Here is a 132,578-nt window from a genome sequence, read left to right as displayed (position 1 = left end):
GTACTACTTGACACAGCCTCCTTGCAGTGTTTTAAGAAGTGCTCAATCATTGAACAGAATGGCCACGGTAGACCATCTAATTCGCTGAAACAAAGCGTGCCTTTGGACAGTAAAATATCTGCTATCAAGTGTACGGTGGTGGGTTATTACAATAGAAGTAACACGAATGTATACTTGATGAAAATGTGGGTTACGGATCTGCAAACTAAACTTTGAAGTGAAGTTATTGTAGCTCTTTGATGTAAGTAGAACTAGCTTTGATAAAAAATTGAAAGCTTATCTAACGTGGCTATCTGCTTAACGTATCTGTCTTGAAATCAAAGTTATTTTGACTCTTCATCAGTAAACAGATTAAACATTTTACATTTTGTTTTGCAATTATAAGGAGATTGCATAAATTTGACTGATAAGTTATTATAGAAAGGTTTCAAAATGATAATACTTACAAACATTTGAAGTGAAATAATCTCAAAACAATTTTCATGAATAAAACAATTATCACAGGACTTTAAATATTCATTTTACGCACATGATTGCAGCCATGTTTCATGTTAGTTCTACTCTAGACGATGTTGTAGTTGATAGTGGAGTCGTATACTGTTCACAGGACGGTTAGACGTCAGAAGCAGTTTGATCATTGGTACCTAATGACCATTTACACTGCAACATATGTATCATAAGTCAGCAAGGATCCTCATCCTTGGATCTAGGTAGTTCGAACAGTCTCTGTCTCGCGAAAACAGCAAAGGGAAACCATCATCAGCTGGGCGACAAGTGAGAGGTGGACATTGTGATGTTGACGTGATGACCTCGACGTGATGTTGGAGACCACGGTTAAGTGACTTCATTGAGTCTCCCGAAAAGGATACATCCGAAACTTGGGTCATGCAGATTTCTAAAAAGGGTGATTTGTCGTCATTTTTAGGTTGTAGCTGTTGTCTATGCATAGCATCTTACTGCTTGCATGAGTGATGGCTTGAGGTCCGGTGATTCCTCTGGAGATTGTAGTTCTAGTTATCTTCTGTAGGTAGTTGAGAGGTGATTCGAAAGTTCAGATCTCATACCAGTTGTGACTTAAGCGTGAGTAGTATAGGAAATGGTGATTCTATCGCAACCCCCACTGGAGCCAGATTTATATACCTATACTGCTACTACAGATGGATTTTTTTATGTCAAAACGATGATGTGATTCAACAATCGTCATGACATTAATCTAAATTGTAATGAAAATATTCTCTATTATTTTTACTCATATGCATACCATCATTTTGAACAAAGTGATATTCAACATTAAGTTCTTCGTTCATTTTACTAGGAGACCAGACTATATACTCTTTTCCGAAATTGGAAAGAAACAATTGATGACCGTATTTGGTGGGTTTGACATCACTGATAAAATATATACCCTGTGGTTATTCTCGCCATTTGATTGGCTTGTAATTCTCCATTATTATATTCTTATGTAAGCATTCTTCTAAATTATGTGGTGTGATCCAACGATAGGCAACAAACTATTTTTAATCTTCAACCAGTTCTTTGCTTTTGGCACAGAATAATTGATGCGCTTGTTGTCTCCCCTGTTCTATGAACTCTTTTTTCTTGTCTTCGCTAATACCACTGGTCTTACAAGAATTTGATCGAATCTCCTGCTTTATTACATTATATTTGGTGAGTTCTGACAACACTAAACGAAACTCCTCCTCGGATATCTTACAATCAGCCAGTGCTGTTGAAATATGATCCTCAATACTGTTCAACTTTGCTTCGGTGATTATCAAATATTATCATGTTTTAATGCTTTCTTTTGCAACTTACAAGAAATAAATTTTATCCCTATTCCTGCCAGTCCTTAGACTCCGACTTCCATGCCAAGAACGATAGGCGTGGCGATTATAGTTGATAATAAACCCATGCCAGCTGTTACAAATGCAGTGTCATCTCCGTCGGGGGCATTCACGGCTCTGCGATACTTTTTATACAATCCAAGTCTCAACTCCCTCTCCTTTTCTACGATGTTTTATGTTGCTTATTTCATGTAATCAAAATCAATCAAAAGTATCCATCTTTTCAGATGCTTCATCGAGCACTTGATTTAAACCCATAGTGTATATTATCAAATCATATAATAGTCTTTAATTGGTCTTGCTTCAATGTTTTGAGAGTATACATCAACCTTATTAAATGTATATTATACAGCACAAATATCTTAGTAAGAGAAATGCTATCACCTTTATTAACTTGGACCCCCTCAAGGGTTGCAACAGGTGATACTCCCATATAAATAATACTGCAACGCTGACGCTCGTGTTTCTTAAGCTATTTAATTGATAGACCTGGTAATATTTCGAAGGCATCTTCTGGTGCATCTCCAAAGAAGACTTCAATGATAATTATAGAAAGATCAGGTATAGCATTCAAGTCTTCTTTTATATCATTGAATTCAGTAACCAAATTTAAACTAAATTTTTTTTATGCTGGACGACTCAATAACATATGACCTGGGTTTTCTGGCAGGGGAGCTACTAACACACTTTTTCGTTTTGAGGGGATATAAGACCCGAGTACGACCCCACTATTTATTATCTTAGTTAAATTATGTGCCTTTCCCATCATCACATATGGTGGGGTAATGACGATATTCAGAAGCAACTCGATTTTTGCTTCGTCCATAGTCCATTTATTATCACCGTTGCGAGTAAGATTGTATGAAGGGTTTTTATTGAGTCTACTAACGTCGACATCAATTAAATCTCCTAGATTAGCTGGGAATGTAACTTCTTTCTGCTTGTATACATTATCTTGTAAGTGTAAAGCGTATAACTAGCCATCGGTACCAGGTTTACCGAATCCTTCTGTGTCTCCAAGATCGGAAAGTGCAATTGTATTACATTGTCTAAGGTTATGCCATCCAGGGCCCGATGAATCAACCATCAAGATGTATAACAGTACGCCCAATCCAAAGTAGACTACGTTTATGCCCCAGGACTATACATGTGTCCGAGTAATATGGAACTTAAGATCGGTCAAGTAATCAGTTATAATAATAAAATTGTTATTGCTTCAAATCAACAAAAAACAGGTATAAATTCAGATATTAATACCGAGTTAATAACGCAAACAAACACAGGCGAAACGGGAATAGTCAAGCCACAGTCATCGAAACAGCCATCTACTGACGCATCTACTTACGCACAGCGACATATTGCCGCTAAAAATCAACAACATATTGATGAATAAACAGCACTTGTAGTAGGTTGAGTCGTGGCTGGTTTACTCATGATTGGGATGAATAGTCTTTAATGGACAAGTTCAACAGCCCTGCAATTGCTACGATCAGTGCCCAAACGTTTTCACTAAGCCAAGTGGCGGTCTTAGCTAATAAATTCAAGAGCCAGGAAACAATACTCCCTATTATACCGGGAAGTGCAGATGCGGCTTTCCACTCTTTTACACCATTTTTATCACTAGGTGTTGTGCCACCTCCTGTACCACCACCACCGGTTAACGCAAGAGTCAAAGTCAATATAATAAATCCCAATGTGGTTAAAATACTGGCAATGGTTATCCCCTTCTCTGAACAATGTTTTAATTTTATCAGCCAGTGTAATATCATCATTGAGGACTTGATCGATAGTTCTCAAAGTGAAATGATTTGTGAACGAAGTGCGTTTCTATTACTGGAAGCTACTTCGAGGCGGGCCGATCTTTCGTCTTCTAAGTTTCGCAATCTTTCATCAACGTGGCGTCTACTGAATTCATCAACCGCCTTTTCAAGTTTTGCTTTCTCTTGATCTATATGCTTGTCAAGTTCAGATAGCTTGGCTATACTATTGATGAGTTCTCCTCGCATTGTTTTCATTGCCTTGTCAAGGCCTCGTTATTCCCTAATACTGAGCCCTGAGGATGGTACCTGTAACATTGAAATATAGTAGTAGCTATCCAAGATTTCTCCGAGTCCGTCCGATGCCATCTTCGAGCTTTCTTCCAAATTATCTTTACCTATGGCACCGAGTTCAGCACGCACAGTCTTAAGAACCTTTGTAGTCTTCGCAGAAAGTTTTTTACATGAGTAGTCTACAAAACCTAATTCATAGCGAACAATGTTGATGCCACGTTTACTAGTTATCGTAGACAAGGCTAGGGGCTTACGAGTATGAGAATTCATAAGATCAATATCCGAAGAGCCACGCAGTCACAATATTTCTTTACTATCTATCGTAAACTTTGAATAATCACGACCAATAGGAGTTTCTTTTAAGGCATTGTAATAATCATTTACAGTTGATTGCAAAAGTTCATCGTTAAGATTCGTTAAGCTGGTTTCATCACAACCCTTTTCGATTGTACTCGGGTTATCAAAGTTATCTAGATTATTATCATCTATTTTTATATTAAACATAAGGTTACATAATTTCAATATAACAATGTCTTCGCAATACGGATGCAAGGTAAACCCAAATCGTAGACTCTGGAGAACGGCTAAAGAATGTGAAAACTTACAGTACTAAGGTATTTGTAATCAGAACACTTTGAGACTGCGTGTGGATGCTGATAGTGGTAATAATGCCATTGCAGGAGATATAGCTGTTGCTGAAGCATTAGTTAACCCATTCTATATTCCGTTTGACTTTGAATTACAAGATAGTCACATGCCCTTTTATCAAGCATCCCTAGGCGATAGGTTAGAATACGAACTCACTTTTAATGACTACATCAGAGTAATCAAAGCTACTGAAGATGGTAGCTATTCTATTGACAATATCTCACTGCAGTACGATATGATAACAGATCCTGAATTAGCCAGACAAATTTGTAAGCAGTACACCAGAAGTTTAGCCATTTTGTACGATCGCATGCTTTGACATCGAAAGATCACTAGGAATAAAAGAGATACAACGTGGAATATCAATCTAAACGTCAAAGCGAGATTGTTAAAGGGTATTTTAATGTTGTTCGACGACCCCTCTGAAGCATTTGCAAGAGATACCGAGAAGTTCTACAATCCCAAGATTACAAAAGTAGAATTGACTATGGAAGGCGTGCCTAGTCAACTATATAGTCAAGGCATGCGAGCATATCAACAGTGGGATGAGATTAAAATACTATAAAACGAAACACAGAAGTTAACGCAGTCATGAAAGATCTGTCTCTCGGGGATGTATGATGGCTGAATTCCTTACCACGAAGTATGTGCTATGAATCGACACGTGAACCACAGATGAGGACAAACTACACAGCAGTGGATGGAGAATAGAAAATGCTAGTGGCGGTATTACTATACAGATAACGAAGCTCCAGAAAGCGGCTGGTAAATTAAGCATATATTTGTACGTGATTATGGACGCTCAACTTAATATACAGAATGGAAGATTCGTGCAAGCGATCTATTGATAATCTTTTACCTAGAGGGAAAAACAGCTTTTATCCCAATAAGTCAGTATCGGGATGTTTTTGACCATATTATTATTTTGTGGCCGACTATAAACGTTAATAAAACATACCTATTGAGAGATTGGGTAATGAATGATCCCGGGCAGTACAAAGTTGATCTGAGCGATCGTTTACAAGACTGTTTACGAGTATGTCACGAAAAAATCAAAGGAAAATCAACCCTTTTCATAATAGACGACTGCAGTGCGAGTAAAGAACTTACCAAAAAGAAAGATATGCTTTCATATTTAGCATTCTCTGGACGACATACTCAGCAAAGGGTTTGGGTACTTTATCATGGAACTGTTCTAGGTGAACAATACCTTCCAAATGACGTGCTGGTTTTCTTGGGGAATTAGTCAGCAAAGAGCCAGAGTCACAGGAGACTAATCACAATTTTATTTACAAGAACAATTAACAATTTACAATATACTTAGAAATAACTGAGGGTGCCACAGAGAGTCGGTACACACTCTGGGCTGTGGGAGAGAGGTCTGCTTGGTAAGAGAGTCAAACCCCTTCTCTGCTAGAACTTGGCTACAGTATGTATTTAATGAAAGTTTGAACAATAGAAAGGAATGTGATTGGTTGATACACGATTGGTTGTGTCCTATGCTAAATGGATGGCTAGACAGAGGGGAATACTAAATCCTGTTTATCCTGTTGGACTGGCACTAATCTTGTTGACATATTTACTGGATGCTTTGAAAGAGATTAGGGTGTCACTATAGATGAGCTTGTGTGGGGGCTAATCCTTAATGCCCTATAGACGAGCTTGTATGGGGGCTAATCCTTAATGCACTATAGACGAGCTTGTATGGGGGCTAATCCTTAATGAGTCTTAATTGAAGTAATGTTATTCTAATATAGCCCGGTAGGTGATGACAGATATACTTAAATAAATATCCTTTGTCTGGGAGATGGAATCTTGATACCTTAGGCTAGCATTTATCTAAAAGCTTCAAATCAATTAAACTATGTAGGCGTAACTCTAGAAGATGCGCTCCCATTACCTTAGGCTAGCAACCATCTAAAAAGCTATAACTGAAGCTACTGATATTTTATATATGCATTTTACCTAATGATAATTATTACTTGCTAGACTATAATTATATGAAATGATGAATAAATATTACACCATGATAACTCAAAAAAAACACTTGATGTAGATCTAATTATTATAAGATAACTTAGTATAAATGTTAACCATGATAACTTCCCCTCCGTCTGAAAAAGTTTGGACCCCAAACGTGTAAAATAAAAATGATTAAGGCTTAGATGGACAATGTATAAAGTTAAACTGGTAGTAGTGAATAATAATTATTATAGAGTCTCTTTGGTATAATGAAACATGATGTAAATGATCTTTCTGCTGTCATCAGGGAATCAGGATGTGCAGCTGGCTTGTCTTGGCACTCTGTACTTGTGGTTTTATCGGTGATGTATGAGGCCTTGAGTTCCACATCCTGGATTGGGGTTTGAGGATAGTTGGCTGTGTCCATTAGAGGTTTTACATGGAAACAAAGAAAAGAGAGTTAGCATGTTAAAAAAAATATGTCATATATAAATACTTCCTCCGTTTGTCTGTAATAACTAGAAAATAAAACAAATTTGATAATTACGATGTAAAAGATCAGTACATAAGTATTACTAAATGGTGTCATGACCAGGACGAATGTATTGGTGGCAGAAAAAAGTGTATCATGGAAAAAATATCCTATTTTCGGATACTATCATTAGATGCTTTATACATATATGTGCATGTGCATATAACAAGTGCATTGATTTATTACTCTAATAAGGTATACAAAAGGTGTTAGAACCTTTGTATATCCTTTTTAGAATTATTTGTTAGTTTTGTTGGTTTGCTTTTTCTTTGTTTTGGTTCATCTCAGTTGTTAGGTTGGGTTTATTTCAATTTGGTTTGTTTCACTTCGCTTCGTTTCGCTTCGATTTTCGTTTGGTTCAATTCGGTTCAATGCGATACGGTTCGGTTTCATTCGGTTTGCTATATAGTTTGATTTGCTTCGGTACGATTCGCAGTATAGGTTGCTTTGGTTTGGTTCATTTCATTTCAATTCGCGATACGGTTCGGTTTCATTTCGGTTCGATTCAATTTTAGTTTTCATTTCGATTCGCGATAAGGTTCGGTTTCGTTTCGATTCACGATATGGTTTGGTTTGGTTCACTTCATTTCGATTCCCGATATGGTTCGTTTCAATTTGGTTTGATTCGCTTTTAGTTTTCATTTTGATTCGCGATAAGGTTTTCTTTGGTTTGGTTCGTTTCACTTCGCTTTTGAGATTGGTTGATCAGGTCAATGCTCAAAATTTGTTGTGATACAAATAACTCAGATGATCAGGCTGATGCCATTTGTTCTCAACTGGCGACCCATAGTGAAAAGACTGGACACAAGTAAACATAACAAGATACAGCTAATAGCTGTTTAGTGATTTGCACCGTTTATTTAGGAGATTTTGTATTTTGCACAAGAATATTTTCAACTGGCATTCACAGACATATATGGGGAGTTGATCCTGAAATGGTTGATCGCGTCTATAGTGTATGTTTGTAGCACGGTAGTAAAACCTGTCGATGTCTTCCAAGTCTTCATGTGGAAAAATAACCCTTTTGGATTTATAGATTGGTAGTTGAGCTGGATCATATGGACAACTATCTACATTAACGGGCCAATCAGAAAGATCCTTCCAGCTATCATCAAGGTAGCGCTGTATGAGGTGGGGAGGAACATTTTCAAAATAGTGTGTAAGGTAATGATTAGTTTTGTTGTTGATATGTAAGGTCTTGACATAGCAATCTCCTTGAATAATTTCAATGCCCATAACTTTCGTTATTCCATGATCTACTTTTCGTTTGTGTTTTGGAAAAAGCGGATATGGTTTGACGTCTAATTCTATGCATGGTTTGGTTTTCTCTTGCTGGACATTCTCTGACATTGAATTACCTGACAGAACATTGACTGATTTATTGTCTTGTGCTGATTCCTTTTTGTCAAAAAACTTATGATTTTTCAGTGGACGTTTTCGTCGTTTTCCTGACATGCTTCTTTTGAGGTGAAATTCTCTCCGAATGGAGTCTGGAATGCTGCTGCCATACTCCCATGTGTTTCCTCTTTCCTGATCCTTCCATTTCACTCTGTAGTAGATTTTGCCATTTGCTCTCTTAGAACTAACAATTGAGTGGATGTCCTCTGGATTGAAAACCTGAGGGATATCCTTGGTTTGATTACCTGATGTTGGACTTGGAGGTTGTACCTGGCTGTCGTCGGGTTGTTTTCTGGATTTGGGCTGGTGATGCTTACTATTCACTCCTCTTTTCCCTTTGTTTACCGTTTCATTTACCTTGGTTGGAGCACTAGGACCTGGTGTGGCATGATTTTCCTTCATTGTTGCCGTGGGATTGGTAGGTTTTTCTGTTGTACTTGAAGCAGGGTTTTTCTTCTTTGTTGGGGTCTTTGGCTTCGGACTCTTGTTGCTGTAAGTACCTGCCTTTGTTTTGGAATTGACCTTCTTACCTTTCTGTTGTGGTAGTGACTGATCAGTAGCCTGGTAAGTTGAACTTGTTGATGGGGAATTGTTGCTGTCAGGCTGTGAATCACTGACTGGTTCCTCATTGTCATCCATGACTCCTGAATCTATGTTACTGTTGTCATTGAGGTATGGTTCTGGAGGATACTGTGGACGATCAGCAGGATCAAAATATGGCTTCAGACGGTTGGCATGGACCAGTGGTTTGTGTATTTTGTCGTCAGAACTTCGACGTAGTTTGTAGGTATAATTTGGACCTGTATGGACGATATAATAGCTACCATACCACTTTTTGGTTAATTTGTTGGAAAGGCTTTTTTCAACTTTTTGACAGTAAAGCCAAACTCTTTGACCTGGGGCGAATTCTGGTTCTTTAGCCTTTCTATTATATTGTTCTGAATACACCTCCTTAGCCCGAGCATTGTTTTCAGCTGCAATTGTTCTAGTGATTTCCAGCTCCTCAAGCAAATTTGAAAGATAACTTTTGTTATTGTGGCCTAAATTTTCTTTTGGAATTAATGCTACATCTTGTGGAGCTCTCATTTCTCGGCCGAAAAGCATAACATATGGGGATTTTTGAGTTGATGAATTTGGAGCCATCCGATAGGCCATCATGATGCCAGGAATAAAACGGGGCCAATCATTTTGAGACTTGTTACAATAGGCTCTTAGTGACTGATTGATATATGAATTGAGCCTTTCTACACAGCTGTTTGTTTGAGGATGGTATGGGCTGGTATGGGTAAATTTAATTGCCAAAAGTTCACAAATTGCTTTGATGAGTTTGGACATGAAGTTCTGACCTCTGTCTGAAATTAAGGTCCTTGGTGCACCATAACGACAAAATATTTCTCTGACGAGAACATCTGCTACTTCTTTGGCTTCTTGGGTCCGAAGTGGAAAAGCTTCACACCATCTAGATGATGCATCTGTGATGACCAAAATGTACTTGTACTTATCTGGTGTTGTTGGCAGGGGACCGAGAATGTCAACGTGCCATCGGGTGAAGACCTCTTCTACAGGTAGTGGACGAAGTGGTGCCTTCTTGCCATGGTAGTGCCTCTTGGTCTGTTGACATACCTCACATGTCTGGACATAAGTAGCAATATCGCTGTACATTTTGGGCCAGTAGTACTTAGGTCTCATGGTGTTGTGCATCCTTTCTTTCCCATGGTGGCAACCGCCAAACTCTGAGTCATGATAGGATTGCAGGACATGATTTCTGAGGGTTCTTGGGACTGCCAGCTGTTTAATGAACTTGTCTGCATGGCCTTTCTGTCTTTGTGGAACGAATCTGTATAGGATGCCTTCATCAATTTCAAAAGTATTGGCTTCGATAAGAATCTTTTGACGATCCTTTTCATTTTGTGGAAGGACATCATCCTCTTTGTAGTCAAAGATTTGGATGAAATCTGGACAAATCCTTTGTAGGTGACGTAAATTTGGATGTTCTTTTATACTTACTTCAACCAATGCGTCTTGGGTAACATCAGCATTTGTAGCATGTAATGCTGCGACAACATTAACTGGTACTGACTGATAATCCTCTTCATATTCAAAGGTGACTGACCACTGTGTTGTATGTGTGTCTGATTCTAAGTGATTGACAATAGGTGTGCAAATATCCTCAGTCTGAGTTGTCTGTGTGACTTGTATGGATGAATGGGTGTTTGGCAAGATTGTGGTACTGCTAGTTGATTTGCTTTGCTGAGTTGAAGTTACTGAGAAGACTGTTTTCTCAGCATCTTCTTCTGTCTGATCATTACAGTTAATATTTTCTTCATATTCCCTACGTGAGAGAGCATCGGCATTCCAATTGGCTTTGCCGCTGCGGTGAAAAATGTCAAAAGTGTAGGTAGAAAGTTCCAAAGACCATCGCCCTAACCTACCTGTGGCATCCTTGATTGATTTCAGCCATTTCAATACTATATGATCAGTGTAGACTGTGAATTTGGAATTTGCAAGGTATGGACGAAAGGATCTAATGGCTTCAACTAGAGCTAAGCCTTCCTTTTCTGTAATGCTCCAGTTCTTTTCGCTGCCATGTAGAGCTCTACCACCAAAAGCTATTGGATGTTCATTATTTTTCTCGTCTTTTTGACTCAAAACAAAACCTATGCTCATATCGCTGGCATCAGTTGCGAGAAGAAATTCTTTGTCAAAATTTGGATAAGCCAGAACAGGTGTATTACTCATAGCATGTTTGAGGGTGTTGAATGCCTGATCACACTCAAGTGACCATTGGAACTTTGGTTTCTTTCCTACTTCTGACTCTGAATGCTTTTTTAGCAAGACATTCAGTGGAAGCGCTATGTGAGCGTAATTTTTCACATACTTCCTGTAGAAGTTCGTGAGACCTAAGAAGGAGCGGATCTGCTTTTGTGATTTGGGCACTGGAAAGGTTCTAATTGCTTCAATCTTTTTGTCATCAACTTGAACACCTCCACATGATAAAACATGACCCAGAAAAGAAACTTTGTCCGTTGCAAAATTGCATTTGGATGGCTTTAGTGTCAATTTTGCCTGTTTCAGATAGTAAAATACTTGCTCCAAATGTTGGAGATGCTCTTCAAAGTTTTTGCTGTAAATTATCAAATCATCAATGTAAATCAGCGCAACCTTAAAAAGCAATTTTCTTAGCACCTTGCTCATGAGCTGTTGAAAACAAAGTGGAGAATTTGTCAAACACTTATCTGGTGTTGTTGGCAGGGGACCGAGAATGTCAACGTGCCATCGGGTGAAGACCTCTTCTACAGGTAGTGGACGAAGTGGTGCCTTCTTGCCATGGTAGTGCCTCTTGGTCTGTTGACATACCTCACATGTCTGGACATAAGTAGCAATATCGCTGTACATTTTGGGCCAGTAGTACTTAGGTCTCATGGTGTTGTGCATCCTTTCTTTCCCATGGTGGCAACCGCCAAACTCTGAGTCATGATAGGATTGCAGGACATGATTTCTGAGGGTTCTTGGGACTGCCAGCTGTTTAATGAACTTGTCTGCATGGCCTTTCTGTCTTTGTGGAACGAATCTGTATAGGATGCCTTCATCAATTTCAAAAGTATTGGCTTCGATAAGAATCTTTTGACGATCCTTTTCATTTTGTGGAAGGACATCATCCTCTTTGTAGTCAAAGATTTGGATGAAATCTGGACAAATCCTTTGTAGGTGACGTAAATTTGGATGTTCTTTTATACTTACTTCAACCAATGCGTCTTGGGTAACATCAGCATTTGTAGCATGTAATGCTGCGACAACATTAACTGGTACTGACTGATAATCCTCTTCATATTCAAAGGTGACTGACCACTGTGTTGTATGTGTGTCTGATTCTAAGTGATTGACAATAGGTGTGCAAATATCCTCAGTCTGAGTTGTCTGTGTGACTTGTATGGATGAATGGGTGTTTGGCAAGATTGTGGTACTGCTAGTTGATTTGCTTTGCTGAGTTGAAGTTACTGAGAAGACTGTTTTCTCAGCATCTTCTTCTGTCTGATCATTACAGTTAATATTTTCTTCATATTCCCTACGTGAGAGAGCATCGGCATTCCAATTGGCTTTGCCGCTGCGGTGAAAAATGTCAAAAGTGTAGGTAGAAAGTTCCAAAGACCATCGCCCTAACCTACCTGTGGCATCCTTGATTGATTTCAGCCATTTCAATACTATATGATCAGTGTAGACTGTGAATTTGGAATTTGCAAGGTATGGACGAAAGGATCTAATGGCTTCAACTAGAGCTAAGCCTTCCTTTTCTGTAATGCTCCAGTTCTTTTCGCTGCCATGTAGAGCTCTACCACCAAAAGCTATTGGATGTTCATTATTTTTCTCGTCTTTTTGACTCAAAACAAAACCTATGCTCATATCGCTGGCATCAGTTGCGAGAAGAAATTCTTTGTCAAAATTTGGATAAGCCAGAACAGGTGTATTACTCATAGCATGTTTGAGGGTGTTGAATGCCTGATCACACTCAAGTGACCATTGGAACTTTGGTTTCTTTCCTACTTCTGACTCTGAATGCTTTTTTAGCAAGACATTCAGTGGAAGCGCTATGTGAGCGTAATTTTTCACATACTTCCTGTAGAAGTTCGTGAGACCTAAGAAGGAGCGGATCTGCTTTTGTGATTTGGGCACTGGAAAGGTTCTAATTGCTTCAATCTTTTTGTCATCAACTTGAACACCTCCACATGATAAAACATGACCCAGAAAAGAAACTTTGTCCGTTGCAAAATTGCATTTGGATGGCTTTAGTGTCAATTTTGCCTGTTTCAGATAGTAAAATACTTGCTCCAAATGTTGGAGATGCTCTTCAAAGTTTTTGCTGTAAATTATCAAATCATCAATGTAAATCAGCGCAACCTTAAAAAGCAATTTTCTTAGCACCTTGCTCATGAGCTGTTGAAAACAAAGTGGAGAATTTGTCAAACCTTGGGGTAAACGTTTGAACTGATAAAGGCCTTGATGGGTGACGAAAGCAGTTTTATGCTTTGAATCTTCATGTAATGGCACTTGGAAGAAGCCATTAGCAAGGTCTAAAGAAGAGAAGATCTTAGCTTGTGCATTGGCGATGTTATCAACAACATCATCAAAAACAGGAAGAGGCCATGACATTGGTAAAGTGACAGAATTCAACTTTCTGTAGTCACAAACAAATCTATATGAGCCATCGCGTTTCTTGACTAGGATAATGGGAGCTGAATACATAGAAGTAGACTCCTCGATTAAATCATACTTCAGAAAATCATCTATTAGTTCTTCAGTGACTTTTTGGAGATGAGGAGATTGGCGATATGGTCTACTCTTAACGGGTGGGTGGTCGCCAGTGTCAATGATATGTTGGTGCATGTCAGTCTTTCCTAAATCTGCAAGACTCGTTGAAAACATGTCTCTATTTTGTCCCAAGAATCTAAGTAGTCTGTGTCGTTGGTCTGGAGTCAGTTGTGTATTGGTCAAATCAAATCCTAATTCTTGTGCAATTTTAACATAATCCCTGGTGTCATTGTCTCTCTTCTCATTGTCAGTGTTAACGGTACTGATGAATGGTTGGTCACAGTCGATTGCATAAACAGAGTCTTGGTCAATGTAACTAAATTTGCCTACAACTGTTCCCTTGTCAAGAACTTTTTCTTCTTGGGAGGGATTCATAAGCCTAAGTGTAGCAGTTTTGCTTTTCACTTTGGAAAGAGTTCTACCACCTGCTACTTCAGTATGAGCAGTGAGGGAAGCAATGGGTTCAATGAGGATGAGGGAATCCTCTTTGGTCTCTGATAGTCTGACCTTGAAATGAATTTCACTCTGAGGGGGGATGTAAATTTGATCTATTGTTTTTGCTAATCCACTAATCTCTTGTACTGAATTGGCTAGGAAATTGATATATTGCCTGTCTGAGGTGCTGTTGTTAAGTATCAAGGAATGACAGCTATAATCTAAGACTGCATCATTGTCATCAAGGAAGTTTTCACCGAGTATCACTGCCTCTGGAAGTGTAGGCAGAATATGGAATCTTTGAGAAAATTCCTGATCCTCAATGACAAAATCTAACACAACTGAACCTAACACTTTGTGCAATTCGCCGCCAACACCTTTAACCTGTGGAAAGGGTGAGTTTCCAAGAGTAAGGTTTTAAAAAGCTGTGCTCAGAAAAGCAGACGAAATACAACAAATGGATGCCCCTGTATCTACTAAACAATTTGTTGTTTTTGTGCCAAATTTTGCCTGAATTACACTGTTGGCAAGGGGCGTAACTAAAGACACTGTTGGAATTTCACCTTCAAAGTTACTTTCCATACCAGACTCCATATTTGCCATGACACCTATTAGTATGTACCGTACTAAGTTAAAGAAAGACAAGTAATCAACAATGTAGTACTTACAATATTTGAAGACTTTTTCTTCCTTTGTTGGTGACTTTGCAGGAGTTGGTTGTCTTTAATCCAGTGTTGAGGTCAGAGGTAGATGCAGCTTGCTTGTTATTCCATCAGATTATCACGGTTGGACATGTCCTCCAATGGGTTCTTGTAGTTGGTTGTAGTTAGTTCCTGGACTCCTTGGTTCCGAAAACGATGATTCTCCGCCAAATTATCATGGAACTGTTCTAGGTGAACAATACCTTCCAAATGACGTGCTGGTTTTCTTGGGGAATTAGTCAGCAAAGAGCCAGAGTCACAGGAGACTAATCACAATTTTATTTACAAGAACAATTAACAATTTACAATATACTTAGAAATAACTGAGGGTGCCACAGAGAGTCGGTACACACTCTGGGCTGTGGGAGAGAGGTCTGCTTGGTAAGAGAGTCAAACCCCTTCTCTGCTAGAACTTGGCTACAGTATGTATTTAATGAAAGTTTGAACAATAGAAAGGAATGTGATTGGTTGATACACGATTGGTTGTGTCCTATGCTAAATGGATGGCTAGACAGAGGGGAATACTAAATCCTGTTTATCCTGTTGGACTGGCACTAATCTTGTTGACATATTTACTGGATGCTTTGAAAGAGATTAGGGTGTCACTATAGATGAGCTTGTGTGGGGGCTAATCCTTAATGCCCTATAGACGAGCTTGTATGGGGGCTAATCCTTAATGCACTATAGACGAGCTTGTATGGGGGCTAATCCTTAATGAGTCTTAATTGAAGTAATGTTATTCTAATATAGCCCGGTAGGTGATGACAGATATACTTAAATAAATATCCTTTGTCTGGGAGATGGAATCTTGATACCTTAGGCTAGCATTTATCTAAAAGCTTCAAATCAATTAAACTATGTAGACGTAACTCTAGAAGATGCGCTCCCATTACCTTAGGCTAGCAACCATCTAAAAAGCTATAACTGAAGCTACTGATATTTTATATATGCATTTTACCTAATGATAATTATTACTTGCTAAACTATAATTATATGAAATGATGAATAAATATTACACCATGATAACTCAAAAAAAACACTTGATGTAGATCTAATTATTATAAGATAACTTAGTATAAATGTTAACCATGATAACTTATTCAAAAATACAACTCTGTCCTGAAAGATCTGAGAGAGCAGACCAAATGGGTAGCCCTGTTTCATTGCAAAGACCGAGATTCATTTGAGGAATGTCTACGTTAAAATGATGTTATTTATACCAAGCTTGAGCGAGATAAAGTCAGTAAACTGTTAGTGGAAACGAAGCATTGTAAACTCGTATTAAAAACCGATCAACAAGCTGCTTATGCAATTGTTTAGCAAAATTTAGCAACTGCTGAGCAAATGTAGCAACTGCTAAGCAAAAATATAGCAAAAATAAAGCAACTGCCGAGCAAACTTAAGCAAATATAGCAAAATCATAGCAAAATTATAGCAAATATAGCAAGATATAGCTAAACATACAATAAATTGAACATTATTGGTTGTAATGTAATAATGTGGTTTGGAATCCTCATTCTTTTACAACAGTTTATTATTTCAGGCTGTATTGGATATGCAATATTTAATTATGTTAAACTTAAATATCTCCTTAGGTATTACATTATGGAATGCGACAAACTTATCGAACAAATGCTCAAAGAACCTGATCAACATGCAGAAGTAGTTACAGATAAATCTTTAGATAATCATAGAGAAAGACTCGTGGCTTTGGTAGCTGATGGAAAATGTTCCCAATATTTGAGGGGAAATTATACCACTGAAAAAATTGAAAACATGACCAATGAAGAAATTAAACAACTTTACACGCGTTATGAGTCTAGACTGGGAGCTACCATGACTAAAACAATAGGGTTGGCTATGTTACAACTATACGCAGTCGTAGCCACTATGTTTCTTCCTATCCCGGCAGAACATCGCATGTATTTATGCGAATCTCTCGAGAAAGACCCATTCATCGAACACGCTATAGGCGCAGTAAGCTGTGAGTTTTATCATAGATACGGAATGTTCTTAGAGCCACTTACCACCGCTTTAATAATGGCTAGGTAGTGTCAATTTAAACATATGTGCCCACTTACTTATTAATTGAGACTCAAGTGACACCGATTGTGGAGACGCAACAACAAGTCCCAATTGCACAACATATGAACGATGAAACACCAGCGATTGCACAACTACAACAACAAGCCAGAGTGACTAAGAATCCTCGAAAAGTCGCAGCTGGTAGGAAGGGTGCATTAGCGAGGAAGACAAAACTAATACACAATTCAAATATTGAACATAGCATGATTAAAACTTGGGCTCCCTATACACTGGGGGTTGTTGCTTTAGCGGTGGTATGGTTGTTTTATAAGACCAGAGAAGAGAAAACGTCACCAGTGATTGCACAATCACAACAAGCAATTGCATCACAAGTTCAATTAGAGTTAAGCCCTCATGTAATGTTATAAAAGTGAGTGAGTGATTTGGGTTTAACGCCACTTTTAACAGTATTAAAGTTATATCACGGCGTGTCAGCTTAATGTGGGAGGAAAGCCCGAAGTGATGCAGATCTCATACGTTCACCACTTTGGTGAAACCCACGAGCACGGGTATGGTGGTGACAAACCTAGAAACATAATGGGGGCGAACCGGGATTCGAACCCACAATCATAGGTTTCTGGCGTGCCCAAGGGACGCAACTCTGCACAGCGAATCTTGGCGCCTTGGATGACTGTGCCACTCGTGCCCCCTGTTATAAAAGTATGACTACTCCAGTTACATATGGTAAAATGTTGGTAACTGCAACGTATCCTTCAGCGGTCGTCAGTGGCTTGGCCATGCCCATATAGCTAAAATGATTACTAAAGCCACACCATATATATATGATATCGGTATGATGAATCGTGATATAGGATTGGCAATGGCAACAATAGATATGCTAATCAAACAAGGGCTTATCCCAAAAGACATAATGAAGTAATTAAACATTTGAATATTTTATAAACAATGTCATATTATGGCATCAATTGCAATGATGGTCTGTGGAGTTAATGCTCTAGCTTTTTGGGGGAGTATTTTTTTATTTTCTAGTATGAGAGGAGAGGAGCAGAAAAGACATAATAAAGCATTAGAACAACTCGGAACAGCCCAGTTACAGTGGGCCAGAAATAGGATGTTGAGATTAGATTTCATTAATGATGAACTATGTAAACAAGGACATTCAATTCAAACGTTAAAGGATGTTGAAACTGCCATGCATGAATACTTCCTTGTTTACTACCGAGGCCAACCATAAGTCAGTTTTGTACACTGTCAGAGGCTCAGAAAGACCGAGAGATAGTGTTTATAGTTTTGGGATTGACTGGTGTGTCCATATTTAGCTATGTTATTATGCATAAGCCATGATCTATTACACTTCAGCTATAAATAATAACCCTGACTACTCAGCTATAAATACCACTGACTGGCTGACTGTTCATAACACCTAAGCTGACACGCATTTAGATAAATGATACTAGAAGTGTGAGAGGCACATCAATGATGAGAGGCACATCAAGATGTAAATTCATACGCATGGGCCAATCACAAAATTGTGTAAAAAGCTGTATTGCAGATTTTTGTGGAATCTATTCCATTACAATTATAAAAGGACAAATTAATTATACTTGTTCTGTATGTGGAATTGGGGTCAAAGGTAGTTACTGTTTATGTAAGACAAGAAACGGTTTCAAATTATTTATGAGAGGAAAAAGGCTTACCGAAATGAGATAAATAGATTGGATACATGCCTTTCAAAGGTGGATCTTATATAGATTTACACTCGTATTATAAAAAGAAAAAAGCCATAATTAATGTAAAAAATAAAGGTGATGACTGTTTCAGAATGATGATAAGATCTTCATTGTTCCCCGCAGATTCTAAAATCAGAGGTGTTGGACAGACTGCTATCAGGATTGATATGCCTAAAGAGGGAAAAAATATATTAAAATTTGAACATTATTGTAATCAAATGCCAGTACCGTACATAATTTACGCTGACTTGGATGCATCAATTCAGAGGATACAAAGTTGTAAAGTATGATGGGAAAACAAACCCGGCTGTGATTTACAGAGGTCCCGATGCAGGGGGAAAGTACCTAGAATATCTACAAAACGAAGAGAGATGTTTAGGAAAACATTATCGCGTAAGAAACCCATGTGTATGACGAGGGATGATTGGAAGGCCTATAAGAAGTCGATGATTTGTCATGTTTGTAATATACCACTCAATGGTGATTCCGTTAGGATCATTGCCACGTCACGGGTAATTATCGGGGAGACGCTCATAACGAGTGTAACTTGAAACTAAACATGAATTCTCAAACAATAGCCATCCCCGTTGTGTTTCACAACCTTAGAGGATATGATTCTCATCTCATTATGCAAGCTATCTCAAAGACTGACGGCGGCTTAATGTGCATTCCTGATAATATGGAAAAATACATATCATTCTCGTTGACTAAAACTATACAATATACGGACAAGGATGGGAAAGCTAGAATAAATCAAACTAATGGACTTAGATTCATAGACTCCGTACAGTTCTATTATCATCTCTGGACAATTTAGCTAATGCGAACAATCCCAATGACTTTGCAATAACAAATCAATATACCGATTGGTTAGCTCGCCATTTGTTGTTGAGAAAAGGTGTATATCCCTACGAATATATAGATGATTGGTCAAGATTCGTCGAAACTATATTACCACCCATTAAATCATTCTATAGTAACTTAACAGAATCTAAAATTCAATGTCGATTATGAACACGCTCTGACGGTGTGGGATAAATTAGGTTGTAAGAATTTAGGTGATTATCATGATCTGTACTTAAAAAACGATGCACTGTTACTCGCCGGTATATTCGAGATATTTAGAAAGACATGTTTAAAACAATAAGACTTGGACCCGGCATGGTACTATTCCAGTCCCAGACTTTTGTGGGATGCATTGTTGAAGAAGACCGGTGTAGAACTAAAAATACACACACTGATTACTATATGCACTTATTTATTGAGAAAGGATTAAGAGGTGCTATATTGATAGGTATTCTAAGGCTAATAATAAATTAGTGGAAGGATATGGTCTGAGTAAACCCGACACACACATATTATATCTCGACGCAAACAATTTGTACATCTTCCCGAGGCAAGAGAGTTAACTGACTATGAAAGTCCAGTTTCCACCCTTGCCGAACTAAGCTGGTATTATGGAGTTTCATTTTGGCTGGACTAACAAGTCTATGCATAGTCCTATCATAATTGCGCACCAAAATCGAAATCCGGTTTGTAAACTGTCGTGAAGATTTTTGGCGATTGCAGGATTCGTAAAGCATGTTCACCACAAACTCGTTGTCAGCAGATATTTTCCAAATCTTTTCATGTTTTTAATCAAGGTGCTCACGTGATTCGATGCATTTCGTTATGTAAGACACAATAAAGATCTTGATTATCGATCAGATTGTCCTGACTGCGCGCCACCATTTTGTGTGAAGCAAACGCATGTGATACGAGAAGTGGAATCTGATTGGTCCATAGGGGAGGCTTAGAAGGGACATAACCTGCAATAGCCACTGGTGGCACTACGATCGAGCCCAGTAATGCCAGCCTAGTTCAGCAAGGGTGGAAACTGGACTTTTAAAGTCAGTTAACTCTCTTGCCTCGGGAAGATGCAATTTGTACGGATGGGCTATGAGTCAACCTTTACCCACAGGTAGTTTTCAGTGGGTCGATGTGAATGATATTCATAATATCAATGTGAATAAAGAGTACATACTAGAAGTTGACTTAGAATATCCAACAGAGTTACATAAAGACCATAACAGTTATCCCCTAGCTCCCGAAAGATTAATGGTTAATAAAGATTGGATGTCCGGAATATCAACACTTCTTGATGGGTAATACTAGGTTAGCTAACGTAGAAAAACCCCGTACCAAATTTGATGAATAAGACAAAATATATAGTTGATTACAGAAATGTCCAGTTATATCTATCGTTAGGCATGAAACTAAAGAAAATACACAGAGTTCTCAATTTTGATCAAAGACCTTGGATGGAGCCCTATATAAGGCTGAACACAGATTTAAGAACGATGGCTACCAGCGTTTTCGAAAAGAACCTATATAAGATCATGAATAACTCAGTATTTAGTAAAACTATGGAGAATCTAAGGAAGTGTGTTGATGTTAAATTGGTCAGATCTAATGAGGAAGAAAGACTCAGGAAACTTATAGCCAGTCCGGCTTTTAACAGAAGCAAGATATTTGATAACAACTTAGCCGCACTACATATGTAGAAAAGTAATACAAAATTCAACAGACCAGTGTACGTTGGTATGAGTATTCTTGACTTGTTAAAACAGTTAATGTAAGACTTTTATTAACTCAGACAAACTTAAGAAGCAATAAGGCGATAGATGTGAGGTGTTATATACCGACACAGATTCTTTGTTGATGGAAATACAAACCGAGGCATAGCGTAGTAAATAAAAAGGTGTTAGGTAAGATGAAGGATGAATGTGCTGTGACCCCTATAGCAGAGGATGTCATATTAAGACCTAAGATGTATTCTATAAAGAAGTCTGATATTTGGGAGATAAGAAAAGTTAAAGGCGTTAAGAAGTATGTGGTGAAAAAGCATATCAAACACGAACAGTATAAAGAAGCGTTATTCAATGGTAGAATATTCAAACACGAGATGTATGGATTAAGAATGAACAAGACATCATTATCCCCCTTAGATGCAAAGAGATTGATTGATAAGGATGGTGTAACTACCTTCGCTTATGGCTACTTAGGGTGGTAATACTTTATCATTGGGAACTATGAGCAACTCTTCTCGTACAAATGCCCTGCCCGGTCCATCTTGAAGATAATAAAGAATAGCCTCTCCTTTCATAACCAACCGACTAATGTTATGTATCTTAAGAGACCAAATCAGATCTGTTGCATGACCATGGCCTCCTTTGAGCTCGGCGGGCTGGTATAAATATCTTACGCTTACTCTATCAGGAAGTTTTTGTTCTTTGCATTTCCACGGTGCTGAAGATTCGGGAGTCACAGATTTCATTTTAATCGCATCGGATGGTTTCTTCCCGATTAATCTCATTACTTCATTATTTAGCGCTGATACAACAGCTGATAATTGTGTCATCCATTCGGGTGATCTTAATCGTTCTGATTTCATTTCAATCCCATACTGATATCCAAACAAACGTTCCGCTAATTTTTGGTTAAATCTTTCAACGATAGCTTGACTACGGTGGGCCTCTTTTTCAGCAAGCCTGATTTCGACATCGTGCTTTGTTAACATTTTAGTTACTGATCCCATAAACTTGCGATCAGGATCTACTTAAAATAACGTAGGCCATTCTAGTGGTTTGCATTTATGTATGCGGCTCAGTGCATTAACCACTTCTGTTGAATCTTTCGAGGTTAATGGCTCAGCCTCTTTGTATCAACTAGCCACATCCACTATGGTTAAAGCGTATTTAAACGTTTTGCGTCTTAGCTTATCATGGGGAAGAAACAAGAGGTCAGCCTGATGAACTTCATTCGTTGTAAAAATATCAAACTTCTTCCTCGGTACGTAACGCGGTGCCGGTAAGTATATTTGCCACATCACTTGTTTCATTAGCCAATCCTTGGCCACATCTTTAGATACCTTAGCCACAGTGGCTAATTTTTGTATTGCTCCTATACATTTCCAATATCCTCATGGGCTATAGTAAATTTTTTCCATTATTAATTAATATTGATGTTTCTTTTAATACATATCATGACGCTTGTTGAATCGCATCATCATTTTGACCATCTGTAGTAGCGGTATAGGTATACAAATCTTGCTCCAGTGGGGGTTGCGGCAGAATCGCAATTACCTATACTACATGGTGATTGACGCAGACTGTTAGTTAAAGGTGAATGTTACTTCTGGTGTTACTTCTGGGTGGGCCCCAGTCACTATCTAAGTCAATGTTACTTATGGGTGTATCGCTGGCGTATGCGTGTTACTTATAGTCGCCACCTAATTGGTGTTAGGGGATCGTCATCCATAAGTATTGTGTGAGTAACAATCAGCTGGCGATAGGGGATCCCATGTAAGATTTAAATATATAAACGGAGGGTGGTAGGCGTCGACCAAGAATGTGACGGGGCTCCCGTTTGTCCACTGACACTCTCGCCGTGTCCCTCCCTCACAGCAGAACAAACACAGTTTTATACATGATAATGAATGCATTTACAGAAGTACGTACTACATTCGGATTGGACAATAAAAGCAATGAATATTATACAATTTCATTTGCTTATCTATCTATAATGGAGCAAAGACAAATGGCATGTCGCTTGTGGTGTCAGTCAGCAATCTTTAATTACAAATGACGGACAACGTCACAAAGGACGGAGAGGCCAAGGTGTGACATTTAATTATCTAACAGAACTTTTATTTTGTGACGTCAGTATGTCAACTGTGCTAGACGATATGGTTTTACTTTAATGATTTAACATCTAACTTAATATTTCTTTATGCTTTTAAGATATGGAAATCTGTAATCGTTGTAAATATACATATACATAAAAAGTAGCTTGTTGACAATATCTGCAGCGACTATACCTGTGAATAGAAAAGCAATTAGTCAGATTTGGTTGTCTTGGAGTTCATATTCTAATGATTGGAAAGATGAGATAGCTTTGTATACCAAGAAATGTGTGGCTTATACCAGTAATCGTTGCTGAGTTTCATAGTTGTCTTGTACATTCATTACGACTTGTTACTTTCTACCAACGTATTTCCGAAAGTTAGATTTCAACAGGTGCTATGGTCACGCAGTATATTTGTAAAAACTGTTCAGCTAAATGTGTTTACATTTTTATGTACAGTATTGTACAAAAGCGATGTATCTGTATAACTGAACAGCGCTGCACACGTTAAACCTTATTTTGTGAATGTAATGTATTATGGGCCAGTGGCACCTTTTCTAAAATAAACTCACTTTCACTCAGGATAGTTGTATACAATATGATAAGTATGTATGGAGTGAATTCCGAGCTAAAGTTTCTTCATATGTCTCCAAAATCACCTTTGTCTGGATCGAATAGTAAACTCTCTCTAAGAAAACAGCGTTTATCTACTCGTAGTTTCAGCAAACGTACAATGTAGGAAGAAATATGTACCAGCCCCACCATCATGTACATCAAGATGTGGAGAAACTGCGAATCCGATGCATAACAAAAGGCATGTGAAGGTCAGGCAAGCACCTCATTGAGGTAGCATTTACAACTCTGGAGAGCGGTTTTAATACTAAAGTCAAACCCAATTGCTATGTATCTAAATGTGAATGGTAGGCACATGTTAGGCATGGGTTTTCAACTCATTGGAGAATTCGTTAACCTGATATTTACACAGGGGTAAACCTAATGATTTTCCATGAGAAGATACCTGAATGTCGAGCTGGATTTAGAGAGAATTAGCCACCCATTACCTATATTTTCACTTAAAATGCTCTTGTCTTGAAATACCTTTTATCATAGGAAACATATGATCTGTTTGAGAAACATTTGACGTTCAGGAGAAATATTTCAGATTTCAAAGCATAGTAACTCAGAGACCTCATAGTGGTTCTAGTTGAGGAAAGACCCCAACAATCTATGGTGGTCGTATATTGTGTGTTGTTACATCCCAAAGGCGTGGATCATTTCCAGAAATATCGATCACTTGATCGTCCTGTCCACAGAATACTCCCTTTACTTCAACAGTCTAATTTCTGCATACCTCTCAACCGCTCCTTAATTTGCATGATCACGAGAACACGTTTTATCAAATATGCGTGCAGCAAACCTTTATCAAGACATGATTTTCCACTGAAATATATTTTCTTTTTTAAATACTTAGATAAGCTTTAACATATAAAAGTTTGCGAGAAGTGGGCATACGCTCAGATTTAGAGAGGTAAACAACATGAAGACTGTATGTGTCCTGGGACTACTGGCTGTAATTGGTAGGTATACACACAAATGAGATAGATATCTCGTCTCTGATCGCCAATTCGCCGTGTAGAGTTATATCCCTTATATGTTCGAATCCAGGTTCGTCGTTATTGCATTTCTCGGTTTGTCAGCGCCATTCCCGGCTTCACCAAAGTGGTAACCGTCAAAGACCTGCATCATTTTAGCCTTTACCTTTGATACGATATTGACAGGAAACAAATATGTTTCCCTGTGGGGTTAGTTAAGACAGAAGAGGTTGGTCAACAAGTTTTCTAAGATAATTTACTAATAGATGAAAAGCTCCAACTAAACTTTATCATGCTACAATGTTCACGTTTTGAATTACGTCATTATGGACTGACGTCATGGTGATGTTCAAATTACCTCCCCCGTGATCTAACGAATCCTTGGTAACATCGTTTTTCATCCCCATCAAGTAACATTCCACATTCACATCAGTTTTCTGTGAAATAGTTTCTGTAAACTCGTCAAATATCTGAATATTATCACGTGAGAAGAAATACAGCAAGATGATGTCAACCTTCTCTCATGCCGCACCGCTGGCTTATCACAAACATTCAAACCAGTGTGGCCGTGCCACAGCAGTCACAAAATTGTCTGAGGCGGGCGATGGTACCTTTAAATGATGTCTGTCTCTTGACAAATGTATTGAACAACTGAAGTCTACGCCAAAGGAATGAGTAATATTTGAAAGTTTCATAACCACATGTAAGCTGTTTGTCAACGTACGGCATTAAGCAACATTCTCCAGTCAAACAAAACGGCCGCGATATTGCTCTTCTTTCGCCATGTTCGTCCCACGGCGACGTCATATCATGTCTCCGGACGTCAATTCACGTCAGTTAACGTATCATGTAGCACAACCATCTCGATGAGCACTCTATTTCATTGCTTTCCGCTGCTGCGGTTTCTGACATCAGTCTTGGAAACAAAGTTGTAATTTGGACAACAGAAAACATTCCAACTCACAGTATCCAAAGACACTGTTATGAGAGTCCATTGTATATGTATATTTACTTTTCATGAAGAATACATTAAATGCACTTTGTTTTCATTAAATGTATATTCATACCTTTTTATATATGTGCTGCTTGTGTACAGATTGCCAGTGATCAACACTGACCAGTTACACACTTCACTTCACATTGTCTATATGTAAGCCCTGGTAAGCTCACAGCCAAGTAAGGGGCGGTCAGGTAGCCTAGTGGTTAAAGCGTTCGCTCGTCATGCCGAAGACCCGGGTTCGATCCCCACCATGATATTGCTGGAAAATTGCTAAAAGCGGTGTATAAGTATACTCACTCACTCACAGACAAGTAAAGGCTGATGTTATGCAATTGTGGCTTGGCTATTGCTTGACAGGCAGACAAAGCGGTCAGCTCCCAGGTCGGATTCAGGTGTTAACTGACATGCCATGTCGGCAAGATTTAAAACTTTAATTTTGTATGCATAATTAGAACTTTGAACTAATGTCACAAGTCATTACGGATTTTATTTTCTAACCCAGCTCCAATAAAGCATGAGGTTAATCTCAAAATAGGAAACTTAGTAGAGTTTGCTCTACCCCCATGTGTAGTGTAATAAAATTTAGTTTTGCCTTGAACTATTATAGCATCAATGTCTTGGTGCTTTAACTATAGGAGTTCAGGTCTATACTATACTGTTTTACACTACACAAGGGGATAGAGCAAATTTCATTTCTTAAATATTGTTATTTGCAGAAGCACAGAACCAGAACAATAGGTCAGTTGTGATGTGTACGACCTCACGGAAGTGAAACATGCTCGATATTCTGTAAGGCAACCTCATTTCTCTTACCATCCTAATACTATATTGACGGAAAGGAGGACTCGGACCTAGCAGACCAGACCAAGTCGTAGATCGATGGTGGTGGGTTGTTAGAACGGTCCACTAACAGAGTTTTAGGCATAAATAATGGACATTTTGAAGCAGTGTTACGTATATGACAGATGGTATTAAAAACATATGATATTAAAAATTCCAATGCAATGATGTCGTCGGATATGAAGCCTATGCCTTTTCTATAGCAGTTTAGTATATCCTGTAGCTTGACTATTGTTCACTGAACAGCAAAAAGAACAAAAGGCATATGACGTGTAGAGTATTGTGTGTCAGTTAGGGACCGACCATTCGAACTTCTGGGGGAGATGACGTAAGCTCATCGTGGAATGTCGTACCAAGTGAGCTGTAAATGCTATCTTTCGACATATTTTATGAATAAATCATATTGGATTGTTAATAGATTTCGCATGACAGATGACGGACACTGTACAAAGACGGATGGCAATACGTCACATAAGTCTTTCGGCCATCTTGTATGTATGAAGAATAATTAAGCTAACTAGAACTGTCCTATGGGTAAAAACGTCCCGCAGACGTATGATAATCTTAACGTGAGTATCCAAATGTCCCTCTGCAATCGCACTGGAAGACATAATCACAACCTCTATTTGTTTTAAGATTATATGAAATAAAGTAAAGTATTTCAGAGTCAGAGGCCTGTTTTCCATTGACATGGTAAAAACAAAACCTATGTGGTCGTGTTAGGAATTCCATGACATGTCAATATACAAAATTTAAACGAAATCAGACAATTTCTAAATTTCGAACAATCAGAGGCCAGATGTTTTGTTGCCATGGTAACAGAATGGCAATGGAAATGAAGGCATGTCGTACAGCGTCCTTAGATACACCTACGTACATATCTGAAAGAAAACGATGTAGTAGTTTAGAAGTTGTCCAGACAAATTGAAATGACGAAGTAATCAAAGTCAATAACACCCCCGAAATGAAAACATAATTGCAATGTGCCCAACTACATGTTGAAGTGGTCACCTGGACAATGTCATAATTGAAATCAGTCAACTTCGTTAATAGATATTTACTGATTTAGATGTTTCAAACCTGTAAATTACAAAATGGTGACTGTGAGACCATCCTGGATTTCTGAATAAGGTTATATTACAGAACCTTGTGATCATCCACATTTCGACCTGGCAGATATTCTGTTGATATTGTAATAAAGTGCGCTTTGTGATTTAAATTATATGTAAACATCATTTAACGAAATTGAACTACTAAATATCGACCAATCAGATACCTCGCTAAAATTGCCAAGAAAACCTATGCAATCTCATGAAAACGAGAGACATTTGCACACACTTTTCTAAACCAAACAAGATAGTCACACGCATCAACTTCGCTTTGCATTCTGTATTAGTTATGCACAGAGCTACTACAAACAAATATAATGAGTAATTTGCAATACCGATCGATAAATCGGGGGTCCCCATGAGCGTGATGCACCCAACCACTTTCTCGACATTCAATTCAGATATCTAGACTTACTTCGGATGGTCCGGTTGTGCCATCAGTGTCCCCTTCGAAGCGTATGTTATGGCACTGTTGTTTGTCCACGACTGCACGACCAGATCACTCAAAGTGAACATTTCCGATATAAATCATTCGAAAACGCCGTAGAAGTGTGCCTGACTTCTGATTATGTGGCCCAAATGTATCCCAAATGTGAACAATAACATTCCTTATCTCCAGCGTAAAACGCTATGAGTAGATCACAGTTGTCTTTTCTTAATTTTGTTGATTTTCACGTATTCAGTAAAGGGCGGTACAGTTAACATGAACGTCTTTGGCGAACACTCTGATTGCCTTCCAAAATGTGTACGGACATGATATAAATTCAACTGATAGGTCAAGGAAACTGAACCATTTTGATTGCACAGCTGGGACACCGGACGCGTGAATTACCATAAGCTGGTGCTGTTATGTTTGCAAACAACTGCATGCGCATGTTGTTAATGCGTATGCATACAAATGTCAACAATGTCCATATTTGGGCATATATCAATATTCATGCGCAACCAGATTTTGCAACCGGTTTCAGCTTGGTATGTCAACAAAGGAACTTTCTATGGCATCTGAAAGTCCACTCGTTTCGTAAAAATGGTACCTAGCGAGAATGAAGAAGAAGAAATATTTTATTTGTGTTAAGGCCACTGGCCCATATACAATACATATGAGTGTAGTATTCTCTATTTACAAACAAGAATAAGAAACCGGACAGAAACAATAAAAAATGTGAAAATAGCCAAAAGTACCCTATAGCTATTTATATATTTCCAATCAAACTTTGTTTATAAGAATCTTTTACAGTAAGGGGCGATATTTGCTTTATTTACCCTAAATGCAAAAAAGTAAAAGTAGAAATTACATTAAGAGTTAACACATAACCCTTCGTGTACGATTTTTCAAATCATGAGTTTTTTCACATTGAGGGTTGTAACACAGGTCTACCTGTCACACCTGAATCTAGTCACTGCCTTCAGGGAACACGGAGTCCATATTGCGTGTTACTAGTAGTTTCTGTGAAAATCAAACTGGTGAGTTAAAGGCCCCCAGAGGGCTGGACGATTTACAGTAACACACGTGACCAGTGTTATAACTACCTGCTACTGCTACACTGTGAAGTCTGTATACTACTCCTTAGAATACATATTGTTACTCTAACCCTCCACGTCACCTGTCTCACTTCTTGCCATTATAATACGTCTCAAATATACGCATTTGGCTTCAAGAAGTGTAACAGGTTTCTCATACGCGAAAAGTGCATTGGAGCGATTCTCAGATCAGATTGGTTAGAACAAAGTGACGTCAGTTATCTGTCTTCCAATGTGAGACATTTCACACTTTCTTTCTTTTTAAGATGACAGACAGACATTTACTGACATCACATTAAACACACACTGGCATCACTGAACATAAAACGAAATTTGTCGATATCAGATTCATCTAAAAGATTCAGAGACTTGGTAGCATTCATTCAGAAGAGTTTCCCTGATACCATCACATAATACACAGTGAAACAATACAGTGTAAACAGGTATTTAGGACAGGTATCACTTCATACCGACCGGTTTCCACTCGAATTGTACCTAGGACTCTCATTTAAAACGTAGTCTTCTGCTACATGCACTTGCTTGTAACATCGGTACACTCTGATTTTAATAAGCCCTCTTCACCCATCTGCCTTTCTTAATGTATTGCTCCAACGGGAAACATGCTCATTCATACACTATTGTTCTATCTGTGTACACACAAAAGAATTAACTATAACACCTGTTGAGTTTAACAGGTGTCCTAAATCCATATTACAAAACTTCTTCCTTAACCTACTATTCCAATTTTTATAACCATTTTCAGCATTCGTATCAGCCCAGTTAAACACATGTTTGTTTTATAGGTAACAACAGGTAAGAGGCTACTTTCTACTTGATTATCTGCTCCTCTTCAGCGAAGGCTTTAAATCAGTTAGCTATTCATTCTGGACATACTAATTATTTCTCGTTGGTTGTTCTCTGACGACCTCTCTACAAACACGATTTGTCTTCCTACAAATTTTACTCTGCAAAACCTAATTGTGATATTTGTTTTGTAGTGGTCTCCGTGCAGGGTGAAGTGTGTAGCAATGTCCGTGACTGCACCATCACTCAGTGTACCTCTGGTGGAACTATCACATGTGTGGCAGGAACCTGCACCTGCACCAGTCTGTGTACTCCAGAACCTAACCTAGGTAGGCAGGATGTCATATCTCTCTGAATAGTGACCATATTTCGAAATTCAAAGGGTCAGTATGTTGATATCAAAAATGTTTGAAATTATTATGACACGCCTCATAAAAGTATGTTTGAGACAATGGGTCGCTCTGAAGATATTACCAGGGTTTCTGACAATTTCTGATAATTTTCATCATAGGGAGTTAAACATGTATCAAACATAAAAGTAAGCATGTGCACATAAATACTAGGGTATTGTATGTATTAATGTGTGCCTTCCCAATGATTGTTGATGTAACTGTGTTCATCATGCATAATTATACCTAACACGACACCTACAGCCAGATGCAGAAACCAGGATGATTGCCGTAACGCTTACAACAATGGTCAGATAGCCTGCACGTGCCAACCTCTCTCCGACCTCCACTGTATTGACGGCAATTGCCACTGTGGCTACCCAACGTAAGTATACAACCATCACTGTATTAATTATCACTTTGGTTGACGATAGAAGCCTGTACACATCTTCCTATCAACACCTAGACGTCTTACCATGTTGAGTGTGCTATGAAAGCTTTCTACATTTCTTGTTTGTTTCAGTGGTGGATAGAATTGCTGATGGAAACAATCCGAATTACTGAAAAATTGTGGAAATAAACATTCTGAGGATATTTGACTTCTAGTTTGATTACATTATGAAACACACACAAACTCGTGGCCAAGGGGACCGACTGACATCAAATCAACACACTGAGGACTGTATAGTTCTGCCTTTCCACGTAGTAACAAGGATAGAATGGAAGCATAAAAACAAATAGAACATGTTGATTTTAGATTGATTCTGATTACTTAACTTACATGACTTATTATGTACAAACGTTCCCTGTATCACGGAACAATGTAACTTTTAGAGGAAGGAAAACAGAAAGCATTTTTGTCTTAATGTTTCATCGTGGGGTATAGATAATATACAACTCCATTACCTTTCAAAATCAGAGGTTGGCCAGTACCGATATTCTCGTACAGCGTTGATTTTTTGAAAACTGTGAGTGTTAATATTAACTTGGCAACCAGGATTCCAAAGGTAATGTAGTGAATCACAAGCTTTGGGCCATGCGATTGTCGAGTTGTATACATCAGTTCGTACAAGTTACTGCCTAGTTGTACCAACTAGCTGTGCCGTGTGTATAGTACAGTCGGCGCCATTGTTCTTTTAGCAAATCGTCTTAGAAAATGTAGTTGATCAACCTCTTCAGTCTTGACAAACCCCACAGCGAAAAAAGGTTAACATGTAAAACTAAAAGTTTTGTGTACATTTTCAGATGAGAAGGCCCACTGGTAGGTTTCAGAGCATAGGGTTTGCTTTCACACTTGGATATTTCGGTTGTATTCATTTGGACTGTTTGTATCAGTAACTTAGACAATGTGTCAATTCATTGTTAAATAATTAAATTTTCGTTCTGTTCATTGAAATTCCTGTGATCTGATTAGCTGAATTGGTCACGTGTTATTGCATTCATTTCCCAATGAATGTAAAAAATTAAGCCACGCCCACCGAGGCGCACTACTTTTATTACTTCGGAATGTCGGGGAATCCCAATATTGCAGTCGAGGGAATTCCCTTTCTGCTCACCTGTATCTTCTTGAAGTTATCAGGCCTAGTAACATTTTAGAGTTATTTTGTGGCATCAAACATATCAACAACAAAACACAAATCATATGATTCAAAGTTAATAAAGAGTTTACTAACGAAATAAAGAGTTTACAGGTATGTACGTCTTGTCTGGTTTCCGTAGTTACCGTATTTATCACGCTCAGTCCAGAAACAATCGTCTGCATCGTCTTGAGTACAAAGCAACAATATGGCCGACTTCAACTATGGAAGTTTTGATGTAGGAGATTCAAAGAGTGTATTTGGGTTTCAATCTGGAGACAATGCCATATTTAGTCCCGGATTCGATGACTTAGATTTTCTGGATGATTTTAATCTGGATGAAATAGAAAATTTGATAGAGATTACGGCTTCGACTACTCCCAAAACTGCAAACCAAGAAATGGAAATGACTTTACAAGACAACAAAGGTCCAACGCTAGCACCGTTCAGATTCAAGAAATTATCAGATCGAGACTTGCTACAACTTGACGAAAGCAGGCAATCCACGTCAACAAAGAGAAATACAAAATGGGGTGTAAAAATGTTTCAAGGTAGGCCCTATGTTCCCAAAATAAACGGAACAAATCACGGTGCTCATGGTAGTATTGCTTACAATCTATACATGGATAAAAAAATCAGGCGCCTACGCTTAGAGATGCAACTGGATTTAATTCTATGACATTCCTTCTGAAATAATACAATAGATTCCTATTTCATATCTTAGCCTAATATTCCTCATTATATAAGTCCCCCTCATGATATGTGATAGGAGTTTTTCGTAACTTTTTCTTTTGAGATCATAGATCTATATCTCGGCCAAATCATCATAGAAATCAAGTAATCAAGTTGGGCTATGTTATATCTTTTAAAGACTGGGCGACCGAAACTTGTGGGACCTTTCATCGATAAGCCCCAAAGACCTCGATGGTAAACTACGCAAGTTCTACGCGGAGGCCCAGCCAAAACATCAAGATCGGAGGGCCAACAAGATGCCGCAAGCCCAGGCTGCAGAATATCATAAAAACACGATGAAAAATGTTCGGTCTGCCTTAAAAAGACACTTTAATGACATTGGGAGGGATATTGATATTGTTCGGGATAAACAATTCAAATCGGCAAATGACATGCTCGATGCTAAGTTGAAATACAATGTGCAACATGGTATATCACGCCCTACACAGCACAAAGATATTATTGACACTGGTGACCTAATGAAAATTAGTACTTATCTTCATTTTGACACAGATGAAAACAATGTTCAGTATGTAACACTGTCGCATGAAACAAAACAAAAACATATCCAAGGTGGTCTGTGTAGCGATGAAGCGGTGTGCGACAAGCGCATGTACGCTACGAAAGGTGACAAATGTCCTGTCAATTCACTTTGCCAACTCCTTGAAAAAAGTGACCCAAGTGCACAATCACTTTTTTGTCATTGCAACAAAGATGCACTTAGTTCCCCAGACACACACAACACTTGGTACACCACAGCTTCTGTCAAAAGTTACCAGTTCTCTCGCTTCATGTCAGACATTTGTCGAAATGCCAAATGTAGCAAGTCCTACACCGCCCACTGCCTTCGCGCCACATCCATCCAAGTTATGAGCGATGCTGATTTCGAACTTCGTCACATAATGTTCATGAGTGGACACAGAAACGAAAGTTCTGTGCGTTGCTACAGTCACAATACAACAACTTCACAGAAACACAGAATTAGCGAGACCTTATCAGCCATTGTCACTCCACAAACCCGTCCCGCACAATCACTGCGTAACATCACAGCCCCCACTGGTCCCAGACAGTTAGATACAACACCGCCGTCTTCCACACTCACAGAACAAAACCCGGCATGGCACAATCTCAGTTCCACAAATTTCACGTCTTCGGGTTTTATATCTAACTCGCATTTTTCCAACTGTGTCTTCCAGTTCTCGGGAAAGTAATGTTTGAATCTGGCGGTTACTGACTATTAGTCATTCGAAACAACCGCAGTATCTCTGACCTATTTGTTCTGATTCGTTACAGCTCCTGTTGTTCTTCGCGTCTCTTGCCTTGATTGACAGGTCCTATGAGTTTTGTTTGACGTTGCTCTCCATTGATTGCCTTCTGACGTTGTGGGCGTCTCAAGTTATGTACATAATTAGATAATCACCTGATTCATGACATGCCACTGCATATATTCCTACGCCTGGAATGTTTGTCAATCTCGTCATTATTGTCAGATTTGATAGATATATAATGGCTTTTTATTAAACTATTGTAGATAACACACTTTTTTGTTGTCCAATTTAATTATAAGCATGGACTGTGTATTCTTTTCGGTTCATTGAGGTATGAATCGAAAAACCGATGCGATAACTGTATGAATCCGCATAGCGGATTCTTACAAAAGTTTGCACATCGGTTTTTCGATTCATACCTCAATGAACCGAGAAAAAATACACAGTCAATCCTTAATGGAATTATGACTTCAGGGATGTATGTATTGCTGTTGAGTGTGAAGTATATGTGATGTGCCAGGCATCTCGACAAGAGGTTCGATTCAGAGTGTTAGCGATGTTTCGAAAACGAATATAGGGTTATTAGAGTCTCTTCAGAATGATTATTAGGACATACAGCAGACACCCGATAATGTCTAATGAACTTCCCATGTATATATGCGTTTTTCGAAAAAAATAATTACATTGAAAATTGGGAAAGGGTAAAATGTGAAAATGGAGATTTTGCGCTGCACATTATATTCAGACGTGGATTATGGTACATATGGTTTGCCTAAAATAGATGTTAATGCCATCGCATAATAGATACTTTACTGCAAACTTTAAAACTGTGACGTGTATTTATGTGCCGGATGTATTTCTTTAGTTTTAGAAACATATGATGGACCTGATCTCATCTAGGTCTGCATGCAGTGTATCTGCAGTCACATAGCCTGTCGTTTCAAATAACACCAAGAAAAGTGTAAGCTAGAGAATTAGATTGATACAAATGACAAATACATAATTTGTGACAGGGCTACTCTACGTACCTACTTTGATAGACCCTTTATTGAGTAGTGACGCTTATGATACCGAAAAGCAAAAGTAACCTACGCTAATCAGAGTCCCCATTTTTGTTTACAAATTGACGTGTAAATATCACGTGATCTTCATTGGCTGCATGCTATAACTTGTCGCATAAGAATAGAGCATGTCCCATTTCGTAGAACTCACGTCCAATAAGTTGCATACATCAAAAGTTGGCCCGACTTGTCTGTCCACAGGATGCAATGTGAAGCATGCAATAAATTGTATACAACTAATAGTACCGTTTGAATGTCCATTTATCCTGCGACAAAGTACACTATTTGAGTTACATCATAATGGAGTGACGTCATGGCACTGTTCAAATTACCTCCCAGTGAACTAACGTATACTTGTTAACATCGTTCTCTCATTACAGTTAAGCACGATGGTGCATCCACATAAATTTTCAGTGAAAAAGATTCTTTAAACTTGTCTGATATTTGAAAATTATTACCTTGGGAGACACACAAGATGATATTAACCTTCTCTTATGCTGCAACGCAAACATATTCAAACCATTGTGTCCATGCCACTGCAGCCACAAAAGGCATGAAGCATGAATCTGATCAATTAAGATCCACGGAATTGGTAACACTATTATCAGCTGTTGTATCAGCACTAAATAGTGAGGTAACAAGATTTATTGGGGAAAAAACCATCCGATTCTATTAAAATTAAATCTGTGACTGCAAAATCTTCAGCATAACGGAAAGGTAAGTGTAAGATATCTATACCAGCCCGATGAATTCGAAGGAGGCCAACGTCATGCAACTGATCCAGTTTGGTCACCTAAGACATATAATATTAGTTGAGTGGTTCTGAAAGAGGTGAGCCTTGTTTTATATCATCTTAAAGATGGACATGGTTTTTGCACGAGAAGAGTTGCTTGTAGTTTCCAGCGATACTGTATTGCCTCCCTAAGTAGTCATACACATAGGTAGTTATTCTATCCATATCAATCTATCTCTTTATATCTAATTGGATAATAATGTCTCATTCATTCTTAATCCATATATCTCGTGCTTGTCACTTCTTAAAGTATTCATCTCACTCTTGAATGTTCTACCATTGAAGGGGCGGTCGGGTAGCATAGTGGTTAAAGCGTTCGCTCGTCACGCTGAAGACCTGGCTTTGATTCCCGACATGGGTACAATGTGTGAAGCCCATTTCTTGTGTCCCCCGCCGTGACATTGCTGGAATATTGCTAAAAGCGGCGTAAAACCATACTCACTCACTCCCTCTACCATTGAATAATGCCTTGTTATATTGTTCATGTTTTATATGTTTTCTTACCACATACAGGGGCACAGGTGTCCCAGTCGTCGAAGGCGCCGCGATTCGCTGTGCAGAGTTGCGTCCCTTGGGCACGCCAGAAACATGATTGTGGGTTCGAATCCCTGTTCGCCCCGATTATGTTTCTAGGTTTGTCAGCACCATACCCGTGCTTGTGGGTTTCACGGAAGTGCTAAACATCTGAGTCCTGCATCACTTCTAGGTGACACGCCATGATATAACTGGAATAATGTTAAAAGCTCACTCACTCTTACCACATACTTCTTTACGCCTTCAGCTTTTCTTATCTTCACATTATCAGACTTCTTTATAGAATATTTTTTATCAGTCTTAATTCAACATACTCCGCAATAGGAGTGCCAGCACACTCATCCCCCTTCTCACCTAATACCTTTTTATTTACTGTGCTGTGCAATGGATTGGTTATCTTTCGGGTAATCGCTTGTAACATCATCTATGTTTTCTCCCATATCTTTATACACATCATCGGTTTGTATTAACAAAGACTTTGTATCAGTATACAACACCTCACATCTATCACCATATTGCTCCTTAAGTTCATTGGAATAACACTCAGGCATTAAATCAAGAATACTGACACCAACATATACTGTCTGTTGAATTTTATATTACTCTACCTCATATGTACAGTCACTAAGTCATTATCAAATATCTTACTTCTGTGAAAAGCTGGACTAACTATTAGTTTCCTGAGTCTTTCTTCCTCGTTAGATCTGACCAATTTAACATCAACACGTTTACTTAGATTCTCCATAGTTTTACCAAGTACTGAGTTATTTATGAGCTCATGTAGTTTTCTTGTGAAATCACTAGTAGCCATCTTTCTTAAATCTGTGTTCAGTCCTATTTTGAGCTCCTTCCAAGGACTTTGATCAACTTAAAAACTCCATGTATTTTCTTTAGTTTCATGCCTAATGAGGGATAGAACTCGATGTTTCTGTAGTGGACTATATATTGTGTCTTATCCACCAAATTTGGTACAATTATTTTTTCTATGTTAGCTAATTTCAGTCATCCTTTGCCGTACACATAACGTTATACAATAAATTTTCACTGATTATCCTCTCTTTATTTTTGTAGAGATTGTAGAAACTTTTTTCTGGTGCATCTTCCTCTTTAAATAACAGGAGCATTTGTTTTTTCCGTCATATAAAACTATAAATCCAAACCAACAAGCCTTAGGTCCTTATTTTTAATCAGTGTTATATGAACTTCAATGTTGGCCTAAATTATGTATGGCACTGGCATATGACTACAATAACGGCCAAATTTTAATATATTGTTATCATCTTTAGGCATATCGATCCTGTTATCAGTCTGTCCAATACCTCGACAGTCTTCTTTATGTGCTTCTTAAAGATATTGTCTGCTGTATCCATGCAGACGTCTTTCACAGAAATATTTCTTTCCCTTAGGAGTTGCATGATGATATAATAGCCTACTTAAACTCTTTACCCATGTATAATGGTATTGAGCTCGAAGGCCTTTTTGCACTAGAATCTGCAGGAAATAAGGCACATCTCACTGCCACTCTTGAACAGTGATCATCTTTTTAAACGTTAATGTCTTGTTTGTTCTTATAATATTGGGGTAAATCTATATCAACTTTTCAAATGCATATAATTTGCTATATCTAAACATAAAGTATCAGTTCTATCAAAAACCCAACCTGAACCTCTCTTAGTCCATCGCCCAAAAGTTTCTTGTATCTGTTGAAATGATATATCTAATAAACTTATAGAACTCGATTCAGTTATTAATTCTTGATTGCCACTGAAATAAGGTTCAGTACATTCAACACTATCATCTTTGTTATTTTCACTTAAAGACATTTTAAATGTTAGCTGGTATTTTATCATCTAACTTCTCAATAGTTGTGCTCGATATGATGGGTTTATTATGATTAACATCCATGTTAATTAGTATCCATCTTCACACCTCCTAGATATATACCAATGGCATGATCTGTGGCTGACGCCTTTACCATTTCATAACATACACTTCCAGGAACATGTGTCTAAATGTGTGTCACGAGATCATAGCTGATAAGGGTAGTCACTTTCTAGCCCAGCACAATTAATGTTATCTCACATTTTTTCTGGGGCAAACTGGTCAAGTAGTTTTCCGTAAATAACATCGTATTCATGCACCATTAAAAGTTTGTTTTGAAAGATTTTGCTTATGATTCTGTTCATTAATAAAATCAAGCTCTGTGTTCTTTTCCTGGTCCATTGAGACTGGGCAGCCTCGAGTTCTCAAGCTTTATTGTGACGTTTCTGTTCGTCTTTAATTTCTCTTGCGTTTGATGTTTTCATAGAGAATGACTAATTACTCCCTGAAAAAGCTAGAGCATTAACAATAACGTCTGTAACTGGAGTAGTCATTTTATCATATAACATAACATTGGGATTTACCTGTAATTGGTGTTTTGCCTCTTCTTGAACTGGTGGTCTTTTCACTCCTTTAAGAAACCATACCGCTGCTATAACCACAGTAGCTAGTGCAGATGGAGCCCAATCATTAATCTGTTCAGTATTTGAATTGCATTCACTGTGGTGTAGTATTGTCTTTCTAGCAAAAGTCCCCTTTTTGGCCTCTGTTACCTTTTGGGGATTCTTAATCACCCTCTCTACAATTTGTGGTGTCTATGCAACGTGTTGTGTCTGTTTCCACAACTAGTTGCGTTTCAGCTTCCATTATATATTTGCACTGCATTCTGTATATTACCAGGAGGGCACTTATGTTTATATTGACAGTACCTAGACGTTATTATAGCAGTACTAAATGGCACTAAGAACATTCTGTATCTATGATAAAATCCACAGTTTACTGTAGCAGTCAAGCAGTTCAAGTCATTATGGGCACTGAGATTAGGAAAATGAAACAGAAGTTTCTGATTAATGGTATAGTAACAGACTGGCGAATTGCTTTGACTCCTAATGGATCCTGCAGTCTACGCTGTGGATTTAAACTTTCTGCAAAGACCACTAAGGTTTTCAAACAGTGCAGACTGGATTTGTTGCAAAAGTGGCTGTCATAGATAAAGATCACTGGAAGACATACCACAACATGCCAAGGAGGTTTCGGATGGACTTGAGGAAATCTTGGCTGCCTTTGATAAGTCTATATCACAGGCACCATCCTTGGAGTATGGTTATAGAGAATTACGAGGTCTTGACACGGTAATGCAAACAAAGCGGGGATCACTCATCAATAACATTGCCAAGCTAGAAGAGCTTGAAAAGCATATAAACTAGTGGGCAAAAGAAATGCCACCAAATAAATAATGGTCGTCAGTTTTCAACAAATTTGCCAAACAGAACAAAAACAGTTGGGAACACATAGCTGGAATGCAACTTACCTATTCCCTGTGAACATGTGCACATGCTTCAAGTGCTTCACATGATTTGCAAGAAAAGTGAATTGAATCACTGAAAAATGCAAAATGTGCACAAAGTTACCCGAAAGAAATTCTAGTAGAAAATATGAGCAAGATTGTACTCTCTCATCACATGAAACCATTTAAAACAATGAATATGCCTCGACTAACCGCAACACAGAGGGAGAGAACGATTGGTATGTTGCACATTGGAGGATGCAGGAGCACATTGCCGGGATCATTGACCGCTTGAAGTGCACCATTGCACACTTGTCACACGTCACAGGCAAACTGGCAGGTCGGCGACCCCACAGGAAGACCGTTTTTTATGGGCGCTTCACCTAAGTCCAGATACCTAAATGGGACATCATCATCTGCAAACAGCCTTATGGAGGTGGTAGTTTCATGGTCTGAGGTGGCATCTGCAGGGAACAGCAGATAGATCTGGTCACCTTCAACGAAAATCTCACTGCACGTCATTACAATGATGAGGTTTGGTACGATGGTACTACCTTTCCTGCAACGATGTCTGTACGTGTTTGTGACTGAGCTCCAACAAGAGACCATACATAATTTCTGATTGAGTCATTAGGTCTTTCAACGCAAGGCCAAGTAAAACACTCTGATTTATTTAAAATGAATCTTTTCCAAGCATTTTCACCATCTTGTGGCTGCTAAACCTTTTGGCCGGTGAAAGCAACACCACCCTTAAAGTTCATATGATCATCTCTCCACTTGTTACTCAGCAGAGTGTTCGGTCGAAGCCAAACACTTTTAAAAAAATCATCACTAACCTCCTTACCAGACCATGCGTCGCAGAATGGAATACCTGGGCCATGATTAACTTCATGAAGACACCCATCTATACTGTTAGAAATAGCAAATTCACCACAAATATGTTCATATGCCCACCAATTCTAAGGATTATTTTTTATGCATTCCATACCTGGTCCTGTCCGATGGTTCACTTATTTCTGCAAGGAAACGCCTAATCTGATTATATACATGAAAGAAGAAAACAGACTTCACATCTTACCCATGGTGGATCAGTATTAGTACTTCACAGAGTAATAATAAGTTATTTTTAGTTAAAGATCGTCATGTTATATTTGATGGATATTATAGTGTATGCACACACAAAGATGACTTGTGTGCCTTATGGAGCTAGTATCCCACTACATGTGTCAAATGGAATACTGCTTTTAAGCAGTGGAACACATTCTTTAAAACGTCTTTGGTTGAAGGATTTTGATTACATCAAATAAGTAAAAATAAAACATGATTCTCGAATTGGATTAAATAAAAAATGTCATAGAGCTTTGAATGCTTGTGACGGAACTGACACTGCCCATATAGCATCTAGCATGAGGCTTGGTGCAGCTGGTGTTGGTTTATTATTAACTATAATTGGTGCATCGTACATGCGATGGAAGTAGCAGCAGGAGTCCAAATGGCAGGAATAGCTCTTGAATTTATTTCTCGTGGGATGCAGAAGAAAGCATCAAAACATGTCAGTTTTTGTGAGCTAGCTGAAGCAAAGTTAATGCGTTGAGGATCATATCTCAACAGCACTGGCTGTTAAGATATCCACAGAGTTTTGCTTAGTGTTGTCAGAACTCACCAAATGTAACATAATGAAGCAAGATATTAAATATTCGTAAGACCAGTGGCACTAGCGAAGAGGAAAAATTAGTTCATAGAACATGGCGGAACAAGCATGCAAAGCATTCTGTGTCCAAACCAAAGAACTGGTAGGAGATTAAGGATTAATTGTTTCCTCGATGTGGAATGGCAAACATGATGATCCAATGATCGTCATCACATAAGAATTGGAAGCATTTTCAGGTGCTGAACCTTGTCCAGCGTGGGATGTCCCAGTATCCCAATCGCCTATACTACAACCTAATTGTGATATTGGTGTTGCAGTGGTCTCCGTGCAGGGAGAAGCGTGTAGCAGTGTCAGTGACTGCACCATCACCCAGTGTAACTCTGGTGAAACTATCACATGTGTGGCGGGAACCTGCCTTGTGCACCAGTGTGTGTTCTCCAGATCCTTACCTAGGCAGACGGGAAATGGATTGCCTCATATCTCTTGGAATAGTGATCATATTTTGAAACTTTATTTTGACATGCCTCGAAAAGGTATGAGTGAAAAATTGAGTGGCACTTTAGATATAAGCAGGGTTACTGACAATTATTGATTTACTTAATGCAGTGTTCATAATTTTCATCATAGAGAGTTATACATTTACCAAACCTTAAAATGGGTATGTGTGTACAAGTACATGAGTATTGTATGTATTATTATGTGCCTTCTCCATGATTGTTGACATAACTGTGTCAGTCTGTATCTCCTTTTCATAACAATGCCATCCACAGCTAGATGCAGAAGCAAGACTGATTGCCATAACGATAGCCTGGACGTGCCAGCCTTTCTCCAACCTCCACTGAATTGACGACCAGTGTCACTGTGGCTACCCACCGTAATTATAGAATCCTCACTGTATTAACGGTCAGTGTCACTTTGGCTACCCAACGTAAGTATACAACCTACCATGTATTAACGGTCAGTGTCACTGTGGCTACCCAACGTAAGTATACAACCTACACTGTATTGACAGTCAGTGTCACTGTGGCTACCCAACATAAGTATACAACCTACACTGTATTAACGGTCAGTGTCACTGTGGCTACCCAGCGTAAGTATACAACCTACCATGTATTAACGGTCAGTGTCACTGTGGCTACCCAACGTAAGTATACAACCTACACTGTATTGACAGTCAGTGTCACTGTGGCTACCCAACATAAGTATACAACCTACACTGTATTAACGGTCAGTGTCACTGTGGCTACCCAACGTAAGTATACAACCTACACTGTAGTAACGGTCAGTGTCACTGTGGCTACACAACGTAAGTATACAACCTACACTGTATTGACGGTCAGTGTCACTGTGGCTACCCAACGTAAGTATACAACCTACACTGTATTAACGGTCAGTGTCACTGTGGCTACCCAACGTAAGTATACAACCTACACTGTAGTAACGGTCAGTGTCACTGTGGCTACACAACGTAAGTATACAACCTACACTGTATTGACAGTCAGTGTCACTGTGGCTACCCAACGTAAGTATACAACCTCCACTGTATTGACAGTCAGTGTCACTGTGGCTACCCAACGTAAGTATACAACCTACACTGTATTAACGGTCAGTGTCACTGTGGCTACCCATCGTAATTATAGAATCCCCACTGTACTGATGGTCAGTGTCACTGTGGCTACCCAACGTATGTATACAACCTACACTGTATTAACGGTCAGTGTCACTGTGGCTACCCAACGTAAGTATACAACTTACACTGTATTAACGGTCAGTGTCACTGTGGCTACCAAACGTAAGTATACAACCTACACTGTATTGACAGTCAGTGTCACTGTGGCTACCCAACGTAAGTATACAACCTACACTGTATTAACGGTCAGTGTCACTGTGGCTACCAAACGTAAGTATACAACCTACACTGTATTGACAGTCAGTGTCACTGTGGCTACCCAACGTAAGTATACAACCTCCACTGTATTGACGGTCAGTGTCACTGTGGCTACCCAACGTAAGTATACAACCTACCATGTATTAACGGTCAGTGTCACTGTGGCTACCCATCGTAATTATAGAATCCCCACTGTACTGGCGGTCAGTGTCACTGTGGCTACACAACGTAAGTATACAACCTACACTGTATTAACGGTCAGTGTCACTGTGGCTACCCATCGTAATTATAGAATCCCCACTGTACTGATGGTCAGTGTCACTGTGGCTACCCAACGTAAGTGTACAACCTACACTGTATTAACGGTCAGTGTCACTGTGGCTACCAAACGTAAGTATACAACCTACACTGTATTGACAGTCAGTGTCACTGTGGCTACCCAACGTAAGTATACAACCTACACTGTATTAACGGTCAGTGTCACTGTGGCTACCAAACGTAAGTATACAACCTACACTGTATTGACAGTCAGTGTCACTGTGGCTACCCAACGTAAGTATACAACCTCCACTGTATTGACGGTCAGTGTCACTGTGGCTACCCAACGTAAGTATACAACCTACCATGTATTAACGGTCAGTGTCACTGTGGCTACCCATCGTAATTATAGAATCCCCACTGTACTGGCGGTCAGTGTCACTGTGGCTACACAACGTAAGTATACAACCTACACTGTATTAACGGTCAGTGTCACTGTGGCTACCCATCGTAATTATAGAATCCCCACTGTACTGATGGTCAGTGTCACTGTGGCTACCCAACGTAAGTGTACAACCTACACTGTATTAACGGTCAGTGTCACTGTGGCTACCCAACGTAAGTATACAACTTACACTGTATTAACGGTCAGTGTCACTGTGGCTTCCAAACGTAAGTATACAACCTACACTGTATTGACAGTCAGTGTCACTGTGGCTACCCAACGTAAGTATACAACCTACACTGTATTAACGGTCAGTGTCACTGTGGCTACACAACGTAAGTATACAACCTACACTGTATTGACAGTCAGTGTCACTGTGGCTACCCAACGTAAGTATACAACCAACACTGTATTAACGGTCAGTGTCACTGTGGCTACCAAACGTAAGTATACAACCTACACTGTATTAACGGTCAGTGTCACTGTAGCTACCCAACGTAAGTATACAACCATCACTGTATTAACGGTCAGTGTCACTGTGGCTACCCAACGTAAGTATACAACCATCACTGTATTAACGGTCAGTGTCACTGTAGCTACCCAACGTAAGTATTCAACCTACACTCTATTAACTGTCAGTGTCACTGTGGCTACCCATCGTAAGTATACAACCTCCACTGTATTGACGGCCAGTGTCACTGTGGCTACCCCTGTAAGTATACAACCTGCACTGTATTGACAGTCAGTGTCACTGTAGCTACCCCCGTAAGTATACAACCTACACTGTATTAACGGTCAGTGTCACTGTAGCTACCCAACGTAAGTATACAACCTACACTCTATCAACAGTCAGTGTCACTGTGGCTACCCAACGTAAGTATACAACCATCACTGTATTAACGGTCAGTGTCACTGTGGCTACGCAACGTAAGTATACAACCTACACTGTAGTAACGGTCAGTGTCACTGTGGCTACCCAACGTAAGTATACAACCTACACTGTAGTAACGGTCAGTGTCACTGTGGCTACCCAACGTAATTATAGAATCATCACTGTATTAACGGTCAGTGTCACTGTGGCTACCCAACGTAAGTATAGAATCTCCACTGTACTAGCGGCCAATGTCACTTTGTCTACCCATCGTTAGTGATCGACCTCAAATGCATCAACGAAGAAGCGATGACTTCTGGGTTCAACTTCTCCTCCCTTCCCTCCCATGTGCTAGTACTTTTATCAACCAGGTGACACACCTGTACCGTAATGAAGTTGAAATCCAGTCCACTCTTCATTGACACTACAATTTCTTCCACCTAGCTATACCCTGCTACAACTGTATTGACCTCCACATTGTAAACATGCTTGTTTCCCGATTATCGGTAATGATCATCATGTGCAGCGGTAATTTCCCTTTAAATAAGATCTTTTTTGTGATTCATCCTAAGCGTGAGGAAGATGTGTATCCACAATTTCAAAATTCGGAATTAAAGTACTAGCAAAAGTATTAGTTCATTGTATTGTTTTCAAACTTTATCAGGCAGGGAGAGTTGTTATAGAGTTGCCAGCACCAGCAACAGGAAGAGCGTCCCTTGTACAAGGACGTGGGTGTGTAGTCAGTTCTTATCAGTTCACATCTTGTCCACAATTCATATTTGATCGAGTTGTGCTTCTGTTCAAACATTGATACCCAGTTCACACCAAAGGTGATCTCTAGTTTTCCTACGTTATAGACAGTGGGTGAGTGAGTGAGTTTAGTTTAACGCCGCTTGGAACATTATTCCACTTTAGCATGGCGTGTAAGCTCAATGTTGGAGGAAAGCATGAAGTGATGCAGGTCTGAGACCTTCACCACTTTGGTGAAATCCACGAGCACAGGTATGGGGCTGAGGAACCTAGAAACATGATCAGGACAACCCGGGATGCTTGCATTATAGAACATTTGTCGAAACTATCGTTATTCAAGAATTATCTCAATTCCCAACAGAATTATTTAGGATTATATACCATGAACGTTCCATGGATCTTTAACAAGATCAAGAACATTTTGACAATAAAATATCTTATAAATTCATCTATAGACATGATGATTAACACGCTAATGGAGGAAAAACAAGCTTCCTAGTTTCATAGTGACGACTGACCTTATAAAGTGTGGGGCTAGTGGTGATATAGGTTTGACCATGGTATATGGCATTGACTTTATAAAATGTGGGGCTAGTGGTGATATAGGATTTACCATGGTGTATGGCATTGACCTTATAAAGTGCGGGGCTAGTGGTGATATAGGTTTAACTATGGTGTATGGCATTTACCTAATAAAATTTGGGGCAAGTGGTGATATAGGTTTAACCATGGTGTATGGTATTGACCTTAAAAAGTGTGGGGCTAGTGTTGTGGCATTGACTTTATAAAGTGTGGGGCTAGTGGTGATATAGGTTTAACCATGGTGTATGGCATTGACTTTATAAGCGTAGGAGTAGGGACGATTTCGGTTTGACCATGGTGTATGACATTGAACTTAAAAAGTGTGGGGCTAGTGTTGTGGCATTGACTTTATAAGCGTAGGAGTAGGGACGATTTCGGTTTGACCATGGTGTATAACATTGAACTTAAAAAGTGTGGGGCCAGTGTTGTGGCATTGACTTTATAAAGTGTGGGGCTAGTGGTGATATAGGTTTAACTATGGTGTATGGCATTGACCTTATAAAGTGTGGGGCTAGTGGTGATATAGGTTTAACTATGGTGTATGGCATTGACCTTATAAAGTGTGGGGCTAGTGGTGATATAGGTTTAACTATGGTGTATGGCATTGACCTTATAAAGTGTGGGGCTAGTGGTGATATAGGTTTAACCATGGTGTATGGCATTGACCTTATAAAGTGTGGGGCAAGTGGTGATATAGGGTTAACCATGGTGTATGGCATTGACCTTATAAAGTGTGGGGCTAGTGTTGTGGCATTGACTTTATAAAGTGTGGGGCTAGTGGCGATATAGGTTTAACCATGGTGTATGGCATTGACTTTATAAAGTGTGGGGCTAGTGGTGATATAGGTTTAACCATGGTGTATGGCATTGACTTTATAAGCGTAGGAGTAGGGACGATTTCGGTTTGACCATGGTGTATGACATTGAACTTAAAAAGTGTGGGGCTAGTGTTGTGGCATTGACTTTATAAGCGTAGGAGTAGGGACGATTTCGGTTTGACCATGGTGTATAACATTGAACTTAAAAAGTGTGGGGCCAGTGTTGTGGCATTGACTTTATAAAGTGTGGGGCTAGTGGTGATATAGGTTTAACTATGGTGTATGGCATTGACCTTATAAAGTGTGGGGCTAGTGGTGATATAGGTTTAACTATGGTGTATGGCATTGACCTTATAAAGTGTGGGGCTAGTGGTGATATAGGTTTAACCATGGTGTATGGCATTGACCTTATAAAGTGTGGGGCTAGTGGTGATATAGGTTTAACCATGGTGTATGGCATTGACCTTATAAAGTGTGGGGCAAGTGGTGATATAGGGTTAACCATGGTGTATGGCATTGACCTTATAAAGTGTGGGGCTAGTGTTGTGGCATTGACTTTATAAAGTGTGGGGCTAGTGGCGATATAGGTTTAACCATGGTGTATGGCATTGACTTTATAAAGTGTGGGGCTAGTGGTGATATAGGTTTAACCATTGTGTATGGCATTGACCTCATAAAGTGTGGGGCTAGTGTTGTGGCATTTACCTTATAAAGTGTGGGGCTAGTGGCGATATAGGTTTAACCATGGTGTATGGCGTTGACTTTATAAAGTGTGGGGCTAGTGGTGATATAGGTTTAACCATGGTGTATGGATTTGACTTTATAAGCGTAGGAGTAGGGACGATTACGGTTTGACCATGGTGTATAACATTGAAATTATATGACGCGAGGAGTCTAAGGCAGTCAAAGACTGTATGCATGTAAGGACTTGTCACGGCATTTCAGTCGCTGTGTTTCACATACATGGTGCAGTAATTGCTTCAGTACAATGCGAGCCCACGTGTCAGTCCCCAGCATGAGCCCCGCTAGAATGAAGATAGGAAGTCACAGTGTCAGCATGGGTCACTGCTAGTTCCACTGATTTGCCTGCCCCAGGGTGGGTTACGCTGGGGTAGAATATGTCTTCAGCAACCCATGCTTGCCGTAAAACGGGATCGGGTGGTCAGGCTCGCTGACTGGGCTGATGCACGTCATCGTATCCCAATTGGGTAGATCGATGCTGATGGTGTCAGTCACTGACTTGTCTAGTCCAGACTCGATTATTTCCAGACCGCCGTCATATAGCTGGGATACTGCTGAGTGCGGCGTTAAGCAACAAAGGAACAAACAAACAGGCTGGGTTATTTAAATGCCGGTAAGATGTCACTGGAACATTGCCGACTACAAGATGTCGTTGGAACACTGCTGACGGTGTCAAAACTTCTTTTAATTAATGATCCTTCTGTCTAAACCTTCTGTACGACATTGGGAACAATGACATCGTGTAACCAGCTCTACTCTACACATGTGTGACAACAGTCACTGATGTAGCCACTGATCATGCTTTGAACCTGAGAAGTAGGTCGGAATGCGCTATCGGGAACTTCAGGAGTCTTTATTCCTGGTGGTGTTTTCACATACAGTGACCGATCCTTGAATAAAACCAGCACGATTCACCCAGGCCGCGCCCGTCTGTCCTACAGCCTGAAACCAGCACAACAACCCCTCCCCTCCCCCACCTGATAACGTCTATATATAGCCAAGACACCCCAGGATACCTGCAAATCAAACATGAAGGCAATTCTCGCACTCGGAGTTGTGGCATTCGTAGGTAATGTGCTTCTACATTTCATTATATATAACATCAACAACAATGCAAAGGTGAGGTGATGTTCGGACATGTAATAGACAGGGTATATGTGTGCCAGATAGAGGCAGCAGTGTGCCAGATAGAGGCAGCTGTGTGCCAGATAGAGGCAGCAGTGTGCCAGTTAGAGGCAGTAGTGTGCCAGATAGAGGCAGTAGTGTGCTAGACAGAGGCAGCAGTGTGCCAGATAGAGGCAGTAGTGTGCCAGATAGAGGCAGCAGTGTGCCAGATAGAGGCAGCAGTGTGCCAGATAGAGGCAGCAGTGTGCCAGAAAGAGGCAGTAGTGTGCCAGATAGAGGCAGCAGTGTGCCAGATAGAGGCAGCAGTGTGCCAGATAGAGGCAGCAGTGTGCCAGATAGAGGCAGTAGTGTGCCAGATAGAGGCAGCAGTGTGCCAGATAGAGGCAGTAGTGTGCCAGATAGAGGCAGCTGTGTGCCAGATAGAGGCAGCTGTGTGCCAGATAGAAGGAAGGCTCCATGTCCTCTGAAGAGAAGAAAAATTCAACATTCATGATGATATATCTTCAGTTTATGCTGCGTCCACATTACAAGCATATACTGGTCAACGGTAGCCCTTCCGTAGTTCTGTAGATGGTCATGATCTAAATAAAGAGACGTCCTTTAGTTAAATTCGAAGGTGAGACATTTCACACCTTTTTCCTGTCTTAAAAATGGCAAGAGGTAACAGGCTACTTGAAACTCGGAATAGCAGATTATCTGCATCTCTTCAGCGAACTGTTTCAATCAGTTAGCAATTCATTCTGGACATGCTGATTATTTCTTGTTGGTTCTTACAAATTTTACTCTGCAAAACCCAATTGTGATATTTGTGTTGTAGTGGTCTCCGTGCACGGAGAGGTGTGTAACAGTAGCAGCGACTGTACCATCACACAGTGTAACTCTGGTGGAGCTCTCTCATGTGTGGCGGGAACCTGCACGTGCACCAGTGTGTGTTCTCCGGATCCTGACCTAGGTAGGCCGGGAGTGGGTTGCTTCATATCTTCTGGAATAGTGATCATACTTTGAAATTTAAAGTGCCAGTATGTAGATATAAAACATGTTTGAAGTAATTTTGACTCGTCTCGTAAAGGTATGTTTGAGACATTGAGTGGCTATGGCGATAATAAAATTACCAGAGTTAATGACAATTACTGATTCATTAAATGCAGAGATGAACATTTATTCAACGTTACAATAAGTATATGTATATAAATGCAAGAGTATTGTATGTATTAGTGTGTACCTTATCCAAGATTGTGGATACATATATATGTCCATCTCTCTTACATTATAATCTCTCGCACCACACCAACAGCCAGATGCAGAAACCAGAATGACTGCCGTAACGCTTACAACAATGGTCAGATAGCCTGCACGTGCCAGCCTCTCTCCGACCTCCACTGTATTGACGGCCAGTGTCACTGTGGGTACCCTACGTAAGTATACAACCTACACAGTATTCGTCTTCGTCTGCAAATGATAATGCCCTGACAAAGAGCGTTACCCTTATATTATAGCTAAAATAGATAGAATTATCATTAAACCGCAGGCATGTTATCGGAAATGAGCGGGCCACTGTAACTTGATAATGCCCTCATATTGCTTGACGACGGGCCATTATCAAGCCCGTTGTTAAGTGACGTCATAGGATAGTGATAGGTGACGTCACGTTCAATAATAATGTTATCTGGTTTGTTCTGTGACGTTTCCGGCAGTTAATTGAAGACCTCGGGCTTCTGCAAATGATAATGCCCTCAAAAATAGCGTTACCCTTATATAAGCGAACATTACCACAATACACCATCCTCCTGTGTTGAGGGCATCACTGTGGCTAACATCACCACCAATGTACCATCCTCCTGTATTGAGGGCATCACTGTGGCTAGCATCGCCACCAATACAACATCCTCCCGTGTTGAGGGCATCACTGTAGCTAACATCGCCACCAATACACCATCCTCCTGTGTTGAGGGCATCACTGTAGCTAACATCGCCAACAATACAACATCCTCCTGTGTTGAGGGCATCACTGTAGCTAACATCACCACCAATGCACCATCCTCCTGTGTTGAGGGCATCACTGTATCTAACATCGCCACCAGTACACCATCCTCCCGTGTTGAGGGCATCACTGTAGCGAACATCGCCACCAATGCACCATCCTCCTGTGTTGAGGGCATCACTGTATCTAACATCGCCACCAATACACCATCCTCCTGTGTTGAGGGCATCACTGTATCTAACATCGCCACCAATACACCATCCTCTAGTGTTGAGGGCATCACTGTATCTAACATCGCCACCAATGCACCATCCTCTAGTGTTGAGGGCATCACTGTATCTAACATTGCCACAAATACACCATCCTCTAGTGTTGAGGGCATCACTTTAGCGAACATTGCCAACAATACACCATCCTCCTGTGTTGAAGGCATCACTGTAGCTAACATCACCACCAATACACCATCCTCCTGTGTTGAGGGCATCACTGTAGCTAACATCACCACCAATACAACATCCTCCTGTGTTGAGGGCATCACTGTAACTAACATCGCCAACAAAACACCATCCTCCTGTGATGAGGGCATCACTGTAGCTAACATCACCACCAATGCACCATCCTCCTGTGTTGAGGGCATCACTGTAACTAACATCGCCAACAAAACACCATAGCTTACTAAAAAATAAACGCATAGCTAGATTTGTGTTAGGTAGGAAAATACATTCATACGGGGAATCGTACAAGGTATTGTAGTCATCTCAGTCATCGGTGCATAGGAAAAGACCAAGGTGAAGGTCAGCTATCCTCGTTGGAATCGATAGCAGCCTGACATCTCCTGCACATAGAAGAGACTAGTATGCGAATCACTTCCTGGGGAATGGTAGCCCACTCGGCCTGCAACGTAAAAGTCAGCTGCTGCCACGTCTGGGTTGTGTTTGTCGTCGGCGCAGCCGTCTATCCAATTCATCCCACAGGTGCTCTTGCGGGTTCAAACCCGGGGATCTGGAGGGCCAGGGGAGAACATCACCGTTGTTGTTGTGTAGACAGGCTCTTGTGATCCGTGTTGTATGCGGTGGAGCGTTGTCCTGCTGGAATACACCGTTGTTGTTGTGTAGACAGGCTCTTGTGAATCCATGTTGTATGCGGTCGAGTGTTGTCATGCTGGAATACACCGTTGCCTTTGGCTGCAATGGGAGAACGTGTGGTAGGAGAATTTCGTTGATGTATCGTTGAGCCGTAAGATTGCCCTTGATATGGACTAAACCTATCCTGCCATGATGAGAGATAGCCGCCCACAACATAACGCTACCCCCCACCAAACCTGTCAACGTGTGTAGAGCCGTGCTCTTCCACCCCCTCGGCGGAGGAGAAATCTTGATTCGTCGCTAAACCAAACATTTCTCCATCAAAGTTGAGGCCATAACCTATGTTGACGACACCAATGCAGTCGTTGTTGGTGATGTTGTCAACTCAATTTGACGCGTCGAACAGGACGTCTTGCTCTTAAACGGTTTCGTACGGTCTGGTCGGAAATTCTGCTCAGTCCGGGTATTTGGGGTGCGGTTGAGGTGGCTGTCCTTTCACGTAGGTGGCGCAGTCGGATGTTGCGATCTTGGGAGGGGGTGGTTACTCTTGGTCGTCCCGACTCTGGCCCATCACGTGTTGACCCATGCTGTTGAAATCGATCCCATAGCCTTGTGATGCTGCTGAGCGCTACATTGAAAACCCTGGCTACAGCTGATCGGGACTCCCCTGCCTGCATGCAGCCCATGAGGTTATATCGTTGCACTCCGCATGTTGTTGGACTGTCACTGTTCGATTGACGCAGATGCCAGGAAATGCAAAACCCTGCATTTTGATAGTGTTCATAATGATGATGCACGTGCAGTACGTGCAAGCTCCGTGTCCCTTTTGTTAATGCAGTGGCTGCGCTTTTCCGAATCGAACGTGCTTCCAGACTAATGGTTGTGATCATTGTGAGCCTGGAAATATGTCACTGACACAATAAACCTCCTCAGTTTGCACCTCTTGGTCAGCTAATTTTTCTTTTACGGGCAAAAATATCCGTATTGCGTTTCTTTTTCTGAACGAGTGTAATTTCATTTTCCGGAGACCACTATATACAAAGTGTACAATAAATAGGATATTCCATGTGTCTCGTGAAATATCATGTTTCACTCATCTCATGACGGGGGAAGAGGAGATGCTATGCCACTCGTTTGCCTCCGTCACTCCATGAGACAAACATGATATTTCACTCTCCACATGAAATATCCTCTATGTATCTGTGCAAGAAATAATAATTGAATCTTGTGAACTTTATTTCTTAGTTCCGAGGAGGTAGCATTACTATATAATGAAAAGTCAAAATGTGATTTTTCACCAATAAGGTCTCTTTTCTCATAGTTGGTCACAATCTATGTTTCAGGGGCAACTGAGGGCACAGGAAAACGATTTGATGCATGTGGAAATAAAACGTCTCCTACTACCTCCAGTATTTTGTTTTCCTATTTGCGTATCTTGTTCACTGAAGTCAGGGAAGTCGAGATCAGTTAGGTTCCCTGAAGCTGCATCACATGGGCTCCACGGTGGAATTGTACAGTGAACTGTGCGTCTAGCAGAGATCTATTATCTTTATGGAAATGTTTCTTAGTGCTTTTATTCGCTGAAATATAAACTCAAAATCATTTGCGTTAATTTTGCAATCTCAGAAAAGAAGCAAGTTCAAGTTTTCAACTTTGTACAACACTATCACACGTCAAACATAAGGGAACACTTCATTGCTTGCCCCCATGGGGCATTGGTTACAGAACGTGATGACCACAGATACAGTTACATCACTATTATCAGAGGTTCGAGACAATTTGTCAAAATTCAAAGAAAATGTTATCTCATTGAAAACATATATGTGACATTTCGGCTGAAGGCATTTGGGCAAGTCCTGGGCATCCTCACTGGCCAATTGTGCCCCTTTCATGCAGATCTACTTTATACATATTAATTAGAATTTCTGCTCAGATTGGTAAAATCAATACAAATGGAATTTGGCCAAAAGGTTTAACTAATGCTTCAGGCATATCGATGATATAATATCGTTTAAAAACGGTCAAATACCCAATTCCCATCCACTGTGTTTCCCACCTAGAAATAACAGGGGTCAGTGAAACCGCCTCATCTCTTTCATATTAACATCTTCAACTGAGAAACATAAAACAATCACTGATAAAGCAGTTGAAAATATATACTCAGCAACAAACGTTCCTGTAACACTGCTTTCAAATCAGTTGCATACAAGAAAAACCTTTCTGGTGTTCAAATTGGATACGAAAATATGTATTACAAACGCAACCTCAGCAGAAAAGCATGATCTGATGGCAAAAAGTGTCTTTCATGCTGCCATCATGCAATTGATAATGTAAAACCAGGGTATAGTTGCACGGGTGTTGTAGGGATTCGGTATGCATTGTTTTTGCTTGTCTTGACAACTGCAACACGGAAAACATCAAATTTCAATCATTGAAGTTTGGAGATGCCACGCCTATCTGAGAATGACTACTTGAGAGTCATTGGTATGCTCCAGCCAGGAACGTCGCAGCGGGAAGTTGCTAGGCGACTGAATGTGCACAGAAATACCACTTGGGCGTTGTGGCAGCGGTGGCAGCAATCAGAGACCGACCAAGGAGCAGCAGGATTCAACCCCCCATCTGTGAAATCGGTTCCCGCCTACAACAATCACTGCGAGAACCATCCCTGGCCTTTGTCGAATATCGGGACAGACTGTACGTCACCGTCTTAAACGTTACGGGATTGTTGCGAGGAGACCAGCCAGACCCCCAATTATGATTAACAATCACAGCCGATTGCGTTTGTAGTGGTGTAGACGGCGGTGTCGACAGCGAGTGCAATTCAGAGGAGAGAGGTTCTGTTCACCGACGAGTCTAGTTTTCACCTCTCACACGGCGATGGCCGAATGCGAGTATACCGACGTCGCGGTGAACGTTACGCTCAGAACTGCGTTGTTGGGGAAGACCGTTTCGTCGGAGGCAGTGTTATGGTGTGGGTAGGAATCACCGAGAGACATGGTGAGGTGAAGTGAAATGGGGTTTATCGTCGCGTCCAAGATTATTGCACTTGTGTGTGGCTGCTTGTACTGAAGTACTCACCGAAATGAAAAAAAACTGTTTTTTCGACCTCAGATCTTAAATAAATGCAGTTAATATACAAAATATGTAAATATTCAAACAATTAAATTAGTACTAATTGGGCCGTGGCACAAATACAGCGTATCAAATGTTTTTATGCCTTTTTACATGTAAAAGTGTGTAAAAATGTGAATAAAACAGACTATTGTGAAACAGGGCATAACCAGGTGTAAGAAGATCAAGGTGACCTATGACACCTTGCCGACAGGTGAGAACAGTTGCATAATGCCTATAGTCTGTTTCTACTATGTCAATTTGGACTTAGTTTTATTTTTGAATGTTGAAAGTGCCGACAAATTACCTCCTGTAAAGTACATTTTGTATTGTTCACTGAGATCAAACTAGCAAATCCAGACTAGTACTTTTGGAGTTGTTTTGTTATTTCGTATTTACAGCTACGTAACACTTTGTGTCGATTTTTGAATTGAGAAAAACAGGGTTTTTTCATTTCCGTTAGTACTTTAGTCCGGACTGATGCCGATTTATAGTGCTAGCACACTGAGATACCATGCCGCAGTTTAACATGAACACCCCACTCAGACACAGTATACTGACTCCGAACCGACCAGTCCTTGTTTTAGCCCCTTAATGCCGAGCGCCAGACAGGGTAACAACAAGTACCATCTTTTAACGTCTTTTGGTATGACGCGGCTGGGGATCGAACCCCGGGCCTTCCGCTCTCCGGGCGGACGCTCTACCATTAGACCACGGAGGCGGTCTCGAGAGACATGCGGTGCCATCCCACAGTTCTGTGTTAGACGTTTAATCCGTTCAATAAAGAGATGCATTGCATGCATCCAAGTGAGAGAGGGACACACACGCCACTGGCGTGTGAATTGACAATTGTGTTCTTGCATCTTTCTTTTGTCATAACGTCATTTCTGTGCGAGACATGTGAAAACTTGTTTTACTGGTCCATTGTCTGTTTGAAAATATGAATTCATTCAGATGTGTGCGTCTACTTTAATCAGGTTCTTATTTTATGTCGTGTCACAGGAACTTTTATTGCTGAGTATAATAACCCTTTTCAAGAAATGTTTATTATTTTCCAAAAGTATTTATAAACAATCCTAAATGTGATTATAGTCAGCCCACATTCTGACAATGAGCTGGAAGATATGAAACACGCTGCTCTAGGGGTACATAGGGACTATGGTGCAGGTTTTGAAACCTTTACAAACTTACGTTCTTCTAGTAGGAGTCTATTTAAACAGAAGAAGAATCTATAGTCTAATTATGAGGAACACAGCCTGTCGAAGTTAGAACAGACCATAAAACATTTTGGAAATTAGTGAACTATGTTTCGAAAGGGCGATCTGTATACCCTCCTATTAGTGCCACTAACTGGGTCAGTCCTTTATCATCACTACTGACTTGCGAAACGCCTAAGACTTTACAGGAACTGGCTGAAAGCAGCAGGACTGACTAGACGAGTCATAAAGCGTCCCTTGTTGAGAGATCACCACAAAGCTGCTCGTTTAGCATGGTGTATTGCGCGACAGAACTGGAATCTGAGAATTTGGAGACGGATCCATTGGTCAGACGAAAGTCGCTTTATGCTCCACGTCACTGATGGAAGAACCAGAGTTTGGGGGCACCGGAACACGGCCTACACTCCAAGGAGCATTAAACCAACTGTTGCATTCGGCGGGAGCTCGGTAATGGTTTGGGGTTTGGTGGTCTCTCATGATTGCAGGTTGGATTTGGTCACCACAAGGGGCAACTTACAGGACCTCAGTACATCTGGGTCGTTTTGAGGCCAGTCGTTCCTCATTTTGACAACCACCCTCTTGCTACTCGACCTCAGTACATGGATAACAATGCCAGGCCTCATCGTTCACATACAGTCGTTGATTACATGAGGGCCAATGCAATAACGACCCTACCCTGGCCAGCAATGAGCCCAGATATGAACCCCCTTGAACATGTTTGGGATATTCTGGAACAGCGCATACAGGCACCAGATCCTCCTGTATAAGATTTACGCCAATTGGAAGCAACATTGTATCAGGAGTGGTTGTTGTTGACCGATCAACAGATCCAACGTCTGACTGGAAGCATAAGGTCACCGGGCCTTCCGCTCTCCGGGCGGACGCTCTACCATTAGACCACGGAGGCGGTCTCGAGAGACATGCGGTGCCATCCCACAGTTCTGTGTTAGACGTTTAATCCGTTCAATAAAGAGATGCATTGCATGCATCCAAGTGAGAGAGGGACACACACGCCACTGGCGTGTGAATTGACAATTGTGTTCTTGCATCTTTCTTTTGTCATAACGTCATTTCTGTGCGAGACATGTGAAAACTTGTTTTACTGGTCCATTGTCTGTTTGAAAATATGAATTCATTCAGATGTGTGCGTCTACTTTAATCAGGTTCTTATTTTATGTCGTGTCACAGGAACTTTTATTGCTGAGTATAATAACCCTTTTCAAGAAATGTTTATTATTTTCCAAAAGTATTTATAAACAATCCTAAATGTGATTATAGTCAGCCCACATTCTGACAATGAGCTGGAAGATATGAAACACGCTGCTCTAGGGGTACATAGGGACTATGGTGCAGGTTTTGAAACCTTTACAAACTTACGTTCTTCTAGTAGGAGTCTATTTAAACAGAAGAAGAATCTATAGTCTAATTATGAGGAACACAGCCTGTCGAAGTTAGAACAGACCATAAAACATTTTGGAAATTAGTGAACTATGTTTCGAAAGGGCGATCTGTATACCCTCCTATTAGTGCCACTAACTGGGTCAGTCCTTTATCATCACTACTGACTTGCGAAACGCCTAAGACTTTACAGGAACTGGCTGAAAGCAGCAGGACTGAGGACTAGACGAGTCATAAAGCGTCCCTTGTTGAGAGATCACCACAAAGCTGCTCGTTTAGCATGGTGTATTGCGCGACAGAACTGGAATTTGAGAATTTGGAGACGGATCCATTGGTCAGACGAAAGTCGCTTTATGCTCCACGTCACTGATGGAAGAACCAGAGTTTGGGGGCACCGGAACACGGCCTACACTCCAAGGAGCATTAAACCAACTGTTGCATTCGGCGGGAGCTCGGTAATGGTTTGGGGTGTATCTCTCATGATTGCAGGTTGGATTTGGTCACCACAAGGGGCAACTTACAGGACCTCAGTACATCTGGGTCGTTTTGAGGCCAGTCGTTCCTCATTTTGACAACCACCCCCTTGCTACTCGACCTCAGTACATGGATAACAATGCCAGGCCTCATCGTTCACATACAGTCGTTGATTACATGAGGGCCAATGCAATAACGACCCTACCCTGGCCAGCAATGAGCCCAGATATGAACCCCCTTGAACATGTTTGGGATATTCTGGAACAGCGCATACAGGCACCAGATCCTCCTGTATAAGATTTACGCCAATTGGAAGCAACATTGTATCAGGAGTGGTTGTTGTTGACCCATCAACAGATCCAACGTCTGACTGGAAGCATAAGGTCACCGTGATTAATAGCTGGAACACAGGTGACCCTGTCTCAATGGCGTGCCAGTCACCATGATATATAGCTGGAACACAGGTGACCCTGTCTCAGTGGCGTACCAGTCACCGTGATATATAGCTGGAACACAGGTGACCCTGTCTCAGTGGCGTACCAGTCACTGTGATATATAGCTGGAACACAGGTGACCCTGTCTCAGTGGCGTACCAGTCACTGTGATATATAGCTGGAACACAGGTGACCCTGTCTCAGTGGCGTACCAGTCACCGTGATATATAGCTGGAACACAGGTGACCCTGTCTCAGTGGCGTACCAGTCACCGTGATATATAGCTGAAACACAGGTGACCCTGTCTCAGTGGCGTACCAGTCACCGTGATATATAGCTGGAACACAGGTGACCCTGTCTCAGTGGCGTACCAGTCACTGTGATATATAGCTGGAACACAGGTGACCCTGTCTCAGTGGCGTACCAGTCACCGTGATATATAGCTGGAACACAGGTGACCCTGTCTCAGTGGCGTACCAGTCACCGTGATATATAGCTGGAACACAGGTGACCCTGTCTCAGTGGCGTACCAGTCAATGTGATATATAGCTGGAACACAGGTGACCCTGTCTCAATGGCGTGCCATGGTACACACACAGCTTGGACCGCTGACCCCAAAATATATATCACTGGATTGTCTGTTCCAGACTTATTTACAAGCCACCATTACATTGCTAGAACATTGCTGACTATCGTGTTAAACAATAAACAAAACACACAAATCATGCAGGCAACTGCTGACTAGTCCGCCTTGGTGCAGCTGGAACTCTGGTGACTAACAGGGAAACTACAGCAACTTACTCACTCACTCCATCAGCCTGCTACAAGGAGATGCACCTATCCTGCCTCATCTTTCTACAGGTAATCAGCAGGGACAAACATGGCCAAGATTGAGTATTATGCACACAGAGTTTATTTATGAAGAAATATTAGGATACAAAACTGACAAATAAAAGCATTGGACACAAATAACAAGAACATGGAGCTAATAACACTTGGCTGATTTTCTCACATTAAGAAGTACATGATGGATGACAGCAAACATTAGCATACAGTGGGCTAGCAGTACCTGGATGTGTATGGGTGTAGCTAGCACTGGGCTATCAATATCTCTGTGTGTATGGGTGTAGCTTCAGACCAGCAATATATTCAGCAAGTACAAAGTTCAACACTGGAACACATGAACAGTGAATACCATTTGTAAGGTACCACATCCCTCCCGGAATCAGACTTTATGTGTGGTCCATCACACTTTATCAATCTAGCATTGACGGGTGAACAAACCACTACCTATGAAACATTCCTAGAGTGGAAACTCTTACATCCTTGTGTCAGGGTTTAGATCTTTGGGATAAGTGTACATCTTCACTCTGTATTGCTTGAGAACTTGTGCTGTCTTAAGTGTATCTACAGTTCACATCTTGGTAATTTGGCACTTGGTATGTTTATACATTTGGATCTCAGCTATTCTATCTTATCACTTTTGAAACAGATCAGTGATAACATGACATAAAGCCTCAATGAAAATGTAAATAAGAAAACAGAGAAAGTAATCTATTATAGGTTGCAAGAAGTCAGCTAAATGCTGCTAATCTTTTGTCAAGATCACACACGAATTGTCCTTCAGGACAGATCAGATCTTTACTGAGCAAACTTGATTGGTATTGGCATAAATTAATAGTGAGTTCATAATCACATGGCCACCAATACAGCACGGGTTTCTGATCATGTCAACCACTCACTATAGTCACCATCAGGAACATCATAGTCACCATCAGTAGCAACATAGTTGCCATCAGAAGCAACATAGTCACAATCAGTAGCAACATAGTTGCCATCAGAAGCAACAAAGTCACTATCAGAAGCAACATGGTCACCATCAAAAGCATGACCAACCTGATCAATAACTTACCTATCAGAACCTGGCAGACATGTTCTACATTGTGCTCCTAGTGACCTTTGGTACAGGTTACTATGGTAGCCGGTTTATGGGGCCTGAGTAATTCACAAAAATCATGCATTCTTGTAAGGTTATTGTCAAATCTCTCATGACATAAACATCACAAAACAAAGATGCCAAGTATATCTGGCATTCATAAACACAATAAGAGTTTATAAAATTAACATACGAAAAAATGTAATTACTAAAACCATATTGATTAACATGTTTAAGTGTGCAATTATGTTCTGTCTGATTTGACTGAAACTGAATACTGATGTTGCCTATAAAAACATGTACTTGAGAAAGTACAAGTAGGATGACAATAGGCAACAATCACTTTGCTGAATGCCTATAGCACAAGGGACTCAATCAAAGGTAAAAGTGGGACTACGTGTGAGATAGCTACATGATCTTGTTTCTGTTGCTATAGTTGTACCAGCCCTTCTAGCAATTCACAAATGAAGGTGTATGTAAAACAATCATAATCCATCATATGGGAAGTGAAACAGGTCAATATGGCGAAAATATGTTTCCCTTCAACTACAACCATGGGAAATACCTAGTGGGAAACACTAGGCTGGTGTTCAGTGTATGTACCATCAAATCATTACTTGACAGGGGCCTTTAGCTTGCATCCAGCAACAACACATTGATGATGCCTGTTGCTCTCCTTGCATTGTCACATTAGAAAAATAGAAATTCAACAAGAATGTTTCTGTGAGGATTGTGAATATACACAACTTAGATAATGCTGATGTTCATTAAGTGTGGTGAAGACTCAAACAGAGACATCAAAGTTAAGTTGTCAACTGCTTAAAACTAAATAATACACTAATAGTGACAACCCACAGCAACAGCGCACAGCACAGCACAGTACACCATACATCACAAAAAGACAACTGTATGGTACACAAGTGAACAGCCGTGGTCCTGTCAACCAGACGGAAGGTCGCTGTAACAACATCGTGCAGTAAAATAGATCGAAACAGCTACAACTAGACAAAATTTGGTAAAAGTACACATGAAGGATTAAAACACATGTATATCATTTATAAGATAAACCAACAAAAAAGAAACAGGTTGGTCCAGAATATTTCCATATCAAACAAGTTAAGACATTGTTTAGTTTAACAGAACGATGTATAATTAGACAATACGCAGCTGTAGGTCACCATAACCTTACAGGAAATGTGGTGAATCTGTTGAAACTAGCCTACTCCTTCTCTCGATGGTAATGCCATTTCTTTCTCGCTCAGTTCATCTCAGGGGCTCACATCCGACTCCATCGTGCCACCATGGCTTTACAGTTGGGACAGGTGTGGATCACATCCTTGCAGCCATCCATGCAGAATGGGATTAGACAGCATAAGAAATCACACCTGCAAACACATGTCCATGAGGTAACCATACAGTGAGAGTTATGTAGATATGTCACTAGTGTGTGCACGCATAGCATAAAACTCTGGACTAGACACCCCATGAACTAATGCAAACTAGTCCAAGCATTCAAAATAAACTAGTTGTTCATCTACCACTACTACATATGACATGAAACACCCAGTCCTTTCAACTATTCACTCGCCTTGGACCAGCAGGGTAGTGTCTATGCTGAACCCTGGGAAAACCGGTTAGCCCCATCCTGTATCAGGATCTGGACCTAGAACTGCTCCTGGAACTGCTCCATGTTAATGCCCCTCAATTTTTTTCAATCAGGTCAAAGGTAAAACCAGATTTGACCTTTGAAAATGAGTCCACTGGTCCAGACCAGACTCAGGTTCTGAAAATGTTTCCAGACATAACTGGTAAAGATAACACACAGAATGGGGCATTTTCAGGACATGACCTAGAAACCCCATTAACTATACTACCGTAGGGATAATTCTAGGATGGGGCCTTGAGCTTTTAGCCCCTAAATCTGAAAAAAGGCCCACATTTTCAAATACAATGGGGCATTTTAACACTGTGCAGTGTGGGTGTACCTCTGGAATATTTAAAATTTTCACATGAAGAGCCCATGTTAGAAATTAGAAGTGGGATGCAGAAACTATTGTGTGAACAGTCTGTAAATGTTATGTGTGATTGTGAACAGTCTGTAAATGTTATGTGTGACTGTGAACAGTCTGTAAATGTTATGTGTGATTGTGAACAGTCTGTAAATGTTATGTGTGACTGTGAACAGTCTGTAAATGTTATGTGTGATTGTGAACAGTCTGTAAATGTAATGTGTGATTGTGAACAGTCTGTAAATGTTATGTGTGATTGTGAACAGTCTGTAAATGTTATGTGTGATTGTGAACAGTCTGTAAATGTTATGTGTGATTGTGAACAGTCTGTAAATGTTATGTGTGACTGTGAACAGTCTGTAAATGTTATGTGTGACTGTGAACAGTCTGTAAATGTTATGTGTGATTGTGAACAGTCTGTAAATGTTATGTGTGATTGTGAACAGTCTGTAAATGTAATGTGTGACTGTGAACAATTCATAAATGTTGTGCAACAGTCTACATTATCAGACAAAATAATCTAGTACACCGACGCCACAACACAGCATCAGACAATTCAAGCAAGCACACCTACCCAACAAGGCACAGGATGAGACAGATGACCCAGGTAAACGTGCCATTGTCGTAGTGAGTTGCCGTGACGATCTGTGCGGCGCAGTGTGGACACTGGGTCTGTACAGGTGCCTCCCTGAACTGCTGCACGACGGCGATGGTGGGCTGCTGGACGACCACAGTGGTGCTCGCCTGTCCCTGGGCGTAGCCGCCGGGCTGACCTGCAAAATACCCGCACATCACTATCAGAATTTGGACAGACTTGTACCTGTTACCCAGATTCAATTCCTAACTGAAGCAGACAATCATTGAAGGGAGATAAAACTATGGAAAAATTAGTAGATTGTATAAAAACTGTTTCCTTCGAAGTTATTTTTAAAGATTCACAGATTATTATTTTTGAACTATGAAAAGTAATTTACATGAGATAGGGAATGGGTAGGAAACAACATGGCTTTCCAAGACACATTATCCATTTTTAAGGCAGACTCTAAATTCAAGAGCTTTATAAGACAGGCTTTTTTAGGACAGTTTTGTGTTACTATTCTTCCTCAGAAATACTTCTCAATCTTGAGAGTTTAACTGCATTGTTTCATCCTTGATCTATAACTACTCATATCCTCATGAAGAGAATATAGTGTTACTATTTGGTTGATATAATTAAATTTAATTAAAATGAAGAAAATACAATGGAAGCTTGTCACCATAAACTCTATCAAGACAAATAATTATTTAATATGTTGTAACCAGTGGCGATTTACAAAAGGCTTAAGATGAAGACAACATTCAATTGCAACATAGGTTCCATCTAGCCAGATGGCCAGGTGGGCTAAATACAATAGATTGATGTAGACAGGAAGGGTAAGAAGAACTTAAGAAATATCATTAATCAAGAGTAACAAATTGTAATTGAAACAAAACAGTAAAATGTTGTGTAATTATTAGTTAATCTAACAGGATAATCTGTTGATGGTAGAGTGCCACCTGATAATAAGTTTGCAAGTCATTTTGTGAACACAACACACTGAAGGCGAGAAGACACCAATGTATAAAGGGAGGTAACTGCCACATCCAGGAAAATTTCTACATGACCGAGAGTTGACGGGAGCATATTGCATCCACATGACTGCGATTTGATTGGGCAAACTTGCACCTTAGTTTCTGAAATGTATCGCAACAAAAGGTGGTCCAGTGTGACAGACAAGACAGGAGTCAAGGTGTGGAACGTCGGGACCAATTGGCCACTTCCCACTTTACTTGACATTTGGGCCATGATCCCATTCACTTATATAGTAATCATGACAACTTGACTCTCAGTACCCCATTCTTAGTTGTACTGCTTCCTACTGACTCAGTCAACAAGGTGCTCCTGACTTGTGCAGTGAACACAGAACCTACCAGCAGAAGCCTTTAACATTGAAAGACAATGGAAACAATGGCTAGATCTATGAAGTGCTATGAAAACATCCCTCACCCAATGCATTGAATCATATTGACTATATGTGAAGAAACGGGAGTATCTGTGAGTTAGTTACAAACACTGGTTAGAAGCAGTGTTTGAAATAAACAAATATTGTCTGCCTGCCTGCCATCAGGACCCACATACCTCAGAATCTGCAGGCCCTCATTTAAAAGACTGCAGATTTCTGTGACAAATAAATCAACACGAAAATTTACTGCAGGCCATAGGCCCCACAGGAGATCTACCTGCCACGGGCAGGCGTTTATTTCAAACACTGGTTAGAGGTGCCATGTTCATGTACAGTGTTCAAACAGGAATAAATTAAATCAAATGCATATCCATATTTATTAAAAAGAAATGAAAAAGCTCTCAATCTGGGTAGCATTGAGGTTTCACAAAAAACAATGAAAGATCAACAGCACTGCACCATTTTAGTAAATCAATACTTTGATGAAACAGGTCATTACTTGTTTGACATGTTCCATATGTAATAGGATTCTAAACCAATGTTTATCATCACATTCTTACACATAGTCACTGTCGTAACAATTACTGATTGTTCAAACGGGTGTAATCAGGTGAACTTGTTTGAACACAGGTACAGGACCACTATCAACACTAAAGGTTGTAATCAACTCCAGCAAATAGAAGTGAAACTGTGTTGGCCACAAACATCAAGGGGTTGAACAATGTTACACAGCTGACTAATAAATTGTCAGTGTTTCTCTTCCTTACACACCTGGCTGACTGTAACCATGGTAACCTGAAATGTTAACACAATGAAGCACAAGGATTAAAAGAAATAAAAAGAAGTTACAACAATTCCACAAATCCAGAATGACTTGACAATATTTATGTAGTACCATATATGCTGCACAGTTGATTAATGCACATGGACATGTCGACAATGACACAAAATTCAAAATTATAATTAATTCATTAGTAGCTTGCATCATCAGACTTAAAATAATCTGGACAGTGGAAATAAAATATTCAAGAATTATTGATATTAATGATATTGCTTAGCAATAAGCCAGGCATTAACAGATGATATGCATACATACTGTTAGTGTGTTATGGAGTGCAACAAGCACCTGTTAACATGGGTTAACTAGCATGCAGTATTGTACGGCACAATGAAAGAGTGCAACCAACCACAAAGATACTGAAACATTGTTAACACAAAGTACCTCGGCCATCAACACATCTAGAGTTGAAGCTAGTGCCGACCCACATGAACTGCACACCTACAATATACTACTAAAGAGAAGTTAAAAAAGGTTTAACCTATCATGACAATACAGATTAACTATAGACATATGAACAAATTGGGTGTTCATCGAGTTATTTTGAATAACCTATAACATCACAGAATAATCTGCAAGATGTCAACAACAGAACAATCTGCGAGATGTCAACAGAACAATCTGCAGGATGTCAACAACAGAACAATCTGAGGGCTGTCAAGAGAACAATCTGCAGGACATCAACAACAGAACAATCTGCAGGATGTCAACAACAGAACAATCTGCAGGATATCAACAACAGAACAATCTGAGGGATGTCAACAACAGAACAATCTGAGGGATGTCAACAACAGAACAATCTGCAGAACGACAACAACAGAACAATCTGTGGGATGTCAACAACAGAACAATCTGAGGGCTGTGAACAACAGAACAATCTGAGGGATGTCAACAACAGAACAATCTGCAGAACGACAACAACAGAACAATCTTAGGGATGTCAACAACAGAACAATCTGTGGGATGTCAACAACAGCACAATCTGCAGGATATCAACAACAGAACAATCTGAGGGATGCCAACAGAACAATCTGCAGGATGTCAACAGAACAATCTGCAGGATGTCAACAACAGAACAATCTGCAGGATGATAAGTTCACTGCTTTTGTCAAGTTAAACATTCAGGAGTGGGTGGGCTGGGATTTTGTATCGAGATTAGATTCTTCAGCTACACCTACAAAACCAGATATATTTTTTTATTTTTATCTACAAGCTTCTATGACAGCAGTCTGTAAATAATCGAGTGTGGACCAGACAAACCAGTGATTGATATGAGCACTGAACCATGCTATTGGGATCGATGACATGCTTCAACCAAGCCTGATCACCTCTTAGGACGCCTCTTACATAGTCACCTTTAAAACACCGTGCAACAATGTAATTTTTGTGGCAGGCAATTTCTTTTTTTTCCAAGACTTTTAGGAGAAATTTTATTTCTTACGATAAAATACAAGACCCCCTCTCCAGAATATCAAATGGTCCGTCTCTATCTTTATGTTATGCAAGAGGTCATCTATGATGATAAGTTGTAGGCTTATCAAGAGGGGTCACAGCCACATCCACCCGCCACACAGTGGGTACACTCATTCAGAGGGTACATGGCCTCACAGAGGTACCCTGTTGAACACAATGACCATGTGTGCTACAGCCCATGTTTTTCTCTATAAGTGCTGGAACACACAGGACGTCAGTCTCCTTGCACATGGCTGACTTGTGATGACAGCAAGTGATTGTGTTTTCAACTTCACCTCATATGTTCTCTGACCCGTGAAGATTCCGGGGTAGAATAGGTCTTCAGCAACCCATGCTTGCCGTAAAAGGTGACTATGCTTGCCGTAAAAGGCGACTAACGGGATCGGGTGGTCAGGCTCGCTGACTTGGTTGATGCATGTCATCGATCTCAAGTGCGTGGATCGATGCTCATGATATCAATCACTGGATTGTCTGGTCCAGACTCGATTATTTACAGACCGCCGTCATATAGCTGGAATATCGCTGAGTGCGGCGTTAAACAACCAACCAACCAATCACAGTCAATCACAGTCTGCTTGCTACTACTCAAACAACTCTGAAAATGTATTCCAGGTTGATGTTTTCTAGAAGATACAGCACAAGTGGGTGTCAGGCAATGGCATGGAGCAGCCTCTAGGGCCAGCAGGCAGCCATGCACACAACAGGGCTGACTCCTCAGACAGTTGTATGCATAGCTTATTGACAACTCCCACGCATGTTACTGGTAATCAAGGATAAGTTGAACCAACTCGCCAAACGCGTTTGAGACAAGTAGGCAGTGCACAAAATTTGGGCAAAAATATTTGGTTTATTACAGATAGAGAGGATGTACGTATGTTCATCAGCAGGTCAGGACGATGAAATGGACTATGCTCATGTGGACACATGTGTTCATAAGACTACAAAGAGGTCTGAGTGATGCAGTGAAACAGACACTTATACACCAGCTTACAAAGAAGTTATACAATGCTATTTCAAGTAAAGGCCAAACTATTTTTCTCTTATTTTACGTTTTCCCTAAAAGATGCAAATGTTTTGTTTCACTCAGTGTACTCTCACACCAATCCCAGCCATGTGAAATTAAATCATTTGACTGCTCTCATTTGTACACAGAAATAAAATAACTACTGCTGTTTATAAATATATACTCCAGCTGATCAGTAAGCATACACATTAAAGCCTAAATTACATCAAATAGACTTATTAGGAGCTGTGTGGACAGGTGCCCTACAGTTTACAATATATTGCTGTCGATGGCTGTCAGCAACCATATTAGTTTTTCCCCCCAAGACGTTGAATATCTGAATCAGTGTCTCCAAATGTTTGGCCCATACATATACCAAGTTCACCATCCACCCACAGCTACAGGCTACTGGATGTGCAGTCAACGCTGTCTCCATCTTGGCAATCAGTTAAACAGGAAATCAAATACTTTGGCCTTTGCATGCATTGTTCCTGTAGACATGGTCTCTTCGCTTCGTTGAGTATCCTTGTAACAAGTAGCAACGATTACATTCTCATGTTCATTCTGAATCTCGAGTAGTCGATAGCTGCCTGAACATTATTCATGCATCTACAATCTAGAAAGCCATTCATAGCAATACCAATCCATACCCAACATGACCTTGCCCTTCTCCAGGACTGCCTTGTGTCTCCTCACCGTGTCAATCTTCCCTAGGCAAGGGAGTTAACTGACTACAAATCCCAGTGTCCACCATTGCCCAACTAGGCTCGAATAAAGGAGTTATATTTTGGCTGGACTAACAAGTCCATAAATAGTCCAATCAAAATCTTGCGCTGAAATCAACACCCTGTTCGTAAACCGCCTTGCAGATTTCGGTTGATTGCAGGAATTACAAAACATGTGTACCGTCAACTTAGCCTCAACAGATTTTTTTCCAAATCTTTTCATGTTTTAAAAAAAGGTGCTCACATGATTTGATGCACTTTGCAAAGAAAGACCTGTTTTATTACAATATAGATCTTGACTATTGATCAGATCGGCTCTACTGGGCACTGCCATTTTGTTTGAATCAAATGCAAGTGATATGAGAGGTGGAATTAGGAGGGACATAGAAGGGACATAACTCGTAATAGTCACAGATCAAACCCAGAAATTCCAGCTACGTTTGGCAAGGGTGGAAACTGGAACTTTTATAGTAAGTTACCTGCCTTGCCTCAGGAGGCAGAACATCTTACTCTTGTCATAGCACGTACAATTAGCCAGAATACCACTATGAGTCATCAACATGCAGACTCAGGACAACCATATACATGTGAGCAGATAGCACAGGTACAAGCCACCATACAAGCACCTGCTGAATCAACTCAACTTTTACAGGGTTTCCATAGCAACTGATTACAAAAGTTGTGGAAGATTTTAGAAAATATCAATACATGTAGAAGATCAATGTTACATTCATCATGTGTTTTAATGTTAAATAAAATATTTTAAATAAAATACTTTCAGAACCAAGCAAATTCTTTTTGAAAGCAGGTTAGTATGTGTGGGCAAGCCCCATGCTATAAGCTCCGTGGTGGGAATCTAGGCTCAGTGTTGGGGCTGCAATACCAACCTTGACCATACATCGGCTGGCCTGGAAACAAAACTCACATGAATTAGTTATGTGGACGGTCAGTCAGCTGACCCAGGTCACAACACATACTTCTCTGTTTGAATAGGTCTTGTAGTCAGGGTCACATAAAATGAAGCGTAGGATCCTACTGGGCAAAAGAAATTATTTCAACACGAGGAGATAACCTGCATCATCAGCATCTAAAGTCTGTAGGGATGAAAGCCATCAACATCCAACACAGCTTGAAAACATTATCCCAAGGTTTTTCTTGTTATATAAGAACTATGTTTCTATTCAAAAGTAAACATGCTGTGAATTAGGCATCTAAATTATGAAGAGTTGTGAGTCAAAGTAGATGCTTATGAAAACAACAGGCTGGTGTGTCAGCTCGTCCCTACTTGTTGTAAACAAGGAATTACATGGTGGCCACCTTTTTGAAAGCCTCAGTACATGTTACAATTAAAGAATAGGATCAGTACATCAATCTACACAAGGGTTGGCACATATAAGTGTGATCAGGGAGAACTTGGTGACACCCCCAGTATTCAATGTGAAGATGCCGCCCTGCCCTACCAACAGGCCTACAGTCATCACACTGAAGAATAAGTATACAATGTCAGAAAATTCAAAGGCTACAAATTCCAAAACTCTTCACCACAACTGAATATAAAAGAAAATATTAAAGGTGTAACAACAGTCAAACATATGTAATTTTATTGATGATGTCAACCTTACACCACATGAAAACTCCACAGTGTCATTAAACCGAAGCAATTTGAAAAGTTTAAATTCGTTCACACGCTGTAATGCAATTCCCACACCCATGCTGGCATTTGATTGGTAGGTTACTGTACATGTGATTCCCATTTCCTTATCGGGGTATATGGAGGACAGTGGTGGTCGGTGGGTTATTATAGATGTGAATTGTGTTTCCTCATCACTTAGCTATGAACCATCCAGGTATGTGGAGGACAGTGGTGGTCGGTGGGTTATTATAGATGTGAATTGTGTTTCCTCATTCAGGTGTGTGGAGGACAGTGGTGATCAGTGGGTTATTATAGATGTGAATTGTGTTTCCTCATCACACAGCTATGAACCATCCAGGTATGTGGAGGACAGTGATGGTCGGTGGGTTATTATAGATGTGAATTGTGTTTCCTCGTTCTGGTGTGTGGAGGACAGAGGTGATTGGCAGGTTATGTGAGGATTTAAATCTAGTTGTTCAACTATACATCTCCCTGGATGATTAAAGGTTGAAGTAAAATGTTGTGGTTCCGAATGCACTGATTCAAACTTCGGGAAAATTGGTAGAAGGTTGTTTGTAACATTTCAAAAGAACAGAATAATTCCTATTTTCATGTGCTTCATAAATAATCAATAATGAAGTTATAGTATCAGTGTGTCAGATGAGAATGAATCACATTTACTTTGTATTACTCAATATCTGAAAAGTCTTCAGTGAGTGTTCAGTTGACTAAAGTCCCACACCATGGTTCCCAGTGTTCATGTGGAGATGGGCATTGTATGCCTACCACATGTATTCCATCCGCCGCGAGCCAGGTGTGCACCAGTGTGTGTTCACTGAGGCAAAAACTATTTACAGTTACATGGCTCAAGCACGCAAACAGGCCGTGTACACTCAAATGATGACCAGAAAAAAAACAAGTAAAAAAAACACATCAGACATACCGTATTTGCCGTAATAAATGTCCCCAGTTCTCAGAAAATTTATAAGGAAGGGCGGTTATTGAAACCAAACACAAAAAGTTACATTTGTTTTTATAGATCAAGCAGTAATGAACAACTTAGTTAAAAAGACACTGAAACTAAGTTTTCGATAACGGTTACTTGGGAATTACATACCTCTTCTACACTGCTGTGATTAGCAAAACTGTGTGAAATAGACAAGACAACATAGAAAATTGCCAGGGCTAACATGGGGCGCTTATAAAGATAACATACATATTGGTCTAGTAGTTCAAAACGGCGTCTAAAAACGTCAAATACGGTAATTCTGACAACAATTACCAATGGTGTGCTGAGGTGAGATATATGAAAGACTATAGCAGTGACAGAAACTAAGTGGGATCCAGAGATCCTTGTGCACTGGAATCTATATATCTCCTTAATCTTGCTGTTTTGTAACAACAGGGCTATGACAAAGACCCCTTGACTTTCATTTTCACTTGGAACATGGAACACAGGGACACTGTGAAACAGAACTCTACTTATCACATGATCACAAATTTCAGCACACACATTCTTTTACACTCCATAGATAGTAACACTCAGCTGAAGTAAGTTTGTAAGAAAAAAGTGAACTATTCATGGTCAGTTAAACTAACAGACTTAAGAAAGTTCTGATTCATCCATCAATTGAAATTGATTCAATTTTCACTTTCTGACATGAAGACATTAAACAATATGTAAATATTTTTATTACCCACGTGGTGAAGATACAGGTGGTAAGATACTAAATTCCTACCTCACATATGTCGTACAAGGTTGACCTCCTTTTAATCGTTTTGATTGGATAACCATGACCTCTGTCACACCAGGACTACTTTTTTCATTCATAAAAGATCACTAGACGTCATTCATTTTCCAACTACAAGGCAGAGTTTAAGCAATCTCATGAGAGCGAGAAATATTTATAAACACTTAATTAAACCAAACAAAATAGCCACACGCATCAAATTCGGTTTGCACTCTATATTAGGTTATGCATAGAGCTTCTACTGACATTATATAATCAAGCTATATCCATTTACAATGTACGACTACCGATCAATAGATTGAGGGTCCCCATGAGGGTGAAGAACATTCCCTATCTCTAACGTAAAACGCTGTGTGTAGATCACGGTTGTCTTTTTTATTCCAGGGTCGTAGAGTTAACATGAATGTCTTTGGCAAACACTCAGATTTCCCTCTTCCAAACTGATACGGAATGATAAAAATTCAGCTGATAGATCAAGGAACCAAACCATTTTGATTGCACACCCAGGACCCCGGCAGTAAGAGTGACTGACTGTTGGTCCGATATTCAAAACAGGGCGCTCTTGTGACTTTTCAAATTTTCTTATAGGTGTCCTGCATACTAACAACAGGGCGCTCTTGTGACTTTTCAAATTTTCTTATAGGTGTCCTGCATACTAACAACATGGCGCTTGAATTACCATAAGTTTAAGAAATTCTTCCAAAAGGATGTTGAGCGTCGGTGCTATTATGTTTGCATACAACTGCAGGCACATGTCGTTAATGCGTATTCATAGAAATGTCAACAATGCCCATATTTGGGCATATATCAATATTCATGTGCAACCAGATTTTGCAACCGGTTTCATTTTGGACTGTCAACGAATGAAAGTTGTTATGTATTTACACTTAAATATATATTTAACGTGGGTAATAAATGAAATACCACACTCATTCTCGTTGGAATTTCTATGGTATTTAACGAGAAAGAGAGACTTATTCTCTATATACATCACACATGATACATCACACATGATACATCACACATGATACATCACACATGATACTGAAATGTACTGGGGGAAAGCACGATACTACTAGATGAATACAGTAAGTCATTACTAGGGCTGTTACGATGCACTCATGTATTCCGTAAATACTGACCTTGTTATTCGTAGTAACTAGGATTGACTATTTCCCAAAACATTAAAGACTGTAACCATAAATATGCAGTCTTGTGCATTTACATACCCTGTACCTAAAAATATCCATAAAAACTTATTCTAGTCATAGATTTCTTAAAAAGACAACACTCATATTGATTTAATTTAACAGTAATGTGGTCACTGGTCATTGTTGCATTTAAGTAGATACTAGTACCTGGAGAAGTGTGGTATATGACATAATAATAATATTAACACTGTCAACATGGTCAAACCATGGCGATGAATTTATTTTCTTATTGTTTCACTGAACATAAGAAATAATACATCAACTGCTGACTTGTTATTGTGTTCGTGATTAAATATTAGCATTCATTACCCAATATTTGTGATACGTATCGTATTCGCCTCATAGTGTCTTCGTTGCAGCCCTAGCCACTACGAACTTATTCACTCAATCTTCCACTACTGATACACATTTCATATTTGTTTTAATATAAGCCTAAAAAAAAATCTTCAGAAAGCCTGCCGCAAGTCCATTTGCATTTACTGCACATCTCGGTTATGGTAATGAAGGCAATAGGAGTTTGTATGCTTGTTTATGAAGGGGGGCCCATTCCCTGGTTTATGGTACACAACTGTTTATTTGGTTACATACAAGTTTGAACAAGCCAAAAAAAAAAAAAAACACCGAAAACCCACCCACCTGCACTATATAAGTCAGTGTCTGAGAACCAATTCTCTTTATTTTTTAAGCCTAACAAAGCAAACAACATTCTGGTAGCTGTGAATAACTCAACCTGGGTACTCACATACTGGCACTGGGCTCACATACTAACGTGTTAGTAGGACATACAAAACATGGTGTACAGCAACAATGAAGCTGGGTGCAAGATGGTTGCCTGTGAGTCAACACACTGCACACTCAGTCAACACACTGCACACTCAGCCAACACACTACACACTCAGTCAACACACTGCACACTCAGCCAACACACTGCACACTGAGCCAACACACTGCACACTCAGTCAACACACTGCACACTCAGCCAACACACTGCACACTCAGTCAACACACTGCACACTCAGTCAACACACTGCACACTCAGCCAACACACTGCACACTCAGTCAACACACTGCACACTCAGCCAACACACTGCACACTCAGCCAACACACTGCACACTCAGCCAACACACTGCACACTCAGCCAACACACTGCACACTCAGCCAACACACTACACACTCAGTCAACACACTGCACACTCAGTCAACACACTGCACACTCAGTCAACACACTGCACTCAGCCAACACACTGCACACTCAGCCAACACACTGCACACTCAGTCAACACACTGCACTCAGCCAAAACACTGCACTCAGTTAACACTCAGTCAACACTGCACACTCACACTGCACTCAGCCAACACACTGCACACTCAGCCAACACACTGCGCACTCAGCCAACACACTGCACACTCAGTCAACACACTGCACACTCACACTGCACACTCAGCCAACACACTGCACACTCAGTCAACACCCTGCACACTCAGCCAACACACTGCACACTCACACTGCACACTCAGCCAAAACACTGCACACTCACACTCAGTCAACACACTGCACACTCAGCCAACACTATGCACTCAGCCAACACACTGCACACTCACACTGCACACTCAGCCAACACACTGCACACTCACACTCAGCCAACACACTGCACACTCACACTCAGTCAACACACTGCACACTCAGCCAACACTATGCACACTCAGCCAACACACTGTACAAGTACAAAGTTTACTGTATTTTGCCAAAAAATTAATATCATAATCACACCAACAGCAACACAATGTATACATGCAAAAAATACAACAAAATGTAGCCACAGCTAGTGAAAGTACATGCAATTAAACCGACCTGGTACTCCATAAGGTTGACCTGTAATTGTCCAATTATTCTTCGTTATCATAAATACATAATAGTATATCGTCATGGCAACAGTAAGATAAGTGGTTTGATGAAAAGGTGTGGTGACATCCCTTGAACTACAACTGACGTTATCCCCACAGACCTGTAACAACCCTTCAGCTTATCCCCACGTACGACTGATGTTATCCCCAAATGCCTGTGAAAGCCCTTTTGCTACGACTAATGTTATCCCCACAGACCTGTGAAAGCCCTTGTGCTACGACTGATGTTATCCCCCGAGACCTGTGAAAGCCCTTGAGCTACAACTGACACTATCCCCACTGACCTGTGACAACCCTTGAGCTACAAATGATGTTATCCCCACAGACCTGTGAAAGCACCCCCCCACCCATAGACTTGTGACATCCCTTGAGCTACAACTGACGTATCTCCCACAGACCTGTGACAGCCCTTGAGCTACAACTGTTGTTATCCCCTGACCTGTGACAGCCCTTGAGCTACAACTGACGTCACCATCACAGACCCGCGACAACTGTTGAGCTACAACTGATGTTACCCCACAGACTTGTGACAGCCCTTGACCTACAACTGACGTTATCCCAATAGACTTGTGACAGCAATTGAGCTACAACTGACGTTACCATCACAGACCCGCGACAACCGTTGAGCTACAACTGATGTTAGCCCACAGACTTGTGACAACCCTTGACCTACAACTGTCTTACTCCCACAGAACTGTGACAACCCTTGAGCTACGACTGACGTTTCTCCCACAGTGCATTCAGTGGAGACAGGATGACTCGGCCCTATACATACATAAACATTCAGAGAATCTGACTCCTGAAAAATAACAGACCCTCTCCAACACTGTACAGGTGTAAATGAAGAAAAGAGCCCCCCATGAGGACCCTCTCCAACACTTTACAGGTGTAAATGAAGAAGTGAGTCCCCCATGTAGACCCTCTCCAACACTGTACAGGTGTACTTGAAGATGTGAGTCCCCCATGTAGACCCTCTCCAACACTGTACAGGTGTACTTAACATATAGTTAGGTGAAAGACCTACCTGGTTGTTGGGGGTAACCAGGTTGAGCTGGAAAACAAATTACAGATTACAAAATTTCACATACATGCATACAACCTGCATGTTACCATGGTTACCAGTGATAGCTTTGTCTAACCACTACATACTACCAGTGTATATATATATATATATATATATATATATATACACACTGGTAGTATGTAGTGGTTAGACAGTGATATATATGTGCGTAACCGATGCTACACATATCCCAGTGTTATGGGTTTTCGGACGTTTAATTAATATTCACAGTTTTCTTGCCAATCACATGAACAACTATGTAAAATCTCATTCACTTATAAAAGACAACTTTCTCTTAAAAGCAAGCCACCATCTGAGTATTCAAAATGTCTGGGTGATGATACTTCCCCGGTTATCAAGAGCAATCACAATAAACATGGCCGTCCAAAAACGAAATGTCCAAAAACCTATGATTTGACAATATGTAATCAGTGAGATCTATATGTTACCAAGTAACCAGTGACGGCTATATTCGCTACCAGAACAGCCCTGCATTTCTGCCATGTGGAATTCCATCAAGTTCTTACCTGGATATCCGGGGGGCGGAGGTCCAGGTGGGGGGTACTGCCCTGCAAATAGCAACAATCAACTGAATGTACAACATTCTTTAAATAGGACCATAACTATCTCTTAAAATGATTCTATTTTGTAGAAAACAAGACTAATAATGGATAGACCTCTCACAACTAATCTTCAAACACAAAATCTAACAAAGATTTCAGAATGAAGGCATTTTGGATTAGAGGCACTTTACTTACAGCACTCATTTCTATATGGCATGATTTTCAAAAAAATGAATGATTGAGAAAAAAAGATTCTTATCAAGAAAAGGATATCTACACAGAGAGACTGAACATCTTCTGGGCTTTGAATTTCATTTTACAACAGTTCTCAACCAATCAGACTGCAGCACATACTCACATTCATTTTACAATATACTTTCAATGTATCAAGACTGCAGTGCAAGCGAACAGCAGGAATAACTAATAGCGATGATTTCTAAAGCTTCTAGTTATCCAAGCACTTGCACCATTACAGTGTCACCACAGCAGTTGATTATTTCAACACTGAACTGATGACATTCAAAACACCATGGAGAGGTAGTTAGCTATTCGTTATTACTTGTGATTGTAGGGGGGAGAAGAGGGACTCCCTTGTTGTCTGTGGGGTAGGATGGTGGGGATGAGAGTTTGGCCTTGTACGTACCTGGAGGTGGCACTCCCTTATTGTCTATGGGGTAGGTTAGTGGGGATGAGAGTTTGGCCTTGTACGTACCTGGAGGTGGCACTCCCCTATTGTCTGTGGGGTAGGCTGGGTGGGGATGAGAGTTTGGCCTTGTACGTACCTGGAGGTGGCACTCCCCTATTGTCTGTGGGGTAGGCTGGGTGGGGATGAGAGTTTGGCCTTGTACGTACCTGGAGGTGGCACTCCCTTATTGTCTATGGGGTAGGCTGGGTGGGGATGAGAGTTTGGCCCTGAACCTACCTGGAGGTGGCGCTCCCTTATTTTGTCTATGGGGTAGGCTGGGTGGGGATGAGAGTTTGGCCCTGTACCTACCTGGAGGTGGCACTCCCTTATTGTCTATGGGGTAGGCTGGGTGGGGATGAGAGTTTGGCCTTGTACGTACCTGGAGGTGGCACTCCCCTATTGTCTGTGGGGTAGGCTAGGTGGGGATGAGATTTTGGCCAGGTACGTACCTGGAGGTGGCACTCCCTTATTGTCTATGGGGTAGGCTGGGTGGGGATGAGAGTTTGGCCTTGTACGTACCTGGAGGTGGCACTCCCCTATTGTCTGTGGGGTAGGCTGGGTGGGGATGAGAGTTTGGCCTTGTACGTACCTGGAGGTGGCACTCCCTTATTGTCTATGGGGTAGGCTGGGTGGGGATGAGAGTTTGGCCCTGAACCTACCTGGAGGTGGCGCTCCCTTATTTTGTCTATGGGGTAGGCTGGGTGGGGATGAGAGTTTGGCCCTGTACCTACCTGGAGGTGGCACTCCCTTATTGTCTATGGGGTAGGCTGGGCCACCGGGGTAAGGTGGTGGGGGTCCGGACATGTCTCACAGTTGAGTAGCTTCTGCAATGTAAATTGTAGTATTTAACTCTGTGAACAATAATCAAGGTGAGATACAGAATCTTAATCAAAAGCATGCTGAAGAAACTAAACCTGCTCCTTCAAAACTGATGAATTATGAACATGCTACACATATTGCTACAACGATTCACAAGAAGCAGCTGGCACCAGCAGAATCCTCAGAATGGAAGCCAAGCTGATATTAGATCAGAATTCTGTGTGATTTTTACAGACACTTTTACTGAGATACCACATAGTCGGACCTGATTCTTAAACACACTTTTACTGAGATACCACATAGTCGGACCTGATTCTTATAGACACTTTTACTGAGACACCACATAGTCAACTGATTTAGAAATTCAGTACAGACACGGATATATCAAGATGCAATACAGCATGTTACAGACACCCATATATCAAGACACACATTTCCCAGAACATGGTAATCAGCTTGTGATCGAGTTGTTTTATGTTTCATGTATACAATTCTAGCCTCATATCTTTAAGAAGATAGTTTGGCTAGAGAAAGACACAGCACTGTAGCCCACCTTCTGTTGTCACCAGTTTTGTGTTTCCATGAAGCAATAATTCAGTGGATATGTATCTAAGATTCAAAATTAAGTGCCTTGCTGGGCAAATACGTTTTGGAAAAAAAGGGCATTTTTCTTCAAAATAGTGACTTTCGCTTGTATTAACTTATTTTTTATTCAATGTAATAATACAACACTTCCTCCTTTTTGTCCCATTAACTATGAAACATAAGCCAACTCAACAGAGCCTTCACTACTGTTACACCAGATGTGTGAGTAGGCTATCACCATGAACCAAGTCACGAAGTTGGAACACTCAATCCTTAATGTCTGGGGATGGGTTTAGTACCGCTTTCCAGAGTATTTCAGTTATAATCATGGAGTGTGATTAATGTGGGAAGGAAGCTGAAAGTGTTAACTAGTCTAAAATCTGAACAGACATTTTGGATTTATCGAATCAACATTATAATTTCCTTTGATGTTTACAGTGTACAACAATGTTGACACAGAGGTACATTCGTGATCTTATTAATAAGATTTGGCCTCTTACCTTCCAAATAAAACAATGTGGTTAATCTTCCAATTTTAAATGGTACATGTCAAGAGCTTGATTTAGTGTGACATCAACTAAATCAAAAAATTCTGTCAAGAGACATTTTCAAATAATGAATTAGATTCTTCACCAGTAAGATTTTGTGCAGACATGCCCTTGTCACTAGGGGCATGCTTGTCAGCTATTGGATAAAGCCATTGCATAATTCAGGGGCTCCACCCATTAGTGTGCCGTTATACAAAACAACCTTAGCGCTACGACTGTCGTAAGTCTATGTTATTGTTAAGGTATGGGAGTTACGATCACCTTAGCTCTAAGTCCGATCTGTACAACGGCAACCAGGGCATTTTGTTTGGAATCGTAGACAAAGCCCTGTCGATGTAACAGATTCGAGTGGTTTCACTTTCACTTTAAAGGCTCCTATCACTGGATTGTGAATTAACTAATTATTTGGACAAAGAGAGAACACATGATTTCGCCTTAGAAAGTGGTAAGATTTAAATATTTCTTCTGTCACTTGAAATATCTCACTCTCACTGTAGTTATCAGCATGTGTATGTGGACTGTCTGGTTCTTGACAACATTTAGTCAAACCTAGGAGTAAATTTGACCTTATCTGAGCTATCTATGTTTTAGTTTTTTTCAGCGTCCTGTAAGACATTTAGCCTGACAATACCTCTTTAAAATAAATGTCTTTTATCTTGAAAATTTTAACTGTTTTAATACATACTGCGTGACACAATAACCTTCTTTTTTTCTTCTTCTGTAAATAACAATTCAATACAAACACCAGTCCCTATTGCAAGCTACATCTTCTGTCAGATGGTTCTGTGATAAAAGATCAAAACTTCCTCCTTACAACAAGCAATCAGCTGACCAAATAGTTCCTCAATACAAAGGAAACAAATTTCCTCTCCGCCTTCAATGCCTGGTAATCTGCAGTAGGGGCGATCTTTTTGTTCCAAAGGGCAATAACTCTCCTTTTGAAATGATATAAGCTACGGTCCAAACTGTCGCTTCCGGTCTGGTTCCCGGATCTATGCGCGCTGCGACAACTACTGACATGTAGAGACGGAGCCAAGCTAAAGAGTTATCCTGTTGCACCTTCGTTCAAAAACGGTCGTTTACAACTGAATATTTTTAACTAGCACATATTTTGTAGTGATTATTAGTTTATGATATCAACATTTGTTGAGTTTTCATCTACAAGACGAATTGTCACTTTGGAATATAGCGGGAAAAACGCCATGAAAAATGGTATATTGCCACGGTATTTTCTACGTCAGAAAACAGCGAGGCATTCTGTCAGTCAGGGCTAACATATTGCATCGATGAAATAATGCAAACTCATTTTATTTATCAGCCTTTGTGTTATTTCCCACAACAATTCAAGCATTCAAATGTCAACAAATACTACCATGGTCTTCAATTTAATAAAATTAGTGATACGCAAACATTTGCAGCACACAGACAACTTTGACAGGCCTTAACCAATGATCTATATAATAAGTATTCATCCGCGCCTTTACAAATATTTTAAGAAGAAATAATGTTAAAAATAATAAAACAACTGATTTTAAATGTTACTTTTTAGATCAATATTAAAGTTGCATCTGAAAATTTGAATTTATATTATTTTTTTAGAAATAGGCCAAATGAACATCTACCATGCATCTATTTGATCTAAGCACTCAGTTACCCAGTTGCAATATACATACCAGTCATCATGCATTGAAATAAGAGATTTACCCATATTATTCTGCCCCTTGTAACATGTGTCCCATCATTAAGTGCTCTGTGTCATCACAGGTGTTAATTAGTTGATCCATCATTTCTTACAGAATTCTGATACTCATGCTCTTAAAATAGTAGTTAATTACAGAGATGTGTCCCAACAAACAACAAATCATACTGACTACCCCACAAAATGTGTATGATGCATAAATAGAACTAAATCATAGTTTTATCTTCTTGTTTTAGTAACATTATATTTATTTTAATGTTGACAAATTATTTCCCATACAAACCAACACACTATCCTGCTGTATCTAAGTATCCTGATTTTCATTCAACAGTACTTCAAGACACCTGTAGTATAAAGTATATTTTGTAGATATTATTATCATATAGCAAATATGAATTTTATATGAAAATATGAATATGAAAGTTTATCATCAAATCTTCTGATGGTTAAATAAATGCAAATCGAACCCCCCAGTCATTCCATGTAGATACATAGATTTATTTATGTTATTTGTTTTTGCATATACCAGATTATACTTACATTTGTTACAGTCAGTGTCTATAATCAGGCCCAATATGTATTTTGACTCAATATTTCAATCAATATGCATATTGACTGATTCACTCTGGTAAGGTATATTTTTTCTTACATTTTCATTCATTTATTATTGCCTGAAAAATAGGACCGGATTTTAGACAGACTGGCTGAAATGAATAAGACTGCATAATTCTGCAAACCTGAAAGAATACCAGAGTCTCTTTTTTATGTTACTTATCTTTATTAGCATAAAATTCAGTCCAGAAACAGATGACAGCTAAAAAGTCATGCATGTGTAATCAAATACTAGTAGACATGCACAAGTGTGCCAAGATATTAAATAAAATAATTGTCATTGTGTCATTGTGCAATGAAGATATCTTTTGGTGTGAAGAGAAAAAAGAAAAACATTAATAATTTGTTTATGTTGGAATTTGAAACATCAGTTCAGAACAAGGAAACATAAAAAGCAAGGCCTAATGAAGTTAAGAATCAGCTTTAACTGTGTCACAATCATATGATTATTGTCAATCCAGACAGTACATTGTTAATACAATCAACATTTTAGAGATTGGCAATTAGTATGAATATATTGTTTTATTTAAAAAAATGTAGTTTGTACAAATACTCTTGAATATGTATTTTAACTAACATGTAGGGTCCTCTGTGTCTGAATTTTTTAAGGCCAACATAATATATATCTTTCATTGATCGTATTGAAATCTAATGATGGTAGTATTTGGCAACAAACAGCTACCATTCATATACATAAAATCCTTGTATACAACATGCACCATTTAACCCTTTAAATATCAAAACAGATTTCAGTGATTTCCATTTCTTTTATTTTGAACATTCTTACATGATATCTAGTTTATGACGTAATTTTACAGTGCCTGTGACTCTTTCTTGAGAACATTCCTCATTGCTCTCTGTTATATATCTGACAAATACTTGCATGTGTTGCTGCCAATATTCACAACATTGAGGCTACGGGCAACGTCACATGAGACCTTCACATTTCGCGTACCGTATCGCATCACCGTTGTACATACTGAAATGCATGCATATGATGTTGCCTGCTCGGCGATGCTACAACATAGATATAGGAACGTATACAAAATCTACTTAATTTTCATATTCATACATCAAGGCCAACACTTTCAGTACCGATTGCAAAACGTCCAGAAAGCGACATGGGATGAACGATCAGCTGATCTCACCGCATCGCTTCAAACGCATATCTAGTGGATAACTATACAATATAATCAGCCGTGGTCATCCCTGATGTATCATTAAATCAAGGAACATTTATTTCCGGACATGGCAATAGATAAATCATTGTTTAGGCGAAAAGATATGCTGTCCACACACAAGCGTGATCGTTGCCGACAAAGTGAAGGTTATACTAGTTAACTGTCAATAGGCATCATAGTAACATGTACGGCTCGTATCGCGCATACCACATGCGCCGTCAGTTTAAGGTTGGATCGTCTGGGTCAACGCACCTAGCGGGTTAGTGAAGGGGAGATAAATTGAAAAAGATCGCCCATTATCATGACCTTTGCCGGATACACTTCATTATCAGCAAGCATACTTACTTGGTGTTTAACGTGAAATACCAATGCCTTGATGGTGGGTTTTACCCAAGTATTAAACATTTAAGATTGATCTGCAGGATTTTCCTTCAAAATTGATCTATGATAGATATGAAATACTGTTGAGAGCAGCATACAACCACACACCTGTGTATCTCCGCTCACTATGTAGTAACCCCGAGGAATCATGTGCCATGTTCATACACACACACTTCATTAGCCATGTTTCATTCACTTTGGTTATATGCCCAATCTGGAAAACCGGAGGTTGACAGTGAAGTGTTTGGGCAAAATTACTGATGGTGCCAACCCCAGTTCCCAGAATCCCAAATACCATCAAGGCCTAATGTCACTCTCACTGCTCATCCAGCCCTGAATCCTGAATAATACTTAACATAAATCTCAAAGGCATGGGTGCACGGGGAGATAAATTAGATCTAGGCCTACTGAAAAAAACATTGACAAAATATGATATTATTAAGGAAACTTTTACTTACACCATTATTTCTTTTTAATGTTGAATCCGAGTACCAAATATGATTTTTTTTAAATCCTGCATGCCACACTACCGGGTCTCGAATACATTCTCATTTGACTCCTCTATCTGCTTACCAACAGGAGGTTGGAAGAGTCTCAGAGCAGTACAGATGTAGGCCTATTAGTAGACGTCTCTGATAATAGGGTCAATTATAAGCAGTGATTATCTCAAGTTGATGCCTAGTCACAGAATTTAACCTATTTGTGAAAACAGTATCAAATATCACTGTTGGACGTTGTAAAAGGTTGCCTTAGTGACGCACACTATCTACCCTGTCGACCTTCTTGCCAGACAACAACACGCATGGCACTTCCTGCTGTGATTGCCTAATGGGAGAACAGGCGTGAGGACTAATTATAGCTAATGTTACAGCAAGCTGCCTGCCCGGACTTCTCACTTTGATTTGTAGAGGAAAGTACCCCACCACCCTGTATATCTCCATCCTCTTAACAACACAACGAACCAGGTCCAAACAATGCGAACCCGACGAACACAACAACGACAAATGATACATGTAACATTGTAAACATTGTACTTGGCAGGCTGACCACCAACAAAACAAAAAATCGTCCTCCACAGCTTCCACATTTGTCTCTCGCTAAACACAAAGAACTCCCTCACTTGACAGTACCTGAAATCCTAAAGAATGTGTTTGATATATCAATAGAGATGAGAAGGATAACAAGAGGCAGCTACATACCTAAATGTCAGATACGTTAGTTCTCTGTTGATCGCTCACGCCTAATGTAAGTACTGTAGTGCCGTGTGCAGAAATTACTTCGTGGATAATACCGAATTATCTCCCTTTCTGCGTCACATGACTTGTCTGTATGGGCGTTATGTAATATGCACAGTGTAGCGCAGCTTGGGGTTGTGAAATGACAGCTAATATATTTATTCGTATCTTTCTATTCTTTCTCTTGTGAGCTTTAACCACGCAACATAAAACATTATAATATATTATATATCATCATATTCGGTCTTGAATAATGTAATTGAAGGATGATCAGATCCGCTGAGAATTTAGTCCGAAAAGGGACAAGTAGTATAGGTAATGGGAGTTCTGCCGCAACTCCACTGGCGCCAGATTTATATACCTATACTGCTACTACAGCGGGATTTTTTTATGTGTAAATGATGATGCGATTCAATGATAGTCATGCGATCTAACTATCGTCATGAGATTTAACTAAATTGTAATGAAAATATTCTCTATTATTTTTACTAATACGTATACCATTATTTTTAACGATATTATTATTTACTAAGTTCTTCGTCCATTTTACTAGGAGACCAGACTATATACTCTTCTTGGTAATTGGAAAGAAACAATTGACGACCGTATTTGGTTAGTTTGACATCACTGATATAATATATACCTTGATGAAACTAGAAATTGGGTCCTGCGAAATAAAATTACTTGAGCTAAAATTCCGGAGGAACCAATTTCCAGGAGGTATGAACACTTTATTTGGGTGTTCAATGATGATATGCCCGGGCCAAAGGTTTGGTACAGGGTTTCCTACAAGTTGGAATTTGGTCCTTGATGTGATATAAACGTTATTGAGTGGAAACATTCATACATAATTAATTGGTGTTCTCATTCGGTTGTGTAAATGTTGTAATCCCCATCGGTCGAATATTTAGATAAGAATAAGAAAAGTGTGTTCGACCGATCAACACTGTGTATTGTAGCATATTCGGCGGCTCAGTATCTGGAGATTAACGATCATCTAGAGCATTCCAAGATTTATCAAGAAGATGTATTAAGACTTTTTTTAAAAAGTAAGTTTGAATGTCAGCACTGTTTTGTTATTGCCGTCAAGTGAATAGATTAAATTCGATGATAACAACATCTTCAGAAAATAGTTTTCATACATTTCCACACGCCCAGCACGTTCGCAATGGAATCCGTGGTAAGTCACCAAGTTTCTGACTCTAACTTTCAAGAAGTTGGAGTACTTTCTTAACCCGAAAACGATGTGAAGATAACACAAGCCAAAATGTTAATACTAAAATGGCTGGCTTATATAGGGTTGAAAATGTACTTGATCGCTGTTGATTGAGTGAAGTCAAAGTCAAAGATAGAAAAAAACACTGGAGGATCACAACATTATATAAGATGCAGAAATAAATGAACACAGAGCCAGTCCACTCAAACATTATATAAGATGCAGAAATAAATGAACACAGAGCCAGTCCACTCAAACATTATATAAGATGCAGAAATAAACTGACACATATCTAGTCCACTGAAACATTATACAAGATGCAGAAATAAACTGACACATATCTAGTCCACTGGAACATAATACAACCCGCAGAAATAAACTGACACAGAGCTAGTCCACTGAAACATTATACAACATACAGGACCAAACTGACATAGAGCCAGTCCACTGGAACATTATACAAGATGCAGAAATAAACTGACACATATCTAGTCCACTGGAACATTATACAAGATGCAGAAATAAACTGACACATATCTAGTCCACTGAAACATTATACAAGATGCAGAAATAAACTGACACATATCTAGTCCACTGAAACATTAAACAAGATGCAGAAATAAACTGACACAGAGCCAGTCCACTGAAACATTATACAAGATGCAGAAATAAACTGACACATATCTAGTCCACTGAAACATTAAACAAGATGCAGAAATAAACTGACACAGAGCCAGTCCACTGAAACATTATACAAGATGCAGAAATAAACTGACACATATCTAGTCCACTGAAACATTATACAAGATGCAGAAATAAACTGACACATATCTAGTCCACTGAAACATTATACAAGATGCAGAAATAAACTGACACATATCTAGTCCACTGAAACATTATACAAGATGCAGAAATAAACTGACACATATCTAGTCCACTGAAACATTATACAAGATGCAGAAATAAACTGACACATATCTAGTCCACTGAAACATTATACAAGATGCAGAAATAAACTGACACATATCTAGTCCACTGGAACATTATACAAGATGCAGAAATAAACTGACACATATCTAGTCCACTGGAACATAATACAACCCGCAGAAATAAACTGACACAGAGCTAGTCCACTGAAACATTATACAACATACAGGACCAAACTGACATAGAGCCAGTCATACATGCGACACCAGGCTCGCTGACTTGGTTGATGCATGTCATCCATCCCAATTGCGTGGATCAATGCTTATGATATCAATCACTGTATTGTCTGGTCCTCTCATGGATGCAGAGGCGGTCGGGTAGGATTGTGGTTAAAGCGTTCGCTCGTCACGTCGAAGACACGGGTTCGATTCCCGACATGGGTACAATGTGTGAAGCCCATTTCTGGTGTCCCCCGCCGTGATATTGCTGGAATATTGCTTAAAGTGGCGTAAAACCAAACTCACTCACTCACTCACTCATGGATGCAAATAGAACAGTCTTAAGTAACAAATGTGGGTAGGGGAAACATACAATGTGGGTAGGAGAAACATACAATGTGGGTAGGAGAAACATACAATGTGGGTAGGAGAAACATACAATGTGGGCAGGGGAAACATACAATGTGGATAGGGGAAACATACAATGTGGATAGGGGAAACATACAATGTGGATAGGAGAAACTTACAATGTGGGTAGGAGAAACATACAATGTGGGTAGGAGAAACATACAATGTGGGTAGGGGAAACATACAATGTTGGTAGGAGAAACATACAATGTGGGTAGGAGAAACATACAATGTGGGTAGGAGAAAAAGACAATATGGGTAGGAGAAACATACAATGTGGGTAGGAGAAAAAGACAATGTGGGTAGGACAAACATACAATGTGGGTAGGAGAAACATACAATGTGGGCAGGGGAAACATACAATGTGGGTAGGAGAAACATACAATGTGGATAGGAGAAACATACAATGTGGATAGGGGAAACATATAATGTGGGTAGGAGAAACATACAATGTGGGTAGGAGAAACATACAATGTGGATAGGAGAAAAAGACAATGTGGGTAGGGGAAACATACAATGTGGGTAGGAGAAACATACAATGTTGGTAGGAGAAACAAACAATGTGGGTAGGAGAAAAAGACAATGTGGGTAGGGGAAACATACAATGTGGGTAGGAGAAACATACAATGTGGACAGGGGAAACATACAATGTGGATAGGGGAAAAAGACAATGTGGGTAGGAGAAACATACAATGTGGGTAGAAACATACAATGTGGGTGGGAGAAACATACGATGTGGGTAGGAGAAAAAGACAATGTGGGTAGGAGAAACATACAATGTGGGTAGAAACATACAATGTGGGTGGGAGAAACATACGATGTGGGTAGGAGAAACATACAATGTGGGTAGGACAAACATACAATGTGGGTAGGAGAAACATACGATGTGGGTAGGAGAAAAAGACAATGTGGGTAGGACAAACATACAATGTGGGTAGGAGAAACATACAATGTGGGCAGGGGAAACATACAATGTGGATAGGGGAAACATACAATGTGGATAGGAGAAACACACAATGTGGATAGGGGAAACATATAATGTGGATAGGAGAAACATACAATGTGGGTGGGAGAAACATACGATGTGGGTAGGAGAAAAAGACAATGTGGGTAGGACAAACATACAATGTGGGTAGGAGAAACATACAATGTGGGCAGGGGAAACATACAATGTGGATAGGGGAAACATACAATGTGGATAGGAGAAACACACAATGTGGATAGGGGAAACATATAATGTGGATAGGAGAAACATACAATGTGGATAGGGGAAACATACAATGTGGATAGGAGAAACATGCAATGTGGATAGGAGAAACATACAATGTGGATAGGGGAAACAAACAATGTGGATAGGGGAAACATACAATGTTGGTAGGAGAAAACATACACTGTGGATAGGGGAAACATACAATGTGGGTAGGAGAGAGTAGAAGGCGGTACATGGTCTATGTCGATGAACTGCATCGAGTCGGTTATAATTAAAATCAAAATTTTGTTAAAACATTGTTGTAAATTAATTACATAAAAGCAACCAACAAGATGTTGTTTTTTTCTGAAAGACCTAACGCGCCTTGACGCCTTGACGCCTCAACGCCCACGGACTTTAAGCCAATGGCAGAACAGAAACTAGGAACGGGCACTCTTTTCTGACGAAAGTCGATTTCAGCTCTTCAGTCATGATGGCAGAGTTCGTATTCACTTCGACCATGAGAGCGAAGGTCACGTTGTTGCATTTAGGAGGTCGTGCCATTCGTCGGTGGTACAGTAGCGTCGTGGTTTGGGGGGGGATCTGTGGACAGCAGGCGATGGATCTCGTCATTTGTCAAGGGCCAATCTCACCCTACAATGCATGAGGTAATTTGCCCAGGTTTTCACCCGTACCTACAACAAAGCCCTCGGATCATCTTCCATTAGGTAATTTGGGACGTACAATTACAGCAGGACAGGTACCTGTGAAGTCCAGACAAGGTTTACTGGAAGCTCTAGCAGAGGATTGGCGCCGCATTCCACCTCAAATCATTCCACGTCTGACGAACTCCGCACGTGGTCGGGTGAGAGCCTTGATCCCCGTGGTGGCCATACACGATATTGACAAAGTTTGTGACCATCACGTCACGTGACCATCCTGTCACCTTGTCTGGCCTTAAACCGTTTACTACATGAATTGTTAAATGATAGAATACCGGACAACTTACCCCACCCTAGTGATTTCCCTATATACGCTTTATTCTATCATTTACTATTGAGTAATGTCTTATGTTCATGCAAAATGATGTATTTTGTGCCATTTCTCAACTGTCTTGTCTTCTCTGGCAATGATCGTCATATCGTGCTTCGTATAGTTTCATTTGCCCGCCTGTTTAGTTCGAATGAAAACGGGTGAAACTTAAAAAACTAGAAAAAAGGTGGAAATCGGTTCCCTGTCCCTGTGGACCACAGTAGACTGGAGCGCTACAGGTAAATAGCAGGTGTATCCTAGATTGTGAATGACCCACTTCTCTGACAGAATCACATATATAACGCATCTAAGTAAAGTTGTTAATTTTAATAGTAGTTCTTTCCAAATCTAATCAAAATCTAATCGAATAATTGGAAGATGACAGAGCTATGTAATGTCTAGAGGCTATTTCTCTGAATGCGATATTTCAAGCGGTTGATCACTGGACTCACTTGGTATAATGTCACTGATAGTGATGAGCGTTTGGCGCTGACCATTACAGTATCCGATATCGGTATGAGAGGTGAATACCTACCTGGTATTTTAGAAGATGTGCTGTATAAACTATTACCTACTTATTACTAAACAACACATTACCGCATTGTCCCTTTGAATTCAGGAGGTTGTGGTAGCCTGGTGGGTAAAGCCTTCGACGTCAGGCCGAGGATCCGGGTTCGATTCCCCACATGGGTACAATGTGTGAAGCCCATTTCTGGTGTCCACCGCCGTGTTGGTAAAGGCGGTGTGAAACCATACTCACTCACTCACTCACTCCCCTAGGAGTTCACATGTTCCATTGATTTGCAAAGTCTTTAAAATCTTTTTCCGTCAGTGACGTGTTTGACTGTATAATATGACCGGCAAATATACCACAACAGGAAATGACAAAGTCATCATTTAGATACAGACTGACTGATATAAAAGATTTAACGTGCGCTTTCCGACTACAGCGTATTTCGCACACGGATTAGATACAGCAGGAGGCAGTGGTTATATACGCTGCTAATAGCCATCTTCAATTACCCAGGGAATTATAGCTCAGCTCTACTATGCTAAATATCCCCGCCCCATTTGCCACCACGGCTTGGCTTTGAGCACGATTCGAATGACACGAGGCTAAAAATAGCTATGCAATATTACTCTCGTCGCCTCCCGTGGTAGGTCAGTACTAGGCTAGATGGGGAGGTGACGTCACCCCGTCACCCCGCTGTGGTGGTGTGCCCGGGTGTTCATGACAATCCCGTGAAGCATTACACAGTGTAGAAATACATGCATGAATAATACCAGTGCCGACCGCGAGGAAGAGAAGAAATATATCACTACTGGTCTCTATGATACACCGGAACATTGCTCGTGTGTATGTTATGAACGTTATCTGACACAGCGTGACAATATAAACAATGGCTGGGAAGGACATTGTCCACGTGCAGCATTGTATGGCGAGGTGCTTGTTCCGTCAATCAGTGCTTGTCTGACCAAAGCTTGCATTAATTACTTGTTGCTAAGACAACATTCCACATCCGGGGGTTCCGGAGTAGCCTTGTCAGAAATATTGTATTTCTCCTGTATGCGTGATTACCGCTATCTGTGCTCATGTTTGTCGAATTGTTAGCTCACCTTCTCCGCTTGTTAGCACCAATCTCAAAATATCGACTACTGCAAAACTAGCTAGTGAATATCCCCAAACTAAGAAATATTAAACTGGCCACCAAGAACGGCACATTGATTAAGGACTGCCTTGACATCCCGTTCTTCTCCATTGTATGCAAGGATTGCAAGTCAGCTTCCTGCATCAAATCAGTATTGCATTGGAGTATGTGGCAGTTACTCCTGAACTCAGGCATATAGGTATGATTCCGACATTGTTGGTCAAGGATAAAGAATATGAATAAGATTACAATCAGCTTATGATCACAATAACTTTGGAGTACAATGATATGTTGATACTACATATGTGCCGGGACATGGAAATAAATTATTATTAAGTTCTATTTCTCTATTGTATTTGTATTGTCTACGATGTCTCCATAAATACGGTATATGAGTTGGGAGTTGCCATAAATTCTCCGTTCTCCCGTCGTCTAAGGCGCCGCGATTCGCTGTGCAGAGTTGCGTCCCTTTGGCACGCCAGAACCCTATGATTGTGGGTTTGAATCCCGGTTCGCCCCCATTATGTTTCTAGGTTTGTCAGCACCATTCCCGTGCTCGTGGGTTTCAACGAAGTGGTAAACGTCCCTAGACCTGCATCACTTCGGGCTTTCCTCCCACATTAAACTGACACGCCGCGATATAACTTTAATACTGTTAAAAGCGGCGTTAAACCCAACTCACTCACTCACTCACTCACTCACTCACTCACTCATGTACATATGTGCCAACACCCACGTATAGATCAGCAAATGTGTTAGACATTCCACGAGAGGTCGTATAGCGGGCCGTGTGGGCGTGGATGTTGGGGATGCTTTCGAAGTGAGAGTTGAGAGTATTGATTTCTACCGCGCCGATGATTTCTTACTGACCTCGGGGTCACGGGTGGCAAAGTCGTCTAAGACGCCGCAATTCGATTTGCAGAGTTGCGTCCCTTGGGCTTGCCAGGAAACTATGATTGATGGTTCGAATCCCGGTTCGTCCCGATAGTGTTTATTGATCTGTCAGCTCCATACCCGTGCTCGTGGGTTTAACCAAGGTGGTAAACGTCTGAGACCTGCATGACTGCGGGCTTTCCTCCTACATCAAGCTGACAAACTGTGATATAACTGGAATACTGTTAAATGCGGCCTTTTAAACCCAACTCACTCAGCTAACACCTCCATCACGCGACATAACTGCATTTGCTTTTGTGGCAACAAAATGTGGCAAATGAAGATCGCAATTAAATATCTTTATCTGACATGGCAGTGTCATCTTATACTGACACCGCTTGTGCTTTGCCACGTGTTACCAATACTGCTTGTGTTTTGCCACGTGTTACTGACACCGCTTGTGCTTTACCACGTGAATACTGCTTGTGCTTTGCCACGTGTTACTGACACCGCTTGTACTTTGTTAGCTGTATTTGTATTTGAATGAGTCCAATTTAGCCGCACCCCGATGCCCCTCTACCCAACATACATACTGGGGATGACAGCTGCTGTTGCTGCCCGGGTTTTATGCTTATCTGCGTTATATGGTGTATATATACATATACTGTCGAGTAAAAGAAAGTGTAAACTTGAAACTTGGATTTGACCAAAATATTACTAGGCTGAACAGCAAACTTAAGGTTCAAAACCAACTATGATACCGGTATCTAATAAATCACCATCGAATAACCATTTCTTGTTTGTTTTCACTTTTAGCCACCAACAAACATGGGCGTGTACTCTATTTCACTCGGCAGTTTATTAATGCAATAAAGGAAATTCGAGTTGTGTAATGTTTCTATGTTTAATTCAAGTCAATTTCATCAACGTTCTCATCTAAATCAGATCTTAGACTGTGATCAGATACTTCTTCTCAGCAAGCCTTTATTTGGTTTGATGGTCACGTGGGTGGGGTCTCTAAGTACCTGAACTAAAATAGACCCTGTAATGGGAAAGTGGGTGTGTGTATCGACAGGCCAAGTGAAGTTGTCTCGTTTAGGACAGACCGGTTAAAAAAGGTTATCCTTGTATTGAAGCTCAGAAAAACCGAATGATATCTAAATGTTTACACATATTGGATATGTACAAGATATAGACAATGGGAAAATCAAAATTAAAATCGAGGGTCTGATTATCATTTTCAAATTGTGACGAAAGTAGCTCTCGATGTGATTAAACCTCTTGTTCTAATGGTCTTCATAGTACCAGGTAGATGTGTATATATGTTGACTGCACTAACGTGACACATAAGGACCCAGTCAAGACAGTGAACTGACGCGCAGCTGAGTGGTAGTGATCAAACTTCTCGATATTTAGTTACTTGTTCAGTTTTAGTTTTATTTAAACCTGAAACGCATGACATTTGTTGGAAAGTTTGACGCAATAACGAGACAAATTTCCGAGAAGGCCATGCATGGGTGCATTTAAATCTTTTCAACCAGCTGTTATTATTTGGTTAACAAGATCTTATATAGTTGGTTGTTCAGTTGTATTTTTATAAAGTTTATCGCTATAATGAGAAAGAGAATTCGGCCTGAATAGGCTACTGCGATCATTTTCTCTGACCAGACAATTGTTGATCAAATTCAGTATGTAAGGGAGGTAATCGCATAGTAATCAAATATATGGTTTAAGATGTCAAACAATACATGAACTGAAAAAAATATCGTTCATATTGTTGAAACATGACTGAGTTGATTAAATATATAGGGGGTGGGGGGGGGGGGGGGTATTTTATTCTAAATATGATTTGACGAAATGAGAGTTTGCCGCCGTGTTGGTGCATGCATGTTATGGGTGCACTACCAACAATCTAATACTGAGTTCTAAACATTTGGAGTGACGTCCCTTTTTTTCCAATAGATGGCGCTGCCTACCTACGACCCGGCAGTTTTGAAAAGCGGTCAGAACAAGTTCGTTGTATTTATTTTCAGTTTGTCATCATCATCATGGCAAACATCAGTCTTGAAATCGACGACTACTTTATGCATTTAGAAGAAAAACGACTTAACAGTTTCCAGAACTGGCCATATGAAGCAGAACACGAATGTACAGCTGCAAAGGTATGCAATTTAGGCCAAGTCGACATTGTTTTTTTGCGTTTTGATGTTTTCCATTTCACGCTGGAATGGAAAATACCGATTATCAGATTGTGCCCTCAGATTTCTGCCACCCCTCTGCCGTCTCCATATACTTTCTTTAATTTGTGTAGGGTACTAACCTCAAATGGCTTAAAGAAGACCCTCCTTCACAATACATACAGTGACATAAGTAATTGATCAAATGTAAAAGGAATGTTTGAACTTAGTTACAGCATCACTTCAGTCTTGGCGTTCCATTATTCCACAAAGTAACGTTTCACTGTGTCCCTAGATAGAAATATAAAGCACATTTGACTTGTAATGGACAATGACAGTTAGAACTGAGAGGCCTTGAACTTGAAGCTGCTATAGCCAGTAATATGCATACCAAGAGAAAGTGAGGATAGGGCCTACAATTTATTTTTTTTCTAAAGAATTCAGTGGCTGTGTTGCTGCTTTTGTACATTTAGTTAATTAGTTATAGGAGATATGCTTCTGACTGAGACATCTGACATAAACAAAACATGCCAAAAACATTGGTCGTCATGTAGACATAAGTGTGCACTGTCTACATTTCCCAATCTCTTGTCAGAATTCCCCTGATTGAGCCCTTACAGTGTTTTGTTTGTCAATAACCAGTATTTCCTGTCTAGATGACACATTTCCTTATTTAATTCATGTTCAGACAATTTCCCAAGATGTGTGTAGGCCATGTAATGATAGAACTCAGTGTAGCATGAAGCATGGCTGACTGGACTGACTGATGATGCTTGTTGTAGCTGGCTGCTGCCGGCTGGTATCACATCCCCACTGACCAGGAGCCGGATGCTGTACGCTGCTTTGTCTGCCTCAAGGAACTGGATGGTTGGGAGCCCAATGATGATCCATGGTAACAGTTATACTGGTTCTTTAACTTCACATGAATTTGACTTAAAAGAATTAGATTACATAAGGCATACATCAGTTAACAACCTACAGCAAAAGTATTGAGTGTGTTTAACAAGTTAAAAAATAATGTCTGTGGCACGCTATCAAAAAGACCCTTATTATTCACACCCTTCTGTGTTAAAGACACATTGCCATCATATGATCTTCTGTAACATTATTGGTGGCACATGGTCATGTGTACAGCGCACAGGTCACAAACAGCTACAGATAAGCTGTGTATTTGCGTAAAATACCCCCAAAAATATTCAAAGCCCAATTACTTTCAATTAACTTGCGTACTGAAACATGCATTAAATAAAAAAATCAAAATGTATAAAAACAGTATGCGTAAATACCCAATGAAGCTTTTTGAGCATGCATATAATGGAGCTTATTCTGAAACACAATTACAAGCTAAGCCTATAGTTAAAACCCTTATATATACATCTAAAACATTATTTTATTGTTTTTGAAATCTCAAAATGTTTACTCATTTTTTCGGAAAAACCCAATAGAGTGATGAAAAGATGAGTGAAAAAATATTGGTTACCCAATGAAAAATGTAATAACCAAATCAAAATAGAAACCTTTGAGTAAAAACTCAATCGCTGAAAAAATTATCTGGAGCTCTGCACAAATCAGGCAAGGTTAAGCAACATTGGTCCTTAGGCAAGTGACTTTGTTTAAAGATCTGTCTTTTCACCAACCTTCTAGCGACTCAAAGGGATCTTGGGTTGTATACTCCCTTGGGAGCTGAGAATGAAATTGAGTGCACAATGATCCATTGAAAAGGATAAGAAGGGTGATGCACTTTGAGTATGCCTCTGTGTGGTGTGGAAATATAGAGCAATTTAAATGGCCTATAATCATTATTGCAGACCACACGGATACTAGAACTCCAGGTGCCTGCTCTTTGTGCTATTATGTTTCAGTCAAAAATTTAAGTGTCACTATGTGTTATCGTGGTTATGCAGCAAGGAACAGACCGTGGATTGAGCGTTGGCCCTGAGAGTAGAAGGTTGGTGGCTTGATGCCTGTCCTCGTCATACCAACAAACGTTAAAATGTGGTCCATGTTGTTACCCTGCCTGGTGCTTGGTATTAAGGAGCTAAAACAAGGTGTGGTTGGCTCATAGTTTGTGTATTGTGTCTGGGAGGGGTATCCTCATTCAACAGTGATGTGGCATCTCGGTGGGGTAGAGCATTATAACACTGGCAATTATGCCGACTAGTAGGCCACACACGCAAGTCGCTGTGATAAGTACAATAACTTTGAATGCAACATTAAAGCCCATTTCACCTCACACCAGGATGGAACATATGAAGCACTCCCCCCAGTGTCCATTCCTCAAGCTGCCCAAGACAACTGGCGAGATGACAGTGGAACAGTTGCTCAACCTCGAGATAAAGAGATGGTCGCTCAAAACGGTAGACTCACGAGGCTATTTCTTGGCTACACTAGAGATTATTTGAAAGATTAGATAATCATTACACTCTGTGAGCAGAACAGAAACATCAATCTATACCACTCAACATTTGACAGAGAGTATTCTGTTATTTATTCATATGGAGAAATGTCCTATCAAAGATTTAGAAAATTCCTACATTTGTTCTTGTCAGATTACCTGCAAATCTTCAAATGACAGGTGTTGTCTACTAAATCTGTGTAATTATTGTACTGCTTTGTTTCTGCAGAGAAAGATCTTGGATGCGAGGATTGAGGAATACAAGCTCCAAGCTGATGCTGTCCGAGATGCCATGAAGAATCTGGTGGATAACTGACATAACGCCCCTCTGTGCAGGACATTATACTGTACACTTGTTCCTAGGGAAAGACTTGCTCCTCGTGTATCACATGCCTGATTTCATCCTTCCTCTGGAACCAACCTTTCACCCACGACACGTCAACATCTTCGTCTCATGCATCACACAAACACACAATCATCATTACTCTTGCATTGTCACAACTACCTTATGATGTGGAGATGGATCACACCTGGGTGTGTGACTGACAGGCAGAACACGTCTGTATTTAGGATTCATGGACTTTCTATGAACTGCTATGTGTTGTATAGCTTGTTAGCCGATGTATATAATAAAAGTCAACATACATAATAAAGCATGCATTTGTGTCAATCTATGTTGATATTTGTACTTCTATTTCTCACTGGGAAGGATAGGGCCGCATACCAGTACTACCACCATACCAAATTTAAAGGGGATCACATGCAACACAACACACCAAATGGGGATCACGTGCAACTCAACATACCAAATGGGGATCATGTGCAACTCAACGTACCAAATGGGGATCACATGCAATTCAACATACCAAATGGGGATCACATGCCACTCAACACTCCAAATGGGGATCACATGCCACTCAACACATCAAATGGGGATCACATGCCACTCAACACATCAAATGGGGATCACATGCCACTCAACATACCAAATGGGGATCACATGCCACTCAACACATCAAATGGGGATCACATGCCACTCAACACATCAAATGGGGATCACATGCCACTCAACACATCAAATGGGGATCACATGCCACTCAACACATCAAATGGGGATCACATGCCACTCAACACACCAAATGGGGATCATGTGCAACTCAACACATCAAATGGGGATCACATGCCACTCAACATACCAAATGGGGATCACATGCCACTCAACACATCAAATGGGGATCACATGCCACTCAACACATCAAATGGGGATCACATGCCACTCAACACACCAAATGGGGATCACATGCCACTCAACACATCAAATGGGGATCACATGCCACTCAACACACCAAATGGGGATCATGTGCAACTCAACACAACAAATGGGGATAACGCCCAACTCAACATACCAAATGGAGATCATGTGCAACTCAACATACCAAATAGGGACCATGTGCAACTCAACATACCATTTGGGGATCACATGCAACTCAAGTATGAATATATTTATCTATAAACTGTATGCCATGTGATACAAGTATGGATTACAAAAGCATATTTTAAGTTCAAAAGGAAGTGGCATATTTCTCATTCTCTTGACATTTGTCACATAAGTGCCAGTACATGTTAGTTTCTTGCTATCTGTACACTGTAAGAATCTCAGTATTATCAACAGACAGGGAGGGAAACACTCTGCCCTTATATTTTTATATTGTTTATGGGCACGGGTGGCCCAGTCGTCTGAGGCGTGATTCAATGTGCAGAGTTGTGTCCCTTCAGCACGCCCAAAACCTATGACTGCGGGTTCGAATCTCGGTTCGGCCAGATTATGTTTCTAGATTTGTCAGCACGAAGTAGTTACATCTTAATTTCGTAATGATTTGAGCTGACAATAACAATGAAAACTTATTGACCATAAAAGTTTGAAAACTTATTGACCATATCGTATCAATTCTGATTCAAGCAGTCATGTAATGTTTCATGAGAGACATAAATATGCTCACACAGCCAGTATCCCGACTAATCCACGACACTCCAAAACCAGATTGGAATAGACAATGTCCAACACCAGATGCCCATGTTCTAGCTTGGTCAGGTGTAATATAAGTTTGATAGGATAATCTAGGGATGTGTCAATGTAACATTCTACAATAGTATATTTTTACAGTATTACAGTATAGTATTGGGGTAAGGATTCTGTGAAATATTTTAAGTCTGTACAAGAGAAAAAAACATTTGGGCTTGATGACGGTACAATGATAAAGCTGTATTTTCAGATGGGCATCTCAGTGCTTTTGGCCATGACTGCTGTGGAGTAAACACCCAATGGTAACCGAGTTTACTACGTCCGCAGTATGTCACCTGAAATACCACTTGTCATAGTGACGAAGCCAGCCTCCTCTGTAAACACCCATGACTTTTGTTTTGTTTTAAGTTTTTAATGCCTGTGTTATCAGAAAACTGTTTGGTGTGTTTAATAGGAAACAGGACAGCTTTAAGTTTTTGTTGGAATTTGACTGCAGCTTGTGATTTTTCTAATAACAACTTCTTCTTCCAAATGCCCCTGGGGATTTCTTTTGGTGCCTCATGAAGGGTCAAGGTGTAGATTAGTCAATGGCCAAGGTCAGAGTTCAGCTTTTTGTAAACCATGACTATATCATTGTCAGTTTCTGACTCATGGTTGCCATTGCAGACCCTGACCTCATCTTTGCTCGTCTTAGTGGTGTTTTGTAGAGAGAAATAGCTCACCTTGCACACTTCTTTAATGCGAGTGCAAGTACGGATACCATAAATCTCATACCTGTCAAATCTCTCACACAATGTCACAGTATCTCAGGCCTATTCGCACAAAACAACTTTTAAAAACATTGTGCTTTTATTTTATGCTGAGTTGCCTTACCTCACATAAGTCCGCACATTACCTTCACTTTAAATGTTACGATCAATGTCTATCATCAGGCTGTATATAGACGGGTTCACTCTGGCAGTGTACACAGCCTGATCATAGACATTGACTGTAACATATACATCACCACTGGTACTTCACTTCTTGTCATTAGTTCTACATCTCTGTGTTAAGACAATTTACAAAATAAAATTTCACCCTAAGATCTCCAAAAATACTGGGCTAAAAGGTTTTCAGATGGAGGAATTCGCGAGTGACCCTGGCTAATATACATCTCACTCATTGAACAGATTTGGGGTTGGCAGCTATGAAGTCTAAACACACCAAACATCTCTCATTGACAAGGTTTGATTGTGAATGTGTTCCGAGTCTCCCCAGGGACAAGACATCTTCACACTGAATTATGTTGCAATGGAGCAAATCTTCCACTTTCTTGTCTATTGTGACAGTAAAGACAAGATATTATGTGGATGACAACTTCTTTATTCTATTGTGATGTAACGTTTGGGTATAGATCCTTATACCATTTTCAAGTCACTCTTGCCTGATCTATACCAAAACATTGCATCATATAATAGACTGAAGAAGTTCCAATCCATATATCCTGTCCTGTAGAGGAGCCATGTAGCATAGAGTGGATATTTCATACATCCTGTCCTGTAGAGGAGCCATGTAGCATAGAGTGGATATTTCATACATCCTGTCCTGTAGTGGAGCCATGTAGCATAGTCTGCATACTCATACATCCTGTTCTGTAGTGGAGCCGTGGCGTATACTCTGGATATTTCATACACCCTGTCCTATAGAGGAGCCGTGGCGTATTGCCTGGATATTTCATACATCCTGTCCTATGGAGGAGCTGTGGCGTATAGTCTGGATATTTCATACATCCTGTCCTAGAGGAGCCGTGGCGTATTGTCTGGATATTTCATACATCCTGTCCTATAGAGAAGCCGTATAGTATAGTCTGGATATTTCATACATCCTGTCCTATAGAGGAGCTGTGGGGGATAGTCTGGATATTTCATACATCCTGTCCTATAGAGGAGCCATGTAGTATAGTCTGGATATTTCATACATCCTGTCCTGTAGAGGAGCCGTGTAGTATAGTCTGGATATTTCATACATCCTGTCCTGTAGTGGAGCCGTGTAGTATAGTCTGGATATTTCATACATCCTGTCCTATGGAGGAGCTGTGGCATATAGTCTGGATATTTCATACATCCTGTCCTATAGAGGAGCCATGTAGTATAGTCTGGATATTTCATACATCCTGTCCTGTAGAGGAGCCATGTAGTATAGTCTGGATATTTCATATATCCTGTCCTGTAGAGGAGCCATGTAGCATAGTCTGGATATTTCATACATCTTGTCCTGTAGAGGAGCCATGTAGTATAGTCAGGATATTTCATATATCCTGTCCTGTAGTGGAACCGTGTAGTATAGTCTGGATATTTCATATATCCTGTCCTGTAGAGGAGCCATGTAGTATAGTCTGGATATATCATACATCCTGTCCTGTAGTGGAGCCGTGTAGTATAGTCTGGATATTTCATACATCCTGTCCTGTAGAGGAGCCGTGTAGTATAGTCTGGATATTTCATACATCCTGTCCTATAGAGGAGCTGTGGCGTATAGTCTGGATATTTCATAATCCTGTCCTGTAGAGGAGCCGTGGCGTATAGTCTGGATATTTCATAATCCTGTCCTGTAGTGGACCCGTGGCGTATAGTCTGGATATTTCATAATCCTGTCCTGTAGAGGAGCCATGTAGCATAGTCTGCATACTCATACATCCTGTCCTGTAGAGGAGCCATGTAGCATAGTCTGCATACTCATACATCCTGTCCTGTAGTGGAGCCATGTAGCATAGTCTGCATACTCATACATCCTGTTCTGTAGTGGAGCCGTGGCGTATACTCTGGATATTTCATACACCCTGTCCTATAGAGGAGCCGTGGCGTATTGCCTGGATATTTCATACATCCTGTCCTATGGAGGAGCTGTGGCGTATAGTCTGGATATTTCATACATCCTGTCCTAGAGGAGCCGTGGCGTATTGTCTGGATATTTCATACATCCTGTCCTATAGAGAAGCCGTATAGTATAGTCTGGATATTTCATACATCCTGTCCTATAGAGGAGCTGTGGGGGATAGTCTGGATATTTCATACATCCTGTCCTATAGAGGAGCCATGTAGTATAGTCTGGATATTTCATACATCCTGTCCTGTAGAGGAGCCGTGTAGTATAGTCTGGATATTTCATACATCCTGTCCTGTAGTGGAGCCGTGTAGTATAGTCTGGATATTTCATACATCCTGTCCTATAGAGGAGCTGTGGCGTATAGTCTGGATATTTCATACATCCTGTCCTATAGAGGAGCCATGTAGTATAGTCTGGATATTTCATACATCCTGTCCTGTAGAGGAGCCATGTAGTATAGTCTGGATATTTCATATATCCTGTCCTGTAGAGGAGCCATGTAGCATAGTCTGGATATTTCATACATCTTGTCCTGTAGAGGAGCCATGTAGTATAGTCTGGATATTTCATATATCCTGTCCTGTAGAGGAGCCATGTAGTATAGTCTGGATATTTCATATATCCTGTCCTGTAGAGGAGCCATGTAGTATAGTCTGGATATATCATACATCCTGTCCTGTAGTGGAGCCGTGTAGTATAGTCTGGATATTTCATACATCCTGTCCTGTACAGGAGCCGTGTAGTATAGTCTGGATATTTCCTACATCCTGTCCTATAGAGGAGCTGTGGCGTATAGTCAGGATATTTCATATATCCTGTCCTGTAGAGGAGCCATGTAGTATAGTCTGGATATTTCATATATCCTGTCCTGTAGAGGAGCCATGTAGTATAGTCTGGATATATCATACATCCTGTCCTCTAGTGGAGCCGTGTAGTATAGTCTGAATATTTCATACATCCTATCCTGTAGAGGAGCCGTGTAGTATAGTCTGGATATTTCCTACATCCTGTCCTATGGAGGAGCCGTGATGTATAGTCTGGATATTTCATATATCCTGTCCTGTAGAGGAGCCGTGGCGTATAGTCTGGATATTTCATAATCCTGTCCTGTAGAGGAGCCATGGTGTATAGTCTGGATATTTCATATATCCTTTCCTGTAGAGGAGCCGTAGAGTATAGTCTGGATATTTCATATATCCTTTCCTGTAGAGGAGCCGTAGAGTATAGTCTGGATATTTCATACATCCTGCCCTATAGAGGAGCCGTGGCGTATTGTCTGGATATTTCATACATCCTGTCCTATAGAGGAACCGTGTATTATAGTCTGGATATTTCATACATCCTGTCCTGTAGAGGAGCTGTGGAGTATAATTTTGGATATTTCATACATCCTGTCCTGTAGAGGAGCCGTGGAGTATAATTTTGGATATTTCATACATCCTGTCCTGTAGAGGAGCCGTGGAGTAAAATTTTGGATATTTCATACATCCTGTCCTGTAGAGGAGCCGTGGAGTATAATTTTGGATATTTCATACATCCTGTCCTGTAGAGGAGCCGTGGAATATAATTTTGGATATTTCATACATCCTGTCCTGTAGAGGAGCCGTGGAGTATAATTTTGGATATTTCATACATCCTGTCCTTGTTCAGCACAGTGAAATCCCAAAGGGACAGAAACAATTGCTCCATGTTTACCTGGAGCAACCACTCCAATGTGCAACAATCAGCTGGTGCATCATAGAAATAAAATACACCAATGATGTTTTTTATATAAAATGTTTATTAAAATAGTGTACAGATTTATAAAAAAAAATCTAATATTGGAATGTTATGATATGTTACAACACTAAATCATCCCCACTTCCTTTGCGGCAGATAATGTATGGTAAAACCTTTTCCAAAATAGGTTCGAAATCAGCAAGAGACCCTATGCAATGCTATGTATGTACATGTATTGCCATCATCGTCTGAAGGTAACCGTATAATCATGGACAGACAGTTAAAATGATACATTTACAATTATGGACATCAATCATGATTATGAAGATAAAAATATGAAAATGTGTTCTGACATACAGGACGTCTATAGATTTTATGCATGTCGTTAATGATTATTTCTTAAGACCTTGAAAATAAAAAAAATGCTGATGTATTTCTACAAACTACTTAATATAAACAAGCTTCCAAAAAGATGTTCTAAATGATTTTACAATCAGATATCTCCAATGTTGTGCAGGGACTACATTCCGCTATATTTGCACATATATACAAGGCTGGAGAAAATACATCACACAGACATGATCTTGTTAGCATTATGTATTTGATCAGATTTGCTGCAAATGGCTGTAACACAGCGGATGCTGCATGAAACAGTACTCCCTCATATGTGAGCGTCAGCACCACTGGAGTTCACTTACAAATCAACAAAGCTTACTGCTTGGAAGGTTCCCCACTAAAGTTTATTATGAGGATGCCCCTCCAGCCATGGATGGGTATTTGTAATAGCACTTGGGGAGAAATCATACATCAGGTAACTCGCAATGGAATTAAATTCACATACAAATCAAATGTGTGTTTCCTAGTTGCTACAGATCTGGCTCGGGGTGGACAAGGTCTTTGGCGACAGGTCAAGGTCATCTATAACTCTGACTCGTCATCTGCGGGCTTCCCAAAGTCGGCATCCAAAACAATTTTACTGAAAGACAGAAAGGAAGCCATGAAGACACATGTTGACCCAAAGTGTACAGTATATTACAGTATGACTCATGGTAGTGAGTTACACCAGACTCAACCCAAAGTGTACAGTATATTACAGTATGACTCATGGTAGTGAGTTACACCAGACTCAACCCAAAGTGTACAGTATATTACAGTATGACTCATGGTAGTGAGTTACACCAGACTCGACCCAAAGTGTACAGTATATTACAGTATGACTCATGGTAGTGAGTTACACCAGACTCGACCCAAAGTGTACAGTATATTACAGTATGACTCATGGTAGTGAGTTACACCAGACTCGACCCAAAGTGTACAGTATATTACAGTATGACTCATGGTAGTGAGTTACACCAGACTCAACCCAAAGTGTACAGTATATTACAGTATGACTCATGGTAGTGACTTACACCAGACTCGACCCAAAGTGTACAGTATATTACAGTATGACTCATGGTAGTGAGTTACACCAGACTCGACCCAAAGTGTACAGTATATTACAGTATGACTCATGGTAGTGAGTTATACCAGACTCGACCCAAAGTGTACAGTATATTACAGTATGACTCATGGTAGTGAGTTACACCAGACTCGACCCAAAGTGTACAGTATATTACAGTATGACTCATGGTAGTGAGTTACACAAGACTCGACCCAAAGTGTACAGTATATTACAGTATGACTCATGGTAGTGAGTTATACCAGACTCGACCCAAAGTGTACAGTATATTACAGTATGACTCATGGTAGTGAGTTACACCAGACTCGACCCAAAGTGTACAGTATATTACAGTATGACTCATGGTAGTGAGTTACACCAGACTCAACCCAAAGTGTACAGTATATTACAGTATGACTCATGGTAGTGAGTTACACCAGACTCGACCCAAAGTGTACAGTATATTACAGTATGACTCATGGTAGTGAGTTACACCAGACTCGACCCAAAGTGTACAGTATATTACAGTATGACTCATGGTAGTGAGTTACACAAGACTCAACCCAAAGTGTACAGTATATTACAGTATGACTCATGGTAGTGAGTTACACAAGACTCAACCCAAAGTGTACAGTATATTACAGTATGACTCATGGTAGTGAGTTACACAAGACTCAACCCAAAGTGTACAGTATATTACAGTATGACTCATGGTAGTGAGTTACACCAGACTCAACCCAAAGTGTACAGTATATTACAGTATGACTCATGGTAGTGAGTTACACAAGACTCAACCCAAAGTGTACAGTATATTACAGTATGACTCATGGTAGTGAGTTACACAAGACTCGACCCAAAGTGTACAGTATATTACAGTATGACTCATGGTAGTGAGTTACACCAGACTCGACCCAAAGTGTACAGTATATTACAGTATGACTCATGGTAGTGAGTTACACAAGACTCAACCCAAAGTGTACAGTATATTACAGTATGACTCATGGTAGTGAGTTACACAAGACTCGACCCAAAGTGTACAGTATATTACATGTGACTCATGGTAGTGAGTTACACAAGACTCGTTCAGGCTGACAGAATGTGGTGCCACTGCAGTGAAGCAATGACTTAAACATTCCATTAGTTGAACATGTGTACTATTGTGTAGATCTCAATTACGACATTTCAGTAGAAGACAGCACTCTGTGTACTACCGAACTTTTGACAGTGCAACATTCATACTACATGTTACAAACATGTCAATTAGTACTCATGTATTTTAATCATCATTCCGAAAATGTGTCAATTCTGTGTCACCACTGTATTCATGAAGCATGTCCCAGCAAGCGACACTCCGTCCTTTCCCACAATACTAGGAAGATACCTATAGTACAAATCTGCTCTATCAGCTTGTTTCAAACTAGGCCAACACAGGGCCAGCATACTGTTTAAAAAACACCTGTCCACACATGTTGGATATTCCTTATTTAGTAATTGTCACGCTAATGCACTAGACATACCGCGCACAATGTAGTATACAAAGTTCGGACTTGTATCATCTTTAGTTTCAAGCACATGGAACATGCAAGTTGATGACTACCCACCTGTCCTTAGAGGTATCTGTGACATGGAGCCTTGGTGCTCCCCGTGCCGCCCTCCGCCCGCCCTGAGATGATGTTCTTTGCTCACTGTTGTCTGGTGGTGGTCTCACTTTCTCATCTCCTCTCTCGCGGTCATCTGGTGGTGGTCGCCTTTTCTCATAGTCTCCTCTCTCGCGGTCATCTGGTGGTGGTCGCCTTTTCTCATAGTCTCCTCTCTCGCGGTCATCTGGGGGTGGTCGTCTTTTCTCGTAGTCTCCTCTCTCGCGGTCATCTGGGGGTGGTCGTCTTTTCTGATAGTCTCCTTTCTCACGATTCTCTGGCGGAGGTCGCCTTTTCTCACCTCTATCTCTCTCATCTCTGGGAGGTCTGCGATGGTCATCTCGTCTGGAATATAATGTACTCAGTTAGGAGATAAACTTGGTATTTGAAGTTGCCTATCAGCATGATCGGCCAGATTTGAGAAACACAAATGTGTGTTTTCAATTAAATATTTGATACATCTAACAAGATGTGATTTGATACCTCTGATCGGACTATGCCTGCATATGTGGGATGTCAGGTGAACCCGAGCAAACTTTTCAGTGAATTCTGAGCCAATCTGACGCCAGTCCACATGATCTGTTGTCAGTTGCAGTTTTTCTGTTTTGTAACTTTTTTACCTCTGTTTCTGATTCGAAAAACCCATCCAAACATCTTATGTTCCCTCTAACATGCACCTCTGTGGGTCAAGAGCACCATGGCAGTCAGAAATGACAAGTTGGTAGGAATCCACAAGTAGCACTATTACCATTCTCCATTCCGAAGTCACGTTTGTTTTTAAGATTCAGAAATCTGATATGATATTCATTTGCTTGTAGCAAGAAATAAGAGGCCCTATGCTGATTAGAAAGTTCACTTGATGCAACCTCTGTTGGAGGGTTTGTGAGATCTTGACAGGGATACATTGATATTAAGAAAAAGATCTCATTTTCATAAGGTTGACGGTTTCAGAACTGAGACTGCTTTTGATGACGTTAAATATTTAAGACATGTTATTCAATAACAGAAAAATGCTGAAAGTTTGTGATTTTCAGTTGAACAAATATTGTAAGATGCCAGCAAAACCCACCTGTCGTCTGGGTGCCTCCTTCTCTCACGGTCATCATGGCGTCTTCTGTCATCACGATCCCTGTCCCTGTGGCGGTCATCATGGCGTCTCCGGTCATCATCATGGTGTCGCCTGTCTCTGCCGTCCCGCTGATGACGATCGTCATGACCATTGTGATTGTAGCCTCGGTTCTCATGGCCCTGCTTGCGTTCCCGCTGTTCAAACAAATAGATGTGAACAGTGAAAAGGGCTTTATCATGAGCGCTGATCAATATCATGCACTGCAATCTATATCATGAACAGGGCTATATCTTGCACGGTGATCTGTATCATGAACAGTGATCTGTATCATGAACAGGGTTCTATATCATGCATGGTGATCTATATGACACATGGGGCTCTATATCATGCACGGTGATCTTTATCACACATGGGGTTCTATATCATGCACGGCGATCTATATCACAAATGGGGTTCTATATCATGCACGGTGATCTATACCATGCACAGGGTTCTATATCATGCACGGTGATCTATATCATGCAGGGGGCTCTATATCATGCACGGTGATCTATATCACGCAGGGGGCTCTGTATCATGCACGGTGATCTATATCACACAGGGGGCTCTATATCATGCACGGTGATCTATATCACGCAGGGGGCTCTATATCATGCACGGTGATCTATATCACACATGGGGTTCTATATCATGCACAGTGATCCATATCACGCAGGGGCTCTATATCATGCACGGTGATCTATATCACACATGGGGCTCTATATCACGCACGGTGATCTATATCACACATGGGGTTCTATATCACACATGGGGTTCTATATCATGCACAGTGATCTATATCACGCAGGAGCTCTATATCATGCACGGTGATCTATATCACACATGGGGCTCTATATCATGCACGGTGATCTATATCACACATGGGGTTCTATATCATGCACGGTGATCTATATCACACATGGGGTTCTATATCATACACGGTGATCTATATCACAAATGGGGTCTATATCATGCACGGTGATCTATACCATGCACAGGGTTCTATATCATGCACGGTGATCTATATCACACAGGAGCTCTATATCATGCACGGTGATCTTTATCACGCAGGAGCTTCATATCATGCACGGTGATCTATATCACACATGGGGTTCTATATCATGCACAGTGATCTTTATCACACATGGGGTTCTATATCATGCACGGTGATCTATACCATGCACAGGGTTCTATATCATGCACGGTGATCTATACCATGCACAGGGTTCTATATCATGCACGGTGATCTATATCATGCAGGGGGCTCTATATCATGCATGGTGATCTATATCACGCAGCGGGTTCTATATCACACATGGGGTTCTATATCACACATGGGGTTCTATATCATGCACGGTGATCTATATCACGCAGGAGCTCTATGTCATGCACGGTGATCTATATCATGCACGGTGATCTATATCACGCAGGAGCTCTATGTCATGCACGGTGATCTATATCATGCAGGAGCTCTATATCATGCACGGTGATCTATATCACACATGGGGCTCTATATCATGCACGGTGATCTATATCATGCAGGAGCTCTATATCATGCACGGTGATCTATATCATGCAGGGGCTCTATATCATGCACGGTGATCTATATCACACATGGGGCTCTATATCATGCACGGTGATCTATATCACACATGGGGTTCTATATCATGCACGGTGATCTATATCACGCAGGAGGCTCTATATCATGCACGGGGCTATGGCATGCATGGTGATCTATATAATGAACAGGGCTCTACATCATGCATGGAGCTCTATATCATGATCCTATCCAGTAGGTATAATACTGTGCTGTAATACACTGGCACATGGCCGACTGCAGCTTCCACCCAGCCATCCAGCTGCTCACTTACCCCGTGAGAGGAGAAGGCCTCGGATCTGGGCATGACTGTTCTGTGTGGGGTGGTGCCAGTCTTCAGGTCCGACCTGAACAAAGATGGTAATAACAACTTGGTGACAATAAAACTCAAGAACATAGCAGGTTAATGTGTAAATAGTTCATTCGTGACAATTTTCATACTTTGCAAATTCCAGCGGAAGAAATATTTTTTGTCCACTTGTCCTTTTAATGACAACATACAGCAAAACCTTTAAAAATGGCAAATTTCTACTAGTCCTTATCATACCTTAACTATTGGGCAGTTTGAAAAGGACCAGAGCCAATTTCTAACGCTGAATTCATGTAAACTGTGCACATCGGTCTTATTGTTCATAGCTCAACCAACAGCTGATAAACATATTCTCACAACTAAATGAGTCAACACAAAGTTCATGGAAGGACTTATAAATAAAATAGAGCGACTTGTTGTTTTCTCACAAAATTCAGTCATTTTTTTACATAAGCATGTAATACTTCTATCACAATATGTATTGTATCGTTACCATGGTTACCTTTGTGTCTCTTCACCCTTATCGATGTGTCATGGTATATGTGTATCACAATATGTATCGTATCGTTGCCTTGTATCGTTTCACCCCTATCAACATGTGTAATGGTATACAAGGGTATGTGTGTATGAGGTCGTGACCTACTTGTGCTCCTGTTCATGGATGAGCGTGCTCTTGTGCACCACTGCGACGCCATAGTCACCGATTGGCCGGAACTGCAACAGAGACACACAGTTTAACCACAGTTGAATGAGTTCTCCACGCTTTATGAAACTATTTGACAAGCCTGGTACATTTGTCAGTAAGCTCAATGAAAGTACATATATCCAGACTAAAATGTACTAGTTCCTTGCCGAACTAGGCTGGAATTATTGAGTAATGTTTGGGTCAATCTCATTAAAATCAGATCTTAGTTCTTGCTATGGCAAAACAAAGATCTGAAGACATCCCATAAAGGGTCACGTCAGAACGACCTTTCATCCCACCAATCAGAGCGTTGCTTACAAGATCATGAAAGTGACAGTCGGAATGTGTTTTCTATTCATGCATCAACAAAATATTTAACAAGGGGTATTCAGAACGACAGTTATGGGTTTTAAGATTATATCCATGCAATCTAGGCCATCTATAAGCCATTCCAGAATGTTCTTCTTATCAGATATAATTGTTTTAATCGAGAATACGTCAAAATATGTTTCAAAGCGTAGTCACAAGTTTGAAACTAGTGTCACAAAGCTCGAGAAAACTGCCTTCTGATTGGCTAATGTCGATTTCTTGTCAGTCATTTCATTGGTTGGTCAAAATTCGCGAAAAGTCATTCTGACGTTACCCATAATGGGATGTCCTCAGATCTTTGTATAGCAGTAGCGAGAACTAAGATCTGATTGTAATGAGATTGTATTTGGGTAGGACAAACGAGGCCATTCGTAGTCCAATCTACACTGTGTAACGAAATCGACAACCATTTTATAAACTGCAATACAGATTTTGGTTGACTGCACGATTAGCAAAGCATATGTACAGTCAATTCAGCATCAACAGATATATTCCAAATCTTTTCCTGTCCTGAATGAAGGTGCTCACGTGATTTGATGCATTTCATGAAGTAAGAACCATTTTATTATGACAAAGATCTCAGACATCTTCACCGGGTGCTGCCATTTAGTTAGAAGCAAATGCAAGTGATATAAGAGGTGGAATCTGATTGGTCAATAGGAGGGACATAGAAGCCCAGTTTGGCAAGGGTGGAAACTGGACTTTTACAGTCAGTTAACTCCCTTGCCTTGGGAAGATGAGCTGAGAAGGACTTGGACAGTTGAGTGGATGTTGCCACGTACTATTCAATATGTTCATGTAATAAATCATTATTAAGTTCTATTTCTCTATTGTATTTGTATTGTCTATGATTGCTCCATAAATATTGTATATGAGTTGGGAGTCGCCATAAGTCGCTCTATTCTCCAGTTGTCTAAGGCATGCAACGATTTGCTGTGCAGAGTTGCCACCCTTGGGCATGCCAGAAACCTATGATTGTTGTTCCAAATCCTGGTTCGTCCCGATTATGTTTCTAAGTTAGTCAGCACCATACCAGTGCTCGTGGGTTTCACCGAAGTGGTAGTAAACATCTGAGACCTTCATCACTTTGGGCTTCCCTTCTATATTAAGCAGACAGTGACATGCTGTGATATAACTGGAATACTGTTAAAAGCAGCGTTAAAACCCAACTCACTCCATGGCTACAAGTTGGGTTTGCTTACAAATTCACCTACATCCCAATCATGCACCCCCTTTCCGATCATTTGGTAGGATACTTATTTAACATCATTGTTTTGGTTGTGTTAGGGTTAACTATATATGTTTTAATAAATAACCCAAAGTACTTTAAAAATGCTGTGCATTTGTACAGCTATCATTTTTAGCGTAAAAAGTGGCGACCAAGCACAGTGCAGTAGTCACTGTATTTATTTGTAACACTGACTTTAAGCAAGAACAATCACGAGTTACACACCTTTAACATTAGGCCGTGAGTGATGTCACTTCTGATGGATACAGGAAGTATAGCGATTCAAATGTGGATTAACAGCCCTGATTATATACAATAAAGTGACAAGGAGTTTTGTGTGCGATCTTTGAGTGGACGTTGATGGTTTTACAGCGATATTCAAAGGAAACAGACATGAGGAAATACCTGTATACCTTGACAGGTGCGGTACTTACAAACAGTTCGCGTCTGTACTGATTGCTGCGTCTTTTGGCCGTGATGATCAGGTAGAAAGCTAGCGTCATCAATATAAGAAACAGGATGATGAAGAATGGTCCGACGAAAGCGTGCCACCAGTCCACCAGGTAGACATGGCGATGTCTCAGTGTTATGACCAACACACCTGTGACGAAGGACGCCACGGAGAGCGCTATACACACCAGTCCCATCCGACATGGAAGCCAACCTGGGCCCAAACCAACGCCATTCAGCTCGTTATGGATCCGCGTCTGCAGGTACGCGTGGTACGCTACAATCGTATCCTTGTCAAGATCCTTCTCCTTCATGGCTGATTACAGGTGTGGAGTCATTAGAAAAGCTCACAAACTTTACAGGTATCAACAACTTCGATGTCTGCCGTTTATTATCAACTTTCAACCGTCATGCCCTAGCTTCCTCTTACCTGAGTCATTGGCGCATGCGCAAATGAAAATACCTGACATTCTTATCTCAAGGCGGGGATTGTTTGAACGTTCACCTGAATTGGAAGAGTTATCTACCTTTGAACAACCTGGAAAATATTATTGAAAGCATACGTAAAATATAGCTAACATGGCTGTACAATACAAGAACATCCGTTGACTGACACAACGCTAGTAGGAAAACACAACTTTCAAGTGCACTATATGCACAGATATGTATATTGTAGTCTCAAGGCATAATTATACTTGAGCAAACATTAATGACGGAAAGTCTTCATAGAACATGCTTGCAAGTTATGACATAATTTTTAGAAATCCCTGACCGACTCTCCTGTCTCTCGAAATAACAACCCTGTTAAATGTTGCTATTCACAGCCTTCCTTATGTTTGTTGATCACTGTAATAGGTCAACCCTTTTGGTTTTCAGTTGAAATTCTAAATGCTTGTCTATCACCACCGCCACCCACCACAGTTCCACACTCTATATGCTGTGGTGCCGCCTACATCACTAACGCTACCCACTTTTGTCCTAAGTGCGTCCTCTCAACCCACTGAATATATTGGTTCCATTTCATAATTATGGACCCGGAGAACAACAATAATTAATAGCATGGCTACTTAGTTGACCCGATTTTGGTTTAAAAGAACAGCGTGTTTGATCATAGTAGGGCCAAGTGAAGTTCTAGAGACTGACCAAAATATATTGCTAAATAAAATGCCTCGGAATGTAGCATTTTGACGACCATCCAGTGTGATAATGGTTGAATGTAACATTTTGACGACCATCTAGTGTGATAATGGTTGAATGTAGCATTGTGACGACCACCCAGTGTGATAATGGTTGAATGTAGCATTGTGGTGACCATCCAGTGTGATAATGGATGAATGTAGCATTGTGACGACCATCTAGTGTGATAATGGTTGAATGTGGCATTGTGGTGACCATCCAGTGTGATAATGGTTGAATGTAGCATTGTGACGACCACCCAGTGTGACAATGGTTGAATGTAGCATTGTGACGACCGTCCAGTGTGACAATGGTTGAATGTAGCATTGTGACGACCGTCCAGTGTGATAATGATTGAATGTAGCATTGTGGCGACCATCCAGTGTGATAATGGTTGAACTTTGTGGCAACCAACCATCCTGTGTAGCATTTTGACTACCATCCATTATATACCCATTATATATGGATATCATCCCAAACTGGCTCCCACAGGAGATATCGCGTGAGTGTAGATATCGCTGCAATGAAATTGCATCACAAGTTTACGTCATTAGTTATTACTGCTAATTACTGATTACAAACTGAAAAAGTTGGAAGAATGATGTTGGATGATAAATAAAATCTCACCACCTTCGTGTCTTTTGATATCAAATATATCCACACTCGTTGATAAAAGTAGACACTCGTTGATCAACTCTTGTTGATATATACAATATCAAAAGACATTCGAGTGAGATGCTCTCTCTCTCTCTCTCTCTCTCTCTCTCTCTCTCTCTCTCTCTCTCTCTCTCTCTCTCTCTCTCTCTCTCTCTCGTTACATAGTCGAAACCAAGCTTGCCAAACCAATGGTTGATAGTGTGAGCAAGTACATATGCTGTTGGATCCCTATGCCACAGATCCGCCCAGGTGACAGGCCCAGTCATCACTTTAGTCGGCTGTTTTTACAAGCATGGGGCCCCGCACGGGTTCGGTATTTGTGAGGTGGGCAGCAGGTGCTTGCCTCTCCCTAATGCCATCATGGAGTCAAGCCGATCTGTAATGTCGTTATCTCCTCAAGCCGACCAGAAGCCGCGGCATAATCCTCCTTGATAGACCAACTTATTTAGTTGATTGTCACAGAACCTCGCGCACCACACACTATGGTCATGACCTCGCGCTCCCTTGTCAGCGCCACCCCCAGGGGTCATTAGCGCCACCCCCAGGGGTCATCAGAACTGCCCCTGCCTGCAGTCCAGTCATAGGGACAGTAGCTGTTGACGGTTGGCCATGGCTGCTGGACATGGTGGTGATGACATTTGTCTGCCCTTGTGCTCGTGCTGATCTTTCTAACTATTTTTAAACAATAATCTTAACTTGTTGTAAAAGGAAATTGTATTTGTTTTATTCACAAAACCCCAAACATTTTGCACTATGGTCGAAATACGATCGTCACTGTGAAAACAACAGTTACTATTGGTCTCCACGACGACCAGTGGGCCGTACAACCTGCCCGAGAACGTTTCTCTGTCCAAGTAAATGATAATCAACCTGTGTTATGTGGATCGGGTTCTTCTCAGGCATCTAAGGACCCGTGAAGATCCGGGTCAGAATAGATCTTCAGCAACCCATTCTTGCCGTATGACGCGACTATGCTTGCTGAAGAGGCGACTAGGGTCCAGCGTTACTGGGGACGGTCAGTAATCCGGTTTGTGACGTCATTGCGGTCGTTCACTACTATGGCGGCAGTACCATCATTCGATTGATGATGTCGCATTAGTCGCTAAGTCCATTGGTGATGGTTAGAGACGCTATGTCCGATCACAAATTGACGTTGTGCTACAGTTTGCCTCTCTATAGGACAGTGTTGTAGCGGAAGTAGAGGGACACAGGGCATGCTTGAAGTCAAGGGCAGAGAGTATTTATTTCACGAGACATATGGAATATCCTATCTATTATATACATTTTGTGTATTTGTTTAACGGAAAATTCAATTATTTCATTATAAATGTAAAACCTTGAAATGTAAATTGTCCCTATCTAACACACAGGGACGGTTCACCATCCCTTTTATTTGCGACTTATAAAGTAGTTTCGTGTTTCCACTATCAAAGTATAATTTTTTTATCAAGGGTCACGACAATTTTTTATCATACATTTAGACAGGATTATGTACAAAATCAACTTTAGACAAACATATTATTGAAAACTACGAGACTGCTGTTGAAAGCGATTTCAGCTCAAGTTAAGTCTAAAGCTTGCACATCAGTTACTTACTGCACTTACCTCTTGTTTTTGTTTGGGAAGTGAGATTAAGTCGCCTAGATTTGAAAAATACCAATCTCAGAATATAGTTTAATAATCTGAAGAGGTCGTGGATCTAATCCATGTTCTCCCTCTTAATCCTTATGCACTCTCTAAATCAATGTGTGTCAATGTGGAAAATGAGAGCTTTTAGCAGACAGATGTAAGAGCATGTGTGTCACTGGGTAACAGGAGGGGCTTTAGCAGGCAGATGTAAGAGCATGTGTGTCACTGGGTAACAGGAGGGGCTTTAGCAGACAGATGTAAGAGCATGTGTGTCACTGGGTAACAGGAGGGGCTTTAGCAGACAGATGTAAGAGCATGTGTGTCACTGGGTAACAGGAGGGGCTTTAGCAGGCAGGTGTAAGAGCATGTGTGTCACTGGGTAACAGGAGGGGCTTTAGCAGGCAGGTGTAAGAGCATGTGTGTCACTGGGTAACAGGAGGGGCTTTAGCAGGCAGGTGTAAGAGCATGTGTGTCACTGGGTAACAGGAGGGGCTTTAGCAGGCAGATGTAAGAGCATGTGTGTCACTGGGTAACAGGAGGGGCTTTAGCAGACAGATGTAAGAGCATGTGTGTCACTGGGTAACAGGAGGGGCTTTAGCAGGCAGGTGTAAGAGCATGTGTGTCACTGGGTAACAGGAGGGGCTTTAGCAGGCAGGTGTAAGAGCACGTGTGTCACTGGGTAACAGGAGGGGCTTTAGCAGGCAGGTGTAAGAGCATGTGTGTCACTGAGAACAGGAGGGGCTTTAGCAGACAGATGTAAGAGCATGTGTGTCACTGGGTAACTGGAGGGGCTTTAGCAGGCAGGTGTAAGAGCATGTGTGTCACTGGGTAACAGGAGGGGCTTTAGCAGGCAGGTGTAAGAGCATGTGTGTCACTGGGTAACAGGAGGGGCTTTAGCAGGCAGTTGTAAGAGCATGTGTGTCACTGGGTAACAGGAGGGGCTTTAGCAGACAGATGTAAGAGCATGTGTGTCACTGGGTAACAGGAGGGGCTTTAGCAGGCAGGTGTAAGAGCATGTGTGTCACTGGGTAACAGGAGGGGCTTTAGCAGGCAGTTGTAAGAGCATATGTGTCACTGGGTAACAGGAGGGGCTTTAGCAGACAGATGTAAGAGCATGTGTGTCACTGGGTAACAGGAGGGGCTTTAGCAGGCAGGTGTAAGAGCACGTGTGTCACTGGGTAACAGGAGGGGATTTAGCAGGCAGGTGTAAGAGCATGTGTGTCACTGAGAACAGGAGGGGCTTTAGCAGACAGATGTAAGAGCATGTGTGTCACTGGGTAACTGGAGGGGCTTTAGCAGGCAGGTGTAAGAGCATGTGTGTCACTGGGTAACAGGAGGGGCTTTAGCAGGCAGGTGTAAGAGCATGTGTGTCACTGGGTAACAGGAGGGGCTTTAGCAGGCAGTTGTAAGAGCATGTGTGTCACTGGGTAACAGGAGGGGCTTTAGCAGACAGATGTAAGAGCATGTGTGTCACTGGGTAACAGGAGGGGCTTTAGCAGGCAGATGTAAGAGCATGTGTGTCACTGGGTAACAGGAGGGGCTTTAGCAGGCAGGTGTAAGAGCATGTGTGTCACTGGGTAACAGGAGGGGCTTTAGCAGGCAGGTGTAAGAGCACGTGTGTCACTGGGTAACAGGAGGGGCTTTAGCAGGCAGGTGTAAGAGCATGTGTGTCACTGAGAACAGGAGGGGCTTTAGCAGACAGATGTAAGAGCATGTGTGTCACTGGGTAACTGGAGGGGCTTTAGCAGGCAGGTGTAAGAGCATGTGTGTCACTGGGTAACAGGAGGGGCTTTAGCAGGCAGGTGTAAGAGCATGTGTGTCACTGGGTAACAGGAGGGGCTTTAGCAGGCAGTTGTAAGAGCATGTGTGTCACTGGGTAACAGGAGGGGCTTTAGCAGACAGATGTAAGAGCATGTGTGTCACTGGGTAACAGGAGGGGCTTTAGCAGGCAGGTGTAAGAGCATGTGTGTCACTGGGTAACAGGAGGGGCTTTAGCAGGCAGTTGTAAGAGCATATGTGTCACTGGGTAACAGGAGGGGCTTTAGCAGACAGATGTAAGAGCATGTGTGTCACTGGGTAACAGGAGGGGCTTTAGCAGGCAGGTGTAAGAGCACGTGTGTCACTGGGTAACAGGAGGGGATTTAGCAGGCAGGTGTAAGAGCATGTGTGTCACTGAGAACAGGAGGGGCTTTAGCAGACAGATGTAAGAGCATGTGTGTCACTGGGTAACTGGAGGGGCTTTAGCAGGCAGGTGTAAGAGCATGTGTGTCACTGGGTAACAGGAGGGGCTTTAGCAGGCAGGTGTAAGAGCATGTGTGTCACTGGGTAACAGGAGGGGCTTTAGCAGGCAGTTGTAAGAGCATGTGTGTCACTGGGTAACAGGAGGGGCTTTAGCAGACAGATGTAAGAGCATGTGTGTCACTGGGTAACAGGAGGGGCTTTAGCAGGCAGGTGTAAGAGCATGTGTGTCACTGGGTAACAGGAGGGGCTTTAGCAGGCAGTTGTAAGAGCATATGTGTCACTGGGTAACAGGAGGGGCTTTAGCAGACAGATGTAAGAGCATGTGTGTCACTGGGTAACAGGAGGGGCTTTAGCAGGCAGATGTAAGAGCATGTGTGTCACTGGGTAACAGGAGGGGCTTTAGCAGACAGATGTAAGAGCATGTGTGTCACTGGGTAACAGGAGGGGCTTTAGCAGGCAGATGTAAGAGCATGTGTGTCACTGGGTAACAGGAGGGGCTTTAGCAGGCAGATGTAAGAGCATGTGTGTCACTGGGTAACAGGAGGGGCTTTAGCAGGCAGATGTAAGAGCATGTGTGTCACTGGGTAACAGGAGGGGCTTTAGCAGGCAGATGTAAGAGCATGTGTGTCACTGGGTAACAGGAGGGGCTTTAGCAGGCAGGTGTAAGAGCATGTGTGTCACTGGGTAACAGGAGGGGCTTTAGCAGGCAGGTGTAAGAGCATGTGTGTCACTGGGTAACAGGAGGGGCTTTAGCAGACAGATGTAAGAGCATGTGTGTCACTGGGTAACTGGAGGGGCTTTAGCAGGCAGGTGTAAGAGCATGTGTGTCACTGGGTAACAGGAGGGGCTTTAGCAGGCAGATGTAAGAGCATGTGTGTCACTGGGTAACAGGAGGGGCTTTAGCAGGCAGTTGTAAGAGCATATGTGTCACTGGGTAACAGGAGGGGCTTTAGCAGGCAGTTGTAAGAGCATGTGTGTCACTGGGTAACAGGAGGGGCTTTAGCAGGCAGTTGTAAGAGCATGTGTGTCACTGGGTAACAGGAGGGGCTTTAGCAGGCTGTTGTAAGAGCATATGTGTCACTGGGTAACAGGGGGGGCTTTAGCAGGCAGATGTAAGAGCATGTGTGTCACTGGGTAACAGGAGGGGCTTTAGCAGACAGATGTAAGAGCATGTGTGTCACTGGGTAACAGGAGGGGCTTTAGCAGGCAGGTGTAAGAGTATGTGTGTCACTGGGTAACAGGAGGGGCTTTAGCAGGCAGTTGTAAGAGCATATGTGTCACTGGGTAACAGGAGGGGCTTTAGCAGACAGATGTAAGAGCATGTGTGTCACTGGGTAACAGGAGGGGCTTTAGCAGGCAGATGTAAGAGCATGTGTGTCACTGGGTAACAGGAGGGGCTTTAGCAGACAGATGTAAGAGCATGTGTGTCACTGGGTAACAGGAGGGGCTTTAGCAGGCAGATATAAGAGCATGTGTGTCACTGGGTAACAGGAGGGGCTTTAGCAGGCAGATGTAAGAGCATGTGTGTCACTGGGTAACAGGAGGGGCTTTAGCAGGCAGATGTAAGAGCATGTGTGTCACTGGGTAACAGGAGGGGCTTTAGCATGCAGATGTAAGAGCAATTGTGTCACTGGGTAACAGGAGGGGCTTTAGCAGGCAGATGTAAGAGCATGTGTGTCACTGGGTAACAGGAGGGGCTTTAGCAGGCAGATGTAAGAGCATGTGTGTCACTGGGTAACAGGAGGGGCTTTAGCAGACAGATGTAAGAGCATGTGTGTCACTGGGTAACAGGAGGGGCTTTAGCAGGCAGATGTAAGAGCATGTGTGTCACTGGGTAACAGGAGGGGCTTTAGCAGGCAGATGTAAGAGCATGTGTGTCACTGGGTAACAGGAGGGGCTTTAGCAGGCAGATGTAAGAGCATGTGTGTCACTGGGTAACAGGAGGGGCTTTAGCAGGCAGGTGTAAGAGCATGTGTGTCACTGGTTCACAGGAGGGGCTTTAGCAGACAGATGTAAGAGCATGTGTGTCACTGGGTAACAGGAGGGGCTTTAGCAGGCAGGTGTAAGAGCATGTGTGTCACTGGGTAACAGGAGGGGCTTTAGCAGGCAGGTGTAAGAGCATGTGTGTCACTGGGTAACAGGAGGGGCTTTAGCAGGCAGATGTAAGAGCATGTGTGTCACTGGGTAACAGGAGGGTCTTTAGCAGGCAGGTGTAAGAGCATGTGTGTCACTGGGTAACAGGAGGGGCTTTAGCAGACAGATGTAAGAGCATGTGTGTCACTGGGTAACAGGAGGGGCTTTAGCAGGCAGGTGTAAGAGCATGTGTGTCACTGGGTAACAGGAGGGGCTTTAGCAGGCAGTTGTAAGAGCATGTGTGTCACTGGGTAACAGGAGGGGCTTTAGCAGGCTGTTGTAAGAGCATATGTGTCACTGGGTAACAGGGGGGGCTTTAGCAGACAGATGTAAGAGCATGTGTGTCACTGGTTAACAGGAGGGGCTTTAGCAGGCACATGTAAGAGCATATGTGTCACTGGGTAACAGGAGGGGCTTTAGCAGACAGATGTAAGAGCATGTGTGTCACTGGGTAACAGGAGGGGCTTTAGCAGACAGATGTAAGAGCATATGTGTCACTGGGTAACAGGAGGGGCTTTAGCAGACAGATGTAAGAGCATGTGTGTCACTGGGTAACTGGAGGGGCTTTAGCAGACAGATGCAAGAGCATGTTTGTCACTGGGTAACAGGAGGGGCTTTATCAGACAGATATAAAAGCATGTGTGTCACTGGGTAACAGGAGGGGCTTTAGCAGGCAGGTGTAAGAGCATGTGTGTCACTGGGTAACAGGAGGGGCTTTAGCAGACAGATGTAAGAGCATGTGTGTCACTGGGTAACAGGAGGGGCTTTATCAGACAGATATAAAAGCATGTGTGTCACTGGGTAACAGGAGGGGCTTTAGCAGGCAGGTGTAAGAGCATGTGTGTCACTGGGTAACAGGAGGGGCTTTAGCAGACAGATGTAAGAGCATGTGTGTAACTGGGTAACAGGAGGGGCTTTAGCAGGCAGATGTAAGAGCATATGTGTCACTGGGTAACAGGAGGGGCTTTAACAGGCAGATGTGAGAGCATGTGTGTCACTGGGTAACAGGAGGGGCTTTAGCAGACAGATGTAAGAGCATGTGTGTCACTGGGTAACAGGAGGGGCTTTAACAGGCAGATGTTAGAGCATGTGTGTCACTGGGTAACAGGAGGGGCTTTAGCAGGCAGTTGTAAGAGCATATGTGTCACTGGGTAACGGGGGGTGGGGGGGGTTTAGCAGACAGATGTAAGAGCATGTGTGTCACTGGGTAACAGGAGGGGCTTTAGCAGACAGATGTCAGAGCATGTGTGTTACTGGGTAACAGGAGGGGCTTTAGCAGGCAGGTGTAAGAGCATGTGTGTCACTGGGTAACAGGAGGGGCTTTAGCAGACAGATGTAAGAGCATGTGTGTCACTGGGTAACAGGAGGGGCTTTAGCAGGCAGATGTAAGAGCATGTGTGTCTTGGACTGCAATTGACTCCACGGTTACACGTCAATTTCATACACTATGGTCAAACCAAAATCGCGGCAAGCCCCACGCTTTATAAGGTCAATGCCATACAACATGGTTAAACCTAGATCATCACTAGCTCTATGTTTTATAAGGTCAGTGCCATACACCATGGTCAAATCTAGGTCGCCACTAGCCCTATGTTTGATAAGGTCAATGCCATACACCATGGTCAAACCTAGATCATCACTACCCCTATGTTTTATAAAATCAATGTCATACGCCATGGTCAAACCAAGGTCGCCACTAGCCCCACGCTTTATAAAGTCAGTGGTCAGCATGAAGACAGAAAGCTTGTTTTCCTCCATTATCGTGTTGAATTTTGGAGACATTGTATTGTCCAAATGTTCTTGATCATGAAACGTTCATGGTATACAACATTGTATCCTAAATTAATTCTATTTCATTGAGACAAATTCTTCAATGACTGTAGTTATTGTTTCGACTAATGTTCTAAAATGCAAGTATTCTGGTTCGCCACGATTATGTTTCTGGGTTTGTCAGCCCCATACCTGCGCTGGTGGGTTTCATCGAAGTGGTAAAGGTCTGAGACCTGCATCACTTCAGGCTTTCCTCCCACATTAAGCTGACACACCATGATATAAGTGGAATAATGTTCCAAGCGACATTAAACCAAACCCACTCACTCACTCACTCACTCACTCACTCACTCACTCACTCACTCACTCACTCACTCACTCACTATAATGCAAGAAAGTTAGAACGGCTTTGCAGCAGACTGTTTGGTTATCAATGTTTCAACTGAAGCACGACTTGGTCAAATATGACTTTGTGGACAAGATGATAACTGACTACACACCCACGTCCTTGTACAAGTGACTCTCTTCCTGTTGCTGGTGCTGGCAACTCGAAACGACAACACTCCCCCCATGATAAAGTTTGAAAACAACACAAGAAACTAAGATTAACAGCAGGTACTTTAATTTGTTAGTTTCAAATAGTGGATACACATCTTCCTCACGCTCAGTTGTTACTGAAAAGAATTCACAACAAAATGTCAGTAGGACATTACTGCTACATACAATGATCATTACTGAAACTACAACGGTTACAATGTGAAGGTCAATACAGTTGTAGCTGGGTATCGTTAGGTAGAAGAAATTGCAGTGTGAATGACTTGTTGACTGGATTTCAACTTTTGGTGTGTTACCATCGCTTCTTCGTTGATGCATTTGAGGTTGATCACTTACGATGGGTGGCCACAGTGACGCTGGCCATCAATACAGTGAACATTGAATACCTACGATAGGTGGCCACAGTGACGCTGGCCGTCAATACAGTGGACATTGAATACCTACGATGGGTGGCCACAGTGACGCTGGCCATCAATACAGAAAACATTGGATACCTACGATAGGTGGCCACAGTGACGCTGGCCGTCAATACAGTGGACATTGAATACCTACGATGGGTGGCTACAGTGACGCTGGCCATCAATACAGTGAACATTGAATACCTACGATAGGTGGCCACAGTGACGCTGGCCGTCAATACAGTGGACATTGAATACCTACGATAGGTGGCCACAGTGACGCTGGCTGTCAATACAGTGGACATTGAATACCTACGATAGGTGGCCACAGTGACGCTGGCCATCAATACAGTGAACATTGAATACCTACGATAGGTGGCCACAGTGACGCTGGCCACCAATACAGTGAACATTGAATACCTACGATAGGTGGCCACAGTGACGCTGGCCACCAATACAGTGTAGGTTGTGTACTTATGAAGGGTAGCCACAGTGCCGCTGGTCATCAATACAGTGGATATTGAATACCTACGATGGGTAGCCACAGTGACGCTGGCCACCAATACAGTGTAGGTTGTGTACTTATGAAGGGTAGCCACAGTGACACTGACCGTCAATACAATTGAGGTTGTATACCTACGATGGGTGGCCACAGTGACACTGACGTCAATACATTTGAGGTTGTATACTTACGATGGGTAGCCACAGTGACACTGACCGTCAATACAGTTGAGGTTGTATACTTACGATGAGTAGCCACAGTGACACTGACTGTCAATACAGTGGAGGTTGTATACTTACGATGGGTAGCCACAGTGACACTGGCCGTTAATACAGTTGAGGTTGTATATACTTACGATGGGTAGCCACAGTGACACTGACCGTCAATACAGTTGAGGTTGTATACTTACGATGGGTAGCCACAGTGACACTGGCCGTCCATACGGTGCAGTTTGTATACTTACGGTGGGTAGCCACAGTGACAATATCCGTCAATACAGTGGAGGTCGGAGACAGGCTGGCACGTGCAGTCTATCTGGCCATTGTTGTAAGCGTCAAAGCATTCATTCTGGTTTCTGCATCTGGCTGTGGATGTGGTGTCAGGTATTATTATGTAAGAAAGATTTACACAGTTATATCCACAATCATGTGGAAGGCACACAATAATACAAACACCAATCTGATAGGTATATGCACATGTTAACTTTAACGTGTGATAAATGGTTAACTCCCTTTGATAAAAATTATGAACTGCATTTAGTAAATCAATAATTGTCAGAAACCCTGGTAATATCGCCAGTGCCACTCATTGTTTCACACATACTTTTTCGAGACAATTTCAAACATTTTTAATATCTACATGCTCACCCTTTAAATTTCAAAATATGGTCACTATTCCAAGAGGTATGACACCAGGCCTACCTAGGTTAGGTTCCGGAGCACACAGAACGACGCACGTGCAGGTTCCCGCCTCACATGCGATAGATCCACCAGAGTTACACTGAGTGATGGTGCAGTCACGGACATTGCTACACACTTCTCCCTGCACGGAGACCACTACAACACAAATAGCACAACTGGGTTTTGCAGAGTAAAAGTTACAGGAAGGCAAATGGCGTTTGTAGAGAGGTCGTCAGTGCACAACCAACGAGAAATAATTATGTCCAGAGTGAGTAGCTAACTTCTTTAAAGCATTCCTGAGTAGGGGCAGATAATTTGCTATTCCGAGTTTCACATAAACTTGTACCTATTGTCACCTTAAGAAAGAAACAAGTGTGAAATGTCTCACCTTCCATGGCACCTAACTGACGTCGCTTCGTTTAGATGTCATGATCAATTGATGACGTACTGATGTAGCAAAGTGAAGTGTTATTGGTTCACCTAACCAATCTGCTCTTTAACACTGGTCACGGTCACGTGTGTACAAACGTCTTTGATTGGACGTGTTCAGGTCACGTGTTACTGTAGATCGCCCAGCCTTTGGGGACCTTTAACTCACCATTTTGATCTTCGCAGAAACTTCTAGAAACACACAATATGGACTCCGCGTTATCTGGAGGCTGTGACTAGATTAAGGTGTGATAAGTAGACCTGACGTTATTACAGCCTTACGCCATGAAACTGTGTCTACAAAAACATAGCACTTTCAAGGGCAGTTAAAGCAATGTATTCAGCTGAGCATCTAATATCTAAATTTAGAAATATACCTGTTAAATAGCTGTTCAGGGTAATTGATGATAATATACTGCCAGTACTGATGTACAGCTCGGAACCGTATATCGCCCCAGTATTGAGAAAATCTATACACAAATTTGTAAATTTGCATTTGGCGTCAGCTACCGGTCACCAAATAAGGCAATTTCAGCAGAATGCTGAAGGTACCCAATATTTGAAAACTATCAATGCAGAGTTATCTCATACTGGATACGTTTGCTCAGACAACCAGCTACACGATACTCTAGACGATGCTATTACATGCTTAAACACCTGGACAACTTGGGAGATATGAACTGGGCTTCTTTTTCTCATGGATTTGCGCATGCGTGAACATCCCAGGATGTTGGAAATAAAATCATGTTCTTAAAAATGTTAAACAACGATGTAAAGACATGTGTTGTCAAAACTGATCAGCTGATATCATATGTTCACACTCGCTACATGCTTATTCCATGTTTACGACGGACGTAATACCATAAACGTATTTATCAACATTTCGATCTGTATGTTTATGGAGCACTAAGTTCAGGTGTGGTATAGATACCCCCCATATACAGTTATACAGACATCCCAAACATAAGGATGTTTTAACATCGGTGTGTCCTAACTGCAAATATCACAAAGCGGATTAATACCAAGTGTTATAAATAAGTCCAGAATATGAAGACATAAGATTCAAATACCCACCTAACTATCAGTAACTACTGTTAATGAACAAACAAAATGGCCACATTCTTCTCAGTTTCTGTTAATAAGGTATTTGAACGAAAGATGATCCATTGAATAAATACAAAACTCAAATGTGTAAATCTGTTCAGATCCAAAATACAAATGGTGCCCCATGACGAATTTTCCTACAACAAAATGTCATTGTACTATTGACCTCATGGCCACATATACGATATAAATTTGTCTGACGGTCTGTCCATCTATCTGAAGCTGTGTCCGCATGTTTCACTTCCGAGAGGTCGTACACACCACGACTGACCTATAGTCCTGATTCTGTGCTTCTACACAATGAGAATATGTAAGAAATCAAATTTGCCCTAACGATGAACCCCATGTGTAGTGTAGTAAAGTATAGTTTTGACCTGAACTTTCATAGTGAAAGAACGAGGACTTTGACGTCATAAACTATACTTTGTTACACTACACATTGGTACAGAGCAAACTTAATTAATTTTCTTATTTTAAGATTAACCTTATGTTGTAATGGAGCTGGGATAATAACAAATATGTAATGACGTACATTGAACATCCTCGAACAGGGCCAACTGAAGGGCTCTTCTACCTAATTGCCTGCATCCTTATGTTAAGGGAAATATTTACAACGGCACTAAACTGGATAGTTGTTTGAATACGTCATTATCCATTCAGTGTGCGGTTAGCCATGATTCCATGCAGCATTAAGTAGGATTCATAAATATATGTTATAATAATTTGACTCGAAACATTCCACAGCTGCATTGTGGGGCCGAGCCAAGAAATGTAAACAAAGCCGAAATTCGGTGCCGCTGTATACTGTGACTTTAGATGTTTTCTGTCGTACAAGTTGCAACTTGGTTTCCACCACTAATGTTACAAAACTGCAGCAACTGCAAGCCTTGCAATACTGTGCTCACCGAGTTGGTGGCGCTCCATGATACCCCACGTGAATCGACGGCCTGAGGCGTAATATGGCGGCGGCGTCGCGGAGCGAACATGGTAGAGGATGAGCAATATGGCGGTCGTTCTGTTTGACTGCAGTAAGTTGCTTAATGCCGTACGCTGAGCAGCTGGTGTACATGTGGTTATGAGACCTGTTAAAGATTCCTCATTCCTTTAGGGTACACTGTAATTGTTCCAATCCTTCTTCCAGAGACAAATACAATTCGGAGATACCAGCGCCCGCCATTTGTGACACGGACACAAAGGTTTGAATATGTTTGTGATGAGCCTGCGGTGCGGCACCAGAGAAGGTGGACATCATCTGGCCTTATTTCTTCCAACATTATAATAGTTGGAGTGAGTGATTAAGGTTCAACTCCGCTCTCACTTGTATCGTGTATGCTAACTTCAACTGGGAGGAAAGCTCTAATGATGCACGTCTTTGACGGTTGCCACTATGGTGAGGCCCCGAGCACGGAATGGCGCTGAGAAACCGAGAAATGCAATCAAGACGAACGTGGATTCCAACACATAAGGGACACAACTATGCACGGTGAATCAGAAACGGTCTACCAGGTTTCTATCCTCATTTGTGTGTATACCTACCAATCACAGCCAGTAGTCCCAGGACACATACAGTCTTCATGATGTTTGCCTCTCTAAATATGAGCGCATGCCCACTTCTCACAAACTTTTATATGTTAAAGCTTATCTAAGTATTTGAAAACAAGCAAATATATTTCAGTTGAAAATCATGTCATGATAAAAGTTTGCTGCACGATTGTTTGATAACACATGTTTTCGTGATCATGCAAAGGAGTGGTTGAGAGGTATACATAAATTAGACTGTTGAAGTAAAGGGAGTATTCTGTGGACAGGACGATCAAGTGATCGATATAATGAGCAACGATCCGCGCCTTTGGGATGTGACGACACCTTAAATACAATCAGCATACATTGCTGGAGACCTTCTGTAAAAAGAATCACTATGGAGTTCAAATGTTTTGAAATCTTGAAATTTCTTATAGCACTTTCGTGTGACCCTCATAACCCCTGCAGGGGTTGAAGCGATAGGTTCAGGTGAGAAGAGGAATGATCAACTACATCTAGAAGAGGATCGTCGATCTAATACCAAACATAACATACCCAAAGCAGAGGCGTGCAGAAGAGATGACCGGTCACACTGGTGACCATGTGCTCCACGTGGCGACCTCGTCATCAACACTAAACAGACGAATGAGAATATGCTCCAGTCAGATACTGAGTCTGGGAAATCTCAATCAAAACAATTTCAATGTTTATTGTAACAAGAGAAAACAATGACTACACAGAACAAGATCATGTACACTTCAACTTTTATCTGTGAAGATGTTTCCAGAGACCTGTTTTGCGAACACCAAAGGTCCAGACATTTGTTTCAGACCTTGGACGTCAGTCACAGTAATGTCTCGGAGATGGTATCCATCCAAAGTGTTCCTCCAAACTACAATGACTGTGTAAAGCCATAGCAGAGGCAACATGGCGTGTTTGAAGTAAGGAAAGCAAGGAGGCCAACAAAGGTGTAAGCTCCGAGAATTACCGACGGAATCCAAAACGAAATTGTGACACAAAGCAGGATAAAAAGCCTCTTCCGGTAAAATCCGAAGAGTGTGTACTGGACACAACAATATGTCTTTGGTATCCTCAGGATTCAAAATAGATTCAAAGGTGTAATAGAAAATAACTGATCTGGGTGTATGGGATGTTGATTTTTGGAAAGTAGATTTTTGCAAAGTACGTCAGAGCCAAGAGGAAGATGTTTTCTGTTTTTGAGGTGGGCCTCATATATTGATTTGGCTACCTGTCTGGAGTAACCAATCACAACATGATATTTCTGTAAATGCACCAAACGCATATATTGATGATGTCGAGTGACGGATGGAGCAGCTGGGAGTGACGGATGGAGCAACAGGGAATGACGGATGGAGCAACTGGGAGTGACGGATGGAGCAGCTGGGAGTGACGGATGGAGCAGCTGGGAATGACGGATGGAGCAGCTGGGAATGACGGATGGAGCAACTGGGAGTGACGGATGGAGCAGCTGGGAGTGACGGATGGAGCAGCTGGGAGTGACGGATGGAGCAGCTGGGAGTGTCGGATGGAGCAGCTGGGAGTGACGGATGGAGCAGCTGGGAGTGACGAATGGAGCAGCTGGGAGTGACGGATGGAGCAGCTGGGAGTGACGGATGGAGCAACTGGGAGTGACGGATGGAGCAACTGGGAGTGACGGAGCAGCTGGGAGTGACGGATGGAGCAACTGGGAGTGACGGAGCAGCTGGGAGTGACGGATGGAGCAACTGGGAGTGACGGATGGAGCAACTGGGAGTGACGGATGGAGCAGCTGGGAGTGACGGATGGAGCAGCTGGGAGTGACGGATGGAGCAGCTAGGACTGACGAATGGAGCAACTGGGAGTGACGGATGGAGCAGCTGGGAGTGAGGTTGAAGGAGAAGTCGACCCTTAGAGGCAGACGATAAAACCTTCTATCTGCAACTAAACTTTCTATCAGCAACTAAACATTCTAAGAGCAAGTTGGATGAGCGTGGTGAACCAAGTCCGAGCCGGCCAATAATGCTCGACCAAAAGCAGTGTGAAATGACTGGTGGACTATATCTCCTGCAACGCCCAAGGTAGAACATCGGTTGGGTGAAAATAATAAACATGTAGGCACCACGATATTGCTAATGCGTCGTGGTCCGAAGCCTGAGGGTCGGGAATGGGAAATACGAACCAGGATAGCTGAGTGTTGAAGCAGGTTGCGAAGAGATCGACGTCAGGGCACAGAAATAACTGCTAAATCCACTTGAAAATCGGACGTGAACGCCATTCCATGGGAGAGGATTTATCGGGTCAGGACAGGGAATCTACTATGACGTTGCGGTCGCCAGGTGTGTGTCACACTTGAACCTGAATATTAAGTGAGTCGATCAGTTGAAAGAAGTTGAACACCAGAGACAGTAGAGACATCGACTTGGTCGACTTGGTGGAGTGCATCTTGCATCATAAAAAAATATAAGCAAAAGTAACAAAAGATATTTAGGGTCGCGAAAGTTCTGTATCATACATGTATATATGATTATATACAAAATCAACTTTAACAAAAACAAGACTTGAAAAGGTTGAGATGGCTGTTGGAAACGAATGAATACACACTGGTCAAGTAACAAAAATGGGGCTTTGCGCACGAACGGTCTCGACTGACGAGTTAAGTGAGAAATTTACAGTATATTTTCAAGAAAATAACAAACGCCAAGAAGGCGATGTTAACTCCATAAATGACCACCCGTCATGATTGTGCCTTGTCAAAGTGGAACTAAGGTAAAAAGGAAGTCAACAGTTTGTGGACAAAAATGGGGTTTAACGTGGCGTCCAAGATTATTGCACTTATATAGCGACGTGCATGTACGTGTGTGTGTTTGTATGGCTGCTTGTACTAGTCCGGACTCATGCCGATTTATAGTGCTAGCTCACTCTCCCCACCTCACCTCTTCCTCCCTCGGCGGAATACATTTGTTGCATACTTTTGACAAGGTCCAAGAATACCATGAAAAATAAAAAATGACCTGAGCAAATTCAACAATCTCTAAAATTGCCTGCCCACATTACGCATTCTAATATTTCAGTACAACATATATTTAATTAATCGCTATGAAAGTATTTTTGTTTGTTATGCCTTTACTGGACCGTTGGCTGTCTTGGTCTGTTACAATCAAATTTGTTAATAACCCCATTGGCCAAAAATATCCACAACACAAAAATACATTATGCGATTTAAAATGGTACGTCAATAATTTGTGTTGAAATCGGTCATTATTGAATTAGTTTAATACATTTTTCAACTCTAAGTATATTATACAAAGGGATATTACACGGCATGTGGTTTTGGAAAGCCAGGTGTAGTTACATAGCAGTAATGGAAGGATGATGCAGTCAGGTGAGGCGTTACCCGTATGTGAACAATGGCACGTGTATATTTGAATGTATCATCGAACACAGCCCTGCAATGACATCATTATATATATATATATATATTTTAATTTGTATATAAGATCACATTTCCTTTTTCACTGCAGTGTGGAAATGATAATCTATTTTTTCCAACGTTTTTTTAAAGATACTTATATTGCCTAAATCAATTGAAATACTCGGTGTTATTTTGATCGAAGTACCCATATTCCGACGCGCATTCTGATTGGCTTGCGCCGTTTCGACGTATACTGGCCTTCGAGAAGGGAACGAGCCTTGTTGTAGGTTACGGAAACATGCGAGTGGTGACGAATGGTGCCAATCTATGCACAGAGCATATCGGGAGATTGTGCCACAGAGCCCCCGACAATCGGAGCACATATACAGATCAGACGGTGAAAACAGGTCAAACTGACGGCACAACAACACACATATTGTTCATCAATGATGCAATCTGGAACCTCTCTGTGAGCACGTCACCACAGCGTGGCGATAAGAGAGAGAGAGTGAGCAGGCTGGGGAAATCACGTGTTCAGGACGTGTAGGTCAACCGGCATACAGAGTATGCGTAATCCAGGTGGTTGGGAGGTGATATTGTTGATTCCAGGTGTGTTCGGATAAACTGTGTTTTCAGAAGCTGGAAACTTTTGTTAAAGCACGTTTTCCAATGAGGATGAAAAAAAAGAAAGAGATAGGATAGGTTTAAAACTTTGAGTTCTTCGTCGACTGATAGGAACGTAACATCACCATTTTCAATAAAGTCTGGAAGAGAAGCAGTTCGTGCATTGCAGTCCCTTTGAAGTATTATTTTACAGTCTGGATATTTATCTATAAACTTCGAAATATCTGAAAGATTTCAAACAGAGGTTCGGATTCATGAATACTTGACACAGCAGGTGAAAAATAAACAACACCAAGAATGATATTAAATTTGAGACCACATAACTTTACATTGTTGATATGGCTTTACTTAGAAGTTGATAGGTGACAAAGTAGACACAAATTATGGATACCAACTTCTTTATTCACTGTAAAGGCGACGGTATAACGATCTATACCGAAACGTCGCCTTTACAGTAAATATAGAAGTTGTTAATCACGTTAGATGTACTACTAGTCATTGTGGATATGAATAGAGAATACTACACTCATTCTCGTCAGATACCATAGAAAGTTCACGAGTTTCGTAAAAATGGTATGTAACGAGAATGAGTGTGGTATTTTATTTATTACCCATGTTAAATTTATATTTTAGTGTAAAAGCATAACAACTTTCGTTCGTTGACAGACTGAACTGAAACCGGTTGCTAAATCTGGTTGCGCATGAATATTGATGTAAGCCCAAATATGGGTTGTGTTTGCAAACATAACAGCACCGACGCTCAGGATCATTTTGGAAGAATTTCTTCAACTAATGGTAATTCAAGCGCCATGTTGTTAGTACGGAGGACACCTATAATTTTTTTTGAAAAATCACAATAGCGCCGCGCTTTGAAGATCGGACCAACAGCCGGTCACTCGCACTGACGGGGTCCCGGCTGTGCAATCAAAATTGTTTGGTTTCCTTGATCTATCAGCTGAATTATATGTCTGTAGAAGCTCTATGCATAACTTATATATACTGTAAACCGAATTTGATGCTTGTGACAATCTTGTTTGGTTTAATAAAGTGTTTGTAAACATCTCTCGCTCTCATGAGATTGCTTCAGTTCTGTCCTTGTTGTTGCAAAATGAATGACGTCTCGCGATTTAGTATCTTACCACCTGTATCTTCACCACGTGGGTATTAAATATAATCTCACCATAGTGTCTTTTCATATCAAATATATCAACACGAGTTGATAAAAGTGGAAAGACTCCGGGTCTTGCCAAGGATATTTTTCCCACTTTTATCAACGAGTGTTTGATATCAAATGACACAAGGGTCAAATTGTATTTATCATCCAACATCATTCTTCCCACATTTACAGTTTGTAGACAGTAATAAGCAGTGTCATAAGTGTAAAAGTACTGCTAACAGCTTCAGTAGCAGAGCCATTAGTGATCTTATTTGATTGTGACGTCACGATGGTCTCCAAAGCATCGTGATGCCATTTCTTTGCA

General features: G+C 41.0%; 8 protein-coding genes across 13 annotated transcripts; 5 read left to right on the top strand and 3 right to left on the bottom strand.

Annotated features, from left to right (window-relative positions):
• Positions 1–24,798: 24,798 nt before the first annotated feature.
• Positions 24,799–31,168, top strand: LOC139468771 (uncharacterized). Its single transcript, XM_071250907.1, has 4 exons — positions 24,799–24,896; positions 30,380–30,514; positions 30,839–30,959; positions 31,098–31,168. The coding sequence occupies exons 1-4, from the start codon at positions 24,857–24,859 to the stop codon at positions 31,105–31,107; spliced, it is 306 nt and encodes a 101-aa protein (XP_071107008.1). The 5' UTR covers positions 24,799–24,856; the 3' UTR covers positions 31,108–31,168.
• An 8,957-nt stretch (positions 31,169–40,125) lies between these two features.
• LOC139469177 (perilipin-4-like) lies at positions 40,126–45,355 on the top strand. The gene is made up of 4 exons (XM_071251313.1): positions 40,126–40,207; positions 41,836–41,944; positions 43,291–44,660; positions 45,258–45,355. The coding sequence occupies exons 1-4, from the start codon at positions 40,126–40,128 to the stop codon at positions 45,353–45,355; spliced, it is 1,659 nt and encodes a 552-aa protein (XP_071107414.1).
• A 3,439-nt stretch (positions 45,356–48,794) lies between these two features.
• LOC139469167 (uncharacterized) lies at positions 48,795–53,470 on the top strand. Its single transcript, XM_071251302.1, has 4 exons — positions 48,795–48,940; positions 49,814–49,948; positions 50,291–50,411; positions 53,406–53,470. The coding sequence occupies exons 1-4, from the start codon at positions 48,901–48,903 to the stop codon at positions 53,413–53,415; spliced, it is 306 nt and encodes a 101-aa protein (XP_071107403.1). The 5' UTR covers positions 48,795–48,900; the 3' UTR covers positions 53,416–53,470.
• Positions 53,471–59,593: 6,123 nt separating this feature from the next.
• LOC139469371 (cell death-inducing p53-target protein 1-like) lies at positions 59,594–84,583 on the bottom strand. 6 transcript variants are annotated; one of them, XM_071251524.1, is made up of 9 exons: positions 84,499–84,583; positions 78,206–78,298; positions 76,754–76,795; positions 76,188–76,214; positions 75,111–75,131; positions 69,550–69,570; positions 65,395–65,418; positions 63,216–63,414; positions 59,594–62,017 (listed from the first exon to the last, which is right to left on the bottom strand). In XM_071251524.1, exons 2-9 carry the CDS (start codon positions 78,276–78,278, stop codon positions 61,909–61,911), a joined length of 516 nt encoding a protein of 171 aa, XP_071107625.1. In that variant the 5' UTR covers positions 78,279–78,298; positions 84,499–84,583; the 3' UTR covers positions 59,594–61,908. The 6 variants fall into 6 exon arrangements, with proteins under 6 accessions (XP_071107625.1, XP_071107627.1, XP_071107626.1 ...); XM_071251526.1 differs by lacking the exon at positions 65,395–65,418; XM_071251525.1 differs by lacking the exon at positions 75,111–75,131.
• A 9,443-nt stretch (positions 84,584–94,026) lies between these two features.
• Positions 94,027–97,266, top strand: LOC139469065 (baculoviral IAP repeat-containing protein 5.2-like). Its single transcript, XM_071251193.1, has 4 exons — positions 94,027–94,208; positions 95,006–95,115; positions 96,463–96,580; positions 96,848–97,266. The coding sequence occupies exons 1-4, from the start codon at positions 94,095–94,097 to the stop codon at positions 96,932–96,934; spliced, it is 429 nt and encodes a 142-aa protein (XP_071107294.1). The 5' UTR covers positions 94,027–94,094; the 3' UTR covers positions 96,935–97,266.
• A 112-nt stretch (positions 97,267–97,378) lies between these two features.
• Positions 97,379–98,131, top strand: LOC139469176 (leucine-rich repeat and coiled-coil domain-containing protein PF3D7_0703800-like). Its single transcript, XM_071251312.1, has one exon. It carries the CDS (start codon positions 97,379–97,381, stop codon positions 98,129–98,131), a length of 753 nt encoding a protein of 250 aa, XP_071107413.1.
• Positions 98,132–103,268: 5,137 nt separating this feature from the next.
• Positions 103,269–112,482, bottom strand: LOC139469368 (nuclear speckle splicing regulatory protein 1-like). Its single transcript, XM_071251520.1, has 6 exons — positions 112,032–112,482; positions 109,959–110,029; positions 109,280–109,352; positions 107,370–107,563; positions 106,265–106,645; positions 103,269–104,201 (listed from the first exon to the last, which is right to left on the bottom strand). Exons 1-6 carry the CDS (start codon positions 112,359–112,361, stop codon positions 104,144–104,146), a joined length of 1,107 nt encoding a protein of 368 aa, XP_071107621.1. The 5' UTR covers positions 112,362–112,482; the 3' UTR covers positions 103,269–104,143.
• A 9,776-nt stretch (positions 112,483–122,258) lies between these two features.
• LOC139468746 (uncharacterized) lies at positions 122,259–127,186 on the bottom strand. The gene is made up of 4 exons (XM_071250872.1): positions 127,077–127,186; positions 124,029–124,163; positions 123,572–123,692; positions 122,259–122,327 (listed from the first exon to the last, which is right to left on the bottom strand). Exons 1-4 carry the CDS (start codon positions 127,114–127,116, stop codon positions 122,318–122,320), a joined length of 306 nt encoding a protein of 101 aa, XP_071106973.1. The 5' UTR covers positions 127,117–127,186; the 3' UTR covers positions 122,259–122,317.
• Between the last annotated feature and the right edge of the window lie 5,392 nt (positions 127,187–132,578).

The sequence above is a fragment of the Haliotis cracherodii genome, unplaced genomic scaffold (assembly GCF_022045235.1).
Source record: "Haliotis cracherodii isolate W230 unplaced genomic scaffold, xgHalCrac1.p SCAF_2, whole genome shotgun sequence".
NCBI classification, from domain to species: Eukaryota; Metazoa; Mollusca; class Gastropoda; order Lepetellida; family Haliotidae; genus Haliotis; species Haliotis cracherodii.
Note: the sequence above shows the minus strand (reverse complement) of the source record. Positions and strands in the feature narration are given on the sequence as shown.

Coding starts and splice junctions, on each gene's coding strand:
- LOC139468771 (XM_071250907.1), top strand. CDS start 24,857: ATGAAGACTGTATGTGTCCTGGGACTACTGGCTGTAATTG. Junction 24,897..30,379: donor GGGACTACTGGCTGTAATTG/GTAGGTATACAC, acceptor TTTGTTTTGTAG/TGGTCTCCGTGCAGGGTGAA. Junction 30,515..30,838: donor TACTCCAGAACCTAACCTAG/GTAGGCAGGATG, acceptor CGACACCTACAG/CCAGATGCAGAAACCAGGAT.
- LOC139469177 (XM_071251313.1), top strand. CDS start 40,126: ATGCAGGAGCACATTGCCGGGATCATTGACCGCTTGAAGTGCACCATT. Junction 40,208..41,835: donor CGTCACAGGCAAACTGGCAG/GTCGGCGACCCC, acceptor TTGGTGTTGCAG/TGGTCTCCGTGCAGGGAGAA. Junction 44,661..45,257: donor TGTCACTGTGGCTACCCAAC/GTAAGTATACAA, acceptor ACCCATCGTTAG/TGATCGACCTCAAATGCATC.
- LOC139469167 (XM_071251302.1), top strand. CDS start 48,901: ATGAAGGCAATTCTCGCACTCGGAGTTGTGGCATTCGTAG. Junction 48,941..49,813: donor CGGAGTTGTGGCATTCGTAG/GTAATGTGCTTC, acceptor TTTGTGTTGTAG/TGGTCTCCGTGCACGGAGAG. Junction 49,949..50,290: donor TTCTCCGGATCCTGACCTAG/GTAGGCCGGGAG, acceptor CCACACCAACAG/CCAGATGCAGAAACCAGAAT.
- LOC139469371 (XM_071251524.1), bottom strand. CDS start 78,278: ATGTCCGGACCCCCACCACCTTACCCCGGTGGCCCAGCCTACCCCATA. Junction 76,215..76,753: donor TCCGCCCCCCGGATATCCAG/GTAAGAACTTGA, acceptor TTTGTTTTCCAG/CTCAACCTGGTTACCCCCAA. Junction 75,132..76,187: donor TGGTTACCCCCAACAACCAG/GTAGGTCTTTCA, acceptor GGACAATTACAG/GTCAACCTTATGGAGTACCA.
- LOC139469065 (XM_071251193.1), top strand. CDS start 94,095: ATGGCAAACATCAGTCTTGAAATCGACGACTACTTTATGCATTTAGAA. Junction 95,116..96,462: donor GAGCCCAATGATGATCCATG/GTAACAGTTATA, acceptor ACCTCACACCAG/GATGGAACATATGAAGCACT. Junction 96,581..96,847: donor AGAGATGGTCGCTCAAAACG/GTAGACTCACGA, acceptor TTGTTTCTGCAG/AGAAAGATCTTGGATGCGAG.
- LOC139469176 (XM_071251312.1), top strand. CDS start 97,379: ATGCAACACAACACACCAAATGGGGATCACGTGCAACTCAACATACCA.
- LOC139469368 (XM_071251520.1), bottom strand. CDS start 112,361: ATGAAGGAGAAGGATCTTGACAAGGATACGATTGTAGCGTACCACGCG. Junction 110,030..112,031: donor AGTACAGACGCGAACTGTTT/GTAAGTACCGCA, acceptor TCTCTGTTGCAG/TTCCGGCCAATCGGTGACTA. Junction 106,646..107,369: donor AGGAGGCACCCAGACGACAG/GTGGGTTTTGCT, acceptor ATTATATTCCAG/ACGAGATGACCATCGCAGAC.
- LOC139468746 (XM_071250872.1), bottom strand. CDS start 127,116: ATGAAGACTGTATGTGTCCTGGGACTACTGGCTGTGATTG. Junction 124,164..127,076: donor GGGACTACTGGCTGTGATTG/GTAGGTATACAC, acceptor TTTGTGTTGTAG/TGGTCTCCGTGCAGGGAGAA. Junction 123,693..124,028: donor TGCTCCGGAACCTAACCTAG/GTAGGCCTGGTG, acceptor CCACATCCACAG/CCAGATGCAGAAACCAGAAT.